A 130,674-nucleotide genomic window follows, 5' to 3' on the forward strand; every position below is an offset into this window, starting at 1 on the left:
ACTGCCACGCCCACATTTTTGAAAAATAATTTAATATTTTTTCATTTTTGTATTGGTCTTGTAAATTTCTATCGATTTGCAAAAAAACTTTTTGCCACGCCCACTCTAACGCCCACAAACCGCCCAAAGCTGCCACGCCCACACTTTTGAAAAATGTTTTGATATTTTTTCATTTTTGTATTAGTTTTGTAAATTTCTATCGATTTGCAAAAAAACTTTTTGCCACGCCCACTCTAACGCCCACAAACCGCCCAAAGCTGCCACGCCCACACTTTTGAAAAATGTTTTGATATTTTTTCATTTTTGTATTAGTCTTGTAAATTTCTATCTATTTGCCAAAAAACTTTTGGCCACGCCCACTCTAACGCCCACAAACCGCCAAAAACTGTCCTTCGCACTTACACTAGCTGAGTAAAGGGTATCAGATAGTCGGGGAACTCGACTATAGCGTTCTCTCTTGTTTTTTTGTGTAAACGTCAATTCGTCTTTGGCGTACGTCGCTGCTGATCTTAGGTTTTACTGTGCAACTACAACTATTTGATTTCGGGTTTGCAAAAAGTGTGTTGCGTCGTTTTTTAAAAGTGAAAAAAAAAATATGAACTACGAAAACAAGATTTGAATTTAAAGAGGGAACCCGAGCGGGCTGCTCTGTATTGTTGTTCACACCAATGGACCAATATATTTATATTAAAAACAAGAGAGAACGCTATAGTCGAGTTCCCCGACTATCTGATACCCGTTACTCAGCTAGTGGAAGTGCGAAGGAGAGTCTTCAACACTGACAGTTTTTGGCGTTAGAGTGGGCGTGGCAAAAAGTGTTTTGGCAAATCAATAGAAATTTACAAGACTAATACAAAAATGAAAAAAAATCTAAACATTTTTCAAAAGTGTGGGCGTGGCAGCTTCGGTCGGTTTGTGGGCGTTAGAGTGGGCGTGGCAAAACTTTTTTTGGCAAATCGATAGACATTTACGACCCCAATACAAAAATGAAAAAATATCAAAACATTTTTCAAAAGTGTGGGCGTGGCAGTTTTGGGCGGTTTGTGGGCGTAAGAGTGGGCGTGGCAACATGAATCGACAAACTTGCGCTGCGTCTATGTCTCTGGAGTCTGTATGCCTAATCTAAACTTTCTAGCTTTTGTAGTTCCTGAGATCTCAGCGTTCATACGGACGGACAGACAGACAGACGGACGGACAGACGGACATGGTCAGATCGACTCGACTATTGATCCTGATCAAGAATATATATACTTTATACGCTTCCTTCTGCCTGTTTCATACTTTTCAACGAATCTAGCTGAGTAACGGGTATCAGATAGTCGGGGAACTCGACTATAGCGTTCTCTCTTGTTTTTCAGTTTAAATTCATGTCGTAATTAAATGGCTTTTGTTTTTTAGATAACCCCATTTTTATTTGTTTTGATGACGCGCAAATCGGAGCTATGTTATCAGCATTTATTTACATTCATAGACTTCAATTATTTCGGATTATGAAATAGCCATGCGTAACGCATTAAAAAACCTGCACCCCTCCATGCATTTCTATGCTTGCTGGTTTCATTTTACTCAAGCATTCAAGAGAAATACAAAGAAAATAAGTGGCTTCGAATATATGCTTAATTTCAATAAGCAAGCGAATATTTTGTTTATAAAATTAAAACAAAAACAAATAAAATGGCTTAAAAATGTATTTCTTAAAATTGTTGTTGATACAAATTTATTGTTACTTAAAATTTTGTTCGTTTATTTGAATCAATTATCTTTTAATCATCTTTGTATACAGGAAGGACCCAAAAACATATCAGTTTTCAAACGTTCGACGAGAACCACGGGCTCCTTTGAAGCCTATAATTTGAATTTTGGTAATTTTTTCAAATTTGTTGAGTTTTTAATTGATGCGGAGTATGAAAAAAGTCGCGATTTCGCTCTACTTTATCAAAACGGTGGAATTGGCAATCAGTCACAACCAAAGCACCTACATGTAAGTTTAAACAATATGCAATAAAATTGCATCTTCTGCATACGTTTCTTAGCCTCCGAATGTATTATCTCAAAAGAGTCTGGACGGTTGAACATGATGGACCTATCGTCGAGAAAATTAAACTTCCTGAGGAGAGAATAAGTTGAACCCGAGGTAACCATATACCGTAGATCATATAGTAGGGAGAGGTTCCAATACTAGAATGCACCGAAGAACGTAAAGCACAACAAATCCTGCTCAAGTATTCATCCAAATCCTTCTGGTCAGAACGTACGTAAGCCCTAATTCCTGAGATGACTGAACGATTAACACGTTCTGAAGCGTTAGCTTGCGGGGATGCACTGCTTCGGGAGCGCAGGTAGGGCCAAGAAAATCAAACAAAAAACGTTGGAAAAACCGCTGTGTCTCTGGAGCTCTTCCTAACGGAGGTCTAAGAGAGGAGTTCGTCGGCTTTGTGGATTTGCACACCTCGCAAGCGATGACACACAACACCGGTGCTTCCGTGAGACACTTCTTTAGCTCATGAAAAGCCTTAATTGCTTCCGGGGTTAGACTGAATTTTCGCTTTGTAGTCATTAAATCGGTCAATGGAGCAGACAAAGCAGCGAAACTTAAAACAAACTTTCTATACCAACCGCAAAGGCCCATGAAACTTCTAAGTCCTCGCAAGGTTTTAGGAATCGGAAAATTAGTGATCGCTGCTACTTTTTCAGGATCTGTGCGTATCCCGCCGTCCCCAATGATATAGCCCAAATATCGAACTTGCTTCATACAAAAATGGCTCTTACCGGCGTTAATTGTCAGTCCTGCTCCCCTTATGTGTTAAGCCAGCTCTCTGAGTACCTCTAAATGCGTCTCAAAGCTTGAAGAAACAATCAACAAGTCGTCTAAATAAACGAAAACTTAATTTCGATAATGCAGTGGTACAATTTTGTCCATCGGTCTAGACATAATGCTTGTCGCATTACAAAGGCCAAATTGGTAGAGCGGTCTACCTGGGACAGTAAAGGCCGTCTTATCACGAAAATTTACCTATAAGGGCACCTGGCAATAGGCATCCTTTAAATCTAAGCTGGTTATAAATTCTGCCTTAGGAAGTCGACTTAAAATCCCGCTAATCTGAGGCAAAGGATATGCGTCCTTTTTGGTAAAACTATAAAACTAGACAAATACGAACTTTTCCAGGCTTCGTTATCATCACTATAGGTGAAGACCAAGCACTTTGTGACTCTTCTTTCACACCCAACTACAACATTCTGTCTATTTCCGTATACATACTCTTTTCCACGGCAGGTGATACCGGGAAATGACGTTGTTTTATAGGTTTTGCATTACCCACGTCAATGGAATGTGAGATTAGGCTGGTTTTACCCAGCTCTTCTTTTGTAAAAGAGGGAAAGCAATCGATTAAGTTCCTTAGCTTTGCACTCTAAACGTCGGATAACACATGCGTATCCACACTGATGTCGCTGGACTTATGATCAAAAACAACTACCTCCTCTATCGCTGCCTCCAGAAGTCTATTTCCATTCCCAGCCTCCAATTCAGATGCGAAACCGCCTTCTACACAACTTATAGACGCTCCCGAATCGAGCAGGCCAACTGGAATAAAAGGTCGAGGAACCCTGGCTATATGAGGATTGGCACAAATGGAATCTAGGTCGTGTTTGCACCGTTTTCCGCTTTGCCAAAAGATTTTTATGCGCCTTGAACTACGAGTTTTGCGCTTCCGTAAGTCCGGTAAATAATTTATCTTTGGTATATCCGGTATTTCTTCTAATGTAGGAATCTTTTGATGAAGCAGGGAAATATTTTGACTAGCTGCTACATCTAATAAGGTGGGGTTATCGACTTTACACGATATCCCAGTTAATCCGTCGTTGTTGACTGAGTTCTTAAGGCACTCGAAGGCGTCGGTCTGAACTGCAACCTCGACGTGCCGACTTTGGAGTTATGCACATTTAACACAACTTGGCTTGTATGTGTTGGGAACTCCACAACCTTAACAAAAAACTTCCCGTTCTGCTAAACAGTCCTGGTATCTGTGGCCTTCTTTCCTACAGTTCCAGCATATTAGAGAGAAGGCATCAATTCCTAGCTCAATCTCAGCCACAAAATTATTATCCTCTTCTAAATCTTGAGTTATCTCTGAGATCTCACGCCTAAACGGACTGGACTTTGCATATCCATGAGTTTTCTTCACTTCATCTAAGAAGACCTCGCGTCTTCTGCAAGTTTCTCTTAACTCTGACACTGTTTGAATCTCGACGTTAAGAATCTTTAAAACACGAACAAGCTTACGTGCAGACAATGAACTTCCAGCTGATCAACTAATGCCGATATGCTATCGTAATAGCAGTCTTTTGGGTGAGGGGTTGGCTGGCCTGGAATTTTGCAATTATGCGGAAATATAAACACTCAAACAGGCGAACACTTGACTTTTCGTAATTGCGCGGGCGCGACCGGGCGTAATGTTTATTCGGCGAATACTAATTAGACACTAAAGCTTATTCTAATTAGCTAAGCCCTCCCGAGCGCAGCGGAGACTCCAATTTAAGCTGCCACGGGGAGAGTAGCATTGGAGATTCTGTCGTGAAGAGCGATAGAGAGAGAGGGAGCGGAGAGCGGGTGACAGTCCTCGCCCCGTAACCTGGACATTCCGCCCCCCTTGCAATCACTGGGGTTGCAACATATCCATCCTAAGGCATGCTGCAGGCACCGGACACGATCTACCCAAAAACTGTTTTCTGGGCGACCGGCATTCCCTCGTCGTAGGTCAGGAATCCGGATTGGATGATTTTTTGATAAACATCTGCTCCCAGGACCATGGAGACGGTAGCTGGCTTGGAACTGGTCATCAGCCAGCATGGCATACCGACATATGTCCTCGCGACATATCTCCTCCCAGTACATTTTCGTGTAGGAGCTAGCTCCGCGCGGAGATGTGACGCTTTCAAAACGACATATCTCCTCCGAGCTCAAAAAAATTTCGGGAGGAGATATGACGCTTTCAAAACGAACTCAAAATGACATATCTCCTAGCGGTGATATATATTATGTATATGATATTTTAGTATATATATATAAATATATATATATATATTTTTTTTTATATATGGTATATATATGTATGTACATATGTACATTGTATGTATATGATCATTTGCAAAGAAAGACACGCGCCAAAAGTGCGCTTTTCTAAGTACGTACATGTATAAATGCGCATAAATACACGTTAAAATTTTTTTTTTTAATTTTACATTTAAGTATGTTATTATATATTATTATTTTATACAAATTCTTGTTTGGTCAGTATGTATATTCTTTAAATAGTTTTTAGGTTGCATTCTGTTGTGGGTTTAAAAATATGATTATTCTTAATAAATACTTAAAGTTGTATACAAATATTTTTTTCTGTGTAAACGTCAGTATGACTTGGCGCCACTGATCTTCTTTACTTTGCGACTACAGCCGAGCCGGGTGCTCCACATTATTGTATACGCCAGATGACAATCAGATCTATGTTAAAAATAGACAATTAAAAGAAGGTGACATCGCGTACGTGTGTCGTATCAAAGACTGCAAAGCTCGGGTTTATCTAAGTGCGGATAAGACTCGCGTTTATTCGAAGACGGAGCAAGTGCAGCATTTTCATTGTCCGCAGGGCCAGGAAATGCAGAAAATTGAAGTGCTGTTGTCATGAGTCGTTTTGGGATGACCAAGGGAAGTTCTCCGAATGTTTTTTTTAAAAAACTTTACACGTCTGGATCATTTGCATATTGCATATTTTCGTCGGACAAGGTCATTACTTTGATGCAAGCAAATATTGAGGAGCAGAGTCGGCATTTTTTAATTGATGCTACATTCAAAGTATGCCCGTTTGGAGATTTTAAGCAACTACTTATTATTTACATAAAGCATATGCAGAAGGTATGTGTTTTACTTCAGTTAAATTTAATGTCAAAATTAATTTGTTTTTATTATTATGTAGATCACCCCATTCTTATTTGTCTTAATGACGCGCAAAACGGAGCTCTGTTATCAGCATTTATTTACCTATGTAGATTCAAACTGACGGGAAATGACGTTGTTTTATAGGTTTTGCATTACCCACGTCAATGGAATGTGAGATTAGGCTGGTTTTACCCAGCTCTTCTTTTGTAAAAGAGGGAAAGCAATCGATTAAGTTCCTTAGCTTTGCACTCTAAACGTCGGATAACACATGCGTATCCACACTGATGTCGCTGGACTTATGATCAAAAACAACTACCTCCTCTATCGCTGCCTCCAGAAGTCTATTTCCATTCCCAGCCTCCAATTCAGATGCGAAACCGCCTTCTACACAACTTATAGACGCTCCCGAATCGAGCAGGCCAACTGGAATAAAAGGTCGAGGAACCCTGGCTATATGAGGATTGGCACAAATGGAATCTAGGTCGTGTTTGCACCGTTTTCCGCTTTGCCAAAAGATTTTTATGCGCCTTGAACTACGAGTTTTGCGCTTCCGTAAGTCCGGTAAATAATTTATCTTTGGTATATCCGGTATTTCTTCTAATGTAGGAATCTTTTGATGAAGCAGGGAAATATTTTGACTAGCTGCTACATCTAATAAGGTGGGGTTATCGACTTTACACGATATCCCAGTTAATCCGTCGTTGTTGACTGAGTTCTTAAGGCACTCGAAGGCGTCGGTCTGAACTGCAACCTCGACGTGCCGACTTTGGAGTTATGCACATTTAACACAACTTGGCTTGTATGTGTTGGGAACTCCACAACCTTAACAAAAAACTTCCCGTTCTGCTAAACAGTCCTGGTATCTGTGGCCTTCTTTCCTACAGTTCCAGCATATTAGAGAGAAGGCATCAATTCCTAGCTCTATCTCAGCCACAAAATTATTATCCTCTTCTAAATCTTGAGTTATCTCTGAGATCTCACGCCTAAACGGACTGGACTTTGCATATCCATGAGTTTTCTTCACTTCATCTAAGAAGACCTCGCGTCTTCTGCAAGTTTCTCTTAACTCTGACACTGTTTGAATCTCGACGTTAAGAATCTTTAAAACACGAACAAGCTTACGTGCAGACAATGAACTTCCAGCTGATCAACTAATGCCGATATGCTATCGTAATAGCAGTCTTTTGGGTGAGGGGTTGGCTGGCCTGGAATTTTGCAATTATGCGGAAATATAAACACTCAAACAGGCGAACACTTGACTTTTCGTAATTGCGCGGGCGCGACCGGGCGTAATGTTTATTCGGCGAATACTAATTAGACACTAAAGCTTATTCTAATTAGCTAAGCCCTCCCGAGCGCAGCGGAGACTCCAATTTAAGCTGCCACGGGGAGAGTAGCATTGGAGATTCTGTCGTGAAGAGCGATAGAGAGAGAGGGAGCGGAGAGCGGGTGACAGTCCTCGCCCCGTAACCTGGACATTCCGCCCCCCTTGCAATCACTGGGGTTGCAACATATCCATCCTAAGGCATGCTGCAGGCACCGGACACGATCTACCCAAAAACTGTTTTCTGGGCGACCGGCATTCCCTCGTCGTAGGTCAGGAATCCGGATTGGATGATTTTTTGATAAACATCTGCTCCCAGGACCATGGAGACGGTAGCTGGCTTGGAACTGGTCATCAGCCAGCATGGCATACCGACATATGTCCTCGCGACATATCTCCTCCCAGTACATTTTCGTGTAGGAGCTAGCTCCGCGCGGAGATGTGACGCTTTCAAAACGACATATCTCCTCCGAGCTCAAAAAAATTTCGGGAGGAGATATGACGCTTTCAAAACGAACTCAAAATGACATATCTCCTAGCGGTGATATATATTATGTATATGATATTTTAGTATATATATATAAATATATATATATATATTTTTTTTATATATGGTATATATATGTATGTACATATGTACATTGTATGTATATGATCATTTGCAAAGAAAGACACGCGCCAAAAGTGCGCTTTTCTAAGTACGTACATGTATAAATGCGCATAAATACACGTTAAAATTTTTTTTTTTAATTTTACATTTAAGTATGTTATTATATATTATTATTTTATACAAATTCTTGTTTGGTCAGTATGTACATTCTTTAAATAGTTTTTAGGTTGCATTCTGTTGTGGGTTTAAAAATATGATTATTCTTAATAAATACTTAAAGTTGTATACAAATATTTTTTTCTGTGTAAACGTCAGTATGACTTGGCGCCACTGATCTTCTTTACTTTGCGACTACAGCCGAGCCGGGTGCTCCACATTATTGTATACGCCAGATGACAATCAGATCTATGTTAAAAATAGACAATTAAAAGAAGGTGACATCGCGTACGTGTGTCGTATCAAAGACTGCAAAGCTCGGGTTTATCTAAGTGCGGATAAGACTCGCGTTTATTCGAAGACGGAGCAAGTGCAGCATTTTCATTGTCCGCAGGGCCAGGAAATGCAGAAAATTGAAGTGCTGTTGTCATGAGTCGTTTTGGGATGACCAAGGGAAGTTCTCCGAATGTTTTTTTTAAAAAACTTTACACGTCTGGATCATTTGCATATTGCATATTTTCGTCGGACAAGGTCATTACTTTGATGCAAGCAAATATTGAGGAGCAGAGTCGGCATTTTTTAATTGATGCTACATTCAAAGTATGCCCGTTTGGAGATTTTAAGCAACTACTTATTATTTACATAAAGCATATGCAGAAGGTATGTGTTTTACTTCAGTTAAATTTAATGTCAAAATTAATTTGTTTTTATTATTATGTAGATCACCCCATTCTTATTTGTCTTAATGACGCGCAAAACGGAGCTCTGTTATCAGCATTTATTTACCTATGTAGATTCAAACTGACGGGAAATGACGTTGTTTTATAGGTTTTGCATTACCCACGTCAATGGAATGTGAGATTAGGCTGGTTTTACCCAGCTCTTCTTTTGTAAAAGAGGGAAAGCAATCGATTAAGTTCCTTAGCTTTGCACTCTAAACGTCGGATAACACATGCGTATCCACACTGATGTCGCTGGACTTATGATCAAAAACAACTACCTCCTCTATCGCTGCCTCCAGAAGTCTATTTCCATTCCCAGCCTCCAATTCAGATGCGAAACCGCCTTCTACACAACTTATAGACGCTCCCGAATCGAGCAGGCCAACTGGAATAAAAGGTCGAGGAACCCTGGCTATATGAGGATTGGCACAAATGGAATCTAGGTCGTGTTTGCACCGTTTTCCGCTTTGCCAAAAGATTTTTATGCGCCTTGAACTACGAGTTTTGCGCTTCCGTAAGTCCGGTAAATAATTTATCTTTGGTATATCCGGTATTTCTTCTAATGTAGGAATCTTTTGATGAAGCAGGGAAATATTTTGACTAGCTGCTACATCTAATAAGGTGGGGTTATCGACTTTACACGATATCCCAGTTAATCCGTCGTTGTTGACTGAGTTCTTAAGGCACTCGAAGGCGTCGGTCTGAACTGCAACCTCGACGTGCCGACTTTGGAGTTATGCACATTTAACACAACTTGGCTTGTATGTGTTGGGAACTCCACAACCTTAACAAAAAACTTCCCGTTCTGCTAAACAGTCCTGGTATCTGTGGCCTTCTTTCCTACAGTTCCAGCATATTAGAGAGAAGGCATCAATTCCTAGCTCTATCTCAGCCACAAAATTATTATCCTCTTCTAAATCTTGAGTTATCTCTGAGATCTCACGCCTAAACGGACTGGACTTTGCATATCCATGAGTTTTCTTCACTTCATCTAAGAAGACCTCGCGTCTTCTGCAAGTTTCTCTTAACTCTGACACTGTTTGAATCTCGACGTTAAGAATCTTTAAAACACGAACAAGCTTACGTGCAGACAATGAACTTCCAGCTGATCAACTAATGCCGATATGCTATCGTAATAGCAGTCTTTTGGGTGAGGGGTTGGCTGGCCTGGAATTTTGCAATTATGCGGAAATATAAACACTCAAACAGGCGAACACTTGACTTTTCGTAATTGCGCGGGCGCGACCGGGCGTAATGTTTATTCGGCGAATACTAATTAGACACTAAAGCTTATTCTAATTAGCTAAGCCCTCCCGAGCGCAGCGGAGACTCCAATTTAAGCTGCCACGGGGAGAGTAGCATTGGAGATTCTGTCGTGAAGAGCGATAGAGAGAGAGGGAGCGGAGAGCGGGTGACAGTCCTCGCCCCGTAACCTGGACATTCCGCCCCCCTTGCAATCACTGGGGTTGCAACATATCCATCCTAAGGCATGCTGCAGGCACCGGACACGATCTACCCAAAAACTGTTTTCTGGGCGACCGGCATTCCCTCGTCGTAGGTCAGGAATCCGGATTGGATGATTTTTTGATAAACATCTGCTCCCAGGACCATGGAGACGGTAGCTGGCTTGGAACTGGTCATCAGCCAGCATGGCATACCGACATATGTCCTCGCGACATATCTCCTCCCAGTACATTTTCGTGTAGGAGCTAGCTCCGCGCGGAGATGTGACGCTTTCAAAACGACATATCTCCTCCGAGCTCAAAAAAATTTCGGGAGGAGATATGACGCTTTCAAAACGAACTCAAAATGACATATCTCCTAGCGGTGATATATATTATGTATATGATATTTTAGTATATATATATAAATATATATATATATATTTTTTTTTATATATGGTATATATATGTATGTACATATGTACATTGTATGTATATGATCATTTGCAAAGAAAGACACGCGCCAAAAGTGCGCTTTTCTAAGTACGTACATGTATAAATGCGCATAAATACACGTTAAAATTTTTTTTTTTAATTTTACATTTAAGTATGTTATTATATATTATTATTTTATACAAATTCTTGTTTGGTCAGTATGTATATTCTTTAAATAGTTTTTAGGTTGCATTCTGTTGTGGGTTTAAAAATATGATTATTCTTAATAAATACTTAAAGTTGTATACAAATATTTTTTTCTGTGTAAACGTCAGTATGACTTGGCGCCACTGATCTTCTTTACTTTGCGACTACAGCCGAGCCGGGTGCTCCACATTATTGTATACGCCAGATGACAATCAGATCTATGTTAAAAATAGACAATTAAAAGAAGGTGACATCGCGTACGTGTGTCGTATCAAAGACTGCAAAGCTCGGGTTTATCTAAGTGCGGATAAGACTCGCGTTTATTCGAAGACGGAGCAAGTGCAGCATTTTCATTGTCCGCAGGGCCAGGAAATGCAGAAAATTGAAGTGCTGTCTGAAGTTAAAAAAAAGTGTCAAAGTAGCTCCAATAATGACACCAAAAAAGTTTTTAATGATGTTTTGGCTGAGTAAGTAAATTCTTTCTGTTGTTCTAAGAACCGTTAGCGCTCTATGTACATGAGCCTTTAGCGCTTCCGTAAATACATACATACTAGAGGTGGGCGCGGCGTACAGGCCTCGGTTTTTTTTTGGGACTAGGTTTCGTGCACGGGCCACCTCTAATACATACATATGTACATACAAGCCAACTTTTGGATGTTATCCCAGCAGACAAAAATTCCGTTTATGATATTAAAAACGATAGTTTTGCGGACTTCAGGCGGACAAAACGTCCGATTTCAGATCCGCGAACGATACTTAAGTTAATCATCTGACAGGGGTTTTGTTGCAGCAAAAGCTATCATTTTAGGAACCCGAAAATGATTGAGTTTGCGGACCTTTTGCGGCATCAAAACCGGGGCGATTTCGATATCATTCGCGATACTTTTTTAATATTATTCACGGGACGTATTTGGTATCTTTTGAGATATAAATATTATAAAAGTGTTCGAATAAATTCGTTTTTAGATAATAATAATAATTTCATTTCTTTTTTTACATATATATAAAAAACAATGATTTATTTTACTTTAAATTGTTATTATTTATTTTTATTATAGTTACTAATAATAATAATAATAATATATAATTTATAATTTATATAAAAGTAAAATGATGGAGTAAAATGAATACATATTGAAGTAAATTAAAGTAATGAAATAAACTGAACTTCAAACATAATCATAAAATAAACTTCATATTTAAACAATACGCGCGCGCGCGCCAGAGCCAAGCAGATGTGGGCACACTGTTCCACCGAGAAAGTGGACACACTAAGGCGGCGAAAATAACGACAAATAAGCGGGCACACTAGGCCAGCCAGAGCCCTATATAAAGCGGCCCACCGCCACCAGTCTCCGCTGACGATCGGTAGCGCCCGTTTTCGGGTCAGGTTTCGATAATTAGGCGGAAACTCCGATTCTACGTCCGTTTTTAATATCTTTATTGGACATTTTTCGGATCCATCCGCATTATGTCCGCTCTTTGTTTGCTGGGTTATCATGTACAGCCTTAACGGTTCTTCGAACAAGAGGGTATTTTTGTGATATATATTTTTTTATGTTGAGTGTGTAAATACTCTTGAAAAGTACATAATACAGAAATACACAAGTGCATTCATAATACAAATCCTTTTTTGTTCTCTAATTAGAAAAACGGAAGGACAAGCGGAGATCGAAGTCAATTACGACACTGTCAAACGCACTCTGCAAAGAAAAAGGCAACCCTTTCTACCCAAATCTCCAACTTCCGCAGTGGACGTACTTGAAGCACTTAAAGATTAAAACATCATGAGTCGTTTTGGGATGACCAAGGGAAGTTCTCCGAATGTTTTTTTTAAAAAACTTTACACGTCTGGATCATTTGCATATTGCATATTTTCGTCGGACAAGGTCATTACTTTGATGCAAGCAAATATTGAGGAGCAGAGTCGGCATTTTTTAATTGATGCTACATTCAAAGTATGCCCGTTTGGAGATTTTAAGCAACTACTTATTATTTACATAAAGCATATGCAGAAGGTATGTGTTTTACTTCAGTTAAATTTAATGTCAAAATTAATTTGTTTTTATTATTATGTAGATCACCCCATTCTTATTTGTCTTAATGACGCGCAAAACGGAGCTCTGTTATCAGCATTTATTTACCTATGTAGATTCAAACTGTTCCGACCTAAACTCTTCCACATCATCGTCATCAAGTTCATCAAATTTAAGCCAACTCTCGGATTCGTTATTTATACAACAAAATCCTTGTAATGTATGCTTAATGAATCCGAAATCTGTAATGCTTCGCCCCTGTAACCATGTCAACATATGTAGTACATGCTGGGACCAACTTGTCGATAACCACGAACAAAATGGAATTTAAACTAATCCAAAATGCCCGACCTGCCAACAGGAAGTCGAAGAGGCTATAAAAATGTATATATATATAACTAAATAAATTTAAACAATGTAATAGCAACAGAACATACCTCCTAGCGGAGATATGTCGTTTTGAAAACACCGGTTGGAGACGAGAGCGCGCTCGCCTGCTTCCCAAAGGCCTCCCATATGGTGTGCCCCCGGAGGAATAAATTGCCATTGCATCTCTTGATGACTATAGGCATTCATCACCGACTCTTTTGAGTGATGCCGGCCACGGCAAGTAAAACAATTGTGCGTGCTTTTGCACTCACGAAGCTGATGTCCCTTTGCAAAGCAGTTGAAGCATAACTGCTTCCGTTTAATGTAGGCTGGCCGGTCGTCAACCGACATCTGGAGAGAACGAGTACATACACGGACGGGATGGTTTTCCTGTTGCACAAGTCGCAACTTTTGGATATTGGATCCACTTTCGTCTCGTAGGAACTTATTTTTCTAGAGGACCCACTTGAATTCATCGCTTTTGAGTGCGACTGACTTGGTACGGTCAGTCTCACATCATCGATGGCCTCTAGGGTTCGATGGCGTTCTGTGAGGAAGGTGTTCAGTTCTACCCATGTCGGGATGTCAACGTTCTTATGGAGCGACTGCTCCCATAAGGAGGGAGTTATTTTCGGGAGCTTGGATGAACACAGATATACCAGCAGGTAATCCCTGTTCTCAATGTTGATGCCTGACATTTCCAAGGCAGTCAAGCAACCTTGAACAGTACTTTGCAGAACCTTCAAGGCCGCCCCAGATTCCTGTGGTATCGACTGCACATTAAAAAGGATTTTCAATTGACTGTTTACCAACTAGAGCGGAAACCCTCGTTGGTGCGAGGCGAAATCGAAACGATGGCATGCGCGTCGCCACTTGTTTTGGCATTTAAATGGAATAACTTTTCAACCGGAGTCGACCGTGGATTATTTTTTTATTTTATTCTATCCTTTACAACTGGGAACGGAGAAATTTGGAATGGTGGAATTGGAATCTTTTCTCCGCGTTATAAGTACTTCTAAAAACAAACACAAATTAATATCCAAGCAATACAGGAAAAAATATTTGTCGGGTGAACGACTTATATTTGGCAATCGTCTATTAATATTTTTTAAATTTTGGTTTACAAAGAAAATTTGTTTTTGGATGAGAAAATTATTGTGGTTCTTGTAGTTCTAATAAATATTTTAAAAATAATTAAATAAATATTAAAAAATGTATTTGTTAAAAAAGAAAAACCGCTTTTAATTTATTGCTCGGAAATTGATTTGGAAATTTATTTATATTTTATTTTATGGATGAAAAACAAAACGCCTTTTCCGCGTCGGCACTTGGAAAAAATTTTATTTGTTGCTTTGGACTTGCCGACGGGAAACAATTTACACTTTGGTGTATGTGTATAAGGAATGCAGATAATATGCGCAATGTATGTCGGTTATATATGTGGATAATATACATATGTAGGTAATAATATGTAGGAAATTTCGGGACGAATATTTAAATATATTCGGAGGTTTGGAATTTTAACTTTCAGGAATGAGGGTGAAAGGGAACGGTGGGTAATATGGCGGCGCCCGTAGGAATGAATAAGTACTTTTTCTTTAATTGCCTTTTGTCGGAGAAATCTGTTAGATTTGACAATAAATCTTACAGGAAATTGAATGAAATTGGATTTTCGAACCTTGTGCTGCAGACCGGCAAATAAAAGGAATGGGAATTTCATACTTATCTTGGAATTTGTTCGCTGGTGGACAAAATTGAAAATCCAGGTGATCCGGCACGAAGGACTAAAAAATGTTGGGTGAGGGGTTGGCTGGCCTGGAATTTTCCAAATGTGCTGAAATATAAACACTCGAACAGGCGAACACTTGACTTTTCGTAATTGCGCGGGCGCCACCGGGCAAAATGTTTATTCGGCGAATACCAATTAGACACTTATGCTTACTCTAATTAGCTAAGCTCTCCCGAGCGCAGCGGAGACTCCAATTTGAGCTGCCACAAGGAGAGTAGAATTGGAGATTCTGTGGTGAAGAGCGAGAGAGAGAGAGAGAGAGAGGGAGCGGAGAGCGGGTGACAGTCCTCGCCCCGTAACCTGGACAGTCAAAAGATTCACTGGTCTTTTGCTTCCTGTTTCTCTGATCACGGAATTGTACTCTCCAATAAAACTCATAAGCTTTACCTTCAAAAAGGACACTGGCATATCTGCACAGTACAGTAAAGTTCCCTTCTAAGGTCTGGTGTGTAAGGGTCTCCAGTCTGTATATGAAGTTGTCCACCGACACTCTGACTCCAGAGAACTTCACTTTTCACCCATTCAGGATCTGCACAACCTTATCAGGCCGGTTATTTAAATCGGACACAACACAACGACAACACAACAAGAAGTGTTTTCCTTGAGAATTGGGTGACCCCGCCTGGCTTAAACCGTTTCGGTTGTTTCTATCACTCTCTTGGAGCCTGCCTTGACCTTCTGCTGTATGTGAAGTTATTTAGGTATTATTTCTCTATTCGAATTCGTAATGGCTGGAGTAACGACCAATCGCTGTAAACTTTCCTCTATGAGCTCTGAACTAACCCTACTAACCTCTCTGACAGAGACGTAAGCAATCTCCGCTCCATATGCAGCCAACTATTCGGTTCATCACGGTTTGGTTGGTTTGCATTCGTATTTTCATAGGTGGTACTTTTACTACGTCGGTTCTTCTCCGATCCTGATGGTTCTATCGAAACATCTTCCAAAATCAAACCCTTAGAAGGCGTTTGCGGACCAATTGGCCTGTAAGACTCTAAGCAAACGGGACATTTATCATTCCCCTTAAAATGACTCTCAATACACTTCTTGTGAAACTCTTGTTGGCATAACGTCACGTACGCATATCGGGAAAAACGGAGCCGAGGTACCGACTGGAGAAAAATAAGATAACGCTAAACTGAATGCGTTAAAGATTCGGTAGCTAAGCGAAAAAAGATTAACTCAAAATACTCAAAAGATACTAATTGAACTGATATGCTAGATGTCTGGCCAGTCGAAGGGTATTAATATAGTTTACCGAAATTTCCTTTACGGAAGTTAAAAGTAATAGGTTATAGAAAAGTAGTAATATAGAGTGAAAGTTATCTGCCGAATCGTTCCGGATAGAGTGCCATTCGAGAACAACGCTGCTTGTTTTCCATGGATACTTCCTTCAGATAATAAACAAATAATAACATTATATAAAAACATATATTCCAAATCTTAGCTTTCGAATTCAATTTTGAAGTTGTTTGAACTAAGAGCAAGGTACTTTTGGGCCAGAAGAACAACTGAGGCTACTTTCCTTTGTGTTTCTACAAACAATTGAACACCAATACTACTACTACTACTACTAGTTCGAAAAGAAAACGAATTTACACGCCGTATGTTTTGGTCTGGTCTATATGATTCCATATGAGTTCCAGAAACTCCACGGTTTACACGGTAAAATATACAATTATTGTTTATAGAGTATAGGAGGAAGATGATAAAGATTATCAACCTTTGAAAATTATTTACCAATGAGTCTTAATGAGTGAAGACAGTACTCACTAAGGTCAACACGTTGGTGCGCCACTTTTTTAATAAAATAATAATAATCATTACTGTAACGTGCAACGTTTGTAAAGCACTGTTTCGACCAAGATCTGACTTTGCGGGGCACGCTATAGGTTCCGGCTCTAGCTCGTCGACGTTGGGGGTGGAGGTCTTGCTCAGTCTGATCTGGTGTTGGCTTATTATTTATTAATCAAGCATTGAGCGTGCTGCGACGGCATACGAAAAGATATCGGATATCAGATAGAGAAACGTAAACAAATTCCAAAAGAGACGGTTAAAGCGGTTAGAGAAAGAAAAGAGGAGGGGAATTCGGTAATGAGACGTCGGTGTTATTACGTCATCGGAAACCCGCCCAACCCAAAATGATTTCGTATATATACACTTTAATAATAATAAATAAGTCTAACAGCATAATAAATTTTCCTTCCTAATATCGCAAACCTCTGCAAGCGTACAAAATGGGTTGGATTAGGCAATGCCCTAGAGTAGGATTTAGATCACCAATAATAAGCCAAATATAAAGCAAAAGATGAAAAACAATAATTAATTGAATAGTGCATGCTAAATAAGGATTACAGTAACGGTATCATTACGTTTTAATTATAAATATATATATACGTTCATTGTGTTTCTCTTAGGTTAATTAATAGTTTTCATTAATATTTTAATTTCGGTTGGCATGACTAAATCTTCTTTTACTTTCTTTATAAAATCCCTAAACTTTTATTTCAGTGTTCATCGTGTACTTGGTGTTCTAACTAGATTTAGTTTAATTTTTATATTTCAAAATATTTATACTTTTAACGAAGATAAGTCGGTTCTGTTTGGTTCAGTTTTAAGTAGATTTAACTGATTTTGAGATGAAGATCTTAATTATCAATTTATTTTTTTAGCGGCTGACTGGCAAATATAGGCGTTGTGCAATGACTTTTGTTTAACTTAAAATGTTTGGCCAAGTACTAATTATATTCTTTGTTTGTTGTTACTCACAGGCAAATCATTTTTTTCCCAGCGGCGAAAGATCGATCTCCCGAGCGGTGGCTGTGAACGAGTGCGACTTGTAGCCAGCTAAATGTTTTAAACCTTTCTATAAACTTAAAACCGTATTAGTTCACGACTGCTAAATTATTAATAAAATTTTTACGAGACGGCTAAATCATTTTTATGATATAATTTCTTAACTTCATAAACTTTTAAATTTAAAAAAAATTAATTTTATTTACACATTTTTTGTTTTGTTCAATTCCATTCCATTTCATCTCATTTCAATGATTCTCTTTTTTTCCAGTTAATAATTATTTGATTTGTAATTCAAATTAATTAACTTCAAAATTCTTTCTCGCAGTGTAATTAACGTAAACAAGCATTGGCAGCATGGCTCTCGCCGAAATTAGGGAACTCGTGACCGCTTATGAAACTCGCTTTTAATAAAGGTTCGTCTCTATTATCGAAGAATCACTGTATGGGGCCGAAAAACCCACATTTTACAAATCCAAATCTAGCAGCCTGGGCTCGGACACGAGTATGGGACTTAAATCTGCCTTTTGGCCACCTTTACGGCTATGCCGACTGCACTGAGAACACTGAAGGACTACATCCGCACTATTTATTCCTTTTGGAGATTAAATTCCCTCGATGTTCCCCTGGCCGTAGAGGGTGCTCCGCCGGACGGGCGGCCTTTCTAGGCGATGATGTTGCTGGTGCCCGCTGCCCTGCGAGAGGGGTGCTCCGCTGGACGGGGCGAAGAATCCCAAATTATTCTTTTTCTCCAAAGATGCATCCTCATGTTTTGCTTTCTCCATTTTCTCCCGCTTCTGTTTTTAAATTGATTTTGAGATATTTGCACAGACTGTGGTATACTATATACAATTTGCATAAAGCATTGCAACTATTATAACCGAAGAGGATTTATTTATCAGTTTGCTTTCCTTAATTAAAACTTTACTGGTTGGGAGTTTTCAAAAATTTTAAAAAAGTTTAAGATCTTTTAAGATCCTTTATTGGCGAACGGGTCCGGCGCCGCTGCTCCTGGAACTCGTAGTTCGTTGATTCCTCAGCTGCCTATGGCGGAGGGAGCGCTCTGCCGTCTTGTCCGCTGCGTCTGAAAGGGGTGCTCCTCTGGACACTTCATATTTCGAACGGTCGCGAAACAAAGATACTGTCAGAATTACGACAGAAAACTATGGGCATTTTGTGGCTTACCTTGCCTTTCGCCAACTTATTAGAAGTTAAGAAAATTTTCCCTCGTGGGAAAGAAGCACTAAGTCGCTGAGGTTATGTTTAGTTATATTGAACCCGCACTCGATTAAAACGCGTGTGGTCCCTTCGGAATTTTCCAAGAAAAGAATGAGACCGGAATTTGATCTCAGGCCGGTGAAGTTGGCCGTGGTTCCCTCGTGGGAAAGAAGCACTAAGTCGCTGAGGTTATGTTTAGTTATATTGAACCCGCACTCGATTAAAACGCGTGTGGTCCCTTCGGAATTTTCCAAGAAAAGAATGAGACCGGAATTTGATCTCAGGCCGGTGAAGTTGGCCGTGGTTCCCTCGTGGGAAAGAAGCACTAAGTCGCTGAGGTTATGTTTAGTTATATTGAACCCGCACTCGATTAAAACGCGTGTGGTCCCTTCGGAATTTTCCAAGAAAAGAATGAGACCGGAATTTGATCTCAGGCCGGTGAAGTTGGCCGTGGTTCCAAAGCTGAGCTTTGGATTGCGACTCTGTTACAGCTGCTCACTATCGGTTGCTCCGATGCAGCTGCAGCCTAAGTGCAATAATTGGCAACGAACTATTTAAAGTGCATACTTTCAGGCCAAATATTTATATATGGGTCAAATCGCTTCAGGCTCCGTTACAATACTTCTCGACTGCGCATGTTGTACGCCTTTTCGTTGCGCGCATGTTGCTTTACCACCTTTTCCTTAGCTTGCTCTCTCATTGTATCAAACAAATCGTCCCTATTAAATACAATGGATCTATCTTCTAACAGATTCAACCGTCGTAACAATTCGTAGGTAGAACCATTAGTTATCATGTGTTGTCCGAAAGCAAGACGATACGGCGTTTGCTGTACGGCAGTGTGCAAACTTGAGTGAAGTGCACAGCTAATCTTACTTAGGTTCTCGTCCCAGTTGGTCTGATTCGGATGCACACAGGCTTTAACGGCATCCAAAACTGATCGATTTACTCGCTCAGATGCGTTTCCTTGTGATGCAAATGAAGCAGTGTAGACGTGGTTAATTCCATAGCTAGTCAACAGATTGTTAAAAGTGTGCGACTTAAATTGCACACCGTTATCGGATACGATAGTTTTAAGTACGCCAAAGCAATGGAATGGCTCTTCCATATACGGCACGATTGCATCCACAGTAAATTTTTTTATTGCTTTTAGAAAAGGAAATTTGCTTAAATGATCAAAGCCTATGAATATGCCAATGTGGCCAGACTTCATCCAAGGGTAGGGACCCAAATAATCCACGAATAACCTTTGAAATAGTCGCATACTGGTCGCTACTTTGGCTAACGGTGGTCTAAGCAGTTGGTTAAGGTGCTTAGTGCTTTCGCAGACCTCGCATTGATTAATATAATTGCGAACATCGGTTACCAGATTAGGCCAAAAATAGTATCGACAAATTCGCTCTAAGGTTTTATTTATTCCGCCATGAGAAGCTAAAGGGTCGTCATGGGCAGCCTTAATAGGTACTGGCACTAATTCCGAAGGTAGCCAAAGTTTCCAAACTAACTCATCAGGGACTTGCTCAGCTGAAGCATGCTCTGTACGACGATAAACATAACCGTTTACCACTTTTACGTCGGGACTTAGAAGACTACCTTGCTTAATTCTTGCTCGGTACTTCAAAAGCTGCTGATTTTATATCAACATCAATCGCCGAGAGATCGTTAGCCTGCGTCCGTGACAGCGCATCCGGGACGACGATTTCGGCTACCCTTGCGATGCTGTATCGTGAAGTCATAACCCTGGAGCTTTAATGCCCAACGGGCTATTCTACTGCTTAGGTCAGATTGATTTATCAACCATTTCAACGACGAATGGTCGGTAATGACGGTGAACGCTCGAAATTTTTGTATGCCTTATATAGCCGCTAAACATTCTTTTTCGGGGACCGAGTAATTTCTCTGACATTGATTAAGTTTCTTGGACATGTAAGAGATAGGAACTTCGTCACCTTCGTCATTTATCTGGGGCTTCGTTAGCTGCCTCGGACCAAATAAAACGTAGTATTTCTTTCAACGCATCCGTTAAAGGTGCTGAGACAGAAGCAATTTCGAATAAATTTCTGGTACCACCCAGTCATACCCAGGAATCTTTGTCAATTGCTTAATAGACTTAAGAACAGGATAATCTACGATAGCGCTAATTTTATCCATATCCATTGCGATTGCGCCATTGCCTACAATATGGCCTAAGTAGCTGACCTCCTTTTAACAAAATTTGCTTTTGTGAACATTGATGGTTAATCCCGTTTTTCTTAGATAAGATGCTATTTCTTTCAGAACTACTACATGTCGTTCAAAGGTATCGGATACGATCAAAAGGTCGTCTAGATATATAAATATTTCGTTTTTTAAAATGCATGAAATTATTTGATCCATTAATTTGGACATGGTTGAGGGCACGTTGGTAAGACCAAATGGCATTACGGTGAGGTGGTAGAGAGGTCTACCTGGTACCGTAAAGGCTGTTTTATCACACGAACTTGGCTCTAGTGGGATTTGCCAATAGGCATCTTTAGGATCCAGGCTCGTTAGCTAATCCGCTTTAGGCAACCGGCTTAGGATGCCATCAATGATGGGGATTGTATAAGCATCCTTGCGTGTCACTTGGTTCACCTTTCGGCTATCTATACATAATCGCACTTTTCCGGGTTTTGCGGACCAATACGACAGGGGAAGACAAGCATGCGATCCAGCTCATCATACATAAGATTTTCGATAGCTGGAGACACAGGATAATGTCGCTGCTTGATAGGTGCGGAATCACCAACGTCAATGGAGTGGGAAAGCATGGTCGTTTTCCCTAGGCCCTTTTCGGCAAAAGAAGGAAAGCATGTGTTCTTCAGTCGGAAAACGAGCATCGTCTAGATCTACTGCTGAGAGATTACTTTCTGGACTAGGTTTCATGATAGCATATGGCAATAGCTGATATTCTGTCCAAAAGTCGATCCCTAAATAAAGTGATTATTTTAACGAAGGTACGATGTAAAAAGAAATATCCTTGGCCGTATTCTTATACTGAACTTCTGTCCGAATCTTGCCCACGATGTTTTGGGATTTTCCATCGGCAGTATGAACAATACTTCGAACAGGTTTATAAGGACACTTTTCTATCAGTATTTCCTCGTCTAGTTTTACACCTATACAACTAATAGAGGCACCAGTATCCATAATCCAGATACTGATCGGCCAAGAATTATTATCTGATCATAAAAATCGTTAATACGCTGTGCAGATCGCGAAGGCTGTCTCTGATGTTTATTGAAAGATTCGCCGGGTGGACATAATTCGGTCTGGTTGTTGAGACAAATCAGGGAGAGAGGGTACAGAGCAGCTATTGGTTACACGACGTTCGGCTAAGCAATCCTAATATCTGTGTCCGATTTTGCTACAATTCCAGCAGGATAAATTAATTGCGGAAATTTCAGCTGTGTCTGAATCCGACTCCCCTTCGGACTCAAGACTTACCTCCTGCACAAACCTTCGAGGAGCAGGAAGAGGTTTTCGCAATCCTGGCTGGACAGTCAGCATGAACGTTTCTCTTTTGCGAATAATCTTTCTTAGCTGAGAAATACTACTGATCTCCTCATATAACAGCAATCTCCTTATATAAAGGCAATAAGTTTGACCTAATGGATTCTAACACTGATAATTCTGACAATGGCTCAGATAACTTATCAGTTAATAGGATGATACTTTCGTAAAAGTCATCGCAGGACTTCCCTTCCTTTTGTTTACGACGATAAATTTCTGCTTTAATGCTAACATCTGGACGTTCTTCTTTAAATTGATGCCGCAAGGCTTTGCATAAGGCCTGCCATTCAACTTGGGGTACACTTTGGTGGTAACGCCAATACCAATCGCTAGCAACACCTTCAAATAAGGTGTTGACATGGCTAGTTAGAAGCATAAAATTACCTTCTAATGTCTGTTTGGTAAGAGCTTCGACCCTATAGATAAACTTATCAATGCGCATACCTGTTAGTCCAGCGAATCTGTTTCCAGTTTGCAATTATTTGGCTTACGCGATCAAATCGCAACCCGGACCCCATAGTTAAGAAACTAGATTGATTTGGGACAATACTCTGCAATTGCTTTTGCCGATTAATTAACTCTGCTACTGGAGGTCTTGGCTGTTCGGGTCCAGTAGAAAGTGTCGATAAAATGTTCTGCAGCCCGGTGTGTAAGACCTGCGCTAAACGTTCAGCTTGTTTTGCCGTTGCTGCATATCATTTAGACCTGGAGACATATTCCTATTGTTTGCCTCCTCTGAGGTCGGTATTTCGTTAGATTTATCCATATTTATCGATCCTTGACTAGAGTCCTCCCGTATCTGTTCTTCAACACGAGTATATATACTATATGCGCGAGGTCCCTGGAAGACTTTGTGTTGACTGACTTAATTCAGTGTTTACAGTTAAATTAAGTAAAGAAGCTTGTAAGGACGCTTTACAAACTGGACAACGGTCGCGATTGGTAACTTTTGTATTGAAACAAACCCAATGGAAGGTATGATTGCTGCTTGTAGACAATAACTGGGCAGTGTATTCGATAGGTTTCAAACAAACATAGCAATGAGTTTCTTGTTAAAGGTGTTCATAGCTACGAGACAACGGCATTTTGTGCTTTTTGAGGAAAGTACTTTTTTTTCTTTTTTTTTCTACAGTTATGATATAATTATTTTAGTTATTTATTATTTTTTTTTTCTATATAAATGCATAAAAATATCTAGGGATTATGAATCACTTCAGTGAGCAGTTTCGACCATTAACTTTGTTTAGATTGCAATTAGGCTTAGATAGAAAATAAAAGAATAGAAGATAGTAAGAAAATAGATAAGAATAAGTTTTATCAGGGGTAGAGTGTAGTTTATTCACCCACAACTCTAGGTCCAACCTGAAAAGGAAACAGGAAATACAAAAATGCTAACCTGTTTAACGGTAGGGTATTCTTTATTCACCCATATCCCTAGATCCATACTAAACAGGAGCCGAGCTAAGTTTATTTTACTGGACACGAAGCACAACCGAAAATGAAAAGGCAAACGGCATCTAATTCACTTCCTGCCACTCACGATCCAATTCAAATAAACTATGACTACGATACATTTTAGCTCATAATTACATGCGAGTGTTACTTGGTAATAGCATCATCACCCAAGGTACTAGAATTCCATTGTCACTGAGTCACCAAAAGAAATAAGGACATCAAGATTATTTGGACGCGGTCGAAAGATGTAAGTGACCGATTAGAATTTTATTATTCATTTGAAGCCTGCCGGATCGGGCCCCACGTTGGGCTCCAATATTTATTTGTAGCATATAACGAAGATTAGTTATATTGCGAGCAGATGTAATTGTCGTAGTGGTAGCAGTGGCACGCGCTAGTTCCGGCTCTATGTTGTCGGCAATGGGCTGGGATAGAATTTAAAATTAAAATCGCGTGCAAATAGCCAACAAATAATCTTGAAGGAAAGGGAAAGATAGACCGGAGTGTAGAAATAAAATTTAAAGGAAAGGGAATCTCATACAAAATATTATAGTGGATCTTAAGGCGCACCCCATGTTCTGGAGTGGCCGCTGCCCCACCCTTCCATGATCGCCAGGAGCAAAACCATATTTATTGGCGATCCCATTGGTCCACTAAGAATTCATGTCACTGCATCAAATCCGCTGTTCATAATCCCAGATCAATAACTTCTATTCGTACTTCATTATAAATTTATTTATTAAATCTAATTAAACAAAATCGTTCATTTGATGTTCCTGCTTAACTCAATTTTAACCTTGGTCCTAATTTGATGACATGTAAAATATGAAAATATTAATGGAAAGAAAAAAAATCAAAAAAAATAAAACTCAAAAAAAAAAAATTATCTGTACATCCTAATCTTATTTTGTTCTTTTAATTATTATTATGGCGTTTACTATTATTATTTATTAATCGTCCAGAAATTATTTCGAAATTATTTATTCATTGCAATAGTCGTTATATCTATGAGTGAAAATGCAGTGGCTGAAAAGAAAATATGTTCCACAACAACCTATACAATTCGCATAGGTATTAATATAATCTGAATTTAATATTTAATAAAATTTTACTACAGTAGCAATCATACAAATTCTGTACTATTAGTATTATTCATTAACGTTAAACTGTAAGTGGGATTATATTCTGAGCTTTCACTGTACCAAGTTGTTTTTAAGTTGGCACTGTGATGCTACCCTCGACTGTACTTATACACCAGAGAGGCTCGGTGTACACAATATTTCGATCCTCGACTGTACCATGGAATAACATGTCGTAGGTCAGGCCTGGGTTTTGTTTTCGCAACGAATTAGACGATCAATATGAATAGATTCAATATAGATAACTGCATTATTAAAAGACTTGAGAACCAAAAGAAATGCAATGCCTTGTTTACATAATATGTCTTTGCAAACAAGAGAGACAAATTTTTCCCACGGCGAAAGTACTTTCTCCGGCGAAATGATGTTTCATGTTTTTTGTTTCATGTTTAGAACTTGATGAAGGTTTGCGCAAAATTGTGTATATATATATTATTGAGGTATTGCATTGGATAAGTGGCTAGAGTATTATTGCCTTTTAATTAACCCATTATGGTTTTAATTTTGATTATTATACCCGTTACTCGTAGAGTAAAAGGGTATACTAGATTCGTTGAAAAGTATGTAACAGGCAGAAGGAAGCGTTTCCGACCATATAAAGTATATATATTCTTGATCAGGATCAATAGCCGAGTCGATTTGGCCATGTCCGTCTGTCCGTCCGTCTGTCCGTCTGTCCGTCTGTCTGTCCGTATGAACGTCGAGATCTCAGGAACTACAAAAGCTAGAAAGTTGAGATTAAGTATACAGACTCCAGGGACATAGACGCAGCGCAAGTTTGTCGAATCATGCTGCCACGCCCACTCTAACGCCCACAAACCGCCCAAAACTGCGACGCCCACACTTTTGAAAAATGTTTTAATATTTCTTCATTTTTGTATTGGTCTTGAAAATTTCTATCGATTTGCAAAAAAACTTTTTGCCACGCCCACTCTAACGCCCACAAACCGCCCAAAGCTGCCACGCCCACACTTTTGAAAAATGTTTTGATATTTTTTCATTTTTGTATTAGTCTTGTAAATTTCTATATATTTGCCAAAAAACTTTTGGCCACGCCCACTCTAACGCCCACAAACCGCCAAAAACTGTCCTTCCCACTTACACTAGCCGAGTAACGGGTATCAGATAGTCGGGGAACTCGACTATAGCGTTCTCTCTTGTTTTTATATTACTATTTTTACGCGTTACTCGTAGAGTAAAAGGGTATACTAGATTCGTTGAAAAGTATGTAACAGGCAGAAGGAAGCGTTTTCGACCTTATAAAGTATATATTCTTGATCAGGATCAATAGCCGAGTCGATCTGGCCATGTCCGTCTGTCCGTCTGTCTGCCCGTCTGTCCGTTCGTCTATCCGTCCGTATGAACGTCGAGATCTCAGAAACTACAAAAGCTAGAAAGTTGAGATTAAGCATACAGACTCCAGGGACATAGACGCAGCGCAAGTTTGTCGATTCAGGTTGCCACGCCCACTCTAAGGCCCACAAACCACCCAAAACTACCACGCCCACATTTTTGAAAAATGTTTTAATATTTTTTCATTTTTGTATTGGTCTTGTAAATTTCTATCGATTTGCAAAAAAACTTTTTGCCACGCCCACTCTAACGCCCACAAACCGCCCAAGGCTGCCACGCCCATACTTTTGAAAAATGTTTTAATATTTTTTCATTTTTGTATTGGTCTTGTAAATTTCTATCTATTTGCCAAAAAACTTTTTGTCACGTCCACTCTAACGCCCACAAACCGCCAAAAACTGTCAGTATTGAATACTCTCCTTCGCACTTCCACTAGCTGAGTAACGGGTATCAGATAGTCGGGGAACTCGAATATAGCGTTCTCTCTTGTTTTTTGTTTAGATTTATTTTATGAAATTACGCTTCTTAAATACTTATATTTAGGCTGCAGTTTTTGCACTTTTTTGCAGACTACATAATTTTATAAGGCTTTACACTTTATACTAATACGAGTAAAAGAAATTTCTCGTGTTAACTGAAGTTGAAGTTTCAACCCAAGGGCAAAGAGTATATTGGGTTGGGTTATCGGCTGTGTGACCCAGCAGTTCGACAACTGGTCGACAAACGGGATGTTTTGTTTGATGAAAGATGATGTTGTATTGATCAACCTGGAGGAACTCAAAGAGCCCTGCCAGCGAGATGGGGCCGAAAACGATGAAACCGTATCTGACATATCCGTCGATACTGGCAGCTCGGATGAGAGCATAGATCATTATGAGAGTGCTGACAATAGGGAGGAGCAGGTCGTAGAAGAGGCACGCAGAGGCCCTGGTCGCCCCAAGATTGTCCGGACTGGAAAACCTGGACGTCCGAAGAAACAATATAACATCTTGGGAGCTCTTGTTTCGGAAAATGTTCCGATCCCTTTGACTTGCAAAGAGGCGGTGGAAAATTCATGCCATGGAATGGCGCGAAGCTATGGCTGGTTGACAATCAAACTTGGCAGATTACTGATTAACCGAAGAATCAGAGAGCAATTGGTTGCAAATGGGTTTTCAACGTGAAACGAGATAAGGATGGACAAATAGCTCAAAGTTCGTCTGGTAGCAAAGGGATGCTCCAAGCCGTTTGGCATAGATTACCTGGAAACTTTTTCGCCGGTATGCCGACTGGAGAGTGTGCGTATGATGATAGCACTGGCGGCGGAGTTTAAACTTTATCTTCATCGGTTTACATGAAGCAGCGGGAGGGATATATTGACGAGAAGAATCCTGACAAGGTATTGGTGCAATATTGGAAAGCAATATACGGCTTATACGGCTGGATCGAAAAGCTAAATGGCGTTTTGGTGGATATGGGATCTATTTCCTGCAACAACGAGCCATGTTTAGATAAACAGAGCTGACAAGGTAACCTTTCAAGAATTCTTGTATATGTTGACGATATACTTATAGCTTGCCAATCGCACGAGGATTTTCTGGAAATTAAAGCATTTCACAATCGTTTGCGTGCGTTGACAGGGGTCCGTTAAGCCATTTCCTGGGAATGGAAATCAAGCGAATTATGCAAGTCGGCAAAAACTCCCCTGGATGCAGGTTTCCAGATAGATTGCATCAACGACAAGTGCAAAAAGGTGGATCCCACAGTCTATCAATCTGTGGTTGGAGAGCTTATGTGGCTAGCTCCGACAAGACCAGACATACTGCATTAGGTGTCCAAAATCAACGGAACCAAAATCCGCATGCTGAGCACATGGCTGGCATAAAGCACATTCTAAGGTATCTATCGTCCACGGTTGACATGAAATTACATTTTTAGCAATGTGGACAATCGTTCTGTAGATACGTGGATGCTGATTGGGCAGGCGATACGCTTGACAGGAAGTCTTACACTGGCTACATCTTCTTGTTGGCCGGAGGTCCAATTTCTTGGCGTTTGTATTAAATATAATTTGTAAACATGCATGCATTGAGGAAGGGTGTAGAATGCACGATTGTATTCGTTACCGATCATAGCCTATAGATTTGTCCCTCTTTAACGAATCAGGAATAAGAAAATATGTATAACCATTTGGTCACTTCTTTCATTTCTTACTCAGTCGCAAAAAAAATCCCGCATTGAACACACGGTGTTTTACTTAGCTCTCTTAGGATTCTGCCGCTCAATAGGGTGCGCGCTCCTTTGTTTTGGGAAAATGAGACATTTTTATGTTGTTGAGACTCATATTTCTTTTATAATTTTCACAATTTGCTGTACGGGTGAGTAAATAACAAAATTTAATAACATACATATATGGCTGTTACCGCCGTAATTTAAATTCAACCGCCAACTAGGCGAAAAAGACGTAGCCCTGAAAACCTTTGGTAAAAGGGTTACCCATGATCTGCGGTTATTGGATAGGGCAACACTTGTACGACACTTGAGGAAACACTGGCGAAGGAGAAAAAACAAAGTTTTTTAAAGCTGCTCGCTTTGCTAAAATAAATTAAATAAAAATAAAGTGACTGCTACAAAAGGTTGTTTATTATTGCTCTCCCTAGGCCCAAATTAATTAGTGCCTCAACAATGGCAATTCAAATTCAATTCAAAATCTTAAATTTGGGAAGGGGTGCACAACAGAGAACTGCAACGAGTACGATTAATTATGAACAAATAAATACTCTGTCCAAAAAGAGAATCCAATCGGTACACGACCAACTTGTCCATTCAATATAAGTATGCCCAGCGTCGAACTTATTTGAATTAGAGCGAATTGTGCACGAAGTAGGGGTAGGGAATCAGACTCGGCTATACGGTATGGGCTACTTCGGTTGCTATCAAAGTGGATCGGCTAAAGTCGTACGACGTTCCATTGCATTGAACGTCTTGATTGATTTTGTTTGAATAAAATCATTTGAGGTATACTCGAGTAAAAATATATGAACTGTAGGTATGAAGCGCAAACTGAACGATTCTCATAATAATAAAGTAACTTCAGGAATATATATATTTATTTATATATTTATTTTCATATATTTATTTTATGGCAGGAAATTTTTATAAATTGAATTTAAAAATATTAGCCAGGTGCAAGTCAATTGCGTTTTTCTGTTATTATGTTTCCAGCTAAGGAGAAGGATCTCTCAGCTGCGGTATTACTTGCTGGCATTGAGTAAGTGTCCATGGCCACCTCAAACAAATTTGAAAATTTTGGTTTATTTAAAGTCCACCAATCCAGAAAATTAAAACTATTCGACATTTTCACAATTTCTTTCGCGTATCTGTTTACCTCTTCGTCTGGAGTTTCTATTTTTGGTAAACCCGAATTTTGTATTAATTTCGCAAGGAAAAAAACGTCGTTTGATGATGAAGCTGAAACTAAATTATCAGATTCGCTAAAAGCATCCGTCTGGCTATTTAAGTCAAAGTTAAATATTGAGCTTGTAGTTGGAGTTAAGGGTGTTAATGGCATTTTTAGCATTTTTTGAAAAAACAAGCGATGCACAAAATTCTTTTATCTCATCCAGCTCAGTTGCTTGCATATTAATCGGTGGAGGCTATAAAAAGAAGGCCACTTTATGCCAAATATTTAAGTTAGCCACAACGGTTTCAACGTTTCCTAAAATGTGTTAATGTTATTTCGTAGAGCTTTAATAACATTTGAGCCTCTATCGGTCACAAATTTAATGGGCTCTATATAGTTAACTCTAAATTCCTCAAATACACTGTGCAGTTTCTTAGAGATGTTTTGACTGGTGGTCTTTTGGAAATCCATTGATTTCATCCCGAGCACAATGTCTTGTAACTTGTTGTCTACCATGTAGTGGAATGTGACGCCCAGAAAGTTTTGATGAACATAATTATCCGTCCACATATTAATTGTGGTTGATGCTCCTCCGCTGCGTACAATTTCTTTAATCTCCCTTCCAAGCTGTCTTGTGTAAGGTCTTCTAAGTCAATATTCTCTCCGTAATCTGCCCCCAGCTTTATAAAAATTTTAGCATTTTTTTTTAAAGCGAGCACCTTATACAGGTGTATACGGCCGGCAATCGGTGACGCAATTCGCACAAATTTTGGTAGCCTCGTTTTTTATTTCAACAGACATTTGATTTAACGATATTGGTTTATATATGGCCTATGCAAGTTTGAGGTTTGGCCGTTTTTATACCCGTTACTCGTAGAGTAAAAGGGTATACTAGATTCGTTGAAAAGTATGTAACAGGTAGAAGGAAGCGTTTCCGACCATATAAAGTATATATTCTTGATCAGGATCAATAGCCGAGTCGATCTGGCCATGTCCGTCTGTCCGTCTGTCTGCCCGTCTGTCCGTTCGTCTGTCCGTCCGTATGAACGTCGAGATCTCAGGAACTACAAAAGCTAGAAAGTTGAGATTAAGCATACAGACTCCAGGGACATAGAAGCAGCGCAAGTTTGTCGATTCATGTTGCCACGCCCACTCTAACGCCCACAAACCGCCCAAAACTGCCACGCCCACACTTTTGAAAAATGTTTTGAAATTTTTTCATTTTTGTATTAGTCTTGTAATTTTCTATCAATTTACCAAAAAACCTTTTGCCACGCCTACTCTAACGCCCTCAAACCGCCCAAAGCTGCTACGCCCACACTTTTGAAAAATGTTTTGATATTTTGTCATTTTTATGTTGGTCTTGTAAATTTCTATCGATTTGCCAAAAAACTTTTTGCCACGCCCACTCTAACGCCCTCAAACCGCCCAAGGCTGCTACGCCCACACTTTTGAAAAATGTTTTGATATTTTGTCATTTTTATATTGGTCTTGTAAATTTCTATCGATTTGCCAAAAAACTTTCTGCCACGCCCACTATAACGCCTACAAACCGCAAAAAACTGCGTTTAAGACTCTCCTTCTCTCTTCCACTAGCTGAGTAACGGGTATCAGATAGTCGGGGAACTCGACTATAGCGTTCTCTCTTGTTATAAGTTAGCACAATGAGCATGTGCGACAATAAACGAACCGGGCACAATTTCGTCTTGTTCATTTTTTATTTCGGCCAATATATTCCATAAGGAACTTTGAGCTTTGTGTACACCACTTAAGGTATATGTTCCGCACTTTATTTTATCGGATACAGCTGAATTGTTTTCCATTTTTACAAAAGTTTAACCAATCTAACCACGTGCAATAACTCGAGTAAATGCTTTCAATTAGTATGATGTTCTAACCAAACTCTTTCAAACGCTTCAATCATACAAGTATAAATGCGAATGATTTTCGGTTGTATCCTACAATAGTGAACGTGCAAAAGCAAATCAAGTATGAGGTGATTGGTAAACACTTAAAGCAAAGACATTATAATAATGTTTAATGTCTTTGCTTAAAGTGTGTTGGTTGTTCCTGGTCGAAGGCAAATGGTCCGATTCATATACATACATGAATCAAACCGAAAGAATCATTGAGAGTCCCTTTACTATTTATTCAGTAAATTCTGTTTTCTTGGTATTTATATTTTTAATTTATATATTTTAATGCGATTTACCACCTATCTGTAATCTAGGATTTCCGACTTTCAATATAAATTGAAGAGAATTTAATAGATATATGTCTTGATTAGCTGTTCAGTTTTCCTCTAATTATACTTTTCATTAAGGTTTCTCTGTTTTAGTTTGCTAATTGCAGTTGTTGATTATTTGTTTATATTTCCTCCAATTGTACATATACACAGGTGGTCAAAAGTATTTACACAACAGGTGATTTGTCACCTGTTCATGTTTGTTGACATTTAATGATATTCGATGAGATTTAATATTGATTTGAGAGTTGATATTTAATGATGAATCAATCCTATCAAATTTAATGATGGATATTCGTCGCTTTCTGTGCAAAAAACCACGTATTGAAAACGAAAATGTGAGTATAAAATACTATCATATCAAATTTAATAGAATATAAAACACAGCGAGGATGTGCAGGTTTATTGTACAATGAATGAGTGAATATATTTATAGTTTTTTTTATCGGTTGCCAAGCGCAGCCTAACATCGCAGAAAAAAATGTTTCAGAAAGGACAGAAAGCTTGACTGGAAACGCAGTAAAAATTTTAATTTGCATCGAATAACTTTCACAATTAATATTGTGGAGTGTAACATAACCTTTTTTTCAGAGTTCTACAGATATGGATATAGATCCCGATAATTCGAAAAGCTCATATTCGACAGTTGGTTCTCTAAATCAGAATCTGAGTTCATACGATATTGAATTATTCGTACAAAAATTTTCAGCTCATGGAATAAACTTGATCCCTGAATTGCAAAAAAAGATTTGGACTCCCCCTGAAAGCTAAAATTTTTTTCGCATCGGGCCCTAGAAATTTAAAGTTTCAACGTCATTGGCTTCATAAATACTCATGGCTGGCGTACTCGGAAAAAGAAGACGGCGCATTCTGCAAGGGACTGCTCTTCGACGTTCCAAGGATACGAGAAGACTTGGTGAAGAAGAACCGATAATAAATGATGGAAATTTCCGGGCTCTCTTGAGATTCCGCGCAAAAACTGATGAGCACTTACAGAAGCATCTGAGGGATTCACCAAAAAACGCTATGTACATAAGCAATCGAATTCAGAATGAATTATTCAATATTTGTCACGATCTGATCATGTGTTGCATTGTTGATCGGGTAAACAATTCGATGGGTTTTTCTTTTCTTGGAGATGACACGCCGGACATTGGAGGAGTTGAACACAGTTCAATATGCATTCGATATTTGGATAAATGCGACGGCAAGTTTATCGTTCGAGAAGATTTTCTGTGCTTTATTCCTATCACAGATTTTACTGGAAAAGGAATAGGAACTTCTTATCTCGGTTTTTTTGAATCTTCCGGGCTTAATTGCAAGTACTTCTTCGGACAAGGTTATGATGGGGCGAGAGCGATTAGCAGGGAATTTCATGGAGCACAAGCTGTTATCAGAAAGACTCATCCACTCGCGCTTTACTCTCATTGTGCTGCTCATACCTTCAATTTGACAGTCAGCTCTGCATGCAATACCACAGCCATCAGAAACAGTCTCGGAACTCTAGAAAATGTTCATACCTTCTTTGTGTACCCTAAACGCCAAAACGCTCTCCAAGATGCGATCAACTAAAACGAAAAACTGAAAGAAAGTCGCTTGAGAAAATTAAAAAAGTTCTGCAAAACCAGATGGTCAGAACAACACGAGTCTCTTGCAAAGTACTTGCATCTACAACCAGCAGTGATTCTTGCCCTTGAAGTGATTTCGACCACCTGGAAGGACCCAACGACTTCATCTGGAGCTTTCCAACTCCTTTCAGCTATAAAGACAGCAAATTTTCAGGTAAAGTCAAAAGCACAGTCAAATATTGACGATTTTGTCAAATGTTTGTATATTATATTCTCAAAATTTTAATTCCAGATTTCCATGCATGTTTTGGGTTCGGTACAACCTGTGACTCTGTCTCTGAGTCGAGTACTACAAACTGAAAACCAAGATCTTGGCGAAGCTATTGAATTGGCTGATGCTGCAAAGCAGGTTTTGATTGACAGAAGAGAAAACGCTGAAGAGAACTTCAAAGAAATTTTCAGTACTGTGAGTGAAATTGGGAACAAATACGAAATAGAATTGCGGAAGCCGAGGCTCGCGTCAAAACAGACTCAACTTTCAAATGCCCAAACCGAGTCAGTTGACGATTACTTCCGCATTACAGTCTACATCCCATACATTGATTTATTTTTGACTCATCTGGAAGATCGATTTTTGAATCATCGTTTTATTCTATCAAATTTTGCTTGTCTCTTCCCCAACAAACTGAAAAATTTCGATAAAGATTCTTGCACCCAGTTATTTCAACCATATTCTGCAATTTTGCACGACGATGATTCCCCTGACATTTGGATCGACGAAGTTCAACTTTGGCGTAAATACATTGCCGGCCACATCGTCAGAAATTCAATGGAAGCACTCGATATGTGTAATAAAGACGCGTTTCCCAATGTCCATCAAATGCTTCGCATTTTGGCAGTTTTGCCAATAACAACAGCTACTAATGAACGTTCTTTTTCAACATTATGTCGTCTTAAAACGTACCTCAGGTCGACAATGTCTGAAGACCGGCTAAATGGTCTAGCCTCGCTCAACATTCATCGCGATGTTAAGGTCGACACGCAAAAAGTTTTGGAAAAGTTTTTTTCTGTACCCCGCAGAGTCAACTTATTGACAAATTGTAACTGAAAAAATGTACGTTACGTTATAACACGATTAAAAATGTTTATTCGAACAAAAAGTTATCATATTTTGTATAATATATTTTTATACCCGTTACTCGTAGAGTAAAAGGGTATACTATATTCGTTGAAAAGTATGTAACAGGCAGAAGGAAGCGTTTCCGACCATATAAAGTATATATATTCTTGATCAGGATCAGTAGCCGAGTCGATCTGGCCATGTCCGTCTGTCCGTCCGTCTGTCTGTCCGTCTGTCCGTATGAACGTCGAGATCTCAGGAACTACAAAAGCTAGAAAGTTGAGATTAAGTATACAGACTCCAAGGACATAGACGCAGCGCAAGTTCGTCGACTCATGTTGCCACGCTCACTCTAACGCCCACAAACCGCCCAAAACTGCCACGCCCACATTTTTGAAAAATGTTTTAATATTTTTTCATTTTTGTATTGGTCTTGTAAATTTATATCGATTTGCAAAAAAACTTTTTGCCACGCCCACTCTAACGCCCACAAACCGCCCAAAGCTGCCACGCCCACACTTTTGAAAAATGTTTTGATAATTTTTCATTTTTGTATTAGTCTTGTAAATTTCTATCTATTTGCCAAAAAACTTTTTGCCACGCCCACTTTAACGCCCACAAACCGCCAAAAACTGTCCTTCGCACTTACACTAGCTGAGTAACGGGTATCAGGTAGTCGGGGAACTCGACTATAGCGTTCTTTCTTGTTTATATTATATTCACATAATATATGTAAGTTAAAAACCCCCTTGGATGATTCCTGCGCACGGGCCTGTATAGCACAATGCAAATTGACAATGATATGCTTGTTAACGGTAACAGTTTGAACGTAATATTTTATGTAGTACCAGATAAATGTATGACAAAAAATATTGTACTTGGTCGAGAAGTGTTAGCTCAGGGATATGCTGCTGTAGTGTCCTGTAAAGGAGTAGAAATAATAAAGTGTGAAACAACAAGAGAGAACGCTATAGTCGAGTTCCCCGACTATCTGATACCAGTTACTCAGCTAGTGGAAGGGAGAAGGAGAGTCTTAAACACAGTTTTTGGTTATAGTGGGAGTGGCAGAAAGTTTTTTGGCAAATCGATAGAAATTTACAAGACTAATACAAAAATGAAAAAATATCAAAACATTTTTCAAAAGTGTGGGAGTAGCAGCTTTGGGCGGTTTGTGGGCGTAAGAGTGGGCGTGGCAAAAAGTTTTTTGGCAAATCGATAGAAATTTACAAGACCAATACAAAAATGAAAAAATATCAAAACATTTTTCAAAAGTGTGCGCGCGTCAGTTTTGGGCGGTTTGTGGGCGTTAGAGTGAGCGTGGCAACATGAATCGACGAACTTGCGCTGCGTCTATGTCCCTGGAGTCTGTATACTTAATCTCAACTTTCTAGCTTTTGTAGTTCCTGAGATCTCGACGTTCATACGGACAGACGGACAGACAGACGGACGGACAGACGGACATGGCCAGATCGACTCGGCTACTGATCCTGATCAAGAATATATAATATATACTTTATGTGGTCGGAAACGCTTCCTTCTGCCTGTTACATACTTTTCAACGAATCTAGTATACCCTTTTACTCTACGAGTAACGGGTATAAAAACTGTAAATAATTGCTCTACATTTATAGACAACTCATTGAAAATGTTAGAAAGCAATCTCATAGAGGCATTAGGCGAGATCGCTTATTCGTATGTCATTGTGTACATGGATGTCATAATGATCGTAGCTCCAACCATAGAATTGGATAGTTGATCAAAGTCGAGATTTTCATTTAATGTTAAAAAGTGCATCTTTCTTAAAACTTTAGTTCAATATTTAGGATTTGAAGTACGGGCGGGTGAGATTAGTCCAAATACACGCAAAATAGAATCTTTGAGTGTCTTGCCACCGCCTAGGTCTGTAACAACATTGAAACAGTTTATTGGGTTAGCATCGTACTTCCGGCAGTTCGTTCCTGGACTTTCACAGCTGAAAGTTTTCCTCCGGAAAACTCCCCTGAATATGAAAAGGTTGTTGAAAAGCAAATCGAAGTAACAGAAGTATCTGATGATTGGGTTCGTGTTGAGCAACAGAAAGATCATGATATTGTAGAAACCACTTCTAAGGTAGCCAGTAGTGCATCGTGGATTTAGATGGTCGGTTATTAACCAAGTGCATGAATCCATAATGCATCTGGGTTGGGAGAAAACGCTTAACTAAGTATTCGACTAATATTGGTTAGAGGTCATGGCCAAATACGTGCGAGGATCTGTTGAAAATTGCATAACATGCTGAGTTTCCAAATCATCTTTTGGGAAAGTACAAATGGAATTACATCCAATTTCCAAAGTAAACATTCCATGGCATACTATTCACATAGACATATCAGGCAAGCTTAGTGGTAAAAACGACCGTAGAGAATATGTTATTGGGCAGATTGATGCATTCACCAAGTATGTACATCTCTATCACACTCTATCACACGACCGTAGAGAATATGTTATTGGGCAGATTGATGCATTCACCAAGTATGTACATCTCTATCACACGTACATGTTAAGTGCAGAGATTTGTGTAATGGAGTTGAAATCATCAATACCCTTGTTCTGAGTCCCTATTCGAATTGTGGCTGATCAGGGAAGAAGTTTCACGGGGGCTAAGTTCGTTGAATTTTGCTCTTCACAAAAGATACAACTACATTTGATAGCGACTGGAGCAAGCCAATGTAATGGTCAGGTTGAGAGGGCTATGAGTACCTTGAAGAATTTTTTAACAGCAGCAATAGGCATTGGGTGACGTACAATTAGCTATAAATTGTACTACTAACAAGATAACCAAAGCAAGTCCTATAAAGATATTAATGGGAATAGTTGGGACAACCCACTTTTTTAGGCCTTTTTCCCATTAAAGATTTAGAAACAGAAATAGATCTGAATAAGATAAAAACCCAAGCTTTAGAGATAATGGCAGAGCGAAAATAGTCAAACTTAGTGTTGGAGATTTTGTGTTGTTTAATAATATTGAGAGAAACCAAACTAAATTAGATGCTAAATATAGAGGCCCATTTGAGATTATATATGTATTAGAGAACGACAGTTATTATTTTAAAGAGTATGAAGGGTAAGAGTAGCTATGCAAATGAAAGGTTAAGAACTAAGTTCCCCGACTATCTGATACCCGTTACTCAGCTAGTGGAAGGGAGAAGGAGAGTCTTAAACACAGTTTTTGGCGGTTTGTAGGCGTTATAGTGGGCGTGGCAGAAAGTTTTTTGGCAAATCGATAGAAATTTACAAGACCAATACAAAAATGAAAAAATTTCAAAACATTTTTCAAAAGTGTGGGCGTAGCAGCTTTGGGCGGTTTGTGGGCGTTAGAGTGGGCGTGGCAAAAAGTTTTTTGACAAATCGATAGAAATTTACAAGACCAATACAAAAATGAAAAAATTTCAAAACATTTTTCAAAAGTGTGGGCGTAGCAGCTTTGGGCGGTTTGTGGGCGTTAGAGTGGGCGTGGCAAAAAGTTTTTTGGCAAATCGATAGAAATTTACAAGACCAATACAAAAATGAAAAAATTTCAAAACATTTTTCAAAAGTGTGGGCGTGGCAGTTTTGGGCGGTTTGTGGGCGTTAGAGTGGGCGTGGCAGCATGAATCGACAAACTTGCGCTGCGTCTATGTCCCTGGAGTCTGTATACTTAATCTCAACTTTCTAGCTTTTGTAGTTCTCGACGGTCATACGGACAGACGGACAGACATGGCCAAATCGACTCGGCTATTGATCCTGATCAATAATATATATACTTTATATGGTCGGAAACGCTTCCTTCTGCCTGTTACATACTTTTCAACGAATCTAGTATACCCTTTAACTCTACGAGTAACGGGTATAATGAGAAATGAAAACGAGAATCGAAAATGGAAAATAAAACGAGAAAAGAAAATTAGAATACAATGAGAAAAGAGAATGAAGAAATTTTGAGTTAAATTAAGAAAAGTTAAAAGAAAAAAATAAAAGAATAGTTTGATTAAAAACATGAAAAGTTAATAGAAATAATTGAAGATGGCTTTAAATTGAAAGATGAATAAAATAATTAAGAATTTAAAATACTAAGATGAATAATGAAGTAGTAAGAAGAATACTAAAGATTAAGTTAATGGAAAATAAAGTTGTAGAGTTAATACACTTACCCTATAATAAGTTGATTGTCACATTAAAATTAGAACTGAAGTTCGAATCAATGTGTGTAAATTTCTGATTCGTTATAGAGCGTAGCCCATGCACGAGGCCTTTTATTTTATCAGAATGGAAATGTTATTTGTTAGACGGACATGACCAGATCGACTTGGCTATTGAATATCAAGAATATGTATACTTTATATAGTCGGGAACGCCTGCCTGTTACATACTTTTCAACGAATCAAGTATACCCTTTTATTAGTAACGGGTGTAATTAAACAAAATTGAATAAAATAAATAAATAAGATACAAACTAAGATTCTTGAAGACAGACCGAAGACAAAGGTCAACTGAATAAACTTAATAAAAGCAAATAAAAACAATAAATAAATCAACTTAAAAACAAAAACAAGAGAGAACGCTATAGTCGAGTTCCCCGACTATTTGATACCCGTTACTCAGCTAGTGAAAGTGGGCGTGGTAAAAATATTTTTGGCAAGTCGAGAGAAATTTACAAAACTAAAAAAATGTAAAAAAATATAAAATATTTTTTTATACCCGTTACTCGTAGAAGAAAATGGCGTGGCAACATGGATCAACAAACTTGCTGCGTCTATGTCACTTGAATCTGTATGCTATCTCAACCTTCTAGCTTTTATAGTTACTGAGTTCTCGACGTTCATACGGACAGACGGACGGGCAGGGCCAGATCGACTCGAATATTGATCCTGATCAAGAATATATATACTTTACATGGTCGGAAACGCTTCCTTATGCCTGTTACATACTACTCTACGGGTAACGGGTATAAAACAAGCTTTACCATTTTGTAAGTGTGTGAAGGTGTTTTTGCCAATATGTATATATTATATATTTATTTATAGAATTTGTAATCGTCCCTCTCGTAGCTACTTAAGCTGAGTGGCAAGGGTTCGATAGCCCACGTACTCGACTATAGCGTTTTCTATTGTTCTGTATGAATAATGCAGCATATTTTACAATATGCTTTTTGTCATAAGTTATTTGTTAAAAAAAAGTATGTTTGTTTATTTTTTTATAGTAAAGCTATAATAAAAATCTTTTTCTCTTTGTTTATTTGGAATAGCTTAATTCCATATCAACATATTATTTTTATTGAATTCAGTAAAATGTGTCAAACAATTTATTCTTTTTAACGTGTACAATGACTTCGTTTTTAATGGGGATTTTTCAAGAATTATGTAGCACATTGTTTTTGTTTATGTTAATTTTTTATTTACTTCTTGATGTAAGTTTCGTTTAATATTACAGCTTATATATTTTTTTTATTATTTTTCTATTTTAGTTATTCTTAAATAATACAAAAAGCTGTGTTTGTTTATCGTTTTGTTACCAACATATATTTATCATCTGCTTTAATGAAGAAGTTGTAAAAGCAATATTGGTTGTGTTATTGAAATTCTTAATTAAGCCTGACCAGAAAATCAAATTTGTATTATTGATTTATGTTCTTTTTGGTGTAATAACTTTTAAAGAAAATATATTTATTGTGGGTCATAAACCAGTTATTTCTATTTATTTATACCCTTCCGTTTACTGTGGTTTTTTGATTTGGTTTATACCATCAACGAAAAATTAATTAATTGGTAAAACAAAAATTTTAAATCAATGCATACTTACATTAAATAACCTTTTTTAATTTCTAGACCATGCATATATGCATTCAACATATATATATCTGCATATATTTAGTAATTTTTATACTTTCTTAGAGCTTAATTTAATTTAAATACACGTTTTTCTATTTAATTTAATTTTGGTAATGTCACTAGTTTTGTCATACCTTTCCGTTAATTTATATCAATTGCGAACGAACGGAAAATTGATCAATAATCGTTGATTTGTACACACGCTCCAGTGTGTTTAACTTTTCTGTGGGAGACCTTAGAAAACTTTTTTGTAGCGAATTTTGAACAAGATTAATGGGCATATTTATGAATATGTTCATACCTAAAATTTCTAAAACAATCATTGAAAAACCTTTGGTAGCCGGTTTACTTACAAAAATTTCAATTTTCCTTGGTTTTATTTTTTCTACGTTTTTATTAATTCATAAAAAATGGCAGTTTATATATACGTGTTAGATAAATTTTTATTAAATAATGTTTTAGTTGCTGCCGCTAGTAAAATATAGAAAGTCTTGAAAGTAATATTTTATTCGAAAACGAATCATATAGCAAGTTATTGGCAACCGCTGGCAGATGATTCCAATCAGCAACTGATCAAGATATTTTTATTTTTTAGCATTTGGGACAAATATTTAATTGGCAGTTGTTTCTTATTTAATTTATGTGTTTAGAATATATATTTTTTTTATTTTTTAGAAAACAATCAATAGCTTTTATATCCTAGATAACCTACAAATATTCATCGACGGTTTTCGGAGAACACTTTTCCGGGAAAATGGCAAAATAAATATTGTCTTCCAGATTAAATTTGTGCGGAAAATAATAAAATAATAAGCTTGATTTAAATGTAATTCTGCCCGCGGTTACCTAAAGGATAAATATATTTTAAACGATCTCCCAACCAGAATTTTTGGTTAAAAATTAAAATGTTTGATGTAATTTCGTTTTACTACTTAACTAATTGCTTTAATTTTATAATTGGTTAAGCTTAGTCTTAGGAAAACATGCACTACAAAGATTTTAAAAAACCAATTTTGTCTTACACGTTCTAACCATTTTACGTTGTATTTAAAAGTGTTTATTATTGTTTATTCAATAACGTAGACTGGTTAAACATAAACTTCATGAAGTCAAATAACACTTCAAAAAATATTTAAGTCCACATATACAATTTGCATTGAGAATGGACATGCCATTAAGATTATAATCTTGATTTCTTTTAAATTTTTCTTTAGGTTCATTTTATGAAATTACGCTTCTTAAATACTTTTATTTAGGCTGCACATTTTCCACTTTTTAGCAAGACTACATCATTTTTTATGGCTCAACACCTTATACTAATCAAAGAAATTTCTCGTGTTAACTGAATGTAAAAACGAATAATTATTAAGTTTTGGTTAGCGGGGTGCGAGCTCTTTTGTTTTGGAAAAATTAGACATTTTCATTTTGTTGAGACTCATATTTCTTTATAATTTTCACAATTTGCTGAACGGTTGCCAGTGAGTAAATAACAGAATATTATAACATATACATATATGCCAATTCAAATTCCACTTTCTGTACCCCGAAGTATGAAAGACATTTCAGAATCTTAAATTTGGGAAGGGGTGCACTATTTATCTTTCGCTGGATTACGCTGTAAAACATACATGGGATGGAAACGGAATTTTTTTTTATTTGGGTAGAGCAAATTGAATTTATTTTTATTATTTCTGTAGTGTAGAATACATAATATATTTAATTATATGTGTTCATTATTATTGCAACCAGTAATCTCTTTACTATTTATTCAGTTAATTCTGTTTTCTTGTGTTTTATTTCTTTAATTTATATATTTTAATGCGATTTACCCATCTGTGATCTTGGATTTGCGGCTTTCAATAATAATTAAAGAGAATTCAATAGATATATGTCTCTATTAGCTGTTCAGTTTTCCTTTATTTAAATTTTTATTAAGGTTTCTGTGTTTTAGTTTGCTAATTGAAGTTGATTAATTTTTCTCATTTTCACATATATGCATTTGTTTATATTTTATCCAATTGTACATATATAAATAATGTTCAAATTTTTTAATAACTTTGGTTATCGTCCAAAATATAAGTACAACATAAGTTAAGCCTTTTAGTACTTTTGACTGGGGTGATTGATTTTTTTTGCTATGAGGGTAAAAAAATATAAACCGAAAAACAATAAAGAATTTAAAGAGAAAAATGTTTTTGTTATGAAAGTTTTGTGTATGTTATCGCCTAATTCGCCATTCTAAAGAAATAAAGATATAATACAAAATTAAGGTTTTCTTGTGATTATGCGAGGGGCGTTGCTTAGTAAGCGTTGGGTTGGGTGGAATATTCTTAGCATTTTGTTTTGCTTTATTGGGCTAGTTTTATTTTATCTTAAAGGTTTTCATTGGTTTTGTAGCTTATTTTTTTTATTTTTCTCTTTGGTTGCTGCTGTATTTCGCACGTTAATTTTTTTTGGTTTTTGCAATAACCTGATGTTTCTGCGATGCTACTTTTTTTCGTATCTATTTTGTGTGGGTTTTGTTGCATGTTTTTTTTATACTCCATTATTTCATTTTATTTTATTTTCTCATTTATTTCTCGATAATACGGTCGATCGCTTCTCGCCAATGACGTCTTTATAACGACTCTCTTAATCAACCATCAACTCGAAGTGAACGGATCCTCTTCTGTCTGAACGATCGTGATTAATGTTGCGGGCCCAAGCCTTACACTCAATGTTGATCAAAACGCCGGCTAAAATTAAGAGTTAACAAAGTTAAGTTTTAACACATTGCAAATGTATGATTTAAAATGTTACTTAAGTGGCGTGTCCCTCTATTACTAGATACTCTTTACTTCGTTAAGAATATAATTAAGTTTTGCAAAATTTTTCGGAACGGAATTTATGTTTTTAACTATGCCATTAAAACCTATTTTGAAAATACAATTTAAAAGAGTTAACAAAATATCAAGAAAAGTATAGTCGAATTTATAGACTTTGTTGCCTAGCGATCGAATTAAATAGTAAATAAATAGAAAATAAATTGACAGCTTTTTGCGGCTTATGAGCGTTAGAATAGGCAAAGCCAATATGTTTTTACCATATCAATAAAAAAAAGGGCATACAAAATTATAAACTAAACAAGAGAGAACGCTATAGCGAGTTCCTCGACTATAACATACCATATACCCAGCGAGGAGAGTGAACGAGAAAGTTCAACAATCTTCTTGGCATATCGATAGATTAAAAAACATCAAAACAAATTTTAAAAGTTTGGGCGGCTTGTGAGCGTGCAGTAGATGAAGCCAAAAATTAGTAAGCATACGGTATTAATTGGACAGACAAATAATAAAATGAAAAAAGAACAAGCGCTATAGTCGAGTTCCCCGACTATCAGATAACCGTTACTTTGCTAGTGGAAGAGTGAACAAGAAATGTTGGCATATTAATAGAAACAATGAATTCCCTGACAATCTGATACCCGTTACTCAGCTAGTGGAAGTGCGAAGGAGGCTCTTCAACACTGATAGTTTTTGGCGGTTGTGGGTTTGTCAAATTTGTAGAAATGTTCAAGAGTATGACTAAAACTATGAAACTATGTCAGTTTTGGGCGGTTTGTGGGCGCTAAAGTAGGCGTGGCAACATGAGTTTATGTTTCTATAATCTGTATAATCTCAACCTTCTAGCTATAATCTATATTCCTAACTTTCTAGCTTTTATAGTTCCTGGGATGTCAACGTTCATACGGACGGACAGGGCCAGATCGACTCGGCTATTGATTCTAATCAAGAATATATATTTTTTGTATGCTCAGAAGCACTTCCTTCTACCTGTTCCAGATCAAATCTAGTATGATTCTACCTTTTACAGATCAAATCTAGTATACCCTTTCATGTTTGATCTTAATTATCTACCTTTCATATTTTGTCCTTTTGTCCTATATTGACTGTTAAATAATCAAACGGGGACAATAGACAATTGACTATAGGCTAATAATTCTGATCAAAATTAAATGTTTTTATAACCGTTGCTTGTAGACTGCACTATTTTTTTTTTTTTACTGTGCAACAACTTGAAGGCAAGAACAAGAAAAACACTCCATGATATGTGGATAGACTTCTCACTCGCAATACAAATAAATGGCTTAGAAACAAACAAAATTTTTAGGAAACTCTACGTTTAATTCAAACGCTTATGTTTTCCTAACATCAGGACTATTGTATTGTACCGTAAAATTGTAGTTATGGGTGCTATAAATGTTCTGGTAAGACGATAATATGTGGTTATATAAACTGAATAAAAACATGTAAAATTACGTTAAATACCATAAACAAACCTCTTTCTGACTTTTAAATTAATTTTGGTATTTAATCAAATATCTTATGTTTATTACACTTAAGTATTTATACAAAACTTCTAACAAAAAAAGCAGCATTGCCACTTTATTATTGCATCATTGTCATACATATATAATTTTCACTTACTTTCAACGGTAAATTGAACAGCTACAATGGGCGGTATATATCCCTGAATGTTTTTAAACGGAAAATAGTAACGCGGGAAACCCATGCGTGGATAGTAGTCACGTGCTTTTATGTTTTCGACATCAGCGGGATTTTCTCCCTCGCACGAGACCCAAACTACATTTGTCTAGAAACGGAAATAATAGCAATAAAATAAGTTTTTTTTAAATTTAATTACATTATTATTCAAATTTTTTTTTCCAAGCTTACTTCATTGGGTCTAAGACTTTGCTTTTCCTTGATGTGCTGCTTCAGTTCCTCTGGCATATGATCTGGCAAGGTCTTAGAATCATTGTAAATTTCTGGTATCCAATTGTAAATCTATAAAGAAAATTAAGCTTCCATGGTTAAGAAATGCTTTGATTTGTCCAATAGATGATGTCTTTCACCTTATTCAACTTAAGGAATATACATGGCCGGGCAACGTGATAGCCGAAGTTGTTTTCAGCCGTACATGGCGAGAAGCTCGCGACATCAATGCCGCAGACTTTGTCGTCTTGTGGTGGATGCTCAAAGCTACAGTTCACTTGGTTCTTCTTCTCAAGATCCTGGTAAGCTGCGAATAGTTAAACGTCATTTACGAGCAATGTCCAGTAAAAATAAATTGGAAATGCAAAGTAAATTAAAATATTTTCATAGGTAACTATTTTTTATTTGCTTTACGTAAGTAAATATTGTTTATATAATATGCGCCTTTTGCTATACTATACAATAGCGATAAAGTTTTCTATTTGCTATTTGTTCGAGTTAAGTATAACTTACTGTGATCTTATTATTGTCGGTTACACAAAAAAAAATAATAATAAAAATAATATGTATTCAATTTAAAAGGTAAAATCAGAAGCCCATGCCGAGTAATCATGCAATAAATGTAATATACATTATTAAATACGAAATTTATGTGACATAAATTTAAATTTATATGAAAAGGAAATGCTTTATTTATTTTGTCCCTGAGGCGTTTGAACAGATTAAGTAAAATATCCTGAACGATATTAAGCAACGCTTTGAACATTACTGATATGTTTTTTTTATCTTCAGTTGTTTCTCAAATAATAGCAGTGAACAAAATTATTATTCGATAGTGTTGGAACATTGCCATGTGGGAGTAAGAGTGAGCGTGGCAACGCTTTGACACAAGCTTGCGCAGCGTATTTGTCACTATAGTCTGCATGTCTAATCTCAATTTACTAGCTTTTATAGCTTCCGAGATGTCCACGTCCATACGGAGGGACATAGATTCGGACATATCTAGTATACCCTTTTACCTTACGAGTAACGGGTATAAAAACTAGTTTTCCAAACACTTTATGATCACAAATAGTGAAACTTATTTCCTTACTTATTTTATTATTTAATAGAATTATATGATATAGTCGCCCCATTTAGTTTAAAATAATACCAAAATTTTGTATTGTCCAAAAACTAGTGTTTAGAAAACTATATCGCGTTATAGTCAAAAACGAATAAAAGCGATAAAAATACATATTTTTTCCATTTTTATTTTGAATATTTTAATGGAGTATCTCCGGAGCGTATGGACTTATAACCTGATACAAAAGGAAGACTTTTGGGAAAGGTTGATGCAGATAGGTTTAAAATTGAGAGACTAGTTTTCGTAGAAAGAGACGGACGGACTGATCTGTAATATAAATATTTTACATGGTTATATAGGAAAAGTCCTCTTGTTGTTGGACACTTCTGACTGAAATCGATTTATCGTCTAAAAAGGTGTAATAAATAAAGGACATTTGTCTCCTGCCTTTATAAATTCAAGGATGTTTGCGATCATATGGATAGACAGACAGATCGACACATGGACTGACAGAAAGCGTACAGCTACTAAAAACTGTTTTAGATTAAAAAAAGTGTTTTATTTGTTATTATTGAGAACGTATAATAAAACTAATCAAAACCCAAATGCACTAATAAAGTAAATTTTTATCATTTTACCTATAAAAAAAACTAATTTGAATTTTGGGCATTAAAAACCAACTATGTATATTCATAGTATTACTTACATTTCAGAAAACGTGAAGTCTCGTCCACCCAGTACTTATAGTTATCCTTCTTTGATGACTCGTACCAAACTAGTGTGCTCTCAACATTTGCTTCTGGAGGCATTGGTCGAAAGCCTAGTCCTAATGTAGAGATAACAAAATTTTCGCGTGGAGTTGAGTAAAAATGAATTATTGTAATTATTTTCTTTTTAAAGCACGAAACTTGTATATACATATTTGAAACAGACATCTCTCTGGTTAGATTTTGTATGTGTCTTTGTTAGAGTTTCAGCCAAAGCGATTTGTATTACTTATAAACTAACGTAAATTTTGAGTAAGTGTTGTCCTGCTGTTTAAAGTAATCAAGAGAGAACGCTATAGTCGAATTCCCCGACTATCTTATACCCGTTTCTAAGCTAGTGGAAGTGCGAAGGAGGCTCTTCAACAATGACAGTTTTTGGCGGTTTGTGGGCTTGGCAAAAAGTTGTTTGGCAAATCGATAGAAATTTACAAGACTAAAAAAACTATGAAAAACAAAATCAAAACAATTTCCAATAGTGTGGGCGTGGCAGTTTGTGGGCCTTAACATGGGTCCACAAACTCGCGCTGCGTCTTTGTCTCAGGAGTCTACATACTTAATCTTAACTCTCTAGTTCTCTATAATTCTTGAGATCTCGACGTTTATACGGGCGAACAGACGGACATAGCCAGATCGACTCGGCTATTGATCCTGATGAAGAATATATATAATTTATAAAGTCGGAACCGCTTCCTTCTGCCTGTTACATAATTTTCAACGAATCTAGTATACGCTTTTACTGTACAAGTAACGGGTATAAAAAGAAACAGGCGCTGGAACATCAGGTATTCCGTACTCTGTTTCAATACACTTCAAAGTTGCCCAATGCACTTTACAATTTAAAGACATCTTCTATGTTTTGATTTTGATCTCTCTGGGGTAAAAAAGTACCATTTCCAAATTATTTCTTTTTAAATAATTTTAATGAAACGTAAAGTAAGGATATGTTTTTATAAGAGATAGATAAAAATAATGCGTTCAAGCTCTTGTTATTCCTGTGGTATGAAAATAAATTTAATTTGGGAAACTCAAACGCTAGAGACAGAACGCTATAGTCGATATCCCGGACTATCTGATACCCGTTACTCAGCTAGTGGAAGTGCGAAGGAGAAATTTGCGCACTGCGGTTTTTGGCGTACAGAAAAATTTACAAGACTAACAAAATTGTAAAAAATTATCAAAACAATTTTCAAGTGTAGGCGTGGCAGTTTTGGACGGCTTGTGGCCGTTAGTGTGGGCGTGGCAACATTAATCGACAAACTTGCGCTCCGCTTGTCACTAGAATCTGCATGCTGAATCTCAACTTTCTAGCCTTTAAGGTTCTGAGATCTGGACGTTCATACGGACGGACGGATAGACGGACGGACTGACATGTCCTGATCGACCCGGCTATTGATCCTGATAAAGAATATATATACATACTTTCTATGGTCGGAACGGCTTCCTTCTGCCTGTTATATACTTATTAACAAATCTAGTATAGCCTTTTACTCTAGTAACAGATATAATAATGGATTATAATTAAGAAAATATTAAATTTGTATTTTAAATTTGGTACATTTTTTCTGAACTCTACTCTCCAACACAATTAATTATTTTTTAATTTATGATTAATAAGAACGTTTGTACAGATTACCAAGTGACATCACAATTGTTAACAACTAATACATTAAAAACTTGACCTATATAAGATTTACGTTTAATAAAATGTAGTATGTTGTCCCGTTACTTACCTGGGTTGGATCCTATCAAACCATTGTCAAGCATCCATTTTGGCTTTTCATTGTCCAGAGTTTGATAAAATACAGTAAAAATGGCAGCAAAAAACCCAGTTAACGCCGCATAAAATATTATGTAAAATAGAAGAATTTTCGCTGAAAAGATGTGGAACATGAAAAAAATCAAGTTATTAAGTTCTCATAGATATAATTCTTAGTTACCATAATAAAACGAACGAGACACCAACAAGGGAGAACACTTAAGTTAGCGAAAGATTTTAGCGATAGAAAAATTCTTGGTAATTAATCCTACTAAATCTAAATGTGTTATAGTTAGCGGAAGACTGTTTGACAAAACAACTCCTCAAAAATCGTTCATAAATAACACACAGATTTTTTATGAAGAGGAGGCTGCGAATCTGTGAATATGTAATATGACGCTGTCGTGAGCAAGCACATAGGTGAATCCACTGGGAATACTTATGGCGTCTTGCGCCAGCTTTCTGCATTTCAAAAGTATCCTGCTCGTGGAAATGACACTCTGCTGCACATCCGCGGTGAACAGCCAGGCTCTTCGAGGCCTCAACGGAATCGCAAGCCACGAGCAGCGCCTCAGCCTCATAACAATGAGTTATAAATGTTTTGACTATATGTCACACCAATACCATAGAATCCCATTCCCTTTGTTCGATGTGCAAGTTTTTCGTTGGTGCTATACGTTTATAGAATTGTTTACCTGTGGGCGTGGCAAAAAAAGTTTTTTTGCAAATCGATAGAAATTTATAAGACTAATATAAAAATAAAAACAAGAGAGAACGCTATAGTCGAGTTCCCCGACTATCTGATACCCGTTACTCAGCTAGTGTAAGTGCGAAGGACAGTTTTTGGCGGTTTGTGGGCGTTAGAGTGGGCGTGGCAAAAAGTTTTTTGGCGAAAAGATAGAAATTTACAAGACTAATACAAAAATGAAAAAATATCAAAAAATTTTTCAAAAGTGTGGGCGTGGCAGCTTTGGGCGGTTTGTGGGCGTAAGAGTGGGCGTGGCAAAAAGATTTTTTGCAAGTCGATAGAAATTTTCAAGACCAATACAAAAATGAAAAAATATTAAAACATTTTTCAAAAGTGTGGGCGTGGCAGTTTTGGGCGGTTTGTGGGCGTTAGAGTGGGCGTGGCAACATGAATCGACAAACTTGCGCTGCGTCTATGTCTCTGGAGTCTGTGTGCTTAGTCTCAACTTTCTAGCTTTTGTAGTTCCTGAGATCTCGACGTTCATACGGACAGACAGACGGACAGACGGACGGACAGACGGACAGACGGACAGACGGACGGACAGACGGACATGGCCAAATCGACTCGGCTATTGATCCTGATCAAGAATATATATACTTTATATGGTCGGAAACGCTTCCTTCTGCCTGTTACATACTTTTCAACGAATCTAGTATACCCTTTTACTCTACGAGTAACGGGTATAAATATCAAAACATTTTTCAATATTGTTAGGGTGGCAGCTTTAGGCGGTTTTTGGGCGTTAGAGTGGGCGTGGCAAAAAGTTTTATGGCAAATCGATAAAAATTTAGAAGACCAATACAAAAATGAAAAAATATAACATTTTTCAAAAGTGTGGGCGTGGCAGTTTTGAGCTGTTTGTGGGCGTTAGAGTGGGCGTGGGAACATGAATCGACAAACTCGTGCTGTATGCTTAATCTCAACTTTCTAGCTTTTGTAGTTCCTGAGATCTCGACGTTCATACGGACGGACAGACGGACATGGTCAGATCGACTCGGCTATTGATCCTGATCAAGAATATATATACTTTATATGGTCGGAAAAGCTTCCTTCTGCCTGTTACATACTTTTCAACAAATCTAGTATACCCTTTTACTCTACGAGTAACGGGTATATTGGGAATCGTAACCCAATTTAAATTAAAATTTAAAATTATACAACTTGTTTTAAAATTAAATTAAAGCAAGAGGGAACGCTATAGTCGAGTTCACCGACTATCTAATACCCGTTACTCAGAAATTTCAGCACTGGCTTGTGGGCATGGCAAAAAGATTTTCTGCAAATCGATAAAAATTTACAAGGCTTATAAAAAATATTAAAACATTTTTCAAAATTTTGGGCGTGGCAGCTTTGGGAGGTTTGTGGGAGTTGTTCCGCAAATCGATACAAATTTACAAATTTGTGTGCGTTAGAGTGGGCGTGGCAACATGGGTCAACAAACTTGCGCTGCGTTTCTGTCTTTGGAGTCTTCATGCCAAATCTCTTCTAGCTTTTATAGTTTCTGAGATCTCGAAGTTCATACGGACAGACAGACGGACATCGTAAGATCAACTTGCCTATTTATCTCGAGAAAGAATACATATACTATATATGGTCGGAAACGCTTTCTTCTTCCTGTTACATAGTTTTCGACGAATCGAGTATACCCTTTTACTCTACGAGTAACGGGTATAATAAATCAGATGACTTATCTTTTAGATCTCATATAAACGATCATGGAAATTTACGTTTTTGAGCTTCACATTTATGTAGCTTTTCTTTTTTGTGTATTTCATTGTTAGTTTTGATTTCTAAGAAAGCTAAACAGTTTAGAATTTTGGAGTGCTCATTTATGTAAATCTTTTATGATTCGGAAGCTAATTGCAGTGTTACTTATATAAAGGTTTTAGTCTTTAACCGAATTATTAAGCTTTCGTTAAAATCGCAGTGTGGTTTTTAGCGTATATGTAGATAACTAACTTTCGAGTATCACTGTAAATTGGAACGATGTTCACTTAATTGCTTTACTGGTAGCCCGTTTTCTGCGGCGCAAATTGACTTCAATATTTGAGTAGCAGATGATATTTTTTAAATTGCTTATATGATAATTGTGGCAATTGATAAATTGACCGAGATTTCGATATCTTATCGACAAATGTATTTTTATTTAATTAAAGAATATTTTGCTTTCATTGTTTTAACATTTATATAAATATATGCACATATTATTCTTCTCCACACAGTGAACTAAAGATGTATTTAAATATAAATAAACAAAACAGTACTAGGAAGCAATTTCCACAATCTCAGTATTCATTGTAATATTTAGGACAACGCAGCCATTGTTTGCATAACGAAAAGAGCATAGGGTTTTACCTTAAATTTAACTGTGATGGCATACTCCCGTTTGCCAATAAGTAGGTTACCCCCATTCGCAACACACACTACCGACGTTTCTTACACATCCTATTAAACTACTTCATTTTCCGAACCCAAATAGCTTGCAGCATATGCTTAATAATGGTTTTTACTTTTTTACTTTACATACATATATATGTATATGTATATGAATATATATATGTTGTATTTATATACCCGACACTCATATATGGTATTATACCATTAAAATCTATATCAAATCGATAGTATAATAACGTTATTTATACTTGAGAGTATATATTTTGGATCACATGCCGGGTGTACTTTCCCCCCAAAACCTATTCTACTGAAAAACTATTTTAAAAGTTTTTAATAATCTGTTGCAATTAAATTTACATATTTAGGTCTGGACATACTGAACTTAGTTACTTGTTGGTATTAGACATTATATTTATTTAATAATATGTACAAAATTGGCTATACTTACCCCAACTGGATCCGGTGCGTCCAAGGCATTGGCTAGTTTCACTATTCCATAGGAATTTTTTGAAACCCTCCCATTTGCCCATTTTTACAGGCGGTGCGTAGTATTCACCAATTTTTTTATCGGCCATTGTAATTCTTTGGTTTGCTGATGGGTGTATTGTCTTTCAAACGACTTCCTTTTAAACTATTGGTTTAGTGTGGTTCCTTGTGCCCTAATATTTATATTTTTTAATTATTTGAGTATAATTTTTTTTAGTCGTTTTTTTATTAACTTTTATAAACTTTTCCGGTACATAATTATATTATATGTTTTCAAACGTCTTTAACAATTTAGGTTTGTACTTAATGTGTATAATTACTGAAAAATATAATTTGTTTTAATATTTTTATAATTTTTTGTTTGTTAAAGACGCTTTTTTTATTTTCTTTTTGAAAAGGAAGCCCAGTTTATCTGACTTTTTTTTATTGATTTCCTTTATGTAAGAGGTAGCTCCTTCTGTACGAATGCTTTTTTCGGCATGGTTTATAAATTAAGTTATTATTACTACTGCTGCTTATTTGCAATTTTTTATTTATACGTTAAATGCCAAAACCAATTAGAAATATTCTTTAGCAAATTTAGAACGTAACCGGACACGATTTTGCTTAAAGGATACCTGTTTTAAATATATTTTCTATATTCAGTGCTGTAGAGTGAACTTTCTGTCTATCCAAGATTTTATATTTTTACAAAATTATTTTTTAAAAGAATATGAGCCAACTGGCATTAAATAAATTTAATTCACCTCTGCTGATTTTAGCCACACTATCTGACAACTGTTATGCAATCTTAAGTGTGGAAAAAAGCAGTGCGAAGTCAAACTAAGAATCCACAAGCATGCGCAGAGAAGTTAAGGGAGCCGAAGCGCTCTGAAGAGAACGCAACTGGAATCAGAAGCTCCAAGTGTATGTGTTCCCTTTTTAAGTAGAGGCTGGCCACAATTCAATCCTATTAATGTTAACAGCTGGGCGCCATCTTAATGACATATTCGGTGCGTTTTGCTATGGTTGGGTTTTGTGAATAAGCTGTTCAAATAACGCCCAAAGGCAGCAACGCCATTGCAGTAACCAGCCGCGGACAATGGGTTGTGGCTGGGACAGCTGTACGAACTGGACAGGTCACACATCTAAATGATGTAAAAATGTCTCACTGCTTCTGCTCTCTTTTCATTATGGAAAGTTTCGACACTCAAGCTCGCTTGGCTTGACTTACTCTTTTTCTGTAGCTAGTGACGTCGCTGCCGGCGTTGCTGTTTTTTGCGGCGCTCATTGCGCAACGCGCCGCACTGGACTCGGCCCTGCTTTAGCCTCAGCTTTTGCTTCTATTTCTGATTCTACACTTTGACTGCCTATGGCTTTGAATGGAGGAGGGCAAAGCGCGGAAATGTAGGCAACGCCAGGTCCCTATCTCCGAAACACAATGGCCGATTGCTAGTGTCGGGGATACACCCATGTTTAATATATATTTCCCTTGGGACGTTTATTACAATTTTGTTCGGTACTCGGATCTACGTTACAAATATAAAAAATCAATGGGACAATTCCTTTTTGAAGAAATACGTCCTTGACCCGTCTTAATTAAATGTCAATCGGCACGAGCTATACCACATTCAATCGCTATCTTCTACATTCTATTCACTTTCACTGCAAATACTTATGAAATATAAATCTCACACACGCACACCTTGTAAATCGTTGTACCAATTTTTTTATTCTCTTTTACAACAGGGCCATTTGTTACATGCCCATTCTTGTCGGTACAGCCAAATAAGAAAAAATCGAATTTTAGTATGTATATAAGTTTTACAAGGATGTCTTTGCTGCTCTTTCTCGTTGCCGACGTCGACGTAATCAGTGAAAATTTGCTTTGCAACAACGAGAATATATATTTGATTATGGCAAAATTTAATGGCCACTTAATTCAATTCGGGTTTGCAACTTCGTTTACTTCGATCACTGTTTGGCGAACACTTCGATAATTGTATTTGTTAATTGTTTGTTTGTGGGTTTTTATGTAACCAGCGAATTGTGAGAATATGTAAGACATGTTTGAATGACACACATACAGAGTACGGGGTTTTTTCGTCCTTAAACGTTTTCCCTCTACGCAGACTTGTACATACAAGCTCCAGATATAATGGTATATATGTATATGATATACATATATCTGTGTATATATTTATGCCGTTAATCCGCCAGCGAGTGCGAGTAGCAACCGTCCACAGTTAAAACGCCAATGATAGTGCCATCGTCACCGCAGCTTGCACCAGGGCTATCGGCAATGGTTCGGCTAGAGCTCGTATTCGGCTCCGGCCAGCTTCGCCGTTCTTGAGGGTGGGTGGCGCTAAATGCGTGTGGGGGCGGTGGGCGCAAGCTCTCCTCGTGCGCATAGCTTTTCGCTCAGCTGAGGGCTATGCTAGTAAGCGCTGAAACAGATATGTAGCTTTGTAGCTCTGTTTGTGACCTTTATATGCGGACCGACAAGCTTTGAACTACATTTTCCAACATGGCTTGTCCGACCAATGGCTGCCAAACTGTGCCTACGTAAAGGGTGTTAATTTGCCAAATCCACATCTTAATTGGGATACGTTTGCTAAATGACCCATTACCTCAACAAATACCCATCTCCTAGCTTGTAAAGATTAAAATTTATTTTCAGATATCGATGATGCCGGGTGATATAAAACATACTTATGTACATATGTATGTACAGAAAAACGATTGGTGTCATAATATAAATTATACAGCAAAAAAATTGACATGGACCAAATTAACAAAGAAAAAATTTATGAATTGGTCTTTTGACGATAACATGCCAGAGAAGATATGCAACTACTCAAACGTATGTTTCGAGATTGCACACTAGCGTCACGTAGTCATAAATGTTTATTGCTTACGATTCTCTTAAAATCTTAATTTATTTAAAGTCTCTAAAGTAATGAAATGATTTGGTCTCAACAAGGTTCGAATTCGTAGGCGTTAAAGAATGCGTGGTATTAAAACACTTTCCAAAAATGCGGAAAGTTTGTATTTGTGCGTTGGAGTGACCGTGGTTAAAATGTGAATAGAAGTTAGCAAAACAAATAATAAAATAAAACAAGAGAGAATGCTATAAACACGACTATAGCGTTCTCTCTTGTTATACCCGTTACTCGTAGAGTAAAAGGGTATAATATATTCGTTGAAAAGTGTGTACCAGGCAGAAGGAAACGTTTCCGACCATATAAAGTATATATATTCTTGATCAGGATCAATAGTCGAGTCGATCTGGCCATGTCCGTCTGTCGGTCTGTCCGTCCGTATGAACGCTGAGATCTCAGGAACTACAAAAGCTAGGATGTTGAGACTAAGCATACAGACTCCAAAGTAATAGACGCAGCGCAAGTGGTGAAGACTCTCCGTCGCACTTCCACTAGCTGAGTAACGGGTATCAGATAGTTGGGGAACTCGACTACAGCGTTCTCTCTTGTTTTTTATTTGATTTGAGGTAAAAATTTAAAAAAAATGTTTACAGCGTGACCGTTTTGGTCGGCTTATGGGCATTATAGTGGGTCTGTTTTTGGCTTATCGATAAAAATTGGCAAGATAATATGTGAATGAAAAAATTAAAACACTTTGTGCAGTTTGTAGGCGTTGGAATTGATAAGGCAAGGCGTCACTAGAATCTATTTGTTTAGCTTTCATTGTTTCCGAGATATCGATGTTCATACGGACGTTGAGGTTTTCAACGCACAAAACCCTGAGTCCTGACAGGGGAAGACGTTTTCTTGCCAGAAATACAGCCTTTGAGCATATTTCACTAATTTTAAAGCGGCAGAATAGTGTGTTAAAGGAAGGCGAAATACTACATAATTTTAATAAAAGGCGACCTATTCGCCTGAGAAGAGATTTATGCAACGAAGACGCATGGTGTACTTAAAGAGACTAGACGACAAGATGGATCTACGACTTTTGAGACAACAAAACTTTTCCGTTGAACTAGAGTTCTGAAAGAATTTGAAAATGACTATGATATTCGATGATATTGGAGTTTTTGGGGTAGGGCTAATTTACAAAAAATATTTTATTTAGTTTTTTCTGATGGAGAACCCAAGATTTTGTTTAGTTTATTGAAAATCATCGTAGATGGCACACCACATAGCAAGGTCAACAAGGCATGATTGCATCGAGCGAAATACTTAAGGGCAGTTCAAAGGCGTACTATTTAGGCGTACTAGAAGATGAAAAGGATATTTTAAAACTAATATATATTTAAGAGAAAATTATACAAATGCAACAACGAAGGCCATATGGGTATTTGATGAAGCGATGAAAACAAAGCCACCTGAAAATTAGAATTGAGATGAGAAATTATCAGTGTACCATACAAGGAGTGCCACTTTAAATCAATGACGACTCGGGATATATATAAAAAGACATAATATATACCAGGATTCCAACAGATGGTAGAAAGTGTAGTAAAAAAAAAAAGTGATCATCGATTTCATAAACTTGAAAAAAAGAAAGGTTCACTAAGTCTCATTGACAAGTTTCAAGAACTTATCGAAGCCTACATCGACCACGTTACAAAATTTCATTTGATTAAGGTCGTCTATCCCACAACTCGATGATGGTGTAGCTTAACGAAACGCCTAGTGTAAGGAATGTGAAGGTATGAAACTCCGTTTGATTCCATCATTGGCGGGCGATAATGTGACGGTGTTCCTGTCAGTAAGAACAGCTTTATCTCGTCGTTGTACATTTAAGTTCTCGGAACATTTACCTCTCTAAAAGACATAAATCGACGAGGTCTTGACAGAAAATTTGTCTGTTCTGAAGTCAGTGGCCAATTCCAGGTGTATGGCTAATGTGACAAGACACACAAACCAAAATAAATAGCCTTTAGTTTTTCCACAACAAGTCGACACTTAGCAATTATATAACCATCATTGCCTTGCGTTGTGCAGTCTGCTTGGTTAGCCTTGGCATTTACATAATGCTGACGTTCCGTTTGCTATAAGTGTTTTTAGCTTCGATGGTTGCTGTGAAAGCCAATCCAGAACAATGGTTGAAGCATTTGAAAATTCTTAAAATTCGATATGATCCATCTTGGTTTTAACAAAGCGTGGCAGACGAAATAAGGTAGTTTAGCATTTCGTCCAACAAGTAAACTTTTTTATTAAGAAGTTCCTGTTGCCAGCCAAGATCAAGTGGCCACAATCCTTCTCATCTCCAGTAAATGTGTGATTTATAGAAGTGATTTTATCATGTGGTCATACAATAAGTTGATGACTACAATGACCAAGATTTTGCTTTACATATTGACTATGTCAGCGGAAGAGTCGAACTTACACATTCTAAGACGTATTCAAATAAGGAATAAGTTTCGCCAGACTCGCTGAATCCCGCTCATTTGCATTGTCATTTGGCTCACCATAAAATTTCTATTTTATATTTCTTCCCCTCCCAAAATTGTCGAAGCGATGTGTCAATAGTCGTGTTCATCAGTGCTGCTATTGTATCCTTTTTCCAAAAAGTTCTGTTCTGTTCTTATCGCGTGACAGTTTTGGCCATTTGGAAACAAACTTGCGAAGCGAATGTGATCAAGAATATATATAGTGAAAGGTTTACGTTTTATTGAGTCAAACACTTGGAGAAATAGTTTTTACGTCTTTTTATACCCGTTACTCGTAGAATAAAAGGGTATACTAGATTCGTTGAAAAGTATGTAACAGGCGGAAGGAAACGTTTCCGACCATAAATATATGTCTATATTCTTGATCAGGATCAATAGCCGAGTCGATCTGGCCATGTCCGTCTGTCCGTCCGTCTGTCTATCCGTCTGTCTGTCCGTCCGTATGAACGCTGAGATCTCTGGGCCACCTACAGCTAGAAAGTTGAGATTAAGCCCACAGACTCCAGAGACATAGACGAAGCGCAAATTTGGCGATTCATGTTGACACGCCCACAAACCGCCCAAAGCTGCCACGCCCACACTTTTGAAAATGTTTTGATATTTTTTCATTTTTGTATTGGTCTTGTAAATTTCTATGTATTTGCCAAAAAACTTTTTGCCACGCCCACTCTTAGGCCCACAAACTGCCAAAAACTGTCAGTGTCGCACTTCCACTAGCTGAGTAACGGGTATCAGATAGTCGGGGAACTCGACTATAGCGTTCTCTCTTGTTTTTTATCTCAGCTTAAGAAAAAACTCTTGTGACAAAAATCTTACTTTTACGGCCCTTTGCTTACATTATTTTGCGATCGCCCGCTTGGGATATAAATTGTATACAATAATTGAAGATTTAGAGCTTGGGGAGAGCGGCGTCGCTTGCTCCGGTTGTGGATTGTTTACATTGCGCGCACACTCTGCATATTCTTATTTCTTCGAACAGTACTATATATGTGAATACGTCACTTCCCTCCCCTTTAAAGGGTTGTCTATTCTAGGGCTGGCATTACAGGGTACAATGCAAACAACTGGTTTTTGTGTCGGTTCCATTTCTCGTTGTAGTTCTTGTTGGGGTTCTTGATAATTTATGCTTGTTTTCTAAATTTAGTAAATAAAAAGGTTATTTGATTTAGTGTACAATTTTTTGATGGGACAAGAAAAATTATAAGAATAGTCTAAGTGATACCCATTATGGTCGGGATAGGGAATTATTTTAATGGTGTTGATGATTTTGTGGTTAATGGGGATATGAAAAATGAGTAATAATTCGTAATTTTTGTTGTCAAACCAAGTTGATGCTTTGATTAAATGTATATTCTGGTAGTTAGTGCTATCTAACTGGTCATTACTAACTCTACGACATTATTTAATTTATGAAACTAAATTGAATTTATGCAAAAACATATATTTTATGTTAATTATTACCTTATTATTTTCATTAAGTGCGCCAGAAATTTAAAAGATGATCCTATTCTATTATGTCGCATAGCCCACGTTTTTGCCTATTTTGCTCATGAATAGTTATGCCATGTAATTCTATTAGTAGTTTATCGTACAATTATTTCAATCTGGTCGGTGAGCTATTAAGCTGTTTTATTAGCTATTTTTGCGAAAATAAAAAGACAGTTTTATTTTGTAGCGAATTCAAGCGATTTTTGCTTGCCACTTCAAGGGCGGCAAGTTTTCATCCTTAACGAGGACCATGTCATTCACAACTAACCTAGCCTTGGGAGTGCGCCACTTCGATTGCGGCTCGAAACGCTCGTTATTTAATTAGTTGGGCGATTATTAGATTTATTTGTAAGGTTTTTTTTGGGTGCAGCGTAATATGGATAGGCCCGCGTGTCCATGATCGTCTTGTTAAATATTAACAGTATTCATCGTTGGGACCTTATCGATAATGTTGAACATAAGTAATATATATCGTAAGAGGACTTATCGTTTAGGTTAAATCAGACAAGTACTTGTCGTCGTACAATCGGGACCAGTGAGGTGATCGAGGAGGAATGAAAAGCCACTCGATTTCCTTCGCTAGACAAAAATCCAACACTGCCTTAGTGTGGTCGTCGCTGAGGAATAAGTGCCACAGTTCATGCAACTCGTTCCTTGCGCCAACAAAGTTAGTTGCAATGTCGGACCAAATTTGGCCTCCTTCTTGTGCATATGAGCCGTTTAAGGTCGTGCAAAAAAGCAACTGTTGAGCGATCCTTAATGAGCTCCAATTGTATGGTCTTGGATGCAAGGCAAATAAAAACACACACGTAGCATTTTACAGGAGCCTTATTGCGCGCCTTTGGCTTGTATAAAAATGGTTCACAGAAGTTGGTGCCAGTGACTTCTAACGCATGAGTTACATCGAGACGTTCCTTTGGCAGATCCGCCATGATGTGCCCAATTAGGCGAGGTTTCGTTCGAAAACACCTGACGCGCCTGTTTACTACCCTGTTTACGGTTTTCTTTGAAGCTAAGATTAAAACTAGAAAAAAAGCGTCCGTAGGATTAAACTTCCCACACTTGGCCAGATCACTGTCGAATCCTCCTCTTATACTTCTTCATCTTCAAAAAACTAAAATCTAGTCTCACTATCTGTTTTTAAAATGTAAGAGACTTGTATAGTAAGCTAACTAATTTGTATTCAGATAGCCTTTCCTTTGCATTCCATATTATTGTGTTTACAGAGACTTGGTTAAAACCGGAGATACTTAACTCTGAGGTTTTCCCAGGTATGTACACAGTATACAGGCATGATCGTCCCTCCAGGCAGGGAGGTGGTGACCTAATTGCTGTTAGGTCAACCCTCACGTCAGAGGTGGTACTTTTTGACGAGTTGCGTAACTTAGAATTCTTATGCGTAAAGCAGTCATTGTCTGATAGCTATGTTCATATTACGTGCTCTTACATTTCGCCGTCTTCTGAATTTCCTGAATATATAAACCATTTGTCCGCCCAATCCAATCCAATCCGTTTCAAATAGACTGTCCGATAGGGACCAACTGGATGATCTAGGTGACTTTAATATACTAGGCACTAAGTGGTCCACAGAAGAACTGTTCACACTATAAACTAATGCGTACACTTAATGAGTTCAATTCGGGTGTTTCTAACTGACTCGCTACTGCGAGGGCATCGCCTTTTATTCATTCTTACATAGGTTCTTATCATCTAATTATATAATGCAGCGCTTGTAAGACGCTGCAGTCTGCGTTGGTCAATGCAGATGAGATTTATCTTAAATCTATGTTTGTGGCCTATGACCGCGCTAATCACCTCCCGCGTGATCATATCTCTTGACACTTCGACAATAATCGTACTGCAATCGTACTTATCTGTAGTTGCCACTTATGTTGTCCCGTGCCATGTTTATTGCTGCCCATAAATAGAACATATTTATAGTTTGTCTACTTATGTCTAAACACATCTTTAGACAAGAACATTCGAATATTCTTCTGCCTATACACAGCATGACTTTATTGACGGCTTGCTCGACATATCGTTGACAAAAGTTAATTATATTCGAAATTCTATTGGTCGATTATTGGATCTATGCTTTGTTAAAAGTCCTGAAAGGGTGTTTCTGACTACAGTAGCACCTCATAGTCAACCAGAAGATCCATACCATCCAACTTTCGAGGTGACAATTGACACAGGTACCGTAATAAAAGAGTGCCTAGATGCCAGATAAGTCAACCAAACGAATTCATTGTTTTCGTAAGGCAAACTTTCGGAGGCTAAATCATTTTATATCTGGCTTTAATTGGTCCGATATTTATTCTGGCAACATAATGGCCGATGCCTTAAATATTTTTTATACTGCAATTAAATCAGTTTTTAACTCTTGTGTTCCGATGTACTATCCGTCCATCTCTAACAAACCTCCTTGGTTTAATAAAGAGTTCACATATCTATGAAATGTTAAGTCCAGACTTTATATAAAATATGTAAGTGCTCGCCAGTTCGCACAGGATCCCAAACAGTTTTATAATTTCGTTAACACTAAGCGCAAAGCAACCAGTTACCCTTCCTCGCAATTTTTTGAAAATACTACGGTAACTTCGGATCAGGCAATAGCCGATCTAGTTTCAAGTTTTTTCAAACTACATATTCTACGTTACCTCATTCCGAACGGCCTTACTCTTACGCGGTATCAGAGTCGAATTTATTATTCTGTCCCACTCTAAACGAAAGCTCACTGCTTTATGATCTTCAGCGATTTAAGCCTGTCTATTCGCCAGGTCCCGACGGAATTCCTGGCTGTGTGCTTAGACTCTGTGCGGAAGCCTTGTGCAAACCTCTACTGTTTAAACTTTTTAACTTATCTCTGGAATCTTCACAGTTCCCCCATATATGAAAGGAGTCCTTTGTGATCCCTCTCCATAAAAAGGGTAGCAAATCGGATGCAAGCAATTACAGAGGAATCTCCAAATTGTCTGCTATCCCTAAGCTTTTTGAAAACGTTATCACTCCTCACTCCTCACTCACCCCTTTGTAGATCAATTATATCACCATGTCAGCATGGGTACACTTACACTCACACACGATGATCTTGGTGACCATATTTCATACCATATTTCGCCTATTGTCAATAAGGTCAGGGGTGTGCTTTGTTTTATAAAACGGTGGTCAAAGGAATTTGATCCTTACATGACCAAAACCTTATTCATATCTCTAGTCCGTCCGATCCTCAAGTATGGATCACCTGTTTGGAGTCCACAATATGAAGATTACCCGGAACGCCTTACGGCGCCTTAATTGGGATGCAAAGCTTAGATTACCTCCTTATTCCAGGAGAGTAATGTTAATTAACTTACCCTTCTTAGCTAACCGTAGAACGATGCTTGGAACAGTCTTTATTGTTAACCTTATTCGTGGTGAAGTTGATAGTTCCGACTTGGTTAGTCGGCTAAAGTTCACGGTTTTAAGCAGGTTCAATCTAGATCTAACTATAATGATCCCTACAGACTATTATGTTCTGACTAAAATAGATTCTATCCCGTCATCTCTAATTCTGACTCTCTGCCGTTCTTAAAGCGATCAATAATTACGTTTTTAACAAATTCTTAGATCTTACTAGTATATATATATTTCCTCGTCTTTTACTGTCGTCTATATCGCGTCTATCTTCCCGCGATTCGAGCCGTACGATAAACGGCAGCGGCCCTCGTTCGGTTGGGTTGGAGGTGTGGCCAAGAGGCTCGCGCAAGTAGTTAAAAAAAAATAATTATGCTGAGAAGAGCGCGAGGACCAGTATGTAGGTTGCGCTCATGAGCGTGATTTATAATGGCCATAGTAACTGGGAGGATGATTGGGTGGCGGACATTGAAATCCAACGAAAAGTTCAACCGAATAAGTCCAATTTGGTCAATGAAGGGTGGCAGCGAGGCAAGTCACCTAGACGGCTGTATTACCCCCTTGGTCTGAAAGGATGTCATTCCAGAAAGGACCACGCTGAACCAGACCCAGCCACAGGGTAGTCCCACTTTAAACGTCAGTGACAGTAAGCCCGTGATGTCGAATGCGGTTGCAAAACTTATGGATGTATCCAAACGTACCGTGCAAAGCAGCCAATGAATTCGGATACTTATAACATTCAACAATATCAGTGTAAGAAGACTTTACAAGCAAGATTTTTCGACGAAGTTCCAGTATTGGCTTCACTGTTAATACTGTTTGTGGCCAATCAGGATTGGGGCTACTCAGAAAGGCCGGTACATGGGCCCACAAAGCGGACTCGTTATGCTCGCTGGGAAGAGCTCCTCGAGAAAGAATATCTGGAAGATTTAATGCAGTGGGAATGTAGCGCCATTTCATTGTACCGGTCAACTCGTGAGTTGCTACAAACACGTTCAATCTTAAGGGCTCCTCCCAAATCCCAGAAAAGACCACAGTTGAGTCGCGCCAGCATTAGAATTTCCCTTCGAATGCGTTCAATTTACATATTTCAGCTATACGTCGAGCTAGGAGTCAGCTACGGTATGAAAGACTATCGTCCCAGGACAACTTATCCTTGCACAGCAGCTAAAGAAAAATCTTGGACTTAGTGATTAACGTCGGTAAAACCTTGATGTTGATTGGAGGGTTGAAAATGAGAACAACAGCTGATCAGACACCGGATTCCAGGCGAATCCTAGCGTTTTTGTAAATTCGCCTCTATCGCCAAACTTCAAGAAGATCTCCAAACTTTGAACACAACTTCCTTAGTTAAAAATTGCCTCTGGACAAGAGCGCGGACGTCTGCTGGATTATATTGGTTTTTTCTTTGGAGCTGGCGCTAGATACCAAAATATCAACATAAAAGTTACGGCGAAGAAACTCAGCAGCCACTAAAAATGTCGCCTCCTCATCCATAAACAACTGATGCATCGACCTCACAGCTGGGTAAGAAGCAGGCTTTGTGACACAATGATGAGGCAAAAAATACCGCCCGGAACTGGATTCTTCTGTCGAAACTTCTGACATATGTCCCATCTGCAAGTACTTCCTAATGAAAGCCTTGTATTGGGCCTTGACGGCTGGACGTTGCTCTAGTTTTCTCTCAAGAGATAAGAAGAATCTTTGCAGAGGACTCCCTCAAAAGATCTAAACTGAACTTGGCTGGCAATCGAAAAGAATAAATGCGCCAGAAGGCAAACGAGTAAAGTGTTTAACGAAATGCGCTTACGGTCAAGCTCTTTCCTAGTAGCACAGACAATGGGCTCGGCGCAATCCTCCCAAAAACCGCTGAAGCAGCACTTCAATACGAATTGGTGGAGTTTTCTCATTAGGCTAAGCGTACGACGATATTAAAGCCTTGAATTTCACTATGGTCCAGAATTCGTTTTTTTTGTCATTAAGTCTAAATTTTTATGTCAATATATCGTCCTTTATCAATTATTTTCTAAAAGAAAATTTATCATATAAATAAAAAACCAAAAACAATATTGACCGAAACCATTACTAAAGTCTTTTATGAACTTTTAAAAGTGCAGTGTGATGGCGAGAAGGCAATTCGCGCCAAATTATTTGCTTATTTTTGCACGATTGTTAATACACATCCAATAATTATAGTAATATATGGTAAATAAAGGTCAAAGTATGTATGTAGTTCTTAACGTATGTAGTTAATAAATGTGTAGTTGTACTGTTTTGTGTTGCTTAACATCCAATTTATGTGTATTTTAATAGAAAATTCTAACGTGTCCCCTGTGCTTCGTGGAGTATAACTCATTTTCTGACAATTTCTGACAAAAGTTAAAAACGTCAGTTTGTACCTTTAACTATTGTCTTTGACGGTAAAGTAATATCTTTTGCTCGTTTTCTAAGAATTTGATTTTATGTAGGCAAGTTCGAGTTCAGACATAGCGACCTCCTGGACATTTGGAGGCAAATAAGTTATGTTTCAGATTACGTTTATTCCGCAATCAACAACAATAATCTGGAATCGGAAAAGACAGAACAGATTGACAAAAAAAATAGTCAATTTTGAATTATTCATTAAAAGAAATCTAGACCGATTTATTTCCAAACATACTAAGATAACAATTCTTGCTAGTGATTTTGAAAACTCCAAAACACCACTGCAAGTGGGACGCCGAAACTTTCTTACCAAAATGCAGGAGCAAGACACATTTATTATATTTAAAAAAACAATAAAAATTCGTTGACTCCTGAGTCATACCGGTAGTTAATATGGGAGGCAAGAGAGGGCGTGGTCGCACGGCCAAATTTTGTGTGCAAACTATTTGTGCTTTAACAACAACAAAATGTATAAAGTTTCAAGTCTGTAGCTTAATTTTTATACTTTATGCAAATAAAATTGAATTTGTGGCGAGAATGGCTGAGCTACGCATATTAGATGTACGATTAGCTCCCAATTGGCGCATATCTTGCCATGACGAAATCCATAGTCTCCAGTGTCCTGCATCGCTGCTCCAGAAATGGATGGAATGCTATGGATTCCCACGTTAGAATTACATTTTTTAAGGCTGGGTCCTCCCATTTGGCCTGACTCGCCGTATACAGCTTTTGGACATGTACTTGGAAAATAATGAATCCATCAATTTGTTCCGTTGTACCCAATCCGTTTAGAGCCCGAATATGAGCTTCTAATTTATCAGACAGGTCACAAAGCATTGAAACGGAACCACTTTGCACTATCCTTAGCCCGAGAATTTAGCCTGAAAAACTAAGCGCCGATTATCAAATCTGTTTTTTAACAATTCCACGAAGCTATGGCATAGTTGCCCTCCGAAATTTCCAGTCCCTAAGACAGGATCGAAGATGCTGTAGCTTCTCTGTGTTTGTGAGGTAGGGGATGACTATCTATTATTGTCGTTAACATAGAATAAAAGTCCAGCCAGTTAGCCTAGCCTTCAGCGAATTTTATAGTGAGTTCCAGAGTGAGCGCTGCTGATGGCCACAATCACACGGCGAAATGCCGACATCAAGAGTAGAGGGCGAATGCATTTGCGAAGAGCGCTTTGAAATTTCCCACAGAACTGAGGATTTAAGCATTACGAAAACATCATTAAATGGTGCACTCAAATTACTTTTAATTTCATCCAAATCAGATTCTTCAAGCTCGCTCAGAATTTTTCTAATTTTTTGCATCTCATCGATCAGCTCTAGCCTGACATGAAGAACGGAATCGTCAAACGAAGTTAAAGCAGAATTTAAGAAAGAATCCGCTCACCAGTTCAGTCTTTAATAAATGGCAGTCTCCTTGCGCCTCAAAAATGTCACCCTGTTTAAAATAAAAAGACGGTTTTATTTTGTAGCGAATTTAAACGATTTTTGTTTATTTCCTTTTGAGAAATTTGGCAGCGATGCGCTCAAGTTACCACCCAACCCTCTAAGCCTCCACTAGCTCCCCCCACGTGATTCCCCTTCCTCGTCGTACTTACTTACCTGAAAGTAAGATGTATCTTATGTCGACCCAAAGTTATTACAAAGAAATTTTTAAATAAGGTTAAAACTCTGATGCACCAAATAGAAAAAAAAACAAGAGTAAACGCTTTAGTCGAGTTCCCGGGCTATCCCATATCCGCTAGAGAAAATGCCAAGTAGAAATTTCAACATTCACAGATTTTGGCGGTTTGTAGGCGTTAGAGTGGTCGTGATAAAAAGATTTTTTGCAAACGGAGAGAAATTTACAAGACTAACAAAAACGTGAAAAAATATCAAAAGTGCGGGCCTGGCAATTTTTGCCGGTTTGTGGGCATTAGAAAAACATTTTTGCAAATCGATAGAATTTTACAAGACTTATAAAAAATGAAAAAATATCAAAACATTTCTCAAAAGTGTGGGCGTGGCAGTTTTGAGCGGCTTGTGGGCGTTAGAGTGGGCGTGGTAAAAATGTTGTTGGCAAATCGATAGAAATTTACAAGACTAATACAAAAATGATAAAATATTAAAACATTTTTCAAAATTGTGGGCGCTGGCCGTTTTGTGCGGTTTGTGGGCGTTAGAGTCGGCGTGGCAACATGAATCGACAAACTTGCGCTGCGTCTATGTCTCTGGAGTCTGTATGCCTAATCTGAACTTTCTAGCTTTTTTAGTTCCTGAGATCTCGACGTTCATACGGACGGACAGACGGACAGACGGACATGGCCAGATTGGCCCGGCTATGTATCCTGATCAAGAATATATATACTTTATATGATCGGAAACGCTTCCTTCTGCCCGTTCCATACTTTTCAACGAATATAGTATACCCATTTAAACGAAAACCGAGTATAACAACTGCTGCAGATCTCTGATTTACGTCGCTGCTTGATTTTTGCTATAGCTTTGACTGCAGATTTTCTTAAAAGCAGAAGCAGAATCAATTGTTCAATTTGTAGTATCGCTAGCAGATAAAATAGCAAAAAGCTAAAATATTGCAGCATCTGCAACTTTGACTGCAATTTTTTAAACCCCTTCTGCTAGGGACAATAGAAGAGGTATTCAATCCCAAGGTATTAGAAAAAACCGATGAAGTTTCTTTGGCTGTAGAACATCTTTTTACCGATGTTCATGGTCCAGACAAAAAGACGTAAAGCGCCGATGATTGATATTCGGTCTATATCCTATCTTGCTTATGTAGGCGTGATTTTGGTATGTGGCCCGTGTGTGCAGCCTCTTTTCGTCTCAGCTTTTATCAATGATATTCCGCACATCAGAATACGTAAGGAAAAACGTGGGGGGAGGCCAAGTTCCTGTTGGCAGCGTACAGAGCTATTGTACGAAGAAGACTAGAGCTGAATGCATGCTAGTGGGAGTGCGAACTAGAAATGTAAAAATTTTTTGGCTGCATCGATAGAAATGGTCAGGAGGACAAATAAAATCAAGAAAAACAAAATATTTTTATAAATTTTGGGCGTCACAGCATTATACGGCTTGTGGGCGTTAAAGTGGTCGTGGCCAAATCGTTTTGGCAACTGGCAAGATTATTTATAAAAAAGGAAAAAAAACGAATTACATATTACAACGTAAAATTGTTTTCTAATAAAATTCTAGTACGAAATATAATTTAAAAAATCTTAAAATCACTAGCCTAGTCGATCTGGCCATAGTTCCCGAGATTTCGACGTTTATACGTACAGAGAAATCAAGGATATATATACTTTATAGGGTCGGAAACGGTTATAAAATAATTTCCTCCACGCGTTGTTAGTCTAACGACAGGACTTAAGTTTATTCGGCATTATGCCAATTAGAACGTTTTAGAACTGTTCGCCCGGTGACGGCAACGACAAGCTTTTAATTCCAGCGGCGAAATTCAAAGTGCGACGAATCCGCGGTGGTCTTGCGCAGTAAGCAAAAGAAAACGGAACATATAGAGAAGCTCTATATTTTTCCGGATATGTGATATGTATTGATTTTTCTGCTTAACATGGAGTTTGAGGTAAAGTTCTCTTTGAAGTTTATGCCCGTGCAATTAAAGATTACTTTACTTAACCCAAAATATAATAGGGCTTAAACAATGTGGTTGGGCTAGTTTGCCTTAAAGTTATTCAGCTGTAATACAATTCTTGTTATACATATACAATTTACATTACAAAAACGGGCAATAATTCCACTTACAAGGGTTTCCTTTTGTGGAACATATTTCCAAGACAAGCTTGAGGTACGGTTTATTTTGTTTTGTTATATGAAATATGTATATATATGTATATAGAGTTGGTTTTTTAGTGTTGCAATACAGTTTCTGATATCGCATTTAGTTTTCTTGCTCGGCTTCTAGCCGTAGTATATAAACTGTATGCCGCAACTAAAACATAAACCAGTTTGACATTGAGGTTAGCATTTGAGGCTCTGAAGTCCCAACGACAGCCTCTTTTGAAAGTTTGCAATTGCTTCGCATTTTTCCCTGAATTAAGGTTATATATTCAAGAATCAGGTAAAATAGGTTGCACTTTTATGGTGAAATACCCCATATAATAGGCATATAAATAAATAAAATACCTAATTCTTAATAAGCGACACTCGACCAGGGCGGACGTGCTCCGGAAAAGCAAAAAAAAACCAAAAATACAAACAATCAAAGCCTATATAAATTAAACATGTAGCGCGAGAGCGCTTTAGCGATAAAAAATCGCTATCATAATATTTTGTTTATCAAATCTTTAATTTAATAGCTAAAAAAAAGTGCAAGCAGAAAAGAAGCAAAGTGAGCTTCGTGCTCAGAGCCAGAAAGTGCAAGACGATCGCCGGCTCAATAGTGTCTGCTCACCTCGCTGAGTCCCGCTCTAAAAACCAGGTCAACAAACCAAAGCCGACGGCTCACGAAAGGCCGTGCTCTTCGTCGCCGGCTGAGGACAGCGTCCTACGTAAACACCGACTCTCGCTTGCGCTCCCCTCAAGCGCTTTCACCGGAACACTCATACCCAAATGCTTACCCAAAATCGCCCTAAAAATCACACTTTTCCCCTGCACATTTAGAGAAACGACCTAAAAAGGGCTTAAGCCCTTAATTTTAGAAAAATTAACGCTTAAAATTGAGCATAATTTTGATAACTTACTTACTACGGTCCTTTTTTCCTTATTTTAGGGTACTTTGAACTAGGACCTAATTTTGTGAAATCTATGGCGATTTTACTTGCATTTGGTGATTTCCACTAAAGTTAAGGTGAACTTTCCTAAAATCAAAGGCAATTTTTAAAAAATGTAGAAAAATTTCTTAAACTGAGAGTACTGAAAGCCCTGAATAATAATATTTTCTAATATTATTTTAAACGGAAAGACGGGAAAGAATATGTAACCTTTATATATCTGTCCTTACATAAATAAACTTATTATTGTTTTATAATTAACGTATTGATATACACAATATTTAACAGATACTTAAACACTTACCAAAAACAAAAAAAATGAAGGCCACCCATTTCCATCAAAAGATCATCCATGTCTTTTGTAATGCACTTGTCGTCACAACAATTACTGCAATTACTTCCCGAAAGATCGACGAAAACGCAGAACATATCTACTGCTCTCTCTATGTGCTCTTTGAAAATAAAATAAAGCGGAAACCAGAACAAGACAGACTTTTCTTTATTTTTTGTTGCTTTTAATTATGGCCGAATATCTGTACTTTTAAGGCAAATTACCCGTCCATTTAAAAAAGTATTGGAATCAAATACATGGCAATTCACCCTTGATTTGGGGTAACGCAAAAAATCGCTTGTATTTTTATACCCGTTACTCGTAGAGTAAAAGGGTGTGCTAGATTCGCTGAACAGTATGTAACAGGCAGAAGGAAGCGTTTCCGACCATATAAAGTATATGTCGGAGAATGGAATATTCTAGATCGGAATTTCGTAGTATTTGAATTTGCTCGTCTCTCTGTTCCTTCGTTTGAGCGTCGGACAACTTCTAATTTCGTAGTATTTGAATTTGCTCGTCTCTCTGTTCCTTCGTTTCGAGGAACCGTTGGAGCAAGGCGACGGTGGCGCGTCGCCTGTGTAGCGGTGCAAGAGTTACCACAAATGTGGCGCGACATCGTCGTCGAGTGCGGTTCAAGGAATCATATAAAAAGAGGTAGTAGTTTGAGGGCGATGAGTTAGTCTTGATCGATCGTCGCTACCGTAAAGAACGAAACGCACAGTGCCCCGATGGATCCTGAACGTAATTTGACATCAGAAGTGGGATCTGGCCCTCTACCTTCATCAGTAGATGGACCATGGCGTGCCATATTGGAACTACAAAATAAAAACTTAATTGAACTAGTGCGGGCCATACAAACAACGACCCCTGACTCAGTGCAAAGTAAATCGGTTCAACTTCCCAAATATAACCCAGATAAGACTGGCGCCATCGCTTCATCATGGTGTACTACAGTTGAAATTATTTTGAAAGAAAATCCATTAAAAGGCAGTGCGTTGGTAGTGGCCTTAAGTTCTGCATTGGAGGGTAGTGCTTCGCAATGGCTATCCCAAGTGTGTTACGCCGATATAACCTGGCTCGAATTCAAGGAAATATTTATACAACGCTTTGACACAAAGGAAACACCAGCCGCAATGTTTTTAAATATGCTGACAAAGCGACCGACTGATGGCGAATGTCTCGCAACTCATGCAAGCCGTATGGTCACAGAACTTACAACGAAGTGGCGTGAAATGGAAACAGAAGAAATCGCTGTATCTGTGACTCTTGCATTGCTGGCAAGCTTTGATAACCGACTGCAGCGTTTAACTTTCACATCGAATGTTCAATCCAGAGGGGATTTACAGTCCGAATTAAAAGCGTTCACTTTTAATAAAAGGAAAAGCGGTTTTGTGGAGCAACAAACTGAGGCTCATCCGAAACGACAAAAGCCATTATCGATGGAGTGTCATTTTTGCGGAAAATTTGGACATAAGATGTTTGAATGCAGACTCCGGAAACAACAACAGCATGCAAGTAATAATGAACGACATGACCGATACGATGAACATCAACGTGGAAAACCAAATGTAACGTGCTACAAGTGCGGAGAGCGCGGACACATATCTACCCAATGTACGCAGAAGGAGTCTGATAAGAAGACATTCATCCGGGAAAAGCGAGTGGAGCAGTGCAGCGTTGCAGTACCTAAGGGATATATGAACCATAAAGGCAAAATTTTTGAAGTCACCTTTGATTCCGGAGCAGAATGTTCACTGATGAAAGAAAAGATAAGTACCACATTTTCTGGTAAAAGATTGAATAATATTGTTATGTTAAAAGGCATAGGCAGTAATGGGATATGTAGTACGGTACAAATTCTAAGTAACGTTAAAATTGACGAAAACTGTATCGAGATTTTGTTTTATGTAATTGGGGATGATCACATGCAAAACGATATTGTCATTGGTCGCGAAATATTAAATCAGGGTTTTGATATTGCACTTTCTTCAAAAGAATTTAAAATTATAAGATCAAAAATAATTAATTTATGTACTGGTAGCGAGCCTGCCGATATTGATACCGAGCTTGAAGGACAAGATAAAATAAAACTTAATTCATTATTGTCAAAGTACTCTAATTGTTTTATAAAAGGTATTCCATGCACTAAAGTTAAAGTTGGCGAAATAAAAATTAGGTTAATCGATCCAAGAAAAACTATTCAAAGAAGGCCCTATAGATTAAGTCCATGCGAGCGAGATTTAGTCCGAGAAAAAATTAATGAGCTGTTGAAATGCAATATAATAAGACCAAGCTGCTCACCTTATGCAAGCCCTATATTGTTAGTAAAAAAAAAGAACGGTTCTGATAGACTTTGTGTTGACTATAGAGAGTTAAATTCAAACACAATCGCTGATAAGTACCCGTTACCACTTATACAGGACCAAATAAATAGACTTCGGGGAGTTAAATATTTCACATGCTTAGATATGGCCAGCGGATACTATCAAATTCCATTAAATTCTGAATCCATTGAGTATACAGCGTTTGTGACGCCAGATGGCCAATATGAGTTTTTGTCGATGCCATTCGGGCTTAAAAATGCGCCCTCTGTTTTTCAACGCTTAGTAATGCAGGCTCTCGGTGATCTAGCCAACTCTTATGTCATTGTCTATATGGATGACATTATGATAACTGCTGCAAATCAATGTGAGGCTTTAGAAAGGTTAGAGATTGTTTTAAATATTTTGACAGATGCTGGGTTTTCATTCAACATAACAAAGTGCTCTTTCTTAAAAACATCGGTTCAATATTTAGGTTTCTGTGTTAGTGCTGGGGAAATTCGTCCAAACCCTCAGAAAATTGTAGCATTGACTGCTCTTCCGCCTCCACAGTCAGTTACGTCACTTAGGCAATTTATTGGATTGGCATCCTATTTCCGACAATTTATAAAGGGATTTTCGCAGTTGATGAAACCGTTATATTTCTTAACTTCAAAGAAAAATAAATTTATTTGGAAAACAGAACATGAAGAAATACGGAGGACTGTTATTTTTACTCTTACTGATAAACCAGTCCTTGTTATTTTTGACCCCAACTATCCAATTGAGCTGCATACAGATGCAAGTTGCAGTGGATATGGTGCAATCTTATTGCACAAAATTGATAACAAACCCCAAGTAATAGAATACTATAGTAAAACTACTTCACCTGCAGAGTCGAGATACCACTCATATGAGCTGGAAACCTTAGCAGTAGTAAACGCTATTAAACATTTTCGACATTATTTGTTGGGTAGGAACTTTACTGTTTTTACCGACTGTAACTCACTAAAGGCCTCAAGAAATAAACAAGATTTGACCCCTAGAGCGCAGCGCTGGTGGGCTTATTTACAGTCATTTACATTCGATATTCAATACAGAGAAGGAAAAAGAATGGCCCATGTTGATTTTTTGTCGAGAAATCCCATATCTACAAAGCCAACTTCTGCCGCTAAGGTTACTGAAGAGAAGAGAGTTAATTTGGCCGAAATTTCTAGCAATTGGCTCATTGCTGAACAGCGGCGAGACTCTGACATAGCGGAAATTGTGAATAGATTAAAAGAGTTTTCTCTTGCTGAAGATATCGCAAAAACCTATGAACTAAGGGCAGAAGTTCTTTATCGGAAAATACAGAGAAATGGCAGAACACGTTGTTTACCAGTAGTGCCACGTGCGTTCAGATGGTCTGTCATAAACCAAGTTCACGAGTCAATAATGCATTTAGGCTTTGAAAAGACACTTGATAAAGTTTACGATTTTTATTGGTTCGATAATATGTCAAAATACATCCGAAAATTCGTTGACAATTGCATCACTTGTAAAATGTCCAAATCCACCTCAGGAAAAATTCAGGCTGAACTGCATCCAATCCCGAAAATTAATATTCCTTGGCACACCATCCACATCGACATAACAGGGAAATTAAGTGGCAAGAGTGACCAGAAGGAGTACATTATTGTTCAGGTAGACGCGTTTACTAAGTATGTCTATCTATATCATACCCTTAAGTTGGACAGTGAGAATTGTATAAACGCTGTTAAATCCTCTGTTTCATTGTTTGGAGTACCAAACCGAATAATAGCTGACCAGGGAAGGTGTTTTACCGGAGCGAAGTTTAGTCAATTCTGTTCTGATCACAAAATAAACTTGCACTTGATTGCCACCGGTGCTAGTCGGGCTAACGGTCAAGTGGAACGGACAATGAGCACGTTGAAAAATATGTTAACGGCGGCAGAGACAGGAACGCAGTCTTGGCAGGATGTGCTAGGAGATGTACAGTTAGCAATTAATTGTACAACTAACCGTGTAACAAGGGCTAGTCCTTTAGAAATGTTATTGGGAAGGGTAGCTCGGCCTTTAGGCCTACTTCCACCTAGTGATCTAGAAAATGATGTTGATCTGAAAAACGTAAGGGAACAGGCTGAAAAAAATGTTTTAGCCACTGCAGTTTACGACAAAGAACGATTCGATAAAAACAAGGCAAAAATACTTAGACACCAAGTAGGAGATTTTGTATTACTTAAAAGCGAAGAAAGGCATCAAACCAAACTAAGCCCAAAGTTTAAAGGGCCGTTTGAAATTACACAAGTTTTAGAGGGCGACAGATACATCTTAAAATCCTTAACCAATAAAAGAAAATACAAATATGCGCATGAAGATTTACGGAAATTGCCAGAAGGGGAAGTACCTGAGGAGTTGAATGTGTTTGATGATTATAATAATAATTTCGAAAGTAAAAATGAAAATAATGTTGAAGATGAAAGCGAAAAAGAAAATATTGAGAATGTTGAAGTAAATAAAGAATGTGAAGCATACCAATAAGGGTGATGAAATGAAGAGTATTAGAAGCAATATAATGCAAGCACAAGTGCAAAACTTACTAGAGTCTGTTTTGATCATGGCGTGTGGGGCATTTTATTGAGTTATTCTAACGTTGAATAAAGAATGTTGAATAAAGAATGTTGAAGAAGGTAAAATGATGAAATAAAAGAAAAATAAGAAAGAGAATGGTAAAGATTATGTTTAAATATGAAGGTTTGTCACTATAATGTTAAAGGATAACTAATTAAGGAAATAAAGTTTATTGTGCTATGAAAAAAAAAAAATAAATAAATAAAAAAATAAATGAATAAGAGTAACTTGAATTATGGAACTTTATACACGAGGTCGTGTTAGAGTCAGGATGGCCGTGTCGGAGAATGGAATATTCTAGATCGGAATTTCGTAGTATTTGAATTTGCTCGTCTCTCTGTTCCTTCGTTTGAGCGTCGGACAACTTCTAATTTCGTAGTATTTGAATTTGCTCGTCTCTCTGTTCCTTCGTTTCGAGGAACCGTTGGAGCAAGGCGACGGTGGCGCGTCGCCTGTGTAGCGGTGCAAGAGTTACCACAAATGTGGCGCGACATCGTCGTCGAGTGCGGTTCAAGGAATCATATAAAAAGAGGTAGTAGTTTGAGGGCGATGAGTTAGTCTTGATCGATCGTCGCTACCGTAAAGAACGAAACGCACAGTACCCCGATGGATCCTGAACGTAATTTGACATATATATATTCTTGATCAGGATCAATAGCCGAGTCGATCTGGCCATGTCCGTCTTTCCGTCCGTTTATGTGTCCGTCCGTATGAACGCTGAAATCTCAGAAACTATATAAGCTGCAAAGTTGAGATAAAGCATACAGACTCCAGCGACATAGACGCAGCGCAAGATTGTCGATTCATGTTGCCACGCCCACTCTAACGCCCACAAACCGCCTAAGACTGCCACGCCCACACTTTTGAAAAAAGTTTTGATATTTTTTGACTTATGTATTGGTCTTGTAAATTTCTATCAATTTGCCAAAAAACTTTTTGCCACGCCCACTCTAAATCCCACCGCCAAAAACTGTCAGTGTTGAAGACTCTCCCGCACTTCCACTAGCTGAGTAACGGGTATCAAATAGTCGGGGAACTCGACTATAGCGATCTCTCTTGTTGAAAAATTGAACTTAAATACAGAAATAAAAAATGTTCATGGCGCATAGCCTTGTTTTAATGGTGCATTGTCCTGAAGTTATGGCAACGTTTTCATTAAAATGGGAAACCGAACTCAGTATTAGGGTTGTATTTTTTTAGGGCGATTTTCTAAATTGCAGACAATTTTTTCCATAGGTTTAAGCTCTGCCGTGTAACAAACATTTATTAAATACTGCGGCTGGATGTTAAACTCAGGAGAAGTGCACACACAAAAATTTTCTCCGTCTGGGCTCGTCGACTATAGGGGTGGTAGTATTGCTACTTCTCTTGGATTTGCCCGCATTCATTATGAAGTTCAAATTTGCGTGAAGGGACAAGGAAAAAAATAGGGACACGGGATAACACAAATCTTAGTCTAAATACACGGAGAAAGGATAGACATTGATAAGAAAAGGAATATATTGCACTTCTATTACCGTATCTATCCTCTTAGATTGAACGGCCCCTTCGGTGTCCAGGGGTCTCAAGGGGTTAATGTCATTCCGAGTCAAAAATTACTGTTTTTAAAAACATTATACAAGCTTATTTAAAAGCTAAAAGGAGACGATATATATGGGGACATGCTAAATTGATTATAAATAATTGGTATAAATATAAATAAACATAAATATGAATGGCTATTAAGGTGGGTTAAAAGTATATAAAACGTATCGATTATAATTATGATTATTTAATAAATACAATAAAATATTTTTTATTCGGCCATAACTTCAAAACACAAAGCCGGTTCAGATGAATATTCAGACCAAAATTAAATGGGCTTTAATTGTAGCAAACGCTTTGAGCGCATTTGTTAATTTTCGTTTTTCTCTGCCTGCATAACTCTCTCCATAGCTTTTATTTGTTTAAAGTTTAATTTTCTTTTACTTTTTGACTTGCAGAGTCAAAAGCGCTTTCAAGGGCCTGTAAACGCTGCAGAAAATGAATATTCATTTCTTTTTTCCCAAAATCACATCATTGTTTCATATTATTAATTAGATTTTTTTTTTCAAACGATAAACATATGTGTTTTTATACCGAGCAGAGGCGACAGAAAATCACTCAAAACCAAAACTCACAGAACCAACAAGAACCACTCAAGAAAGAAACTAATTCTGCCTTTCTTTTGAGCCACTTCTTTGGTTCGACCACCCACATCTAGATGGCGCACATAATATGCGGTCGTCGATCTTATACTACAAGCGCTACTGCCGCCAGACGGTTGCTAAGAGTCCGCAGATCAAGTCCGCTGCAGCGAAACGATCAACCAGCCCTGGTTGTACCCCTAATACATTTTTAAACTCAATTGTAACCTTATATAGAATAAGATTAGACAACTTTTTGATAATCTCTAAAGAAGAGATAATATATTACAAAAATTGGAATAAAAAAACATATTTTGAATGATTCTATTCCATTTACTATTGGTTTTGTAGATTTTCATTTTATTTTAATATTTCATTTTAATATTGTCCCGCTAAATCTCTGTCGACGTTCCAAAACATTTGGGCCCCGCCCACAACCGCCAAAAACTATCACGAAAATGTTTTATTTCTTTTATTTTATTATTTGTATTTGCAATTTTTTGATTTTTGTTCTGATTACGGTTAATTTTATTATTTATCTTCTAAGTTTTCATAGCTTTCCCAAAATAACATCGAAATTACTGTTCATAATCTAGTCGAGTTCGGCGACTATTTAATACCCATTACTCAGCTAGTGGAAGTGCAAAGGAGAAATTAGAACTAGAGTGGGTGTGCTTAAAAGCTTTTTGACAAATCGATAGAAATTTACAAGACTAATACAAAAATGAAAAAATATCTCAGCATTTTTCAAAAGTTTTGGCGTGGCAGTTTTGGGCGGTTTGTGGGCGTTGATTCTGATGAATTGTGTATATATATATACTTTATTTGTCGGAAACGCTACCGTTTTACTCAACAAGTAAAAAAGTTTTAAAAAATTCAAAATTCATTTTTAAGAGTTCCTTGAACGGAAACGATTCACGCATTTTGGAGTTACAAAAGCAGTTGTAGCATGATACATTAAACTCTGAGTGCTCGTTGTCACTATTTTTTACAATTAACGTTACAGTTCTCTTGTTCCTGCAACCCCAACTCAAACGCCAGTAATCGATAAATGCACATTTTTTTTATTGACTATATGGTTGTCTGCATTAAATACATACATATCTATGTCTATACCTACATAGGTTCTACTACAAGTGGTACATTATTTCATGGGCTAAGCCCTTTTTAATATTCAACTGTAACACACTTGGTCTTAAGGTACTCGTTGAGCGCCTCATGACCCAAATCTTTGCCATAGCCGCTCTGCTTAAAGCCCCCAAATGGAGCTGCCACATCAGTCTTATTATATACATTGACAAAAACAGTGCCGGCCTCAATGTTATCAGCAAAGCTAAGCGCTTTGCCAATATCCTTTGTAAAAACGCCACTGGCCAGGCCATACTCCGTGCGATTAGCACGCTGCATTAAGGAGTCCACGTCGCTGCCACTGAACTTGGATATTATCATAATCGGTCCAAAGGACTCCTCTTGGGCAATGAACATATCGTCCGTAACGTTCGTGAACACTGTGGGAGTGAAGAAATATCCCTTGAGGTGTGGGACTCGACATCCCCCGTACACTAGTTTCGCGCCCTCGTCGACCCCACGTTTACAAAACTCCAGCAGCTTGTCAAAGTGTGCCTTGTGGTTCTGAGGCCCGTGGGCTGTCGCGCGGTCAAGTGGGTCCCCGATAGTCATGGTGCGCAGATCCTTAAGGACGCGTCGTATAAATTCGTCGTGTATGCGATCTTCCACGAAAAGACGTCCCGCGGCGATGCAGTTCTCTCCTTTGTTAAAAAACACCGAGGACATACCCTGAATGAAAAATATGAAGCTTTCGATTTGTTATTGATATCTTAAATCGCGACACTGTTTGGTACATCGATTAGCATGGTATTGGCAAGCTGATCAAGATAATATTTACACATTTACAAATACTGTTCGCATTTGGGCGATAGACCGACCTTACGTTATGGGCGTATGTGGGCGTTATAGTAGGCGATCACCCCTGTTATGTATGTAAAATACCTCGGTAGTTTAAAATTTTTCACTATATTTGTTGAAAAACTAACGACGCCTACACTCAGAAAACTGAAGAACGAATAATTTAAGAACGAACGTTCTTAAAAATGTACCGTGTCGTACTTAAAATTTTTAAGACAACCGTTCTTGGAATAAGTACTAGTTGTACTCGAATTACACATTTCAAAAGCGATATTATTGATACTCATGGAAAACAAAGGTTTATCTTTTCTCATTTATGTATATTCCTTGATCATTTTATACGACCAATTTTAAAAAAATATAAAAAAAAAAGAGAAGTTTTTTTAAAAATTTATGCGATTGAAAAATCTCCAGCCATTCGACTTCTTACACTTGTTAATATCGATTACATTTCTGTGTTGTTAAAGAACCATATGTTTTTTCGATAATCGATTGCAACACGGCGCTCATTTAGTGTCAAAAAGTTCCTGGGGTAACAAGTAGAAAGTGAATTAAGTGAAATAATTGAAGAATAATGTGAAAATGGGCACGGTGTGCAGGGTAAGTACAAATCTTTATAGTATATATATATACATAGATAAAAAGTCGGTGGCTTCTGCACGTGTTTGCATGCACGCATATGTATATGCGTATGCATGTTACTTCTAAATGAAATAAATCTATAAATTAATGTGTAATATTTACAGTTAAAAATCGACTTCTGGGAAATATACCCAGAGAAAGAGCATGCATTGGTTTTGAAATAGGACGACCTGAAGCCTTTACGATAGGAAGATTAAAAACGATCTCAGCAGGCAACAGCTTACCGAAGCACAGTCGGCAATAAATGAAGGTAATATATACAAAATATCTATTTACTTATTGTTATATTTGTCTTTCTTCGTTTTTGATAGATGCCCAGGACTCTATTTGTTATTTTGCTTGACACCGCGTTTCATTAAATATGTTTAGCTGTAAGAACTTTAAGAAAAGTGTAACGATTTAAATTTTAAGAAAAAAGTTAAGGATGTTTTTATGTATACATTTACAATATATAAAATAAAAATAACAAAGCTATTAAATTCGTGTAAATTAACAATAAATATGATTCGTTCTTAAAACAAAAGTGTTTGCTCTGAAAATAAAAATATTCATACTTCAGTTTTAAATCTGTACATCTTAAACCGTGAATTTCTAATGCACATATTAAAATTTGACGAGTTTGGGTCAAGTATATTTAATATTTATTTTAAGTATTTCCCATACTTAAAGCAGTACATTTATCGTACTTGGATCCAGAACGTTCGTTCTCAAATTCATAATTTCGGTCTCAAATTATTCGTTCTTGAATTTAAATTTTTGTCCTTGAATCAAAAAAATTCGAGTTTACCGTACTTTCGATGCGGTTCGTTCTTGATTTGATATCGAAAAGCGTTAATTTTTCCCTGAGTGTACGCTGTTAAATTTGTTTGCTTTAAGAATCGGTTGCCTTTTCAAGTGTAACTAATGTTAAAAAAAAAATTATTTTAAAGTTAAGATCCTTTTTCTTAAAAACAATGCTTCAGAAATTATTTTTGTTGGACAAACATTTTTTTCGTTCCCATTATGCAATTTTTCAAAAAATACTGGGTAATTAAGAATAAGTAAGGCTATAGTCAACTTTCCCGAACAGTAACAGTACCTTCGTTAACGAAAGAACCTCCAAAAGAAATTAGACAAGAACAAATGATAAACCTTTATGAATTATCCGAATGATACAGTAGTAATACATATTATATTTTTCAGCCAACCAAAATGAACGCATGAACAACATTTTTCCTAATATAATTTCAAATTTAAATCAATCGCATAATCACTATGATTAGTTATATATCTTCCACCTTTCATACTTTTGTTTTTTCACAATAACAGGTGCATACTTACGTGTCTGACAGCCTTGTCCAAATCACAATCAGCGAAGATAATTAGCGGGCTCTTGCCGCCCAGCTCCAGGGAGCATTTTTTAAGGTTGGAGTCTGCGCAGGACTTCATAATGTGCTTGCCAATGGGCGTGGACCCGGTGAAACCAAGTTTGCGGACCAGCTTATGGTCTGCCACTGCCTGTCCTGCATCTGAACCTTTTCCAGGCAGGACATTGATCACGCCTGCGGGAAATCCGGCCTGGACAGTTAGCTCTGCAAACTTTAGAGCAGTCAGCGGGCAGGTCTGGGCTGGCTTTATGAGACATGTATTCCCGGCGGCAATGCAGGCGGCCATTTTCCAGGAAAGCATCATCAGAGGGTAGTTCCAAGGCGTTATTAACCCGCATACACCGATTGGCTCCTTACGGGTGAAGGTTAATACGTTGTTAGGTCTCGCTGGGTTAACGGGAATCGTGTTGCCCTGGATTTTGTCGCACCATCCGGCAAAGTAGCGCCACGCTTCGATGGACATTCCAACGTGGGTTTTCAGGGCTAGCGTGTAAACCGCTCCCGAGTCGACTGACTCAATAGTGGCCAGCTCCTCCTTATTTCGTTCCATCAGATCAGCCAAGTTGAGCATCATTTGACCTCGTTGTCTGGGTGTTATCTGTTTCCAGGGTCCATAAAAAGCAGAGTGGGCTGCTTGCACTGCCTTGTCCACGTCGGTGGCCGAGGCGCAGGCCACTTTACAAAGCACTTCCTCAGTGGTTGGGTTAACAATTTCCAAAGTTCGTTGAGCCTCGGCGTCAACAAACTCGCCGTTTATAAAAAGTTGCGTTGGCACTCGGATCTCTCTTTTGTTGGCCCTCAGCGTGAATGCTTCAAATTCGAGTTGCTGGTCGCCGGAGCAGGCACTTCCCAGTCGAAGAAACCTAACCAGCTCGCTAAAGAACTCCTCAAACACGGGGGCCATGAAAACTTGCTCGTTCTGCAGCGGCACGTCAAAGGCATCTTTTACCTCCTCGACTAAGCGTACCACGTCCATTGAACCTGCGCCGGATGCAAAGAAATCGGTCGATGAGTCGATTTCATCCTTGAGTATTGCCTTCCAAATTCCGGCCAGCAACGTTCGCTTCGCCAGTTCGTCTTCGCTAAAATCGGTTATAGACTGATCCTCAGCTTGATTAAACCACTCGCTCGCGCTGATTACCTTTGTGCCACGCTTAATGCGGCGAATGTTGACAAAGACACCGTCGGTTCCCTCTATAAGAAGACCACCGCTGTGAATCCAGGCGGGTTTGGTTAGACCCCTTAGCCGTAGAACCTTTCCATTCGACACGGGTCCACCTGAGTACAGATGAGCTCCAAAGAGTCGAATTTGCTCCTCTGAGCCATTATCATGCAGAGCCGTGGCTATGGCTCCAGGAACTGAGTCCAGACCGCGAACAAAGTTCCAAATTTTTTCAGCTGGGGCCTGAAGATTGATTATCTGATTTTCAGTTTTAAACATAGCTGGGTCGTAGGTTGCCCCCACTTCCGCCTGGATTATCTTGGGTGCCGTTCCACTGGCCACCATGTCCACAGCGACACCCATAGCCTTTACACCTTCGGGGTATAGGAAGCGCTTGTATATGGTGTCCAGCGTGTCCGTGGGTTCCAGGTTCGTTTGCCGGGTTAGCAGCAAGGGTCCTGTGTCAAGACCGTCATCAGCCCAAAAAATGCTGAAGCCGGCCACTTCATCGCCCTCGATCAGGGTCCACGATATGGCACTAGCTCCGCGGTGACGTGGCAGGATAGACGGATGGTAACAAATGCTCCCCAATACCGCTCCGTCAATCACCTCCATGGGAATGAATTGAGAACAGAAGGGCAAAACATTTAGAGTAGCGCCCACAGACTTGTATTGTTCCAAGACCTCTGGCAGTGCTATTCCCTTGCGACGCCAGCTTGCGAACTTGAAAACAGGTATATTGTGGATGGTAGCAGTAGTTGCCAAAATGTCCTCTCGACTGCCTTTATCTGGAATAGTGAAGACTCCTACAATTTGGATATTTGAGCGCTCCAACAGAAGCTCCAAAACATCAGCAGCGAAATTGCTCTGTCCTATAATTGCGATTTTTATTTTTAGCTGAAAAGCACAAGGAGATAAAAAGAAAACAAAATTTAGAATGATTTTTAATTTGTTAAGATTGGACACATGAAATAAAAAATTTTTATTTCACTTTTTTCTTTCTATTAAAACTTTTAAAATTTTTCCCTTGATATGCCGCTAGCTGAGTAACGGGTATCTGAATGTCTAGAGAAAAGCGGGCTCTCTTTGTTGTATACATTTTTAGCTCAATATATCAAACTTCTAGTCTAAGTATTTAAACATTTGTGTTATAAATGAAGCTATAAAAGCCTACGATGCCTACCAACGTACCATAAACAATATTTCAGTTATAAACAAGAGAGAGTGCTATGGTCGAGTTCGACTACTCAGTCGAACCGTTACTCAGCTAGTGGAAGCGCGAACAAGAAGTTTTGACATTTTTCTGGCATATAAGGGAAAAAATATTAAAATTATAAACGCTGTTTTTCTAGATCCTGTTGGCCGAGATATTATGCAAATTTATATGGCTGACACTATCATATACGTTTTTTATTACTTATAAAATGGAAAAAATTTTCTCGGACGTACAGTTCAAAACGGATGGATTTGGCCTGGCTCTGAAAAGACTGCTATCCTGACGACTGTTAAAGCATTGCAGTAGTTTGTAGGGCTGACTGGCTTTGTTCGCAAGTTGATAAGAGGATACACACACATAGCTCGACCATTAACCTACTGAAAAAGGATTCTGAATTTAGGATAGACACCACGGAGGTAAACGTATTTATTCAGTTGAAGAATAGCCTTTGCCCTGAACCAGTTCGGGTCGCTTTACAGAATGCACCCACGGAACTGCACATAGGCGCTTCATAGGGTGGATTTGGCGCAACGATGTTTCGGCGGTTTGGATGTTAAAGAAGAGAAATATTTTTCTGGAGTAAAAATATCTCGAAAAGCGGTTCAAAACGACATAGCTGAATCCTGGAAATAAAAGCAGCATACTTGGCAATGGAGAAGTTTACACACTACTTGCGGGTGTAAACTTTGTATTAGTAACTGACTGCGCAGCGTTTACCCAAACTGTGAAGAAGAATGGATTTTGTCTCTGCAGGATTATTCGCTTGCATCATTGCGCTAATCTAATGAAAGATGTCGTCAAAAGTAAAATTATTAATGCACTCCTATGTATCTTGGGGAAGGAACATTACCAACGATATAAGATAAAGGAAGATGTTTTGTACAAACATGTTGACGGTCATGATCTTCTCGTTGTACCCAAGGCTATGAAGCATGAAATTATAAATGAACCCCATGCAGATGGACTCTGCAATAACGAAGACGATGCACAGTCTGCAACAGCAATTTTTTATCCCGCATATGAGGCAAAACGTGTCACAGGGAATCGCCACATGCTTAAAGTGCATGCTGACCAATAAGAAGATTGGTAAGCAGGAAGGTTACCTGAATTGTATTGACAAAGAAGGTCAGCCGTTACAGATGCTGCATCTCGATTACCTACGCCAATAGTCGATGGATTTTGTGTGGTAGTTCTCCACAAAATCTACAGGGGCCGATGATGTTATGAAAAAGCTGGAGGAATGGTCGAATATTTTGGAATTTCCTGCTAGGATCGTGACAGATAGAGGAGCAGCTTTTATCTCAGACTCTTTTGAGAAGTGTGTGAAGCAGATAGCGATTCAGCCGTATGGACAACAGATGGAGTGGACAAAGGAGCGAGTTAACCGAGTTATCCTGTCCATCATTAGTAAACTTTCTGCAGACAATACAAAAAAATGGTATAGGTTCGTTGTCAAAAGCCAAAAAGCAATCAACTTGCATGTTGATTCGACTAAACAAAAAGCACCATTCGAGCTGATGTTTGGTACCGATATGCCGACCAAAATTACATTTTAATTGCTAACTACGGTCCTGAAACAAGAATTAATGGAAGACTTTGAAAAAGAGAGTCAATAAATGCGCCGCAAAGCTAGAATGCAGATACAAAAAAAGAGAACGCAATAGTCGAGTTCCCCGACTATCTGATACCCGGTACTCTCCTAGTGGAAGACTATGGTGTTCCATCTTGTTTTTGTATGACAATCACTGGGAATGATTTTATTAATTTATTATTTGGCGACTACAAAGGCGACGAATTGTACTGCAGGTTGCTATAACAACGCGATGAATATTCACTTTAATACGTCCATTTGCGTTAAGAACATGAATTAATGTACATTTCTCCTAAGTCGAAATAAAATAGTAAATTAATTTAAAAAAATAATAAAGAGTAAATTACGTATAACATTTTGTAGAATGCAAGCTTATTCGTAAAGCGACTTATTTAAATCAGATTCATACTAACAGCCATTAGTGGTGATTAGTCTTCAGCACTTTAAACAACAAACACTAATAATCAAGTAGCTTTCAATATGAGTACTCAGTACTCTTTTTTCACTTTGTTATTTTCTCTGATCCCGCAAACTATCAACTGATTTTGTGTTTTCAATTCGAGTCCTATTTATACCCTGATAGCACATAAGCACTTCATTATCGTTATCAACTGTTTAAAAAATATATACAAGAAGGGAAGCTAGATTCGGCAAGCCGAATCCTATATCCCCTTGCAAATATAAAAATATTTTTTTATCTTGGTGAAAAATAACAATTTATGATCAGAAAAAAAAAACAAAACTATTATTTTGTTTTGAAATATTCAATTAATTTTCTGACTATGGCAGCTAAACGATGTAGTCGTTTAATGATCGAAAACAGCGAAGCTAGGATTTCTATTTCAATAATTAGCTATTCATGTTCCGACTGTAGTTCCTTTAGAGGTATATGATATAGTCGCCCGATTTTCATCAAACGAAAATCGAAATTATATATTCTTTATGATTTAAGCGATGGAATTACAAATTTGTTTGGTATGGCAGCCAATATGATATATTGATATACCGATATATTGACTCGACTGTTGATAAAAATCAACCATAGTTTATATGGGTTTTTTTGCACAGTTCTTCTTTATGGCATTACAAACTTCTGAAATCAATATACTTTCTGCAAGGGTAACGAAATATGTACATATGCAGCCTGGTGACTCTGTTAGCTCACTTTATATATGGAATCACAATTGAATTATAGAAACGATCGATTATCAGCGGAAACGTAGGAAAACGTAGCGATAGCATTAGAAAACGAATATGTTGAGTGTGCTAGTTTTTATACCTTTTACTCGTAGAGGTAAGGTGTATAACTGGATTCGTTGAAAAGTATGTAACTGGTGCAAGGAACCGTTTTCTCCGCTTTAAGGTATATATTTTACTAGCTAGCTAGCTTTTTAAATCGTTGCCACGTCCACAAACACTCACAGCGCTAAGGACGGCCTGGTCACTGCATTTTTATGTCATCAATATTGAACAAAATTTTGAAAATCCGACTATAATAGTTAGTAGGTTATTGGAAGTGTATTTGAAAGAGCCCACGTCTCACTGCATGCTGAAGATTCTGCTTGCTACAGAATTCACATTGCTGCTTGTTCAAGTGTATATACAAAACAAGAGAGATCGTTATAGTAGAGATCGTTCTCGACTATTGGTTACCCGTTACTCAGCAAACATTCAACATTATTTTTGGCCTATTCATAGAAATTGACAAAAACAAATAAAATAAAAATTTAAAAGGGTTATGGGCGCCTTGTCAGAAACGCTTTCTTTTGCCTGTTGCATACTTTTCAACGAATCTAGTATACCCTATTACTCTACGAGTACTGTATTTCTCCTGAACAGAGTGTTTGGAATAGCATATACATGTGGAATAAGAGCTATGCAGGTATTACGATGAACTTAATTATTCTCTGATAGAACAAGTGCTTTAAAAATGTGGGTTTCTTATTGGTAAGCTATCGTGGAACAGTATTAGTTGAGAAGCAAAGTTATCTGATTAATTAGCAAATTACTTGCTCATAGTGCCTTCAAGTGGTAGTAGTTAAATATTCTGGAAATTTCATGTTATTATAGCCAGTATATTTTCAACCGTACGGCATGCTTTATTCCCTTCATCCGTACCTAAAATACTTTGCTTTGCTGGGCCTTGTGCCATGGTCAGAGAGTTGTGCTCATTCGCAGTTCGTTCAAAAATTGTACTCAGCGTTCCTAATTATTTTAAATGCAGTTAATTTCGGGATTTCTATTAATTTTCCACAGAATTCAGAACTATTTCTCTCTCTTATGGTCAACGTGATTGTTTTCGTAGCTAAGATTGTGTGTGTTGCTGTAATTGTACTGCAGATGATGGTTCACTACGATGACTACTTCAGGTTCTGCATGGAGATAAAGTACTTGGGACTTCGATTGCAGTGCGAACTTAAGATACATGTAGGGCGGTTAAAGTGGCAGTCGTATGCGAAAATTCTAGCACTTGGTATTGGATGTTTGGTGACGCTATTGCCCTCCATCTATGTTGCTCTAAACGGAAGCCTTCTCTACTTTTGGTCCTCCCTCTTGTCAATCCTTATTATAAGGATGCAATTTGTATTAATGCTTTTGTACGTAGATTTGCTGGGTCAGCACGCGAGTCTGTTAGGTAAACGGCTCCAAAACGTTCTTGAGTGTCATTTGATGGGCGCCAACTGCAGTTTGGACAGTAATGCCAATCGGCTTTGCTCTCTAGATTTCCTGTTAGCACTTAAACAGTGTCACATGGAACTTTATCATCTGTTCACCCACTTCAACGATCTCTTTGGCTGGTCCATACTTGGCACCTATGTGGTTCTGTTTTCAGATAGCACCGTCAATATTTACTGGACCCAGCAGGTTCTGGCTGAGGTCTATCAATACAAGTATCTTTATGCCACATTTTCCGTTTTTTTACCATCATTCGTCAACATCTTGGTGTTTTGCCGTTATGGAGAGTTTTGCCAACGACAGGTTATAAAAACAAAACAAGAAAGGAAGCTAGCTTCGGCAAGCCGAAGCTTATGTACCCTTGCAATAATTTAATTTAAGAAAAAAATACCCAAAACTATGATTTCTTTTCTGATATTTTCAATTTTTGCAACATTCATAAGTCAGCTTTATGATAATGTCGTCCGACTTTGATCAAATACAACCCGAAATTATATATTGTCAAAAAACTATGGTATTGCGAATAATAACGCTTTATAATCGAATTAAGAGAAAGTAAGATTATATTTTTTATTAATTAGCTAATTAATTTTTAACTCTTCCTTCCTGTTTAGATGTTTATCGAATTAAAACCAAATTTATATATTGCCGAAAACTATTGCATTAAAACACTTTATGATAAAAAAAAAAACGACGGTAAATTTTTGTTTTGTTTATTGAATTGCGAAAGCTTGCTATATTAGCTGTATGTTACAACGGACCAATCCGCCCACCTCAGTACCTGCAATGAAACTAATTTTCGTATAAACGGACTGACGTACATACGGACAGGGCTATACAAAAAAATAAATCAAGAATTTACTTTATATGGTCGCAAATGTCTCTTTCAATGCGTTGCAATCTTCTGACTGAAATCAACCCATCTGCAAGGGTATAAGAACTGTATTTAGTTTACAATTTACAATTTAAATATCATCATAAAACATAAGATAAAAACATCTTTTCATTTACACACATACATATATTGTATATTCTATAATCCTTATAATGTTACAATCAGCAGCCTTCAATAAAGTTATTTCCACCCCCCTTAGAGTGTCATGATTGGAAGTTATTTAAGGAACTTGTCCTTCCATCCCTCGATCGGAAGAGAAACCTCTTATAAAGATCTGCTGACAGAGTTTATAATGCAAGTGGAACAAAATTTATTGACTATCAATGCTGAGGGCTTTATGAACGCTGATAACTCGCTTTTAATGTCGGTTTGTATGATTCCGTTTGATTTCGTTTCCAAATAGCGCTTAGATTTCAATATATTTTAAATATTTTCAGATTTTGGCTGCGAAAGTGACCTATTTGATCGTGCTTATGCAATTCAGTTCAGTGTAGCAATTTCACCCATTTCTCTTATGTAAGACTACGAAATTATATATAACATTTAACCAAAGACATTAGAATAATGTTATAAAGTCTTTGATTTAACTCTGCATCAAATTATCACCAGGCTTATTAGCCGAAAACGGGATTTAGTTCCTTGGCGCAATATACTGTATGGTTAATAGAGACAAAATACATGGTTGAACGAAATACATTTAATAATCCGCTAAAAAGTCTAGGACTGGTATTAGTTAAGTGCAGGGGGTCCAAAATAAGAATCCTGATAAGAAAAGATTTTAAAATTGAATATGTTTCAATCCTGAAACTCTGGAGCTGACCAATAAATAATAATATTTTCCGTTTGGTATTACTGATAATCAAAAAAAACTGTTATCAATGGCAGCCAAGTGATAACCCAAACGATTGCCCTGCGCTAGAAACCAGCTAGCAGTCTGAGAAACAAACCGGTTTCTATGATGCACCATTAAACTACGATCCGGTTTCAACTAGTTCATGTCGTGCACCCCTTATAGACGAAGTCCATCTAATCTTTTTGTGAGTGCTTTCAACTTTTTCTACATTTTTACATATACATACTTGAGCGGGATTTTAAATTGAAGTTTCCATGCCTTATCATAGCGGGGCAATAAAAATACATTAATAATTACGTTTTCGAATATTCCTCCATTTACTTTAAATAAAAAAACAATTTAAAAACAATGAATTACATTTTAACAAATTAATCGGGATCGAATTTTACTCAAAAGACACCTGAGCATTGACACTGAGCTCTTGGACCACAACGTCTCCATCCTCGCTCAAAATCTGAAGATTGCACTCAATTTGTTTAGTTTTTAAAAATTCTGGATTCATTTGGGTTAATGTTGGGTCCTCAAAGTGTTCAATCCCAATGGGATCAGTTGGTGGAGCTTCAAAAGAAGAGCAAGCTTTAATTATATTTCCAATTTCATTTGGCAAAATTTCGGAAGTTTTCTTTTTGGATTGGATCATCACACTATTTAATTCCAGATTACTAGTTGGCATTTCTTTATCTTTATTAATTTCTTTAAGGCCTGAAAATTGATCGTTGCCATTAAGCTCAGACGGGCATGAGTTTTCATCGTAAATGGATTTTGTACAGTTACATTCTTCTGAAACCAAATTCTCATATTTTTTTGAATTGTTTTCCTCAAACGTTATATCTGTAAAAATATTAGCATCTTGACTGTCCTCAAACTCATCGCTTTCACCAAACTGTTCTTTATTTAGCTTCGAAATCGTCTCCGGATCAAGAAATTCGTGTAGTCGTTCAGCTATTTTGGCCCACTTGGCTTTGGCGCCTACAGTCACCTCATTAGTAGAGGTTTTAGAAGACAATGTCTTTTTTAATGAAAAGGGATGATTCTTTGTTGGATTAAGCATTTCATTTGAGTGATAGCAATAAAGATTACGTCGAGTAGCTTCTTCAAGTTCATGGACCATATTTAGGTCTGCTTCAAATCCATCAGAGTAGAACGATTTTAAAACCGCTTCGGAAAGTTTAGGTGGCTCTACAACAACTACTTCTTCGCCAGATTCGTAGTCAGTTGAAACATCGGACTGTATATCGTCGTCTATACTTTTGTTTGAAGTTTTACAGGAGGCCCTGACAAGTGGCTCGCAATAATTTTTAATTAGATGTGTGCTCTCGTCATTGTTTGTTTTCTTGTTATCTATAAATTTGATTTTACTAGTAGGTTCATTTTCTGTATGGACAAGGACAGTCTCTGGGGTTTGCTCGAAAAGCTTAGATCCACCCAAGGATAGCTTAACTGAACCTAATTCATGCGGTACTAGCTGGAGCTGATGCTCCCGTTCCTCGTACTCTTTCATGCGAAGAACCATCTTTTTAAGAAGGGCATTCTCTTTTTCTTCTTGGGGGTTTCGTAACTTCGTCTTGCCTTCATCAGAGCCAACCGTGGAAAAACTTGTCTGCAACGTCTTTGTTTCCTCAGTATTCATCCGGTGATTCAATGATCCGGATTTCATATAGGCTTGAAGTTCATTATAATTCCGCATGCAGTTTATGGCCGGTTCTGAGTCTTCGGAATCGTTAACTTTCTGAAGATCCAGCTTCTGAAAAAATTCGGCGTCTAGGCTACTGAAGGTTGTCATAGCTTCCAACGAATAAAATTCATCTTCAGCATGATCGTTCTTTTTAACAACTTCTTCTACAACGTCGGAGTCGGCTTGCTTTTCCTTCAAAAAACTATTCGTTACAAGATTTTTCGAATCCTTAGGTTTTGACCCAAGTTTATGACTCCCCTTTCCAGGCGTATACTCATCGTCAGCTGTGTCGTAGTCTTCGGACTCTGAGTCACTTATTAAGGGGGGTGGAGGCGGCAGCTCTTCAAGATCCCCGGAATCTCTCTTGACAATCATCAACCGATTATTCACTAACTCTAGTGTATCATCATATTTATCTCGTTGATTAAAACAACGGGTAGCAGTGGCTGCCACGCGCCGCTTGCGCTTTTCAATTTCTTTGGCTACCTGGGAGTTTAAGCTTTCCGCTGAATCCGCGTATATCTCCGCAAGATTTTTGGACTTTAGCAATTCTTGAGCGGCACGAATTTTCTCCACACCTAATGTGGGGTTACGACCCAGCATCAGAGGTAGCTTCGGATCTGCCATGGAAGAGACAAAATCAGAAAAGGTATCCAAACATTCTCGAAGGCTTTTTCCTCGGGCCGGATCTTCTAGTGCAGGGGGAACCAACTTTTCCAATTGCGGTTCCAATGAGTAGCTAAACTCCTCGTCAGATTCGATAGGTCCGAATTTGAAACTTTTGGGTTTCTCATGGCACAGTATCTCGTTCAACGTAAGCTCAACTATAATATCGTCCAGCAAGGATGTACAAATACTGACTACTTCTTTACTGGAAGTGGTTTCTTCGTACGTCATCTTCGTGTTTATTTCATACACATGTTCGGCCTCGTTTTCCAAGTCATGCAAAAGCTTACCTAAAGCTTCCTCTTCCTCGGCCATTTTTTGATCCATATGAACGCAAATTTTATTTGCCTCTTCGAAACTTGAACTATTTGTTATAGAATTCTTGAAGGTACTTTCTTGAGCAGGAGTTTCTTTCACTTCGGATAAAGTCAATTGAAGCAAGCACTCTTCTTGAGGCCAATTGTAACTAAGTGCATCACACCCAGTACCAAAGATGCGTTTGGGTATATTTTCTGTTGCATCATCTAATATTCGGGCAAATAATTGGTCTTGCTTGTCATCTCCGCCAGATTCATTTGAGACTGTAATATTTAAATCCCTTTGTGATTCTCCTTGGGCTTTGGATTCTTCTATTAACATAATTTTCATACGCCTGTTTTTAAATTGCTGCTTGAGAAGTGGAGAGTATGGGTCCTGCTGTGCTAGCAGATCCTCCTCATCTGTTTCAATGTCTGTTTCAGCAATCTCGTCTTTTGAAAGTCCGACCACATTTTGAGTGGACTGCCTAAGTTCTGCCAGATCCTCATCCATTTGGCGACCTATTTCTTCTAAGTCATGAGCACACTTGTCATTTGCAATGAAACATTCTTCTTCAAACAGTGTTTCCTCCATGCTTTTGGGTAAAAGGATAGACTCTTTATCTTCTTGATAACAGCTCATTGGCATTTTGTTTTCGTCAAAAGAAACTTTGTGTGCGTGGTGTTCACTTGTGGTCTCATATAGATTTAAATCGAAAGTTTCGTTAAGTTTATCATCGTCATCAGCTTCAAAACTTTCATACATTTCATGAATAAGTTTGCTTTCAATTTCTATGATTTTTTGATCTTCGTCAAATTCCTTACATTGAGCTTCATTTCTTTGGGCAGTACAAGTTTGCTCAATATCTTTTCCCAGCTTTGAATTGACGGCAAAATCCGAGCTCATATGTTCTTCTGATTTAATAAAATCCTGGCATAGAACCACGTCTTCCATTTTTTTTATTTCAGCGTCCTCGTGAAAAACGGTTTTCTTATGAACTGGTCCTATGGAAGTATAACCTGTTTTTTTACACTTAACGATAATCGATTTTTTATCATTCAGGTCACATGGTTCGTTTATAAGATTTATTTTCGGGACGTTTTCCTCTTCTATAATAACCTGCGATTTCTTGCTAACATCCTCCTCAAATACGATTGTTTGTATATTCCTAGGCTCCACATTCTTGATATTTTGATTGACTCTCTTTAGGTTGCTGCCTTCAGTTTCATTAAGGACTTTTGGACGCCCCTCGAGTGTTCCACGATTACTTAATTTCTCTGCTATGAGATCGTCCTGAGAGCTTGTAGCATCATTGTCTTCCACTGAGCTAGATGTACTGGCACCGCTCTCTGAGGTAGGATGCTCACACGACACCTCCTTCCATATATCATCGACACAACCGTTCTCAAGCGCTACTTTCTTAAGGGTTGTACCGGTGCATGTGTCGTCTTCCGAATCACTAGACCTTAGCAATGGATCCTGCTGATCAGGTGGACGGTGACTATTGCGAATACGTATGGTACCTTTGTGGAATGACGGATAAGATGATGGTTTTCATATTCTTATTGTTCTTCTTACAGTTAATGCTTTCGCGTGTTTTTCTGCGCTCAGCTCGGTTCCAACGATTATTTTCCTTGCGTTCCCCTTCATAGCCATCTCGTTTCCTACGTAAACATTTCAGCTTAAATTAATTGATTTGCAATGCTTTTTTGTATACCAGTAACTCCTAGAGTAGTAGGGTATATTAGATTCGTTAAAAAGTATATATAAAGTCCATATATACTCTTGATCTGGATCAATAGTCGAGCTTATTATCCGCATCGATTATACGAAGTGGACTAATCAATGCCCTTTATATATAGCAGTTTTAGGCGGTTTGTGGGCGTTAGAGTAGAAATATACGAAACTAATGAACAAAAACGAAAATATATCAAACTATTTGCAAAAGTGTGGGCATGACAGCTTTGGGCGATTTGTGAGATTGGCAAACAAATTTTTGGCATACCAAATCAATACATGTTTCAAAAGTGTGGGCGTGGCAGTTTGTGGCCGTTAGAGTGAGAATAGCAAAATTTGGCAAGATTTGCCTCTGGTATCTCAACTTTACAACTGAATAGTTCCGGAGATCTCGATGTTTATAGGGCAGACAAACAGACGGACAGGCCTAGACGGATCCTTATCAGGATTGATCCTTATCAGGAATAAATATACTTTATATGGTCATACATACTTTTTAACGAATCTAGTATACCCATTTACTTTAAGAGTAACGGGTGTGAAATTCTCACCAAGCCTCAGCACATGCTCGATCACGAGGAAACACAGGACGGCTATCCAAATAAGTGAGTTCCTTCTGTTCGGGATTTAAATGTAGCATATTATTATTATGGACCAAAAAAAAACTTACGCAAGCCAGTATCAATGTCTTCCGATACTGAGGCAGGCGGGAAACAACCGGGTTTCCTTGCAGAACCAAGACCTTCAGATTGAGCATCTGCTCAAATATTTTTACAATCAAAATATCGTCAATTCTGTTGTTTGATAAGTCTAGCACAGATAGTGTTTTACATTGAACCAAGTCTGACAGGCTCTCACTGTCTTTGAGATAGTTTGATGCAATGGTAAGAGTATTTAAAACTGGCAAGATATTGGTCCCAATGTTTTGTATTTTGCGAATATGATTTGAGCTCAGATTTAAAGTATCTAGCTCGCGACATGGTTCTAAATTTTCAATTTTGGTTATAAGGTTGTTTTGAAGAAAGAGACACTTCAGTTTGCTAAGTTTCTCCAAGCCCTGAATTTCGGAAATGGCATTGCATTCTAACCACAAACACTTAAGCTCTGTGTACTCTTCCAAGTGCTCTATGCACTGAAAACCTGAAATGAATACTTTCATATAATATTTTCTTAGGAAGAAAGTTCTGTCAACTTACCCTGATAGTGCAGATATAGTGTATCATTTAAACGTGGTGTTTGGTAAAGCTTGTCTTTCTTGCATAGTTCTTTAAGGCCCTTGGGTGTCATTCGTGTAAGACCAGTTATTTCTTTACGATTAGAGAGAGACATTTTATTTTTCCTTATATATTTGTTTTCCTTTTTAAGTATAATAACGATTTGTTTGAACAGTTCCAGAATAGCACACTTATAGCCTTCGTTTTTATTGAACAAACACACTTTGCTTATAGCAACCGATAAAATGGCATAGAATTTTGATTATTGTAACCAGTGGTAACGAACACATATGTATGCATAATAAACATTATTATTCACTCTAATAATACCAAAAGGTATTGATCCAAACAGCAAACATGAATACAGTACCCTAAACACAGATGCAATTCTAGCTGTAAGATAAAAAAAGAGACATTTTTAAAATAGGAAATTAAATCGGACAGAATATCAATTAAATTTTACTTTTTTTGTTCGAAATCCTAGTGTCACTAAAACTAATGCTAAATAAATTATGGACTCAAATTGTACTGCTGAAATATGTTATTTTTTATTATTTATTATTTATGTTATTATTGCCGAAAGTGGCAATAGTCACCCCAATAAGTACATAACAAATTGGGCTGCGGAGTAGTGAATACGTCAAGATTTCTTTTCGTACTGATTTTATTGTTTAAGACTTCGAGTTTATGTACATGTTTTGGGAATCAAACATTTCTTTTGACATGAATTTAATTCACTCTCAGACATTTCAATATACGGCGTGTTTATTTCAAACATACTAATTCCATATGTAGCCAGGAATGGAATCAGTGTTAGGGACCAAAGGAAAATTTACTTTGATGATGACTTGACCTTTTACTACATCTCTCTCAGCCTTCATAATTTGATATGCCATTAAAATATTATTAGGAGAGACTGGGAGTTTCCGACCATATAAAGTATATATTTTCTTGATGAGAATTAATGGCAGAGTCGATCTGGCCAAGTCGAGATCACACGAACTATAGAAGCTAGAGAGTTTAGATTAAGCATGTAGATTCCAGAGGCATTGACCCATTTTGCCACGCCCACTTTTGAAAAACGTTTTGATAGTTTATCCTTTTTTTATTAGTCTTGTAAATGTCTATCGATTTGCAAAAGTTATTTGTTTTTGTATGTATAGTTCTAGGAATTTAGTGTTGTGTAATGTGTAATAATAATAGAAAACTAGCATGCGTTCTCCTTCATTCGTGAATTATAACTAATAAGCTGTTCCATGCTGAAAGCAACTAATTGGTCCAGATTGTACTTGTAAGTGTTGTCATTAGCTACATATCAAAAACTTATCCCCATTTGTCCCCCTTTTCTCACATTTTGGTAATATATAGGCACGGTTGATTTTAGCGAACTTTTCGAAATCAAAATATTCAATGTGTATCGGATTTGATATACACCAAAATTAATAAAAACGCTTTGGAATCCAAGATTTAAAAGGAAATAGACAAAAAAGATTTCTTTTCGTACTGATTTTATTGGGTAATACATCGAGTTGATATATATGTTTTGGGATTCAAAGAGTATTTACTTAGGTCTAGTACAAATTTAAATTAAAAATATGTTTTATTATGGGTTACAATAGGTTAATCAATGCAGCATTTGACACAGATGTTTATTTTGTTTAGGTCAAGGGTTATCCGGCTGATGGCGTGAAAACGTGTCCGAGAGCCGGAACTCTGGTTTATGACGGTGCCTGCGTTATCACATGTAAATAAGTTGTAGACTATGTTGATTTAGGTAGCAGTGGATATCAGCAGTAAACGGTTTTCCGATTGGACAAATTCGTACAAATTACTTAACCTATTTAGTAATAGAATAAAAAACTAGATTAGTTAAAAAGTAAAAAACAGCTTAAAAATTTAATTTTGTTGTAATTTCTGTGCAAATTTGTTAAGATATATTACACGTTACGTGTAGTGTAACGTAATAAATTTGGATTTCAAGGCGTACCAGGACCACAGAGTTGAAAGTAATAAATGTAAGTAGTTGGCGCTCGTGGGTATTCTCGGCAACGATGCCTCTCTATTTAGGTCAGTACGCTTCCTTATACCTATTACATACTTTTTAACATATTTAGTATACCGAAAACCCAGCCTTAATGCGAATAAATATTCATAACTAATTTTCTGATTTGAATTGAATTTATATATTTATTCAAGTGCTTCGAATTTTCGTTAAAAACCGTATTCACAACAAAAAAAACACATAATAAAGTGTTACCATATTAATATTTGGATGTAGACGTTTATGTACTATTTTGTGATGCAATTAACACAAATGTAAATAGTTTTAGTGTTGTTTTATTGTAAAGCCTCAAAGTTAATCTACAATGTAGTTCAATATAAAAATTTTAAATTCGATATATTTAGGCATTTGTTTTAGGTTTTTTCTTTTTGTTGTTTGCCTTTATTTGAGTGCAATGTGTTACAATGTATTATGAAGAAAAAAATTACACTTTTCTGAGGAAAATGCAATACATGAAACCTACATACCATATAAATAGACGTTGGCGCAAAATTATTTTATTCATCTTGATATATTTCTCAGACTTCTAGCAGTCTGGTTCATTTCAATTTCTCTTACGTAATTAGTTATACTGGCAGTACCAAACTTTCATCTGGGTTGTCCCAATCTTTCTTTTGGTCATATTTTCACGCCAAATTCCATAACCGTGTTTAAATATTACCAAATTTTCGAAAGTCAGACAGATCAGTCGTTATATTCCATAATGTTTTGTCTTTGTAAATGAAATTTAATTATCTGCATCCTCAAGCCACAGTTTAAGCCACATTTCAAATTTAGCTTAAATATGTCATACAGTTTCGAGAACCATTTGAAGAAAATGTTAAATACTTAAAGAAAAAAGGTAAATAGAGAAGTTTAATTTTTCCATTTACACATGCGAGTGAGTTGCTTCTAATTTTTTACTGTGTAGAGATGCACTTGATCGCTCTTCTTATTGCAAACATTATAACATAAAATACATTATTTATGTGTAGGAAGGAAGGTAGTACATATATAAACGCTACAAGGGCACTTTATCAAAATATTAAATATTAAAGTACGTACGCGATTTTCTAATATGAAAATGGAACCAAAGTGACTTTAATTTTTATTTCATGTAAACATGTGTCAATTATCAATTAAAAAGTAAATCAAAGTTTTATTGGTTAGACCCTATTTTTTTTTTTAACCTTCAGAGGACTCTAAGGTAGCTTACAAAGAAAAACCTCGAATTCGCCAATAGTTTTACATGTGCATTATTAAAAGAACTAATACAAAATGCAATAAATGCCCCAGCTATAAATAAGCAATGTACCGTCATTGGGCAAGTGAAATAGAATTTTTTTTGATTAAATTTCTGCAATAGTTCTTGTGACGCATGGTATGACAACTACATACAGACTACATAAAATGTTGTTCCCTTTTAAAGGCGGCATACGGGATCCTCGCTTCGCATTCTAAACATGATCGTAGCTCCTGCGAAACGAACGATAGAGACAGCAAGCGAACAGTATAGTGAGCATCTATGGAAACATTTTCTGTTAATATAGGTAAGTACTTCTTAAGTTCATCGACGCACCTGAATACCCGCCACTCCCAAAACAACGGAGGCCAATATCAAAGTCTTCGAATCCAATATCTCTAAAAGCTTCTGCAAGCAGCCATGTTGGGTTGCGTGAACATTTGTACATTCCTTGGCCTCGCTTAAATTAATCACAGAGCAGCACGCCGCAGGCAGGGTACTATTAGGAAAGACGCTTTCCCAGTCGTTGGGTCCATTGGTGCCGCAACAATCTAGCTCGGTTTGCAGCAAAGTCCAAGCATCCCGATAGTCGGCCCGTTCCTTGTAGTGCTGCATGGTCGAGTTAAACTGAAACTCCATAATCTGATGAAGACCGGTATGCTTCACATAGCCAGCAAGGCCCAATCCGATCTCGAAGAGAAATATAACGACGGCAAGAAGGGCAAAGCTTAGTATCATACAGCTGCTCTCTTTCAAGGCTCCACAACATCCCAAGAAGCAAATGACTGCTACAGCGGCGCCAACAATCATTAGTATAATAGGAGCGGTCCAGATGTGATCGCTAACGAAGTTCGAATAGTGTGCATAGTTTAGTTGGACCATGCCTCCCACCAGAAAAATAAGAAGTCCAGTGAGCTTTGTTAGATAAGATACATATAATGCATATTAACATATTTTTAATTGGTGTAATAATAGAAATAAATAATAATTATGAACATATTTTTAAATGTTAAAATAATTGCAATAAATAATAAAGGATTTTATTTAAAATTTAGTTTTTTAATTTGAAATCTTTTTAAACATGACCTCTTATTAAAAAGGATAAAATCACTTTCCAGTTCACGCGTATACACGTATTGTTTTATATTTTTCAGACTTGTAGGACTTAAAGGACCAGGAATAAGTAGAATGACCCAAATTAAAACATTATTTAAAACAAGTTTTTGTAATTGAAGGCAACACTAAAATATTACATTATTAGATACAAATATTTAGATACAGCAAGAGAGAACGCTATAGTCGAGTTCCTCGACTATCAGATATCCGTTACTCAGGTAGTGCAAGTGCGAACCAGAAATTTAAACATTTTCTTAAATATCGGTAGAAATTGTGGAAAAAATAATCAAAAATATCAAAAGGTTTTCCAGAAGTGTGGGCGTTACAGTTTTGAGCGTTTGAGTGGGCGTGACAAAAAGTTGTTTGCAAATCAATAGAAATTTACAAGACTAATAAAAAAGTGCAAAAATATCAAAAGCAATTCTCAACAGTTTGGGCGTGGCAGTTTTAGACGATCGAAACAAACTTGCGCTGCATCTACTGGTAACGGGAATAAAAATGTCAGAATTTAAGGACAAAAGAAATCGAGTCAATTAAGCAAACAACACTTGCTTGGAAAATCATCTAAGAAAGTGTATTTTTATTTATTTATTAAATAAAATTATATTATATATTATAAATAAATATTAGTAAATAAATAGATTACAATATTAAAAAACATTTTTATTTAAAAATGTGGTAGGCATTTTTCTTTTAGTTTGTGAGTGTAAAGAAGGTTATCTTTATTTTTATGCAACTTGAGATATATGTAAAACAAGGTATGTACAAAAGTAGAACATGTCATAGGTATAAGAAATACGATTTAATAAAATGAATATAAATTAAAGTTCTGCATAAACTAAAATTCCTATTAACTATTATTAATATTATTTAAAATTCGACGGCTACGCTGACTTACCGCAAAAAGAAGATTGCAAAAGAATGTCAAGTATTTTACACATGCTAAGCCGCCGGATGCCATTATACTCCAATGAGTAAACCTATGGCTTTGTTACTCGCTGACTGCTTTATTTATACTGTGGGCAAAAAGAGGTTAAACAAAATTTTAAATCGATTGCGCAGGACAAAGGCAACAACAAATCAATAAAATATTGGCCCTTACACACTAGGTTTCAAATTACGATTAATTCGAAATTCTAACGACTTCGAGGTCTGATTATGCCAACAGCGAAACCAGAAAGCATAAGCACCGCGGACCGTTTCTTAGAATCCCCGGTTCAGACATATGAAAGAAAAGATCCTGACTGACGGCTTTTGGCAGGCAAAATCTGGCCTTCTGACCACCTACTGGAAACCAATTACCATTTTTATTCTCTAGGTGACAGTGTAGTAGTGTGTCCTAGTTTTACACGAATTAATATTTGGCATTATATATTCTTTAAATAGAGTGACAGCAAGAAGACTATAAAAGCGACGACCTGAATTCGGATTGGCTTTGTCTACAAATATATTTTTATTTATTTTTTTAAAGGTAGCTCAGCGGGGAAACGGACAGAGGAATTTTCGAAAGCAGTTTACGTCCGTACGTACGTTTTATTTTTGTACGTTTTTGAGGTGTGTTCAAATACGGCCCTAATGATTTCGACTTATTGAAGCAATATTCAAAGTTTTCTTTCCGGAGTTATTTCCAATCGAAAATGCACACTGGTTATTAGGTGCATCAAAAGTATGAGAAACGAAACGGAAAATTAATTATAATGTTAGACACTGTAAATTTAAAACTAAAATTATAACTTTAAGGTAAAATGTTTTTTAAAAATTTAAAAAAATTTTCTTGAATTATTAATTACTTTATTGTTGAAGATAACTGAAGATAACCGAAAATTATCAAATTATGTTATTTAATATTTTCAAATTGTGTTACTTTAGTAAAAATCGGAAAACTATTTCTTATAGAGCCCTTATAAAATCAAATTCAATGAAAAAAAATTTTCATTAAAATTTGAACTGAATTAAAAAAAATTGAAACATGTTTATTACTTTAGTTATTATTCTTATTACTGAATGGTGAAAAATCAACAAAATCATAATTTGAACCAGAAAGGAGCTAGCTCCGGTAAGCCGACTCTTATATACACTTGCTGTAATTATATATTAATAAAAACAGGTATGTAATCGAAATAGGACTCTATGATTAAACAAAGTGTTTTTGAATATTTTATAATAATTAAATAGTATTATTACAAATCTTTGTGCGTAAGATTATTTATTTTGCTAAAACTGCCATACATACATATATCTCCCAGCCATTCCCCGTCAATAGGCAAAGGAATGGGAGGCAAAATCGATAGCTTATAAATTGTGTCAGCTGCATAAAAAAAAGCTACAACCGCCCCACGAATGACAATGTAGGGAAATATACACATCAGCCATATATTTGTTAGTACTAACTTAAAAGGCGTAATTCGAAACAGTGATGTGAAAAAGTTGAATCCAGTTTGTGTATATGTTATAACTATACTTACGTACAACATACTTTTTATAATGTGAATAGTGCTCTTCTACGATTACCGACCACTTCTACTGCAACATCAAATTCTTCGGCTGGGAGAAACAAGCCATCTCTCCTATACCGTTTAGTATTGCTAAAACATTGTATGCTTTGGACTGAAGATGAAGCCTTTTTTGCTTGGTAGTGTTCCTCTTCCTGGTTTTGTAATGATCTAACTGCTTTGCACCCAGACGACCGTTGCGATAAACGGTCAGCAAAATTGAGCTTGGAAAGCTGTTTTATGGTCTTGGCAGTCTTACTTAAATGTTTATATTAAACAGTTTTTAGATTCCCATATCAAAATATTGGTATCTAAAACATTGAAAAAAAATTGGAAACTAACTTTTGCACGACGACTTATACAGTTTTGAATACTCGTATTTTTTCATTGTAATTTATAAAATTAATTTACTCAGAAAATCATCAAAAATGACCTAGAACTTGCATAAAAAAAATGTAATCTATAAAAACCATGCCTATACTTCACGACAACTATGACCTCGAATTTTAATTAAAATTATATATTTACTGGAGACGATAACCCCATCCTCTGCCCAATCCGTCTCCCTAACGAAAAGAAAACGCGCCCCTTCCTAGTGCGATTTGCCCACTATGTGTGACCGGCTGTTCTCGCTCTCACCTATTGTCATATATGTACATATGTACGTATCTACATACATACACCTATTTACATGTTAATCAATGTCCGCCTAGCGCCTCTATTCAGGGGAGTTCCCCACGTATAATTGCATGTGTGCATAATGATTCTTCTGGTTGCGTGCCATTGTCCACTTCCAGAACCCGTCGGAGGCATGGGCGGCGGATAAATATAGAAAATTCCAAAACTCCGGAAACCTTTGACTGACCGTTTGTGCCGAAGGTGCGTATCCCAGCGCCAGAAGTACCCTACGTACACTACGACTTACAGCACTTCGCGAGGCAAGCAGGACACCAGGCGCAAACCTCATTCTTGCCGCAAACACACAAGCCAGTCAACAGATTTCCGCCCCGCACTTTAGATCTCAGGTAGAACAGGGGGAAAAGGGAATAACTGCACATTGGTAACTGCACCGTATCCCTGGCTCTGAACCACATTTCCAATTAAATCGGTAGGGAAATTTCTAATTCCAATTTGTATGGCGCAGGGTACCGCATCACCTATTGCAGTTGGTTTCACCCAAATGTTTATACCTTTCAAATAAAGGACCCAACGGTTTCGTTTGATTTACTCGCACCCGCGCTCTAATCAGAACAACAACACTTTCGATGGATGTTTTCAAGTGGGACAGCGCAGTAGAGCTGAGATGTGATAGTTCCGATGGGGGTATCGATAGCGAAGTGTCATCGATGTTTCACGCCAATTACGACTATGTGGGAATGCTCGCAGACTGTTTCCACTATGTGCTATCTTCTTGTGCGTGAAAGAATATTAGGCACTTGATGATAGTTCACTTCTGAAGGTCCCTTTCCACCAAAAATTCTTGCCTTTTAATTTATCATACTCCGTATATCATACTTATTTCGTCCATTGCAAATTGAAAATAACGCACTGTAGAGGTAATTGGACTTGCCATTGGAGTTGCCAACCGGATTTCTACACAGTTCGAGAGCTGCCATTATGAAATACGCAAAAGTTGGGAGCTGCCATCCTGATTTTTACCCAAGTGCATTCGATTTCAATCGATAATACGAAATAGTCAGGCATGCTCCGGAAATCGATTTTGATTTGCCAAATCGTACGATTTCGTTCTTAGGTGCTCTGGTTTTCGCAAAATTTTTTATATCGTTTTGCTATCGGAATGTTTCGTTTCTCATCGCTTCTTGCTGCTCAAACGCCTGTTTTATTTTATTTGTCAAAATCAAACAATGTGAAAAATGCCTTTTTTTTTATTTGCAATTGCTTGCTTTGAAGCCAAGAAAAGGCAGAAATTGGAGGGCTTCAGAAAATCTAGAGCTGCCACCTTTTTCACAGTTTTAATACCGATGTTCGCAATTACTTTTTTACTGCACTTTGACCACTTTGAATTTGAATTCGAGCAAGCCTGACTATCTTCTTATATTTTTCACACGTCGCACGCTGAATACTCTAATGACAACTATTCTAATATAAAATCATATTTGAAAATTATTTCGTATTATTATGTACATAGATTGTGCTATTATTATTTATATGTTGAATTTGAATAATTGTTATGTTAAGGCAATGCAAAACTAGAGTTTTTAAGACAATTTATAAAAAATAATATAGAAGTCTAAGAACTTCTATTAAGATGAGCATATTTTGTCATTTCTACAATGCATGTGCATACTTGTGCACCAATACAGTGGTCAGCTGTCGCTGTATGCGTACAAGAGAGCTGCTGGCTCTAGAGCTCTCCGCCCTCTGGCTTTTGAACATTTCGAGAGAACCTGGAGCCAGTTCTAAAGCCAGCACGAAAAAATCTTGTGCAAAAAATGATGCGTAACGCCATACGTGGCAGGTTTGGGCGTTAGAGTGGGGGTGGCAACTTGAATCGACAAACTTGCTCTGCGTCTATGTGACTGGAGTCTGCATGCTGAACCTCAACTTTCTAGCTTTTATAGTTTCTAAGATCTCGTCGTTCATACGGACGGACAGACGAACGGACAGGCGGACATGGCCGAGATCAAGAATATATATACTTTATATGGTCGGAAACGCTTCCTTCTGCATGTTACATACTTTCCAACGAATCTAGTATACCCTTATACTCTACGAGTAACGGGTATAATAACGAAAAAATGTCAAAACATTTTTAAAAAGGGCGTGGCGGTCTGGACGGTTTGTGGCCGTAATCAATAATATACAAACAGTGTCGCTCAATTGATAGGTTTAAAAAAGCTATCTTACATTTTTCAATCGCACATTGTTTAAAAAATACTTTTCTGTTCTTTCTTTATATTTTATTTACTCATTATTCACAAAAAAATAGGAACGGGAAAAGAACAATGAAAATTTAGAAGTCAAAATGTTAGCAGTTTTTTCCGTAATAAGGCAGACTATTGAAAAAAAATGAATGAGAAAAAAAATGTACAAAAGCATCATCGGAGATGATAACCTACGAAATACCTTAAATTCCACCCATTCTGCTGGTACAATTAGGGAATAATGCGGGAAACTTTATATGAAGCTGAAACAGTACACGATGTTTCGAAAGTACACAAAAAGAAAATTGTTTACTATAACTATGGTGAGAAAGGACACCGTTCTAGTGGCTGCAACAACAAAGAGAAAGGCAAAAAGTGTCTTAAAAATTTGGCAACATCTCCAAAAACCACAAGGCAACAAAGCCGCCGTCTAAGAATGTAAGTCCGTTACTTGAGCTTTATGTCAGCAAACAATAAAACGAGCAAACGAGTGGTTTTAATTCAAAACCACTACTGCCTTGCCCGGTTCGACACGGGAAATAAATTTAATATTTTACTTATACAATGAGCTTGCTATACCAAATGCAATGCCAATAAGATCAAGCCTATTAGACAGTGAGTGCAAGCAGTTAGGGTTGCCAGCAGCGCATACGACTTAAACTCAAATGATCATCGGCGGAAAAATGTGTTTTTCAAGCAGAAATACATTTTGGTCCAAGTGGATTACGTGTTCGTAATATCCGATGAAATTTGTGATAAAAATATTCCATCAAACACAGTCAACGAATCAGCTTTTGATGGTGCAAAGGGTGAAGTACGCAATCTAATAATGTCAACAACAAATAATTCTGAACAACGAATCGCACCAACAAATTTTCTCGCAGATTTGCTTTTGCCGAAACAAACGTAATTGGCTAACGCTGTAATCCTCCTCGAATTTACAAACTCGGTAGTCCTTGCAAAAATTTGTGGGCGGATTTTTAGAGTGGGCGTGACAACATGAATCGACAAACTTGAGCTGCGTCTATGTCTTTGGAGTCTGTATGCTTAATCTCAACTTTCTAGCTTTTGTAGTTCCTGAGATCTCGACGTTCATACGGACGGACAGACGGACATACGGACTGTTTTACGTGGCCAATTAAAATCAACTAAAGATTTTCAAGCAATGAACTTTGTACAAGTGTATTCAAACGCTTGATATTTATTACCACTAGCAGAGTAACGGGTATCTAATGCTAAGAATTTGACTATATAAACAAGAGAGAATGCTATAGTCGGGTTCCCCGACTATCCGATAGCCGTTACTCAGCTAGTGGAAGTGCGAAGGAGAGTCTTCAAAACTGACAGTTTTTTGCAGTTTGTGGGCGCGCACAGATGGATTTGGCCAGATCGACTCGGCCATTGATCCTGATCAAGAATATATATACTTTATATGGTCGGAAACGCTTCCTTCTGCCTGTTACATACTTTTTAACGAATCTAGTACCCTTTTACTCTTTGAGTAACGGGTGTAATAAATATATCTTAAATATTTCATAAGCAATACAAATTTAAAACAAAACCTACTACCTGGAGAATCCTTTCCAGGTTTTCTTACCTTCGAACCACTAGGAATTCCCGTCGACTTGATTTACCCATTTCCGTATGAGCGCTGTGATCTCAGGAACTACATATATAAACTTGACAGCTGAGATTAGGCATGCGTTTTCTAGAGACGTAAATTCGTTTAATTCGAGACTCGAGCCCCCATAAGAAAACAGGGAAGTAACACTCGAATGTATTCTTTACTTTATTAAATATTTTTTGCTTTGAACGTGAGAATACATATATACAGCCTAACAGCTACAGTTACGTTGTAATAATGAATTTGTGATTTTCATTATTTCTTATTTCATTATTAATAAACTTTTCTTTTCTTGTACTAAGCAAATGCTCTTTAAAATAGGCTTCTTCGAAACTAATTTACAGCACTGAGAAAGTTTTTATAAATTTTGAATTAATATATATATAACATTAAATATATTATAGGAGTCGCTTTCTGTTGAAAATCATTTACATTACACACCTAGGGAGCTTGCTAAACATCTATATTGCAATCTTTTATTTACGAATATATTTCGGTTTTTTTTTGCGTAATCGTAACAAACTCAATTTTACCCATTTGCTTCTATTCGATTAAATATTATATTAATATTGCTCTATAGACCTAGCTCAGAACTATTTTCGATATCTTTGCCTAATGGCAGACTTCCAGTGTATGTACATGTTTATATATTATATATGATTATTTATATGTGAAATTCAATACGAATAAATACATTTCCTAAAAAATATTTGTACTTCGAGTTCAAAAAAGATAACCAAATTCCAACAGCCTTGGCTACATTCAAATTGAACTTGAAGAAACTGTGTACTCTACGCCTTAACTATCTTTTACTGGTAACTTTAGTTATATACAGGTACATCGATCGGAAGTTGAATACAAAATAAATATGCCATAATTCTAACAGGGATTTTCAGAGAACGTGAAAAGCTTTACTAGAATTTACACGTTTAGTTCAGAGAATTTATGGTTTTCTGCATCCTTGCGGAAGTACGGTTATAGAAAGTCTTGAAACTGCAGTTCCAAATCATGCTCACTGCTTCGAGTAAATCGATGTGTACATGTTTGTGGAAGAACTTAACTTCCTGCGACCTACCCAAAATACGAAATCCTGACTAATCAAACATAATCAACAAGCTTAACTCGACACCGAAAAGGAGAAAGCCACCCCAACTTCTATTTTTCACTTAATTATAGCTAAGACCCCAGTGTACCTCACTCCATTACACTTACAAGCTTCCTCTCGTCGTTTCAACCGACTTCGCCACCCACTGAGCACCGTTATTTTATTACTGTTTACCGTCCAAGCGTTGCTAGCGGCGTCCCTTTCACACATACGGTGTCTTTAGTCTGGCGGCCCATAACGGAAGTGTGCCAATTTTAGTTTCGGAGCGTTAATTGTTTTCCTGTCCGCCCACACACCCCGCCTACCACGTTTTCTGCTCTTATATCCATGATAGGTTTCAAGTGCATTAAAAAGATCATGGGTGGTAAATTAACTTATTGAGGCGTCACTTTTGTAGACCGTCGTCCCTCAGACGGCAGGACCGCTAGTTAACGGTAATTGATTCCATGTTTTTGCTGCTATTACACACAATCATACATATGCACTCTATATAAATCCTATGATATATGTATGTACATATGTGCAGAGATAAGGCCGATTGACTAAATTAAAAATTAGTTCAATTAAAAGAATTAATGGTATAAAGCGCTCTTAATTTTAGTAATTTACAAGAATACATGAATTTGTCAGTGCTAAGTCTCTATCTGTTCCGATATACATACATAAAATTATCTAAGATCGATCTAGAGAATAAATATACATACATATGTATGTACAAAACGTAATACGCCTTCTTAGTAGTTTTCTTTCGTTTTAACGTAAATGAGTACCTGTTATATTAGACTTCACGACTAAGTTCCGCTACTTATATTTTCCATAACTTAGTAATAGTTTAAGGTCTTATATAAAATATACGTGTTTTTTGATATTTGAAAAGGTTTTTTCAACTGGCACTTCAATAAGTTATATTTTCAGTAACCGTTTTGAAATATGTATACCTTTATATATACATTTATATATATATATACATTTATATTTATATGGTATACTTTTCAACGAATATAGTATACCCGTTTACTCTACGAGTAACGGGTATAAATATTTATGCAAACTTTTTGAAGATCATAAAAAATATCCTACCCTATTTAATCAAACCTTTTTAAAGTGATACAGCAAGCGGAAATCAAGTAATTTATTAAACTGCAAGAGATGGCTTTGGAGATTGCACACGAGGTGAAACTACTTTCTAACGTCTTTTTATACCCGTTACTCGTAGAGTAAAAGGGTATACTAGATTCGTTGAAAAGTATGTAACAGGCAGAAGGAAGCGTTTCCGACCATATAAAGTATATATATTCTTGATCAGGATCAGTAGCCGAGTCGATCTGGCCATGTCCGTCTGTCCGTCCGTCTGTCTGTCCGTCTGTCCGTCTGTCCGTATGAACGTCGAGATCTCAGGAACTACAAAAGCTAGAAAGTTGAGATTAAGTATACAGACTCCAGGGACATAGACGCAGCGCAAGTTTGTCGATTCAGGTTGCCACGCCCACTCTAACGCCCACAAACCGCCCAAAACTGCCACGCCCACATTTTTGAAAAATGTTTTAATATTTTTTCATTTTTGTATTGGCCTTGTAAATTTCTATCGATTTGCAAAAAAACTTTTTGCCACGCCCACTCTAACGCCCACAAACCGCCCAAAGCTGTCACGCCCACACTTTTGAAAAATGTTTTGATATTTTTTCATTTTTGTATTGGTCTTGTAAACTTCTATCGATTTGCCAAAAAACTTTCTGCCACGCCCACTATAACGCCTACAAACCGGCAAAAACTGTGTTTAAGACTCTCCTTCTCCCTTCCACTAGCTGAGTAACGGGTATCAGATAGTCGGGGAACTCGACTATAGCGTTCTCTCTTGTTATTAAATGTTCACGTCACTTTTACAACTTTCTAAGGGATCGATTCGAATATTTTTTCGGACTTAAATGAGTATTGCTAAGCTCATCAAAATATTTTTTTAAAACGTTCAGACTTAGCGTTTTTGGCGTCCATCTGGCGTCCACGTGGTTAACGTATCCATTAATGTGTAAAAATATTTTATTTAGCTTAGCAATACAAAAAATTTGAATAATCAGACCATTATCATTCCAATCATCTAATGAGCAACGAATGGCTCCGCGTGTGCAATTTAAGGCCGTCCTGCTTGGTAAAGATCAAAAAGCTGCACATTTACTGCCTGCTGATTCTCTCGATCTTCATTAATTTACGACATGGGTATCTAATAGTAGCGGCACTCAATTATGGCGTTCTCTCGTATTTTATACTTGCAACAATCAAAGCACTCAGAAATTTAAATGAATCACTTTGGAAAGTGATATATGTATTTACTAACTTGCTGACTCTCGGACAGAGAATCATGTCTTCCTATATTCGTCCAGGAAGGCATATTAATAATGACTTTATGGTATCGAGCATGCTCCCTTACAACTTTACAATCAATTTACCAAAATTATAATATATTCTAAAGGGCTATGAAAACAAATGTTATTCAGCTATTCTTATACAACATTTTAAATTCGTTTCTTCTTTTATTGTAAATTCAATATTCAATATTAGCTGGTTACGATTATTGCAAAAATGTTTCATAAATGACACAATTGTATGAAAACATAATAACTCACAAGGGTTTGAACACTCAAGCCGGTAAATCCACCGCGCTGATGTTCATAAATATCGTTTTTGAGCTTTTTACTGTATTTATATTTGTGTGCAATGTTTTTCCAATGCCGTTTACTACAATCCCGGCACCAACTCCTTATGAATGGCTTACAGAAACTCTCGGAAGGGCTCGTCGAAATTATCATTGATATCAGAAAAGTTCGGCGCATTGTTGCCCACCCCAACACCCACTCCGACACCAACCCCGATTCCAACTCCCAGGCCCACCGATGTATCCCCATTTAGTATCAGCGTAGGCTGCTGCTGGGTTTGAATGCTCATGCTGGCCCCTAGGTGGCCATGGCCATGAATCGCCTGCTGGTGGTGCGGAAGATGGCTAGTTTGCTGTTGCTGCTGCTGCTCCATCGGTGTCTGCAAGTGTATGGCTTGTGATTGGATGCTCTGCATCGCGGGGCTCGCGGTGACTGTGGCAGCGTTCAGCAAGCTGCCATCAGTGGCTGCCAAAAGGGCACAGTCGAATGCGCCACCGTTGGCCAGGGCGTCCTCGAAGCAGAGAGTCGCGGCACTGGAATTTGCAGCAATGCCACTTGCTACCGGGCCTCCACTTTCCGAGGCAAGATTTGAGAGCAATACCCCGCCAACGGCCCCCGAGTTCAGCTCCAAAGCCGCCGCCTCCTCGTTGCGCTTGGAGAGTATTATGTGTGTCAGATTTATGATATAGTTTTTGGCCAGAGTGAGAGTTTCGATCTTGGACAGCCGTCGCTCCATCTCCACGTGTGGTATGACCTCTCGAAGCGATTGAAACGCATCGTTTAGGCTGTGCATCCGCATTCGCTCGCGTTCATTTGACTCCAGACGACGCATATTCCGCTCTTTAGCGTTCAGGGCTCCTTTCCGACGTCTATTGGAGTTGCCGTTCGCATTGGAGGAGTTGGAGCTGGCACTGTTTGCGGCAATAGTGGACGCACAGGCTCCTAAGCCAGCTTGCTGGACCCGGACGCGGCTTGATGGCCCTTGACCGCCCAGAGAACCACCGGACGGATGCCCAGTGTTAGTGGCGCTGCCACCTCCGTTGCTGCTGCCGCCTCCGCCGCTCGTGTCATCGCTTTGCGAACTGGAGTCTGTCATCTCCAGGTCATAAGTATTATTGCTTAGCTGGAAGCAGCAAAAATTGAAGGTATTATCATTGACCCATTGGTTTGGCCTTTTTACGATCTACCTGTGAAGTTCGTCTGGTGGCACGACGAACGGGTCGGGAACTACCCTCCGCCGATTCTGAAGACAGTCCATTGTGTCCGTCTGTGTTGTAATTGTTGTTATTGTGATGCAATTGATGTTGCAATTGCATAAAATCATGGCTGCCCATTAGTTCCGTTAGCTGTGTGGCATCCATGGTTGTTGAGCAACAAAAGTTTTCGACTATAAAAAACATTAAAAATAATTAATTTTACAACACATAACTTTAAGTAATTAAGTAACCCTAACAGTTAAAAACATGATATCTGTACGTATAAGTCGCAGGATCTTGAAGAAAGTGGAACGTATGTATTTCCACAAAATGTAAAACCTTTTGGAAATCCTAGGTGGTATTTGTAAATATCATTCCGATGGCAGCTCATATCATTTGCGTTATAACAAATATATTTGCAACGGTAAAAATTTACTAGATTAATATAAAACTTAAAAAATATCTAAACATTTTTTGAAGGTGTAGGCGTATCAGTTTTGGGCGGTTTGTGGCCGTATAGTAAGCAACATTTGAAAACAAACTTGCCTGCGTCTATGTCTTTGAAAGCTGCATGCTTAATCTCAACATTCTAGCTTTTATAATTCCTGAGATCGAGGCGTTCATACGGACTGACGGACATGGCCAGTTCGAATCGTCTATTGATCCTGATCAAGAACTCCGCTTATAGCGTCAGTCCGATTATTGCGACGGAAACTCAATGGCTTGGTTGGTTCCCATACAAAGTTATATGAAAGGACCTCCGGTTGGTACGTCTCCGCTTTTAGCGACAAACCGCTTATACCGACGAGATTTTTCATAATTCAAGCGGATATTGCGACGTTCCGTATAAAAAATACAGCAAAATATTGCCCACAATTTTAAGCATCAAACGACTCTCTTAGAAATGTATGTGTCTATCAGTGACCGACGTCACAAAAATGTTTACAGCGTGCGCTTGCAGACCTCATGCCTATATTCCATAAGATGTCCCGTTATATTTCTAGTTTTTTCAGCTTTTTTTCAATAAAACTTAATGCGTAAATTCGTCGAATGTGATTTAATGCACTAAATGTTAAAAAAAATTAATTTGTTGTATGTTAAAACATATTACGAACATGGCAACCATAAAATAAACAAAAAAAACTTTTTTCCCACCTTTCTGATAGTGCGTCTTTCGGATATATCGACGTAAAATCTTCGGTCCCTTAAAAGTCGTTATAACGGGACTCTACTGTACTTTAGATGGTACAAATCTAGTATACCCATTTACTCTACAAGTTCACACTTTGACAATGTTTTTTTTAGATACGGCCATCTGAAATAAATATTTCGTCCATGCAAACTCTAGCGCCCGCAAAAAGCGAAGAACACAATTTTTATTTTTTACTTTATTATTTTTTTAAAAGAATTGGTAAATTTCTTCCGTGCACTCTAAGTGGGTATCTGTTATCCGCCTTGTTTTTTCAGCGAACGAATTGGTGCGACCCAGGAAATAAACATACAGAAAGTTAGAAAGAAAAAAACTGTTAATATTGTTGATATTTGAATATTAAACTACAGATTTTTTGCCTCATATTATTTATACTCGCTTAGTCGTTGAATAAGCTATTCTGCTTAATTAGTTCGTCAATTTTCGATTAAAATTGCCAAAATCATTTTCTTTGATTATTGTTGACTGCTTCTTATCTGCGAGCACCTTTGTTATCAGCATTTGACTGTGCGCGTGTCTATTTACTTCACTAAAAAAGTTTGTATCTAGCTGTCTCATAATATCATTTTTTAAATGTCAAGTGTTCTGATTTGTTTAATTAAACTAAAGCTTGGCTTGTATCCTTGAGAGGCAAACGTTTTCGATTATTACGGTTTATTCGTTTAATTACGGCATGGAAACCTTCCGTTAACCTGTTTCATACTTTTGCACCAATCTAGTAAACCCTTTTACTTTGTACCAGATATAAAGGGAGATATGGAGTTTCTCGACTATCGCATACGCGTTACTTGGCTGGAGGTAGTGCAAATAAGAAATTTAAACAATTTTTTGGCATATCTATAGAAATTGGCACGACAAATGATAAACGGAACAAAATATTATCCAATGTGTGGGCGTGGCCATTATCGGCAGTTGTAGGCGTTAAAGCTGCGTGACAGCCATCTGAAAAAGTTACCAGGATCTGCATGCTTAATCTTAAAATCTAGAGAGTTTTTATCGTTCCTGAGATCACAGCGTTCATACGGACAGACAGACGACATGGCCAACCTGACTCACCTAGTTATCCTAATCAAGTCTATGTATATAATTTATAGAGTCGAAAATGCTTTATTTTACCTGTTACATATTTTTCAATTATACTTATTAATGATACCTTTTTCATTAGGAGTAACGGTTATAAGAATGTGTAAAAGAAATAACGTTTCGTACATTTTATAAGACACAGTTTTTAATAAAGTTCCAAACTGAAGTTCTCTACGCCAGGCGAAATCCATTAAATTTTTGGAGTATAATTTAAACATGGTAAATTGCCTTGTACATTATTACATTCAGCATACGACATTCTTTTAAAAACAAGAGAGAACGCTATAGTCGAGTTCCCCAACTATCTGATACCCGTTACTCAGCTAGTGCAAGTGCGAAGGAGAAATTTCAGCACTGAAAGTTTTGGCGGTTTGTGGGCGTTAGAGTGGGCGTGGCAACGCGAATCGACAAACTTTCGCTGCGTCGGAGAGACGGACAGACGGACGAACAGACCTACGGATAGGGCCAGATCGACTCGGCTATTGATCCTGATCAAGAATATATAAACTTTATATGGTCGGAAACGCTTCCTTCTGCCTGTTACATACTTTTTAACGAATCTAGAATACCCTTTTAGTCTGCGAGTAACGGGTATAAATATCTAACCGGTAAAATAAGTGCATTGTCAAGTGCATTATTTCTGTTACAGTAATGCACATAGAGAAAAAAATGTACGTACTATAGTTACACAAAGCAATGATTTTCCCACATGTGTTTTGACAAATGCCTTACAAAAGATTTACAAAGATGTTGTGATGCTTGGACCCGTTAGATGGGAGGGAGCAAAAGAATCGACTTTTTGTCCAGATTGTTTATACAAAGCAAGGTGGCTCTACGACAGGGGGTGCCGCAGTAGTCCCTATCCAGTGGTGACGACACGGTGTGTTATACTGAACTTGTCTTTTCTCATATTTCCATGGCTGGAGCCACCAGCTCAGGTTCGGCATTTTATGGGGGCATCGTTATAAGCCATAACGGCAGGTTTAATACGATCAACGGAGACGGCTTCTTTTTCTTCTTAAAGACGATGTCTTTTTAATTCTTGTCCGAAGATTTTGTCAAGGATTGTTCGGGTGACACATCATAGCAGCCTTAAATGATCTGTGCCATCTTTCAAATGTATGTACTATACATGCTGTAAGCTGTCTCGCTCGTGAGTCGGAAATAACGGAGACCACAGAGTATGAGTTGATGAGGAATGCGGAGAAAATGGGGATTACAGCGAATGATTGTCAGGGACTGTTAAGAATTAAGATCAAGGCTGTGAACTGGACCACCGTATAATGCTGTAGGAGTCTGACTACTAGGACGATTATTTTACTTCATCCACTTAAGATCATGTCGACCTTTTTAGTGAGCAAGCGCAAAGAAGCGGCGATCTCCTTATTCGTTTCCGGAGGAGCAACTACATGCAGTAGTTATTAATGTGCTTATTCTCGGATACGACGCTCTCGAAGATTAGTTTTCTGGGAAAAAGAGATTCTGAGTTGGGAGTAGTTACATAAAAAATGTAGGCATTTTTCCAAAAATATGGCATGACTGCTTTTAGTCGTTAAATGTACAACAAAAAATTTAAAACGTTCTAGCATCAGAGCGCTACTTGTTACTCGTTACCCGTTACACGTACAGTAAAAGGGTATTCTAGATTCGTTGAAAAGCATGTAACAGGCAGAAGAAAGCGTTTCCGACCATATAAAGTTTATATATTCTTGATCACGATCAATAGACGATTTTGAAATCTTTAACTAATGCCTTAACGAAAGTAGGACGGAATATGATACACAAAACGAAACCTATTTCAAATATGCTGAAAAAATTATTCAGATTCAAATTCATAAAATAAACAAAATGTGTATTTTGGTTAACCATCGATAAGTTTTCTCGTTTATGTTGGTGGTTTAATTTTTCTTTTTTTTGTGAATGCATCTACCCCTTGCTACACGCCTTTGCACGAATACAATATACCCTTTTGGCCAAGAGTTGAGGAGTATAAAAAACATTTACCGATGAAACGCTTTTGCCGCATTGTCGTTGTTATGGTTATGCCCTTTGGCTTACCAGCATTTGACCCGGAACCTGCAGCAGTGTTTAAAGCCTGGGACAGGCTGAGGAATACGCGGAACGGGAAATGTACATTGACTTTGTTGTAATAGAAACCGCGTACTTTGCAGTGCATTTAGTCCGTCGTTGGTGTTGAATGAAACAAAAGTGTCGCTATTATTTAACGACAACAGCTCCTTGGACTTCAGCCTCTTTGGTGCCATGGCATGGCTTAACACAGCGGTGGTCTAGTCAAATGCCAGATTTATAAATTGCACTTAAAAGTTTGTTTAAGGCAAAGTATAATCGCATACTTTTGAAAAATGTAAATTTGTATTTATATATTTATTATTATTTATTCGTATTTCAAACAGTAGATAAATAGCCTTAAACCAACGTATTATCAAATAAAATACTTTGATTTTTTTATCCCGAGAACTAACTGAAAATTTCACTTTCTTTGTTTAGCGGTAGGCAGGGGTTTGAGGATCTCAGCTATGCAACCAGCACCTGGTCTTGTGTAATATTTATTACGCTTTCTATTAAATAAAGCATACTTTTGTGAGTATTTGTTTGCCTTTTCTGTGTGGGTGGATGCTAAGTTAAAACAACGTATACTGCATTTGACAAGTGCATAGGGAATTTTGTAAATGTAGCCCGAATGACTGCAGATTTTTGAAAATAGGCAAAGTCAGTTTGATGCTTTCAACTATATTTAACTGGTGTTTGTGTTAGCTTTTTCTAATTAATGGGCTGTTTACCGAGACACACATCTGCAGATCTATAAGGTAAGTTCGCGTAATAATAACAATACATAATAACATTTTTGTAATGGTACTTAGCCGACCTAAGAATGCTCTTAAGCCGGTTAAATTGGTTTGTCAACTTACATGTATTTAATTTAATTTATCCACTATGTTTTAAAGTATTTAAATGCACTTTTCAAAAACTCTCACAATTCGTGATACATATCATTTTTGTTAAATATTTATATAGATGCTCTGGCTATTAACCCTTTTTGCTATCCAACTCTAAGCAAAAGTATTTTTTAAAACTTCCGCACAATTCGAACCAAGTATCTCGGGAGCGCACAACGATTACCGGAAACGCGGAAACGCTGATGATGACGGCCACTTGTGGAATGGCTCCAGGAACGAAGCGTTGCCATCGGCCGACCCGAGTCTAGACAAAAGACGAATCACAAGCCTAGCCGATGGGAGTCGAGTCGAGCAACAAGTCCACCCAGCAGAGGGGCTGGAGCTTCCACCCGCACGAGAGCCTGAGTCAAAACAGACTGGCGAATGGAGAGCAACTGAAAATGCTCAAAAGCGGAGTGGATTTCTGAGTCAGAGTGCTAATTTTCGTCTTTTCAAAGGATTAAGGTGGCACCCCTGATATTAGAGGATTAGGTTAAGTGGGGTCCTGTCATCCTATTAATGCCTGCATATTGATAATGCAGTCCGTACCTGCGATAGCTGGTTGTACAAAGTAACTTAAACCATAAACCATTTTTACATCTGGAATTTTACGAAAAATTAACAGCGAAATGTAATTAATATGAGTACCCGACGGTGACACATTAAAGTGTAGTTTTAGTGTCTGTATTATTTGTAAAGTTATCATAGCAAAATTAGAATAGTGTTTGTTTTCGACCACAAAACTATAATTTTATACATTCTTACCGAAAGTCGCATTTGAGAAATATTATGGATTTGGCATGATGCTCCTCTACGTTCTCCGACAATATTAAAAAAAGTACTAGTTCCAATAGGTCTTAACGTAAAACAAATATACCCTTCACTGCACGAAATCCCAGGCTAGCCCACACATACACACATAGATGCAGTTCCAACCCCACCACACATATTTGCCCAACGGGGTGGCTTGTGCCTCGGAGTTCCTAGACATGAACACCACGTGCTCAGGCTCAACTCCAGAGGGAGGTATTGAGCCAAATGGGCGGCCCGACCCACAAGGGTCTAAGTGAGGGGTGGGTGAGAAGCCTGATTAGTACATGTGACGCATGTTGCTCGCGACGGCCTGCATTCGACTGCGGCTGACTTTCCACATGGCTGTCGCCAGCTCCTTTGTTACCAACTCCGATTGACTGAGTGAGTTGTATACTGTTATTATTATTATCGTCTGTTTGTCCACGCTCTTGTTGCTGTTGGTTATCACAGTGCTTATGTCCTTATCGGAAGGGCTTTATCTCATGATAAACTATTGTCGGCAGATAATGAAATGTTGCTAGGAAAGCTATTTTGCTTATTCAAATGTTGCGAGCTTCCCTCCCACAAAATGTGTGTATGTGGTTTTTATTTGACTAATATTTCTTTTGTTTGGCTTAGATCAAAGGGATTTTAATAATTGCTGCAATATTGCAGACAAGTTATGCACAACTTTGATGCAAAAACCCCTTAGAACAAAAAAATATGTTATGATACCTTAAATCGTTTAAAAGTCATGGGGTCACTGCCACAATTGTAACCGTTTATTCAAACACCGAATTGGGATTTGTACTATATTAAATAAACAGGAGAGGGATCGTCACCGGCTCTGAGGGCCCCACGCAAAATCAGATACCTTTATAATGAAACGAAAGAACTTTCTGTGTAGTGGCATTTTGATGTTCTGGAAACATGTTTAGTGTTTCTGATGGATGTAACACACGCCAGTGTGCTTTAATAGTAATTTAAGGTGGAGCATCGTTGCATCAAAGAAAACGACCATTGTTTGTTTAATATTATTCAACCAAGAAAAAAGTTTTCTTATTGAAAATAAGTCGCCCTTCCCTTCTTATTTGCTTTCCCCACTAATTCCTCTTCAGACAAGTGTTGCCAAATACAAATTGACAGTTAATATTTTTAAACTCAGTTGCAAGGGATGGGAACAAGAAATAGAGGTAGTACAAGCCGCATGTTGTCGACATTATGTAAATCACCCGTCGGCAGCGTAAGCATTTGCGTGCCCCACCTCTTTTAGCCAAAGCATGGAAACAATAAACAGGAAGAAAAAACAGAAGACAGAGCTGAAAAAGAAGGGGAATATTGTTTAGCCGATAGCTTCTTACAGTTCCGGAAGATGAGTTTCCGACAAGCGAAGTTTTTTCCGTTAGCGGCGCTTGTATGTTGCTCATCAACAGTTGGTTGGTCCTTTGTCGTTCTGTTTTGACTTATTAAAACGATCATTGCACTCGACGTTTCGCCTTATTCAAAGGTCAATGAAGAAGTTCTCCTAAGGCACCTAATTGCACTAATGTGAATAATGTATAAAGATGAATGTAGATACATTCTGCATATATGTACAGCTGCGAAAAAAAAAATAGCACCACTTGCCCAGTAAAACTTTGAATAAGTCTCCTACCTACAATTTTGGGTTTAAAAGGATCTGAAATACCTTTTTAGAAAGGTTAAACAATTCACTTTTTAGGAAATAAAAAAAAATCACAATTGTTCTATGAATTCTTAACTTATTTAAGGAACTTTATGAAAAATGACAAAAAAGGGCGAAAAAAATAATAGCACCACTTCATAAAAAATGCTTTAAACATAAAATATAAACTTAACAGTAACAAATTCATTAATAACAAGTGATTGTATATTAAAACTACGCCGATCCCATTAATTTAGTGTTTGGTAGTGTATCCTTTATTAGCAATAACAGCTGCGCAACGCTTTGGCATGGAGTCAACCAGGTCCTGGCACCGTTTTGGGGTTATATTGCTCCAGGACTCCTTAATCACGGTCCATAGGCTTTCGTTATTAGTTGGCTTAAAAGCTGCAACTGCCTTTTTAATATTCGACCAAAGGTTTTCGATGGGATTGAGGTCTGACGACTGCGCAGGCCACTCCAGAACATGAACTGATCTATTTTGGAACCATTCCTTGGCTTTCCTACTGGTATGCTTGGGGTCATTGTCTTGTTGGAAGACCTATTTTAGCGGCATATCATATTCAGCAAAGGGTATCATAACCGTTTCCAAAATATCCACATACACATGCTGATCCATTATGGTTTTATCCAATGTATTGGTCCAACTCCATAGTAAGAAAAACATGCCCATACCATTACACTGGATCCGCCGTGTTTAATTGCTTCTACTGTGTCGTTTGGCTTATATTCGGTGTTCCTAGGGCGCCTTACATTCGATCAAGATCCATTGCCACCAAAAAAAACCACCTTGCTCTCATCTGACAATAAAAAGTTCGTCCATCTTTCGCATGGCCAATTTAAATGTTCCTTGACGAACTTAATGCGCTTGGGTATGTGTCTCCCATTTAAAAAAAGGACCTTTCCTTGGACTACAGCCTTTTAAACTATGTTCCCTTAGACATGTGTGAACTGTTTGCACTGTTGCGGATATGTTGAGATCCTTTTTCAGTTCGGTAGGAGCTTTAAATGGATCCTTCTTGCTCTCGGGCACTAGCCTTTTGAAGAGGTGGGTGCCCAATGATTGTTTTTTCCCACGTTTTTCGGGATTCTCGTTGTAGGTGATTACATTTCCTATAATTTTGTTTGAGCATTGAAGGATTTGGCCAATATTTCTAAAAGATTTTCCTTCAGAAATGAGTTTTTTGATCAAGTCACGTTTTTCTTCAGTGCAGTGCTTTCCACGTCCCATTTTAATGATTTTTTAAAGGAAATTTTTTAAAAATCATTTTCGAAATAATAGATTAAGTGTCAAGTTTAATAACCACATGCTTTTTACCAAAGCAATCCTTCGATAATTATTGATTATTTGAAAAAATCGATAGTGGTGCTATTTTTTTTTTCGCCTCATTTTAGACCTTGCCGCCCAAAAAAAATTATAAAAAATTAAGGTATAAACAATTCAAATTTTTTTTTTAATTTTTGAATGGGAAAAATATCTAGCATTATGCGAAAAATCAGTATTTGGTTCTATCGGTACCTCAACCTTAATTTATTTGATCAATAACAAAAAAAGGTATGGTGGTGCTATTATTTTTTTCGCAACTGTATATAGTATATACAGCTGCAAGTATCAATGTAATTTAATGGGGGTTTTCGAATTTGTTGCCATTCTTTATGAAGTAGAATGCATAAAACCTACTCTACTTATGTACATTAGAAAATCATTTGTAGCTGAACAAAAGAGAACTCAATCCAATCCAAGATCCAATTAGGGACGGTTCGGATAATTTCTTAATGATCTTGTTTTAGATAATCACAGGTGGGGCGTAAATATAATCAGCAATTCATTTCCGTATAATACAAGTATACGTTGCAAAACCGGTTAAAAAAAATAGAGACACATATATATATATTTTACAATAGAAATTGGTCTCACCAAAGGACTCTTACATACACAGCTTTCCTTCCACCGCCCTCTATTAATTCATAAATCCTGACAACAGCAACCTAAAGTCCCCGGGCGAAGCATTCAATGCCTGTAATTAAATCAAACGGGAACAACACAACTGACATTTTAAGAACCGTTATCGACTTTAACACGTTTTAACACACAAATTTCATCATAGCAAGGCATTCCCGTCACAGCCACGAACCATCATGACGGTGCTAAGCCGGGCAGAAAAATCGCACCCGCGGTTATTTAAAAATTCTAAAGACAAGAGAAAATATTATAAGGCAATAATAAATAAAAAGGGAGCATGGCTGCGAACGAGGGAAAAAAGTTAAGTAGTCGTACCTCAATCTCACCCTCGCATGCCCTCTGGGTCCGAAACATCCCACGCGACTTGTCAAATGTCAATAGCAAAAAGTCTTCGTCCTCCTCGTAGTCGACAGCTGCTCAACATTCTCGTCCTCTTTCGATGCCGATCACCACAAGAAGCTCGTTGACAGGCCCCAACAATTTTCCCCCCTTTCCACAAGGACTGGGGAAGGGGATTGGTCAGCCAGTTGGCGTATTTACATTTATTAGGGCATGCCCTTCTAGTTCCGAGGTTGCTGTTCATTCTATGTATATTTCTTACAATTCGCTTTATGTACTATTCACCTTCTTTAATGTGAATTGGGGGTCGAAAGGGGGCGATTACTTAATATTAGTATAAACTTGATCTAGAGCTTGAGCTAGAGAAAATAAACATTTTTGGTCCACCTAAGGGGACCAAAGTATGAAAGTACAAGTATATATGTATGAGTAAATATTTTTTTCCTATCAAATCACTTCATTACTGTACACCGTCCTTTTAGCACAGTATTAGTATAGTTATCCAGTAGTTGGATTTACATAATCATATAGCTATATAGATTCATTTGAACAAAAAACTATGAAATACCTATTACTGAGCTGGAGATACTTTTAAAGAGATTATTGTCATATCAATAGAAATAGGCATGAAAAGTAGTAAAATAAAAAAAAATAAAAACTTTTTTAATTTGTGGACGTGACAGCTTTTTACGGTTAATGGGAGTAGAGTGGGCGTGGCCAAAATATTTTTGACATATGTACGTCAAATACTTGTTCAATTTATCCCATACCCTCGTCTCACAATCCGAAAGAGCGGCTGATTATGCCCACCACTTAAATGACACACCTTCCGCAACTCATTAACAGATATAGAGGCCGGCCGTCAATGCAAATGACATTGCGCGATTCCATAAGATTCATTGAACTGCCTTGCCAGTTCTGCAGACCCGTAATGCGCCATAAATAACAATTATCCGTAGAGCCACTGTCCTAGCTGCAAATCGCGAACCATCAAAAGCAGATTTTAGACGTTATTGCACGGCGTCATATCCATCCTCCTTCGAACTTTGTACCCAACTTGCCATTCTATCTAGGACATTCCAATTAATAGCGCTTCATTGAACTTTGTTCTGTAATATAAATGGTAATTTTTCATAGCAACCTTCCTGTAATTTGTGTTTATTTTTTCAGCGCTTACCTGCAGTGGGACTATAATTTTTTTGTTAGGAAAGTTTATAATTTTTTAATCACAAATCAGGCAGAAGTTAAACTTTGATTACATTAACATTGTAAAACAGCGCCAGGCATGGCGTTCAGCCGGCTATTCATCTTCCTAACACGAACGCATCGTCGTGACGTATGCATAATATTTGTCTATGCTGTATACATGTTTTAAAGACCCGCCTCCAACTTTTTAATGACACCAATTAGCCACTCTTGAACTACTGAAGCGAGCCGCGACGCGAAGACTGGGTTAGTAAATATGGCGATGAAGAGTCCAGGCGGTACTAAAAGCTGCCTTTCATATAAGTTGCATATCGCTCAGGCTCGTTAAATCAAAATGTGTGCTATAAATTCTCTCGTTTCCGTCGGCCACTGTGTAAATAATAATTATTTATACATACTTTGTTTTCACTTTTCATGTGGGGGCTGTTACTTATTAATGCTGAAGTGGATATATAAATATGAGTTTCTGAATGTCGTTCCTTTGGCTTAAACTTTTGTTTTTTCTGAAAACATTTTCTGCTGCAAATAAAGCTTTTCGTACCCATACAAACAAATCCTCTGTAATGGACGTCGACCGAGTGATATTTAAGATGGTTTTCACACTAGGTCAGGTATTCTATCAATAAAAGCAAGATAATCAAAGACAAACCAAAATAACTTCATAACACATTAAGGAATAGTAGCCTTAATTAAAGTTGTCGCCACCCATTTATTTGAATTTGTTTTATTTCCCATATCAATTGTAACGTTAAATAACATATTATATTATCTAAAAAGAATATATTTAAAGTATTTATAAATCTTTAAATATTTATTTCAAATCGTATCACATCTTTTCTAAAAATATGTTATTAGGATCTGCCCACGCAAAGATGCCTGACGAAAGCGTCTTTTGAAAAGTCGGTTTACGTTTGAATTTTGCGGCTGAACTGGGTGCTTTCTGGATTTAAGAGATTTTAAAGTCATTAGTGTGCTATTATGCAATTTTGTGTGTGTTTTTTTTTTTTATAATTATAACGGTCTTCATCTTGCTTGACAATTGACAAGCCCTTCGTAGCCGCCTCTTCTCAGAATACTTTTAGTTAACTATAAATAAAAGGCTTTTTACAGAATGGCAATGTTTGCGATTGCAGCCAGAGTTTTTTTTGCATACTGAAGATTTCGATACGTTTATAAATTATACCCGTTACTCGTGGAGTAATAGGGAACGAATCTAGTATACCCTTTTTCCTACAAGGAATGGGTTTAAAAACTGTTAAGTAATCGCGCACTGCGAGTAATAGCAATTTCATATAATCTTTGTAGGATGCCACACGGATTAGATTTCCTTCAAGTGTGTAGGGCCTTACACATCTGAATACTAAAAAATAAAGATTCTTTTGGCAAAGCGTATATGTATATACAGAAAGAAGGTCGACATATAAGTTTTGATCTGATATTTTATAAGAAGAGACGGATTGATGCAGACCCTTGATGACAATTTTGTACATTCTTTCTTCCTTTGGTTACAGGTTGCGCATTCTTGATATGTTTTTCCAAGTCGCCTGAGACAAAGTTAATGACTTCTTAGCACGTTTATTACACAAGAATTTGACTATCACGGCCAAATTGCTAAAATCAGGCAAATTCGTTTTGTTTTTATTTTAAATACTAAAATATAAAAATACTAATGGTTTAATAGTTATTACTAGTAAGTTAGATACATGCATCTAATGGATAAAGGCAACTGGGGGTATTCAACAAGTGGTTATTTCTGTACGCGTTGCACACACATGCACACTTAATGTGTTTAACTGCCAGAGAGTTAAAAAGTCTCAATTGCGATCAAGCTTTCACATTCCATTAGTGCGTCAAGGCCATCTGAACACTTCATAATCAAAAGGGCCACAAAACGTTTTAATTTTTTTACATTTCCAACGAATACGTGGCGTTGTGGTGAGGTGGCACTGTGAGAGCGAAAGAGAGTTCTGTCTCCTTGGACGTCTGCCTGGCGCCGCTTTGACCAGGCCGCAAATGAGCGACCCTTTGGCCCTCACAAGTCCGCCGGCTGCACTACCCCCCAACATCACCACCCTTAAACACGCACACCACGTTAGAACACAGTGGTTGGGGGAGAACAATCTATTTACATTTACACCAAATGTTCAAATTTATTTATCGGTGGGGCTGCGGGAAACCAGTAAAAGATTAGGGATGATGGGGGCGTAGGGAGGAAGGTGGGGGAAAGGGGGAATGGGAAAGGAGTGTAGAAGCAAACGTCAAGCGACGTCACGCAAAAGTTGTTTGCGTTGGCGAATAGCGCGCAAAAGTAGGCAACGTTATCTGTTCATTGCGGTGACTGTGTGTGCGGTAAAGTGGGTCGGTGAGCGGAATGTTTACACGCATGACCGTGCCATGGGAGTATGTGTGGTTGCGAGTATGTGAGGCATGATGAGTTCTGTATGTTGTTTTTCTTGAACAAACTTTAATTGTTTTTGATTTTCCTAAGGATTCAAGTGCCGCGAGTTTTATTTCTTGTTTGTTTGCCCATCCTAAGGATGATGCAAGGAGGTGCAGAGACAGTTTGCCTTTTTTGAAGCCATTTCAAACGCCCAGTGATAAAAAAATAAAAAAGCGGAAAGGGGCATAACAGAAACGGTTCTCTCTTGGCTAATTAGATGTACATTTGTTGAGCTTCCCCTGAAAAAGAGGGGAATTCCAAGTGCCATCCCAAACTCATTCAGTTGACTGACAAGATTCTTTTTGACTGTAAAAATTAAACCGAGAACAAAGAAGTATCACGAAAAGGATTAATAAAAGTTAGACAATATGTGAATAGTGTACTGCAAAACCCCTTTTTTCGAGTAAACAGCGGAAACTCAAGAACTGTATCGAATACCAAAACTTCAAAAGAAAATGGTTCAGAAGAAGAATCCACAAAACAAATATTATAACAAATTCTTCTTAACAATAGGCTCTTAAGCGTTTTAGTACAAAAAATATTGGAATAATTTGATCAGTGCTAAACATCTTGGTATAACAATCCGGACCAACCAGGATTTAGGGATAGAGTCGTGGAGATGGCATTTTGAATTCATATATGTATGAGTGCGAAAATATGGAAGTTTACAAGTTTATACACAAATGCCCAAAGGGCAAAGACGTACTGTGATAAAAAGTGTAGAATGAGGAAACTTTAGATCATTCATTTATTTAGTTAAGACTAACATCATGTTTCATCACATACATTTGCTTTATATTACAATTAAAATGAATAAACAACATTTGATATAAATATTTTGAGTGTAAAACTCATGGAGACAGTAAATCCCACTTTCTTTGCTAACTTTTTCCACTTGAAATTGAGCAACGGCCAATGCCAAAATGTCACGTACACTGGGGCACAGGGAGCTACGTGTAAATGTGAAAGATATGCTGAGGGATGTGTACTCGAAATACCGCTAATTGTTGCACATGCGACGTACTTCATGGCACACTTCACTAGCCCCTTCATACCTTAAACATACATTCAAACTGTGTGCATTGTGCTTAAAGCCCCGCCACAAAGCAGGTTGCTCGTGCAGCCTCTTTCCGTTGGAAACGGTCCCTCTCAACTACGTTTTGTGGCTCGACTCATCTGCATGGCAAATTGAAAATTGCGCTCATTTATTTCATTATAGCAAAATGTTTTTGTCTTGTCCCATTCAAATAGCCGTGAAATTGCATTTGATTTTGTCTGTGTTAAGTTGCGAGAAGCGAAGACCCATGAAAATCGTTGCATTATTGATATCGAATTTCTGTTTTAAGCTTTTTGGATGAACAGTGTTTCAGTTTTATGCTATATACTTTAATTATTTTGTTATAATACTCGGTTGTCAAGATTTTTTTACAGATTTTTAAATCACACTACATCTGCTTAAAAATATGCCTACTATGTAAATATAGTCTTTATCAGTATAACTAGCCGCGTTAGTCCGTATAAACGCTTAGGTTTTAAAAACTATAAACTAAAATAAGAGAGAACGCTATAGTCGAGTTCCCCGACTATCGGATACCCGTTACTCAGTTATTGGAAGTGAGAGAATATCAAAACATTTTTTAAAAATGTGGGCGTGGCAGCTTTTGTGGGCGTTAGAGTGGGCGTGGTAAAAAGTTTTTTAGCAAATCGAAAGAAATTTACAAGACTAATAAAAGTGTAAAAAAAATGTGAACACATTTTTCAAAAGTGTGGGCGTGCAAAAACTTTTTTTGCAAATAGATAGAAATTTAGCAGACGAATAAAATTATGAAAAATATCAAAACATTTTTTAAAAGTGTGGGCGTGGCAGCTTTGTGCGATTTGTGGGCGTTAGAGTGGGCGTGGCAACATGAATCGACAAACTTGCGCTGCGTGTATGTCTCTGGAGTCTGTGTGCTTAATCTCAACTTTCTTTAGTTGTTCCTGAGATCTTAGCGTTCATACGGACGGACACACGGACGGACAGACGGACTTGGCCAGATCGACTGGGCTATTGATCCTGATCAAGAATATATATACTTTACATGGTCGGAAACACTTTCTTCTGCCTGTTACATACTTTTCAACGAATATAGTATACCCTTTTACTCTACGAGTAACGGGTATAAAAAAATAATGACATGCAGATCCCGAAAACGCAAAAATAGTGCAAATTTATTTAAAAAATTTGTACATTTTTTTAATTTGTCTTAATTTTTATCGAATTGGCAAAAAAAAGATGCCCATACCCACTTTAACGCACACAAACTACAATAACAATATGTGTGAACGCCACCACGTGCTGAGTATCTAATATTCGAGGCACTGTACTTTGGGCCAATCCTAAGTACCTACACGTCTTTGCAAATGGAAATGAAAAGTTTAATGTAATGTATGTATAGTATTTTAGCACGCAACTGAATATTTATACATCCCTTCTCCTTTTCCTATTTCAAAGAGTTTAGTTTACACAGCATTAGTGAAACAATTGAATTGAAATGACCCGCATTTTGATCGCCAAGCAACCCGCTTTACTTCAGTTTCATAATATATTTTACTTTATTTTTATGGCCGTAAGCTAAAAGCTGAAAATGAAAATAGGAAATGCATGAAACCTGGGTAAGCTAAATGTGTATGCTGGTTGCGATAAGAAGGTTGAGTAATATTTTCGCACTCAATGTGATTAGATAAGACCAGAGAAAATTTAGTAGAAGGAAAATCAAACAAATGGATTGGTTCATAAAATTAGCTTCTAATGAAACTTTTTACTGTAGGGAGGTATTAATATACTCAGAAAAAGAGTACATTAAATCAAGAATGGCTAACAACAATATTTCTCATGTAACATTTTGTCAACAGTGATAAAAACATTAATTTAATTCTAAAAAAAAAAAAACATTTTATGCAAAAGCTGAGGCTTTGACCAAACCTGACCATTAAGCTCAAATTACATATATGTTTTCACAATAAAAAGGAATTTGTTGTCTGCAAAATGTTTAATTGCGAAGAAGCACTTTTTACAATTTGGTCCATCTGCTCGTTCTTAAATTGTGAACATCCACTGAAAAAAGTTCCTTAATGCACAGATAAGCCACATTGGCTATATGTGGTAATTATATAAAGGAATTTTATTTTTGTATAGTTTTCCTCTGCTCTACTTAGCTTTGACGGTAATTGAATTCATACTAATGGACACCTAATGTGGTTATCTCGTCGCACTGATAGAAATTACATAAGGCGCAGTCGGGACTCACATGTATCTTAAGATAAACTTCAAATAAATAATAAAATGTATTCCTTACATAATCTCATTAACATTTGCTTACTACGGGGGGAGAAGACTCAGCCCCCAACCGATAAACATCCATTCTATGCCTCATTATAATTTTGTTAAATGTTATGTAAAGTGAGTGCCAGTCTGCATCCCACAACAGCACTTTCTCTACGGCGCCTCATTGGCGGCTGTTCGGTCCCGGAGGGCTGTCCACTGGCTTTCGTTTACAATGACGTTTTGACTTTTAATTGTGTTTTAAAGTGTTGCGACCGCCCTTTGAGCCAGGCGGTTGAATTTCGCCTGCACTTGGGTCACTTTCAGGCCATTTGGTTTTGATTTAGCTCGGCTGTTGGGTCATTTGATGCCTAATTAAATTTAACGATGACGTTGATTTCTTCCTCCACTAGCCTCTTGACTTTGTAAGGGAGTTGTGGCGAATGGCGGTGTTATTTTACATTATCGGGGTGGATTAGGATTTCTAAATAGTTTTGTGTGCGAAAATTAAAAATGTATCCCGAAAAAAAATTCTCGCCAGAACTGAATATTATATTTGTAAATCGGTGCCCAATTGTTATTATGTAAATGAATGATAAAATGATAAAACCAAAACTATGCGGATAAACACATAAAGCAGTGTTTTCATTTAGAAGTATTTACTCTCCTTATCGGGAATCACTTCTTATACTTTAAAACAATTTAACCAATTTAGGGTCAAGCAAAGTAAAATTTTAACAATTTCATATTACAGATTGCAAAGAATCATTCCATTTTTAATGTATGCTTACTTGCTGACTTATTTACTACGTAATTTAGTTCTATCGTTTAAGTTCGATAAAAAAATTTTTTTAAAGTCAAAAGCATTTACTAACATTAAGGCTACGTGGTCGTTATACCCGTTACTCATATCGTAAAAGGGCCATGTTGCCACGCCTACTCTAACGCTCAAAAGCCACCCAAAACCGCCACGCCCACGCTTTTAAAAAATGTTTTGATATTTTTAATTTTTGTATGTCTTGTACATTTCTATCGATTTGCAAAAAACTCCTTAAGCCACGCACCCTCTTACGCCCTCAAACCGCCCAATTCTGCTACGCCCACACTTTAAAAAAAAATTTGTTTGCTATTTTTTCACATTTTTGTTAGACTTGTAAATTTCCTTTTGCCAAAAATCATTTTGCCACGCCCACTCTAACGCCTACAAACCGCCAAAAACTGTCAGTGTTGAAATTTCTCCTTCGCACTTTCACTAGCTGAGTAACGGGTATCAGATATTCGTGGAACTCGACTATCGCGACTATCTTGTTTTTTTCTAGAGCAGCAAGCATAACTCATAAAAAGATTGTTTTCGCACCAGACTCGAATTTTCCACCACCTCAACTATAGTGATTCAATTCACGTGGCACTTAAGGGGAGTGTGTAAAAAGGATTCTGCAGCGGGACGGCAGCTAATAACAGGATTAACACAAAGCAGGAAAATTGAATTTTATACCAATATACTTAACCAAGCGCTTAAAGAGCCATTCGGCTCGTAGATTGAAGAATCAAAGCGAAGCTCCGCGACGGGACAGAAGGAGGGGATGACTTTGGCGACGAGCAAACACAAAGTCCCAAACGTAATTTTCACGAATTCATTGAACTGCGTGAGTGTGAAAAATAACAATTTAGATAAATATTGCGCCGGCGACCTCCATCGGCGTCGTGGATGCCTTGTCATACACGGCGGGAGTCAACATCGGCGACAACACAGCTCAGACCTGACCGGCTAAGGCGAGCTCTAGACGGCGAGCACATCGACCGTTGACACAGAAATCATATTAATATAAATTAACGATGTGGAAAATTTAGTTTAGTAGTGAAACCCGAAGAAAAAGCGGCAGTCACCAATGGCGGCAAGTCAGTTGTATG

General features: G+C 37.6%; 6 protein-coding genes and 4 long non-coding RNA genes across 19 annotated transcripts; 3 read left to right on the top strand and 7 right to left on the bottom strand.

The window, feature by feature from the left end:
* The first annotated feature begins 1,278 nt into the window (after positions 1 to 1,278).
* LOC120321090 lies at positions 1,279 to 14,372 on the top strand. Of its 3 annotated transcripts, none has more exons than XR_006245150.1 (3): positions 1,279 to 8,685; positions 8,747 to 11,298; positions 12,480 to 14,367. It is a non-coding gene; the product is annotated as an uncharacterized LOC120321090 (long non-coding RNA). The 3 variants fall into 3 exon arrangements; XR_006245149.1 differs by having other exon boundaries at positions 1,279 to 5,911; positions 5,973 to 11,298; positions 12,480 to 14,365; XR_006245148.1 differs by having other exon boundaries at positions 8,061 to 11,298; positions 12,480 to 12,849; positions 12,911 to 14,372.
* An 18,137-nt stretch (positions 14,373 to 32,509) lies between these two features.
* LOC26534756 lies at positions 32,510 to 34,945 on the bottom strand. The gene is made up of 2 exons (XR_006245155.1): positions 32,992 to 34,945; positions 32,510 to 32,935 (listed from the first exon to the last, which is right to left on the bottom strand). It is a non-coding gene; the product is annotated as an uncharacterized LOC26534756 (long non-coding RNA).
* Positions 34,946 to 40,077: 5,132 nt separating this feature from the next.
* On the bottom strand, positions 40,078 to 54,900 carry LOC6529214 (sodium/potassium-transporting ATPase subunit beta-2). Of its 6 annotated transcripts, none has more exons than XM_015196738.2 (9): positions 54,776 to 54,900; positions 52,615 to 52,825; positions 48,996 to 49,136; positions 47,205 to 47,324; positions 45,946 to 45,951; positions 45,573 to 45,739; positions 45,394 to 45,504; positions 45,145 to 45,310; positions 40,078 to 43,413 (listed from the first exon to the last, which is right to left on the bottom strand). In XM_015196738.2, exons 2-9 carry the CDS (start codon positions 52,739 to 52,741, stop codon positions 43,310 to 43,312), a joined length of 942 nt encoding a protein of 313 aa, XP_015052224.1. In that variant the 5' UTR covers positions 52,742 to 52,825; positions 54,776 to 54,900; the 3' UTR covers positions 40,078 to 43,309. The 6 variants fall into 6 exon arrangements, with proteins under 6 accessions (XP_015052224.1, XP_015052225.1, XP_039228023.1 ...); XM_015196739.3 differs by having other exon boundaries at positions 54,719 to 54,888; XM_039372089.1 differs by lacking the exon at positions 54,776 to 54,900 and adding an exon at positions 54,337 to 54,353.
* Positions 54,901 to 65,549: 10,649 nt separating this feature from the next.
* Positions 65,550 to 68,758, bottom strand: LOC120321088. The gene is made up of 2 exons (XR_005560632.1): positions 68,641 to 68,758; positions 65,550 to 66,802 (listed from the first exon to the last, which is right to left on the bottom strand). It is a non-coding gene; the product is annotated as an uncharacterized LOC120321088 (long non-coding RNA).
* Positions 68,759 to 78,039: 9,281 nt separating this feature from the next.
* On the bottom strand, positions 78,040 to 85,960 carry LOC6529215 (cytosolic 10-formyltetrahydrofolate dehydrogenase). Of its 2 annotated transcripts, none has more exons than XM_002090186.4 (3): positions 85,836 to 85,960; positions 81,407 to 83,512; positions 78,040 to 79,315 (listed from the first exon to the last, which is right to left on the bottom strand). In XM_002090186.4, exons 1-3 carry the CDS (start codon positions 85,839 to 85,841, stop codon positions 78,686 to 78,688), a joined length of 2,742 nt encoding a protein of 913 aa, XP_002090222.1. In that variant the 5' UTR covers positions 85,842 to 85,960; the 3' UTR covers positions 78,040 to 78,685. The 2 variants fall into 2 exon arrangements, with proteins under 2 accessions (XP_002090222.1, XP_039228170.1); XM_039372236.2 differs by lacking the exon at positions 85,836 to 85,960 and adding an exon at positions 85,770 to 85,793.
* Positions 79,315 to 80,555, top strand: LOC26534635. The gene is made up of 3 exons (XR_001454164.3): positions 79,315 to 80,044; positions 80,191 to 80,336; positions 80,398 to 80,555. It is a non-coding gene; the product is annotated as an uncharacterized LOC26534635 (long non-coding RNA).
* A 1,494-nt stretch (positions 85,961 to 87,454) lies between the features above and the next one.
* On the top strand, positions 87,455 to 89,555 carry LOC6529216 (putative gustatory receptor 39b). Its single transcript, XM_002090187.3, has 3 exons — positions 87,455 to 88,401; positions 89,193 to 89,360; positions 89,431 to 89,555. The coding sequence occupies exons 1-3, from the start codon at positions 87,517 to 87,519 to the stop codon at positions 89,485 to 89,487; spliced, it is 1,110 nt and encodes a 369-aa protein (XP_002090223.1). The 5' UTR covers positions 87,455 to 87,516; the 3' UTR covers positions 89,488 to 89,555.
* A 584-nt stretch (positions 89,556 to 90,139) lies between these two features.
* LOC6529217 (dynein axonemal assembly factor 1 homolog) lies at positions 90,140 to 95,629 on the bottom strand. Its single transcript, XM_002090188.3, has 5 exons — positions 95,418 to 95,629; positions 94,892 to 95,361; positions 94,773 to 94,837; positions 94,063 to 94,148; positions 90,140 to 94,007 (listed from the first exon to the last, which is right to left on the bottom strand). Exons 1-5 carry the CDS (start codon positions 95,548 to 95,550, stop codon positions 90,232 to 90,234), a joined length of 4,530 nt encoding a protein of 1,509 aa, XP_002090224.1. The 5' UTR covers positions 95,551 to 95,629; the 3' UTR covers positions 90,140 to 90,231.
* Positions 95,630 to 96,926: 1,297 nt separating this feature from the next.
* On the bottom strand, positions 96,927 to 103,656 carry LOC6529218 (CD63 antigen). 2 transcript variants are annotated; one of them, XR_001454165.2, is made up of 5 exons: positions 103,518 to 103,656; positions 100,734 to 100,851; positions 99,056 to 99,634; positions 98,875 to 98,999; positions 96,927 to 97,272 (listed from the first exon to the last, which is right to left on the bottom strand). XR_001454165.2 is itself a non-coding variant. In XM_015196736.2 (4 exons), exons 2-4 carry the CDS (start codon positions 100,794 to 100,796, stop codon positions 98,934 to 98,936), a joined length of 708 nt encoding a protein of 235 aa, XP_015052222.1. In that variant the 5' UTR covers positions 100,797 to 100,851; positions 103,518 to 103,656; the 3' UTR covers positions 96,927 to 98,933. The 2 variants fall into 2 exon arrangements, 1 of the variants encoding a protein (XP_015052222.1); XM_015196736.2 differs by having other exon boundaries at positions 96,927 to 98,999.
* Positions 103,657 to 110,456: 6,800 nt separating this feature from the next.
* On the bottom strand, positions 110,457 to 117,693 carry LOC6529219 (protein dimmed). The gene is made up of 3 exons (XM_002090190.3): positions 117,012 to 117,693; positions 111,780 to 111,979; positions 110,457 to 111,715 (listed from the first exon to the last, which is right to left on the bottom strand). Exons 2-3 carry the CDS (start codon positions 111,951 to 111,953, stop codon positions 110,708 to 110,710), a joined length of 1,182 nt encoding a protein of 393 aa, XP_002090226.1. The 5' UTR covers positions 111,954 to 111,979; positions 117,012 to 117,693; the 3' UTR covers positions 110,457 to 110,707.
* Positions 117,694 to 130,674: the final 12,981 nt, after the last annotated feature.

Source organism: Drosophila yakuba, chromosome 2R, assembly GCF_016746365.2.
Source record: "Drosophila yakuba strain Tai18E2 chromosome 2R, Prin_Dyak_Tai18E2_2.1, whole genome shotgun sequence".
Classification (NCBI taxonomy): domain Eukaryota; kingdom Metazoa; phylum Arthropoda; class Insecta; order Diptera; family Drosophilidae; genus Drosophila; species Drosophila yakuba.

What these genes read in the sequence shown, in the direction of transcription:
- LOC6529214 (XM_015196738.2), bottom strand. Translation starts at nt 52,741, where the DNA reads ATGGCCGATAAAAAAATTGGTGAATACTACGCACCGCCTGTAAAAATG. An exon ending in TTTGATAGGATCCAACCCAG is followed by an intron (nt 47,325 to 48,995) that starts GTAAGTAACGGG and finishes TCTCTACATTAG; the next exon opens with GACTAGGCTTTCGACCAATG. An exon ending in TATTCCTTAAGTTGAATAAG is followed by an intron (nt 45,505 to 45,572) that starts GTGAAAGACATC and finishes TTTTCTTTATAG; the next exon opens with ATTTACAATTGGATACCAGA.
- LOC6529217 (XM_002090188.3), bottom strand. Translation starts at nt 95,550, where the DNA reads ATGTCTCTCTCTAATCGTAAAGAAATAACTGGTCTTACACGAATGACA. An exon ending in ACTATATCTGCACTATCAGG is followed by an intron (nt 95,362 to 95,417) that starts GTAAGTTGACAG and finishes TATTCATTTCAG; the next exon opens with GTTTTCAGTGCATAGAGCAC. An exon ending in CGAGCATGTGCTGAGGCTTG is followed by an intron (nt 94,149 to 94,772) that starts GTGAGAATTTCA and finishes ATGTTTACGTAG; the next exon opens with GAAACGAGATGGCTATGAAG.
- LOC6529219 (XM_002090190.3), bottom strand. Translation starts at nt 111,953, where the DNA reads ATGGATGCCACACAGCTAACGGAACTAATGGGCAGCCATGATTTTATG. An exon ending in CCACCAGACGAACTTCACAG is followed by an intron (nt 111,716 to 111,779) that starts GTAGATCGTAAA and finishes TGCTGCTTCCAG; the next exon opens with CTAAGCAATAATACTTATGA.
- LOC6529215 (XM_039372236.2), bottom strand. An exon ending in TGGACAAGGCTGTCAGACAC is followed by an intron (nt 79,316 to 81,406) that starts GTAAGTATGCAC and finishes TTTTTCATTCAG; the next exon opens with GGTATGTCCTCGGTGTTTTT.
- LOC6529218 (XM_015196736.2), bottom strand. Translation starts at nt 100,796, where the DNA reads ATGGCATCCGGCGGCTTAGCATGTGTAAAATACTTGACATTCTTTTGC. An exon ending in TTTGCAATCTTCTTTTTGCG is followed by an intron (nt 99,635 to 100,733) that starts GTAAGTCAGCGT and finishes TATCTAACAAAG; the next exon opens with CTCACTGGACTTCTTATTTT. An exon ending in TGGGAGTGGCGGGTATTCAG is followed by an intron (nt 99,000 to 99,055) that starts GTGCGTCGATGA and finishes ATGTTTCCATAG; the next exon opens with ATGCTCACTATACTGTTCGC.
- LOC6529216 (XM_002090187.3), top strand. Translation starts at nt 87,517, where the DNA reads ATGCTTTATTCCCTTCATCCGTACCTAAAATACTTTGCTTTGCTGGGC. An exon ending in GAGAGTTTTGCCAACGACAG is followed by an intron (nt 88,402 to 89,192) that starts GTTATAAAAACA and finishes CACCCCCCTTAG; the next exon opens with AGTGTCATGATTGGAAGTTA. An exon ending in ATAACTCGCTTTTAATGTCG is followed by an intron (nt 89,361 to 89,430) that starts GTTTGTATGATT and finishes AAATATTTTCAG; the next exon opens with ATTTTGGCTGCGAAAGTGAC.